The sequence below is a fragment of the Oncorhynchus clarkii genome, chromosome 20 (genome assembly GCF_045791955.1).
Source record: "Oncorhynchus clarkii lewisi isolate Uvic-CL-2024 chromosome 20, UVic_Ocla_1.0, whole genome shotgun sequence".
Classification (NCBI taxonomy): domain Eukaryota; kingdom Metazoa; phylum Chordata; class Actinopteri; order Salmoniformes; family Salmonidae; genus Oncorhynchus; species Oncorhynchus clarkii.
In genome coordinates, this window is record NC_092166.1 from 62,613,502 (window position 1) to 62,737,821 (window position 124,320).

The 124,320-nt window shown below is 42.6% G+C and overlaps 5 protein-coding genes across 11 annotated transcripts in view; 2 read left to right on the forward strand and 3 right to left on the reverse strand.

Moving 5' to 3' along the window:
• Window positions 1–1,760: 1,760 nt before the first annotated feature.
• LOC139376668 (zinc finger protein 665-like) lies at window positions 1,761–11,577 on the reverse strand. The gene is made up of 3 exons (XM_071119505.1): window positions 11,353–11,577; window positions 11,072–11,234; window positions 1,761–3,586 (listed from the first exon to the last, which is right to left on the reverse strand). Exons 1-3 carry the CDS (start codon window positions 11,524–11,526, stop codon window positions 1,983–1,985), a joined length of 1,941 nt encoding a protein of 646 aa, XP_070975606.1. The 5' UTR covers window positions 11,527–11,577; the 3' UTR covers window positions 1,761–1,982.
• Window positions 11,578–23,205: 11,628 nt separating this feature from the next.
• On the reverse strand, window positions 23,206–27,125 carry LOC139376669 (dehydrogenase/reductase (SDR family) member 7Cb). The gene is made up of 7 exons (XM_071119506.1): window positions 26,960–27,125; window positions 25,728–25,884; window positions 25,409–25,521; window positions 24,685–24,895; window positions 24,511–24,603; window positions 24,130–24,282; window positions 23,206–23,789 (listed from the first exon to the last, which is right to left on the reverse strand). The coding sequence occupies exons 2-7, from the start codon at window positions 25,879–25,881 to the stop codon at window positions 23,602–23,604; spliced, it is 912 nt and encodes a 303-aa protein (XP_070975607.1). The 5' UTR covers window positions 25,882–25,884; window positions 26,960–27,125; the 3' UTR covers window positions 23,206–23,601.
• A 7,320-nt stretch (window positions 27,126–34,445) lies between these two features.
• LOC139376670 (myosin phosphatase Rho interacting protein) lies at window positions 34,446–101,669 on the forward strand. 4 transcript variants are annotated; one of them, XM_071119509.1, is made up of 23 exons: window positions 34,446–35,345; window positions 41,144–41,221; window positions 48,424–48,489; window positions 59,931–60,082; window positions 60,179–60,444; window positions 62,825–63,266; window positions 67,213–67,339; window positions 74,366–74,470; window positions 76,224–76,280; window positions 76,918–76,986; window positions 77,239–77,328; window positions 77,526–78,203; window positions 78,354–78,491; window positions 80,056–82,734; window positions 91,263–91,410; window positions 93,731–93,848; window positions 98,244–98,403; window positions 98,498–98,611; window positions 98,750–98,836; window positions 98,976–99,141; window positions 99,729–99,814; window positions 100,236–100,307; window positions 100,608–101,669. In XM_071119509.1, the coding sequence occupies exons 1-22, from the start codon at window positions 35,223–35,225 to the stop codon at window positions 100,266–100,268; spliced, it is 5,982 nt and encodes a 1,993-aa protein (XP_070975610.1). In that variant the 5' UTR covers window positions 34,446–35,222; the 3' UTR covers window positions 100,269–100,307; window positions 100,608–101,669. The 4 variants fall into 4 exon arrangements, with proteins under 4 accessions (XP_070975610.1, XP_070975609.1, XP_070975612.1 ...); XM_071119508.1 differs by lacking the exon at window positions 100,236–100,307; XM_071119511.1 differs by lacking the exon at window positions 80,056–82,734.
• Window positions 101,670–103,795: 2,126 nt separating this feature from the next.
• On the forward strand, window positions 103,796–115,772 carry LOC139376671 (transcription factor 20). Its single transcript, XM_071119512.1, has 6 exons — window positions 103,796–104,047; window positions 105,816–108,343; window positions 110,079–110,172; window positions 111,104–111,153; window positions 112,738–112,811; window positions 113,073–115,772. Exons 2-5 carry the CDS (start codon window positions 105,821–105,823, stop codon window positions 112,783–112,785), a joined length of 2,715 nt encoding a protein of 904 aa, XP_070975613.1. The 5' UTR covers window positions 103,796–104,047; window positions 105,816–105,820; the 3' UTR covers window positions 112,786–112,811; window positions 113,073–115,772.
• A 3,792-nt stretch (window positions 115,773–119,564) lies between these two features.
• The window catches only part of LOC139375627 (serine/threonine-protein kinase SBK1-like), a 19,518-nt gene continuing 14,762 nt past the window's right edge, over window positions 119,565–124,320 (reverse strand). For all 4 annotated transcript variants that reach the window (XM_071117421.1, XM_071117420.1, XM_071117422.1 and 1 more), the window contains 4 exons: window positions 123,017–123,309; window positions 122,133–122,335; window positions 121,701–121,892; window positions 119,565–121,504 (listed from right to left, as the gene is read on the reverse strand). In XM_071117421.1, coding sequence (XP_070973522.1) covers window positions 120,785–121,504; window positions 121,701–121,892; window positions 122,133–122,335; window positions 123,017–123,188 — 1,287 coding nt within the window. In that variant the 5' untranslated portion in view covers window positions 123,189–123,309 and the 3' untranslated portion in view covers window positions 119,565–120,784. The remainder of the gene's footprint in view (window positions 121,505–121,700; window positions 121,893–122,132; window positions 122,336–123,016; window positions 123,310–124,320) is intronic.

Sequence of the window (124,320 nt, forward strand, 5' to 3'; positions counted from 1 at the left end):
AAAAAGTATTTAGTCAGCCACCAATTGTGCAAGTTCTCCCACTTAAACAGTTGAGAGAGGCCTGTAATTTTCATCATAGGTACACTTCAACTATGACAGACAAAATGAGAAAAAAAATCCAGAAAATCACATTGTAGGATTTTTTATGAATTTATTTGCAAATTATGGTGGAAAATAAGTATTTGGTCAATAACAAAAGTTTCTCAATACTTTGTTATATACCCTTTGTTGGCAATGACAGAGGTCAAGCGTTTTCTGTAAGTCTTCACAAGGTTCTCACACACCGTTGCTGGTATTTTGGCCCATTCCTCCATGCAAATCTCCTCTAGAGCAGTGATGTTTTGGGGCTGTTGCTGGACAACACGGACTTTCAACTCCCTCCAAAGATTTTCTATGGGGTTGAGATCTGGAGACTGGCTAGGCCACTCCAGGACCTTGAAATGCTTCTTACGAAGCCACTCCTTCATTGCCCGGGCGGTGTGTTTGGGATCATTGTCATGCTGAAAGACCCAGCCACGTTTCATCTTCAATGCCCTTGCTGATGGAAGGAGGTTTTCACTCAATCTCACGATACATGGCCCCATTCATTCTTTCCTTTACACGGATCAGTCGTCCTGGTCCCTTTACAGAAAAACAGCCCCAAAGCATGATGTTTCCACCCCCATGCTTCACAGTAGGTATGGTGTTCTTTGGATGCAACTCAGCAGTCTTTGTCCTCCAAACACGACGAGTTGAGTTTTTACCAAAAAGTTATATTTTGGTTTCATCTGACCATATGACATTCTCCCAATCTTCTTCTGGATCATCCAAATGCTCTCTAGCAAACTTCAGACGGGCCTGGACATGTACTGGCTTAAGCAGGGGGACACGTCTGGCACTGCAGGATTTGAGTCCCTGGCGGCGTAGTGTGTTACTGATGGTAGGCTTTGTTACTTTGGTCCCAGCTCTCTGCAGGTCATTCACTAGGTCCCCCCGTGTGGTTCTGGGATTTTTGCTCACCGTTCTTGTGATCATTTTGACCACACGGGGTGAGATCTTGCGTGGAGTCCCAGATCTAGGGAGATTATCAGTGGTCTTGTATGTCTTCCATTTCCTAATAATTGCTCCCACAGTTGATTTCTTCAAACCAAGCTGCTTACCTATTGCAGATTCAGTCTTCCCAGCCTGGTGCAGGTCTACAATTTTGTTTCTGGTGTCCTTTGACAGCTCTTTGGTCTTGGACATAGTGGAGTTTGGAGTGTGACTGTTTGAGGTTGTGGACAGGTGTCTTTTATATTGATAACAAGTTCAAACATGTGCCATTAAAAGGGGTAACGAGTGGAGGACAGAGGAGCCTCTTAAAGAAGAAGTTACAGGTCTGTGAGAGCCAGAAATCTTGCTTGTTTGTAGGTGACCAAATACTTACTTACTTATTTTCCACCATAATAAATTCATTAAAAATCCTACAATGTGATTTTCTGGATTTTTTTTCTCTCATTTTGTCTGTCATAGTTGAAGTGTACCTATGATGAAAATTACAGGCCTCTCATCTTTTTAAGTGGGAGAACTTGCACAATTGGTGGCTGACTAAATACTTTTTTGCCCCACTGTATCTGGCTCTGTACCAGTTCGTCAAAAGAGGACCATTGCGCTCTCCCAGTTCACCCATAACTTTGAGTGATTTTATCATCTGATATTGTGCATTTTTTCTAAGGAAGATCTGTGGACACTGAGATTAAAGGGAAACAATAACACTCATTAAGTATAAACATTCAAGTAGAGACGTTTGACTATAGAGGTTTATTAAAAATGTACTTAAGAGCCCAAAGCTAACTACAATTGTAAAATATTTGATTTTTCCTAAGGTGGAATGTCACGCAGGTCACATTTTCAACATAAAAACTGAGGCCGTTTCATTTAGTTTAGTAAGTTCTTGAGCACCAACATTTTCACACTGCCATATTATTCAGAGGCCCTGTGCCATTAATCTTAGACCTGTTTCTTCAGTAATCCTCTGCACTGTTTCCAGGAGCTGGTTTCCAGTTGTACTTGCACTTGTGGACTTTTAGATTGTGTCTACAGGCATAGGCATTCCCACAGTCTTTGCACACAAATGCTTTGACACCAGTGTGCACACGCTCGTGAGATTTTAGATGACCTTTCTGGCTGAACCTCTTACCACATTGATCACACTCAAATGGTTTCTCGCCTGTGTGAGTGCGCATGTGAACTTTAAGGAAATTGTACATAAACCCTTTCCCGCAAACTTTACAGTAATATGGTTTCAACCCTGTGTGAGTGACCTTGTGAATTTTAAGTGAATGATGATACCTAAAACCTTCCCCACAAATGTCACACTTGAATGGTTTCTCTCCTGTGTGAATGCGCACATGCTGATCCAGAGAAACTTTCACATAGAAGGCTTTACCACAGTGATGGCAGACATATGGCTTTGGCCCAGACGGCTGAATTGTCCCAGAGTGCAGCTTTGGGCCAGACTGCAGCTTTTCCTGAAGTGTAAGGTGACGTCTCTTGTGACTCCGGAGGGAGGAAGGCTCAAAGAAGGCTTTCTCACAGACATCACACTTGTAAGGCCTTTCACCAGTGTGCCTTATTTTATGGATCTTCAGGGTTCCGGACTGGGTGAACCTTTTACCACAAACGTCACAGCAATACAATTTCTGGCCTGTATGAGTTCTCTTGTGTCTGCTGAGATTAGCACCTTGACTAAACTTTTTTCCACAAATATCACAAGAAAAAGGTTTCTCTGCCCCATGTAGAGTCATATGGCTTTTGAGATGGCACTTTCGGCCAAAACATTTGCCACACACGTCGCAAACAAAATATTTTTCTTTTGTTTCTCCAGGATGGATGACCCCCATATGCTTTCTGAGAGCAGGTGCATCGCTGAAACGTTGGCCACATACAGTACAGCTATGATCCTTTTCTATATGACTCCTCTTATGGACAGCTAAGGTTGAAGTGGTAAAGAAAAGTTTGCCGCAGGTTTCACAGCAATACTTCCTCTCCCCTGAATGCGTAGCCTCGTGATCAACCAGTCTGCGTCTCCACTTGAAGGTCTTTGGGCAAAGAGAGCAGCTGAATGTCTTCGGTGCATCACCACTACACTTGTGCCTCTCTAGTCCCGTTTCCCCTAGAAACTTTTTTTCACAAACTGTGCATGTGACCGTTTTCTTTGTTTTGTGTCGCTTCATGTGTGACTGCAAAGCAGGTTTCTGGCGAAACACTGCGTCGCAATCGGCACAACTGAAGGGTGTCTCTCCAGAATGTGTCATGGAGTGTTCCTCAAGCCGCCTCTTCAAGCTAAAACATCTCCCACACTGCAAGCAGCTATAGGGTTTTGAATGGGTCCGAAAGTGTTTATTCAATAAACATCTCATCTTGAAATCTTTTCCACAATGAGAACAGCTGAAGGGCTGTCTGTCTCGTTTGTCTTGGTCTGTTGCAAACAGGCTCTGGGGTTCAAGATCAAACTCGTCTTGTGGATGAAACTGAGGGAGCAAATCCTCATCTGATGCAGGTGAGGACAGGGGGACAAAGTCAGGTTGATCATCATGATGATTAGACTCAGAGACAGATCCCTCACCTGTAAAAGAGATGGCCATTGTTAATTTTGTTTTGGACATGAAGAAACCACTACATACATACAATTAAGAAATGTATCAAAATACAACACAAAAACACTGCACACCTAAGTCATAGTAGATCTCTAAACCATCTCGGCTGTGCTACCTAACAATACTCAGACTACACTGTGTAGCAACAATTGCATAGCGAACGGCAGGGCAGAGACGCAAACCCAGGTCGCTGGTGTGAAATGCAAACACCCTACGCATCCCGCCAGTAGGGTTAACCCACTTGGTGGCAATTGCAACGTGGAGGCCAGCATCCCGAAGTCGCCTCTTCACTGTTGACGTTGAGACTGGTGTTTTGTAGGTACTCTGAAGCTGCCAGTTGAGGACCTGTGAGGCGTCTGTTTCTCAAACTAGACACTAATGTACTTTGTGCTGTTCTGTGAAGGGAGTAGTACACAGCGTTGTACAAGATCTTCAGTTTCTTGGCAACTTCTCACATGGAATAGCCTTCATTTCTCAGAACAAGAATAGACTGACGAGTTTCATAAGAAAGGTCTCTGTTTCTGGCCATTGAGAACGTAATCAAACTCACAAATGCTAAAACTCCAGATACTCAACTAGTTTAAAGAAGGCCAGTTGTATTGCTTCTTTAAATCAGAACAACAGTTTCAGCTGTGCTAACAATTGCAAAAGGGTTTTCTAATGACCAATTAGCCGTTTAAAATTCTAAACTTGGAATGGAACACAGGAGTGATGGATGCTGATAATGGGCCTCTGTACGCCTACCTAGATATTCCATTAAACATAAAAATGTGTAGTTTCCAGCTACAAAAGTCATTTACAACATTAACAATGTCCACACTGTATTTCTGATCAATTTGATATTATTTAAAAAGGAACTATTTTATTTTGCTTAAAAAAATAATGTTTTTAAACAAGGACATTTCTAAGTGACCCCAAAATTTTGAACGGTAGTGTATGCATGTATACAGTTGAAGTCAGAAGTTTACATACACCTTAGCCAAATACATTTCAACTCAGTTTCACAATTCCTGACATTTAATCCTAGTAAAAATTCCCTGTCTTAAGTCAGTTAGGATCACCACTTTATTTTAAGAATGTGAAATGTCAGAATAATAGTAGCAAAAATAATTTATTTCAGCTTTTATTTCTTTCATCACATTCCCCGTGGGTCAGAAGTTTACATACACTCAATTAGTATTTGGTAGCATTGCCTTTAAATTGTTTAACTTGGGTCAAACGTTTTGGGTAGCCTTCCACAACCTTCCCAGAACCAGTTGGGTGAATTGTGGCCCATTCCTCTTGACAGAGCTGGTGTAACTGAGTCAGGTTGGTAGGCCTCCTTGCTCGCACACGCCTTTTCAGTTCTGCCTACACATTTTCTATAGGATTGAGGTCAGGGGCTTTGTGATGGCCACTCCAATACCTTGACTTTGTTGTCCTTTAGCCATTTTGCCACGACTTTGGAAGTATGCTTGGGGTCATTGTCCATTTGGAAGACCCATTTGCGACCAAGCTTCCTGACTGATGTCTTGAGATGTTGCTTCAGTATATCCACAATTTTCTTTCCTCATAATGCCATCTATTTTGTGAAGTGCACCAGTCCCTTCTGCAGCAAACCACCCCCACAACATGCTGCCACCCCCGTGCTTCACGGTTGGGATGGTGTTCTTTGGCTTGCAAGCATCCCCCTTTTAACTCCAAACATAACGATGGTCATTATGGCCAAGCAGGTCTATTTTTGTTTCATCAGACCAGAGGACATTTCTCCAAAAAGTACGATCTTCGTCCCCATGTGCAGTTGCAAACCGTAGTCTGCCTTTTTTAATGGCGGCTTTGAAGAGGTGGCTTCTTCCTTGCCGAGCGGCCTTTCAGGTTGTCGATATAGGACTTGATTTACTGTGGACATGGATACTTTTGTACCGGTTTCCTCAAGGTCTGTTCTGGGATTGACTTGCACACCACCAAAGAACGAGTCTCCTTACTGAGTGTTATGACAGCTGTGTGGTCCCATGGTGTTAATACTTGCATACTATTGTTTGTACAGATGAACGTGGTACCTTCAGATGTTTGGAAATTGTTCCCAATGATGAACCAGACTTGTGGAGGTCTACAATTTTTTTTCTGAGGTCTTGGCTGATTTCTTTTAATTTTCCCATGATGTCAAGCAAAGAGGCACGGAGTTTGACGGTAGGCCTTCAAATACATCCACGGGTACACCTCCAATTGACTCAAATTATGTCAATTAACCTATCAGAAGCTTCTAAAGCCATGACATCATTTTCTGGAATTTTCCAAGCTGTTTAAAAGCACAGTCAACTTAGTGTGTGTCAACTGTGACCCACTGGAATTGTGATACAGTGAATTATAAGTGAAATAATCTGTCTGTAAACAATTTTTGGAAAAATGACTTGTGTCATACATAAAGTAGATGTCCTAAACGACTTGCCAAAACTATAGTTTGTTAACTAGAAATTTGTGGAGTGGTTGAAAAGCGAGTTTTAATGACTCCAACCTAAGTGTATGTAAACCTCCGACTTCAACTGCATATATACATATATTTTTAAGACAATCATGGTACCAATATTGCTTGTAATACACCAGTGCTTTCAGAAAGTATTCATACCCCTTCACTTATTCCACCTTTTGTTGTGTTACAGCCTGAATTCCAAATGGATTAAATGCATTTCTCACTAACCTACACACAATACCACATAATGACAGAGTGAAAACATGTTTGTAGATTTTTGGGCTAATTAAATACAGAAATATCCAATTTACAAAAGTATTTACATCCGAGTCCATACTTTGTAGAAGCACCTTTGCGGCGATTACAGATTTTATATTCTTGGGTATGTCAAGGACTTTCCAGCATTGCTTTGGCTGTATGCTTGGGGTCATTGTCCTGTTGCAACGTACATTTATCTCAGTCTAGGGTTTCTTGCACTGTGAAGCAGGTTCTAATCAAGGACTTTCCTGTATTTGGCTCCATTCATTGTTCCCTCTATCCTTACCAGTCTCCCAGTCCCTGCTGCCACCACAGAAATGCTTGCCTTATGCTCGGAGTCTTTCACATGCCTTTTTGCAAACTCCAGTCATGTGCCTTTATCCTCAGGAGTAGCTTCCGTCTGGTCACCTTCCCATAATGCCCAGATTGGTGAAGTGGTGTAGAGACTGAAAGGTTCTCCCATCTCACCCAAGGAACTCTGTAGTTCTGTCAGAGTGGTAATTGGAGTTCTTGGTCACCTCCCTGACCAAAGTCCTTCTTGTCCATTGGCTCAGTTTGGTCTGATGGCCAGCTGTAGGCAGAGCCTGGGTAGGTGCATATTTTTTCAATTTCCCAATGATTGAAACCACTGTGCTCTGGGAAACTTTCAACACACTAGAAATTGTTTTATACCCTTCCCCAGATAGAATTGTGATGAGGCATACAGTATATCTCGGAGATACACGGACAGTTCCGTTGTGACAACATGATTGGAGTCTATCTGTGGCCAACTCAATTGGTTGGACATGATTTAGAAAGAAAAACAACTGTCTATGTAAGTTGACAGTGGATGTCAGAGCAGAAACTATACTTGTGTGTGTGTGTGTGTGTGTGAGACACACAGTCAAAAGTTTTAGAACACCTACTCATTCAAGGGTTTTTCTTTATTTTTACTATTTTCTACATTGTAGAATAATAGTGAAGACAGCAGCACTATGAAATAACAAAGAATCATGTAGTAACCAAAAAAAAGTGTTAAACAAATCAAAATATATTTTATATTTGAGATTCTTCAAAGTAGCCACCTTTTACCTTGATGACAGCTTTGCACTCTTAGCATTCTCTCAACTAGCTTAATCTGGAATGCTTATCCAAAAGCCTTGAAGGAGTTCCCACATATGCTGAGCACCTGTTGGCTGCTTTTCCTTCACTCTGCAGTCCAATTCATCCCAAACCATCTCAATTGGGTTGAGGTCAGGTGATTGTAAAGGCCAGGTCATCTGATATGCACCACTCCCTCACTCTCCTTCTTGATTAAATAGCCCTTACACAGCCTGGCTGTTTGTTGGATCATTGTCCTGTTGAAAAACAAATGATAGTGGGACTAATCCCAAACCAGATGGGATGCTGGTCATGCTTGTTAAGTGACAGTTTCACCAGCAAAGCACCCCACAACATCTCCTCCATGCTTCATGGTGGGAACCACACATGCAGAGATTATCCGTTCACCTACTCTGCATCACAAAGACACAGCGGTTGGAACCATAAATCTCAAATTTGGACTCATCAGATCAAAGGACAGACTTCCACCGGTCTAATGTCCATTGCTCGTGTTTCTTGGCCCAAGCAAGTCTCTTATTCTTATTGGTGTCCTTTAGTAGTGGTTTCTCTGTGGCAATTCAACCATGAAGGCCTGATTCACACAGTCTCCTCTGACCAGTTGATGTTAAGATGGGTCTGTTACTTGAACTCTGTGAATCATTTCTTTGGGCTGCAATTTCTGAGGCTGGTAACTCTAATGAACGTATCCTCTGCAGCAAAGTTAACTCTGGGTCTTCCTTTCCTGTGGCGGTCCTCATGAGAGCCAGTTTCATCATAGCGCTTGATGGTTTTTGTAATTGCACTTGAAGAAACTTTCAAGATTCTTGAAATGTTCCATATTGACTGACCTTCATGTCTTAAAGTAATGATGGACTGTCGTTTCTCTTTGCTTATTTGAGCTGTTCTTGCCATAATATGGACTTGGTCTTTTATCAAATAGGGTTACCTTCTGTATACCACCCCTACCTTGTCACAACACAACTGATTGGCTCAAATGCATTAGGAAGGAAATACATTCCACAAATTAACTTAACAAGGCACAGCTGTTAATTGAAAGGCATTCCAGGTGACTACCTCATTGTTAAGATAATGGGCATAATGCCAACCCAGAGATGGCGCTAGTGGGGTACCTATCTATGATATATAAACAAGTGCATTATTAGTGTCTGATTATGATGTCGTAACCTGTAACATGTAATACCTGAGTAAAGGATTATGTTTGAATTTTACCAAACTCTCCGACCTGAGTATTCACATAATAACATGGTCTCAGAAGTGCTCCACCTGGTGGTGGATGAGTCTGTTAGACCAGTTCAACAGCTTCCCCACCAAATTCCCATTCCACTGAAGGAAAAGATAAAGGCTGTTGATTCAAAGGATGAACAGGGTGTCATTACGAAGGTCACCAAACCTACTAAGTCAATAAGCAACATGGTTGTGGTGGAAAAGCCTGGCAAAATAAGAGTCTGCCTCGATCCAAGTGCCCCAAACAAAGCCTTATGTAGGACACCGTACTAAATGCCTACCATTGAATAGATATTGCCAAGCCTGGCATAAGCGCAAATCTTTTCAGTTATGGATGCAAAAAATGGTTACTAGCAGGTACGTTTGGAGGAAGAGAGTAGTTACCTCACCACATTTTGGACCCACAATGGTAGATACCAGTGGACCAGGTTAGAGCCTTTGAGTGAAACCAGCTGCAGAGAAATATCACCAAAGGCAGCATGATGCACTTCAGGGACTGCCAGGAATAGGTGTCATAGCTGATGACATTCTGGTATACAGCTGTTGTGCTACAATGGAAGAAGCAGTGCAGGACTTCCAGAGGGCTACGGCAGCAGTCCTGTACAGCGCTTAATGTCTAGACGCACTCGCTCTCTGTTGCCAACAGCTCCCCAAGCTCCTCGCACCAAAGGTCATTAGGGATGTTCAGGCACACAAACGTGCACGTCAGAACTCCTCAAAACATTACTATGACTAGCATGCAAAAAATCTGCCTGTAATAAAACAAGGTCAAGCTGTCAGAGTGCTCCTGTCCCCTCACACCAGGGATGCCATATGGGGTCTTGGCACATGCATAGGGCACATCAGCGCAAGGTCATACGAAGTGGAAGGGCCGAAAGTATGGAATGAACCGGAAGGACATACGCCCAGTTCAGGAGCGCATAGGGCACAGGAGAGCACAGAAGACTGAATATCCTCTGGATGGTGTGGGCAGGACACAATGAGGAGACGGGGAAGACCCCACCAGGGCAGTTATCTCTACCGACCATACCTACAATATTTCAGGAGGCTGAGGAAGGAGAGGCCCCAAGATTCCCAGGGGTGCCCAACATCTCAGAGGTGCCAGGAGAGGACCTGAGGATGCCAGAGGTGCCCAACATCCCAGAAGTGCCAGGAGAGGACCTGAGGATGCCAGAGGTGTCCAACATCCCAGAGGTGCCAGGAGAGGACCTGAGGATGCCAGAGGTGCCCAACATGCTACCAGTGTGACACACTATGTTCCTTAAGAGATGGACAATGATTTTGTTGATAATGTAAATAGGTATTTTCACTGTGGTATTAAAATGGTAGGAAGTGCTTGAGCTAATTCTATATGAAAAGGAAGATGTTAAGATAATGGGCATTATGCCAACCCAGAGATGGCGCTAGTGGGGCACCTATCTGGGATATATAAAGAGGTGCATTATGAGTGTCTGATTAGTGTCTGATGTCGTGACCTGTAACACGTAATACCTGAGGTGTATCTCACTGATCATCCCTAAAGCCAACACCTCATTTGGCCGCCTTTCGTTCCAGTTCTCTGCTGCCTGTGACTGGAACGAATTGCAAAAATCGCTGAAGTTGGAGACTTTTATCTCCCTCACCAACTTCAAACATCTGCTATCTGAGCAGCTAACCGATCGCTGCAGCTGTACATAGTCTATCGGTAAATAGCCCACCCAATTTACCTACCTCATCCTCATACTGTTTATATTTATTTACTTTTCTGCTCTTTTGCATACCAATACAACCTATACATGACCATCTGATCATTTATCACTCGTGTTAATCTGCAAAATTGTGGGCCTCCCGGGTGGCGCAGTGGTTAAGGGCGCTGTATTGCAGGGTTCGAGCCCAGGCTCTGTCGTAACTGGCCGCGACCGGGAGGTCCGTGGGGCGACGCACAATTGGCCTAGCGTCGTCCGGGTTAGGAAGGGATTGGTCGGTAGGGATCTCCTTGTCTCATCGCGCACCAGCAACTCCTGTGGCGGGCCGGGCGCAGTGCGCGCTAGCCAAGGTTGCCAGGTGCACGGTGTAGCCTCCGACACATTGGTGCGGCTGGCTTCCGGGTTGGATGCGCTCTGTGTTAAGAAGCAGTACGGCTGGTTGGGTTGTGTATCGGAGGACGCATGACATTCAGCCTTCGTCTCTCCCGAGCCCGTACGGGAGTTGTAGCAATGAGACAAGATAGTAGCTACTACAACAATTGGATACCACGAAATTGGGGAGAAAAAGGGGTAAAATTCACAAAAAAATAAAAAAAAATCTGCAAATTGTAATTATTCGCCTACCTCCTCATGCCTTTTGCACACAATGTATATAGAATCTCTTTTTTTTCTACTGTGTGCTCCTTCTATGGTACTAGGAACATAACCACCATTAGCTAAATACGTTACATACTCACCCCTTTGTGGTTTTTCTTCCGTCCTCCCTCCTGCCAGACGGAGAGGCCTGTTTAGAGCGGTTTTCTCCACCACTCTCACTTCCGATTCGACCACGTACGTTAGCAGTGCTATTTTCTCTATCGAGGTTTTACTCAACACCTCCATGAATGATGCAAACTTTCTCTGAAAGAAGAAGAGTAAATTGAACTTAGTGATACCGTTACTGAAAATTCAAAACACACTCACTGCCTCATCGTTACTGCCTGAAGCTTTTAATAAATGAGTTAATTGACGAACTCACCGTGTTGGTTTTATTCACGCGTGTCATTTCTCTCTTTAGCAAACTATTCTCTTCATTTTCCATAACAGCAACAAAGCACTCGTCTAGGAGTCTCGACACCTCCCTTACTGCTGATTCAACGAATATATCCATAATAGTACATAATTGTGTCTGAAAAACCTCGTTGCTCGACATGGTTGTTATCGCCGCTCTGAAGCCAAGCCAGCAATAATATTTTACTACTTCCGGGTCACGGATTTTTTTTTCTTCTTCTATGGAATTATGGCGGTCCGCAACAACGTTAGAGGTGCGAGCCGCCAGCTACTGGATGGGGTGAAAACGGATCAACCTTAACATATTAGGGAGAAGTGAAGAATAAAATATACGTTAAAAAAAAAAAAAAAAAATATATATATACTTATAATATTCCAAACAAAAACCAAGAACTCCTTCAGTCAGATTAATATGTTTAGGCTGTGAAACCATCAGTAAGGTTTTTAATCAAGTCAACACTCACCAGGCTGCAGTGCCAGAGGTATTCAAGGGCCTGTTCTCAGAGCATGCGCAGAACAGCTGGCAGGCATATGCATTGTCATTTTCAACCTCTCCCTGACCCAGTCTGTAATCCCCACATGTCTCAAGATGACCACCATCCTTCCTGTTTCCAAGAACTCTAAGGCTACCTGCTGCAATGACTACCGCCCTGTAGCACTCACATCTGTAATCATGAAGTGCTTTGAAAGGCTGGTTATGGCACACATCAATTCCATCCTCCTAGACCCACTCCAATTTGCATACCACCCCAACAGATCCATAGACAACGCAATCTCAATTCCACTCCACACTGGCCTCACCCACCTAGATAAGAGGAATAGCTATGTAAGAATGCTGTTCATTGACTACAGCTCAGCGTTCAACACCATAGCCCCCGCCAGACTCGTCACCAAGCTTTGGACCCTGGTACTGAACACCTCCCTCTGCAACTGCATCCTGGACTTCCTGATGGGCCGAACCCAGGTGGGGAGAGTAGGCAACATCACCTCCGCCACACTGACCCTCGACACGGGGGCCCCACAGGGGTATGCGCTTAGTTCTCTCCTGTATTCCCTGTTGACCCACAACTTATTATTATTATTTTTTTCATTGAAACATGACCATTGATACGTTCACATTCAATCCCATTCAAAAAATAGCTTCTTTTTTTTCCCTCACCCTCCTCAACCCATTTTGCTCTAGATGTAATAAAGGCTCCTTTAGCTAAATCAATCTACATTTGATCTGGTTCTATTCAAGATGTATTCAACTCTGTTTCATCCTCTGCTGAAAGGTTATCCTTTTCTAAGAGAACATTCAATTTATTCATAAGCTCATCTTCTTTCAAACCTTCCTGCTTCTTTTGTTCCTTACTGCGTATAATGGCGATACATCTTACATTGAAGTTAAATATTTCCCAGTTACTTTCATGCTTTGGTTCTAAGTCATTTAAGTTAAACGAGTCTATGATCAAGTTCTTTATGTTCTTGTTAAAGACTGGATCATTTAGGAGTGAATTATTAAGTTTGCAGTATCCTCAAATACCACTGGATTTTTCAGAACATTCTATCTTCAATAATGTAATTTTATGATCAGTCAAAGGAGCATGTTTATGATTTACTTTATGTACATACTGTAAAAGTGGGGGAGAAATGAGAAACAGATCAATTCTGGATCTGACCGTCATTGACCTATTACACCAGGAGTATTCGTTTAAGTTCATATTAAAGTTAATGTATCCATCACTGTCAGTTTATTGCAAAATGAGGTGATGATGTCACTATTCTGAGATCTTTGACCTATTCTAGGTTGAAATCTATCCAATGAGTTATCAGGTGTTTCATTAAAGTCTCCAGCTATTATAAGCCATGCATTTGTATACTTGTTTTGCAGCTCAGTAAGCTTATCAGCAAGATCAGAAAATAAAGTCTTATTTGAGGTGTAAGAGTTGTACTCATATACATTGCATATAATAAAACAAGCTTTACCTAGTTTTGAGATCATTATAACCCATCTCCCATCTTTGGACATACACCTCTAAACTTATGAAGTAGTATCATAGTACAGGCTGAGTGGTTAGTCCAGTGACTATAATAAACATTATTTCCTCATGGTGATTTCCAAAAACTAGCATTTGAATCGCAAGAGTGAGTCTCCTGGAGTAAAATGAAATCTGCATTAGAAAGTTTACAAAATAAAAAAAGTGCTTTTCTTTTATGTTTCGTAAACCCCTGGCATTTAGAGATACAATAATGAGTGCACTGATTTCAAAATGTTGCATAACCGGACAAAATAAGACAAATACAGTGTAGTGACATTAATAACTGGTTAACGAGTTGAACTAGTAAGTTAGGTAGACAATAAGGAAACCTGAGCTTAGAGAAAGAACTGGACTACCCTAAACCGAGGTAGTTATGATCAATATGATGAACCCGTATTCAGATTTATGAACCTGGTGATATAAAACATGGGTGAATGTAAAAATGGCAATCGATGAATAAACTCAAGTAATTTAGCTAACTCTTAACGTTTTCATTTGACCATCTTCCCCATTATCCCCAGTGTATTTATACCTGTGTTCTCTGTTTGTTGCCAGTTCATTTTGTTTCGTCAAGCCTACCAGTGGTTTTTCCCATGCTCCTGTTTGTCTCTAGTTCCTATTTTCTAGCTTTCCCGGTTTTTGACCATTCTACCTGCCTTGACCCTGTGCTTGACTGTCATTCTGTACCTTGTTATACCACCCTGGTTTACTGACCTCTGCCTGCCTGCCCTTCGGTACCTTTCGGACTCTGCTCTGGACTACTGACCTCTGCCTGCCCTTGACCTGTCGTTTGCCTGCCCCCGTTTTTGTAAAAAACTTTTGTTACTTTGAAACTGTTTGCATCTGGGTCTTCTCCTGAGCCTTGACAAAAAGTGATAATGCCCTCGAAGCTGATGTTTGGAGGATATATTGGCACAGTTTGCTAGACTTCGTCTTGGGCCTAACAACACCCATGCCAATGTCCTCCAAACACCGGCTTTTTGGACATTATCACTTAATTATAATCTTATTTCAAGATTAAAGATGTAATCTGCAAAGAAAACAACAATCACTGTATGATGCTGAAAATAGAGAAAAGGGAGGCATGTTCTCATAGACGCATCATCTGATGGAACAGACATTGACATTGTAAGAAAAGGGACAATGCTTGTATTTTCCTCATGTCTTATAGTCAAATAATAAAAGCACTCGTGTTGTCAGTATCAGATCTGTTAGTCACTCTAGGCCTAGTAGTAAACCTAGCCCGCTGGTGTTAAAGGCTTTGTGTAGACAAAGGTTTGGGCAATCATTGCACTGGGCACAGATGTCAGTTCAACGCTAAGTTTTGATTTACATTTGGTTGAGTTGTCAACTAATGTGAATTCAACAAAAAAAATAATAAAAAATATCACCATGTCATTGAATTTAGGTAAAAAAATTGAGTGATTTTTTATTTATTTTTAATTCTCTTACGTTGATTACTTTTTTAAATTTCAATTTGTTTTTTTACATTGATTCAACATCATCACATTGACATTTTGGGTTGAAATGACGTAGAAACAATGTTGATTCAACCTGTTTGAATCAGGTTATCAAGATAGTCAAGATAGTGTTAAAAAAACAGGTCTTTAAATATTGATAATTTATTTTATTTTATTTAACCTTTATTTAAGCAAGTCAGGCAAGTCAGTTAAGAACAAATTCTTATTTACAATGACGGCCTAGCAAAAGGAAAAAGGCCTCCTGCAGGATTAAAAATAATAAATGAAAATAAAATATAGGGAAAAACACACATGACAAGAGAGACTACACAACACTACATAAAGAGACACCAAAGACAACAAAAAAGCAAGGCAGCAACACAGCATGGTAGCAACACAACATGTCAATAACATGGTAGCAACACAACATGGTAGCAGCACAAAACATGGTACAAAACATTCTTGGGCACAGACAACAGCACAAAGGGCAAGAAGGTAGAGACAACAATACATCACACAAAGCAGCCACAACTGTCAGTAAAAGTGTCCATGATTGAGTCTTTGAGGGAAGAGATTGAGATAAAACTGTTTGAGTGTTTGTTGCAGCTCGTTCCAGTCGCTAGCTGCAGCGAACTGAAAAGATGAGCTTGGGGACCTTTAACAGAATGTGACTGGCAGAACGGGTTTTGTATATGGAGGATGAGGGCTGCAGTAGATATCTCAGACAGGGGGGAGTGAGGCCTAAGAGGGTTTTATAAATAAGCATCAACCAGTTGGTCTTGTGACAGGTATATGGAGATGACCAGTTTACAGAGGAGTATAGAGTGCAGTGATTATTTTTTATTTATTTTTATTTTACCAGGCAAGTCAGTTAAGAACAAATTCTTATTTACAATGACGGCCTAGGAACAGTGGGTTAACTGCCTTGTTCAGGGGTAGAACAACAGATTTTTACCTTGTTAGCTCGGGGATTCGATCTAGCAACCTTTTGGTTGCGCTCTAACCACTAGGCTACTTGCCGCCCAGGTAGCCTATAAGGAGCATTGGTGGCAAATCTGATGGATGAATGGTAAAGAACATCTAGCCACTCGAGAGCACCCTTTCCTGCCTTTCTATAAATTACATCTCCATAATCTAGCATGGGTAGGATGGTCATCTGAATCAGGGTTAGTTTGGCAGCTGGGGTGAAAGAGGAGCGATTACGATAGAGGAAACAAGTCTACATTTAACTTTAGCCTACAGCTTTGATATGTGCTGATAGAAGGACAGTGTACTGTCTAGCCATACTCCCAAGTACTTGTATGAGGTGACTATCTCAAGCTCTAATCCCTCAGAGGTAGTAATCACACATGTAGAGTGAGGGGTATTCTTCTTACCAAACCACATGACCTTTGTTTTGGAGGTGTTCAGAGCAAGGATAAGGGCAGAGAAAGCTTATTGGACACTAAGAAAGCTTTGTTGTAGAGCGTTTAACACAATATCCGGGGAGGGGCCAGCTGAGTATGACTGTATCATCTGCATATAAATGGATGAGAGAGCTTCCTACTGCCTGAGCTATGTTGTTGATGTAAATTGAGAAGAGCGTGGTGACTAGGATCGAGCCTTGGGGTACTCCCTTGGTGACAGGCAGTGGCTGAGACAGCAGATGTTCTGACTTTATACACTGCACTCTTTGAGAGAGGTAGTTAGCAAACCAGTCCAAAGACCCCTTAGAGACACCAATACTCCTTAGCCGGCCCACAGGAATGGAATGGTCTACCACATCAAAAGCTTTGGCCAATACAATAAAAATAGCAGCACAGCACAACATTGCTTAGAATCAAGGGCAATGATGACATCATTGAGGACCTTTAAGGTTGCAGTGACACATTCATAACCTGAGCGGAAACCAGATTACATACCAGAGAGAATACTATAGACATCAAGAAAGCCAGTCAGTTGATTATTGACAAGTTATTCCAACACTTTTGATAAACAGGGCAAAAAAGAAATAGGCCTATAACAGTTCAGGTTGATCTCCCCCTTTACATAAAGGATGAACTGTGGCTGCCTTCCAAGCAATGGGAATGTGTGATCACCTCCCTCTCCCACAGCCCATTCCTGAGGGGTAGTATAAAGGTGTCTCTCCTGCACTGTGTGTCATTCATGGCTGATATTTAAGATATGTCACTTCACATATCACTTTAGGACAATCACTTCAGCACTGTTCTATTATGATCTACATTTTACACAGACCAGAGTGGAATGATGAATGAATGGGGAGAGACTGTAAATGTGTGATTTGTCTTTAGTTGTCGTTGCATCCAACTGCGCAGTATATCTGATTCAGTAATTCAATGCTTTCACCGGTAATTGACACTGATTTCAATGTCACAAAATACCTAAATATGCATGATAATGTAATTCCCCATACATGGTTGACTCTCACTCATGAAAAATGGATAAGTGAATTATACAACCTTTATTGCATACTATAAAACATACATAATTCCACCATCCTTACATGACATAGCATATGTAAATAACTCAGATCAAAACTATTTGGAATGTCCAGCTGAGCACTCAAATACGTTTTTACATTTCAAAATCTCAGCAAGTTGCATTTAGGAGGGAGACAAAAGGCTTAGATATGGGATTATAATGATGACAGAACTATGCGAGTTTGTATTTTGAATTTCGTGGTCGCACATTCAGATTCGTGGTTGCAAGTACGATTTGCAAATGTGTAATGCAATTTCACAAGCTTGTATCATGATGTGTGAAAGATTTAACTATGGTCACAAACTTGTAACTTGACATTTGAATAAATTCAATAAGATTTGCAAACGGCTCAGACACAAGAGGTATGTGGCAGGGTCTACAGTCAATCACGGACTACAAAAAGAAAACCAGCTCGCTTTGCATCTTTGCTCGCTTTGAAGACAATACAGTGCCACTGACATGGCCCGCTACCAAAACCTGCGAACTCTCCTTCACTGCAGCCGTCGTGAGTAAAACATTTAAACGTGTTAAACCTCGCAAGGCTGCAGGCCCAGACGGCATCCCCAGCCGCGTCCTCAGAGCATGCGCAGACCAGCTGGCTGGTGTGTTTACGGACATTCAATCAATCCTTATCCCAGTCTGCTGTTCCCACATGCTTCAAGAGGGCCACCATTGTTCCTGTTCCCAAGAAAGCTAAGGTAACTTAGCTAAACGACTACCGCCCCGTAGCACTCACTTCCGTCATCATGAAGTGCTTTGAGAGACTAGTCAAGGACCATATCACCTCCACCCTACCTGACACACTAGACCCAATCCAATTTGCTTACCGCCCCAATAGGTCCACAGACGACGCAATCGCAACTACACTGCACACTGCCCTAACCCATCTGGACAAGAGGAATACCTATGTGAGAATGCTGTTCATCGACTACAGCTCAGCATTTATTAACACCATAGTACCCTCCAAACTCGTCATCAAGCTCGAGACCCTGGGTCTCGACCCTGTCCCTGTGCAACTGGGTACTGGACTTCCTGACGGGCCGCCCCCAGGTGGTGAGGGTAGGTAACAACATCTCCACCCCGCTGATCCTCAACACTGGGGCCCCAAAAGGGTTCGTTCTGAGTCCTCTCCTGTACTCCCTGTTCACCCACAAATGCGTGGCCATGCACGCCTCCAACTCACTCATCAAGTTTGCAGACGACACTACAGTGGTAGGCTTGATTACCAACAACGACGAGACGGCCTACAGGGAGGAGGTAAGGGCCCTCAGAGTGTGTTGTCAGGAAAATAACCTCACACTCAACGTCAACAAAACAAAGGAGATTATCGTGGACTTCAGGAAACAGCAGAGGGAGCACCCCCCTATCCACATCGACGGGACAGTAGTGGAGAGGGTAGTAAGTTTTAAGTTCCTCGGCATACACATCACGGACAACCTGAATTGGTCCACCCACACAGACAGCGTGGTGAAGAAGGCGCAGCAGCGCCTCTTCAACCTCAGGAGGCTGAAGAAATTTGGCTTGTCACCAAAAGCACTCACAAACTTTTAAATATGCACAATCGAGAGCATCCTGTTGGGCTGTATCACCGCCTGGTACGGCAACTGCTCCGCCCACAACCGTAAAGCTCTCCAGAGGGTAGTGAGGTTTGCACAACGCATCACCGGGGGCAAACTACCTGCCCTCCAGGACACCTACACCACCCGATGTCACAGGAAGGCCATAAAGATCATCAAGGACAACAACCAACCGAGCCACTGCCTGTTCACCCCGCTATCATCCAGAAGGCGAGGTCAGTACAGGTGCATCAAAGCAGGGACCGAGAGACTGAAAAACAGCTACTATCTCAAGGCCATCAGACTGTTAAACAGCCACCACTAACATTGAGTGGCTGCTGCCAACATACTGACTCAAGTCCAGCCACTTTAATAATGGAAAAATTGATGTAAAAAATTTATCACTAGCCACTTTACACAATGCTACTTAATATAATGTTTACATACTATACATTACTCATCTCATATGTATATACTGTACTCGATACCATCTACTGCATCTTGCCTATGCCGTTCTGTACCATCACTCATTCATATATTTTTATGTACATATTCTTCATCCCTTTACACTTGTGTGTATAAGGTAGTTGTTGTGGAATTGTTAGTTAGATTACTCGTTGGTTATTACAGCATTGTCGGAACTAGAAGCACAAGCATTTCGCTACAGTCGCATTAACATCTGCTAACCATGTGTATGTGACAAATACATTTGATTTGGTTCAAGTTGTATCTTCATGTCTCTAAGTTGGCTCTCACTCCCTCTGACCCCTAAGCCCTCCCATTGGCCCAGGGCCTCCTGGAAAACCCTCTAATTAAAGTATCTCTGAAAGGGAGTTACTCCAGGAGTAGACAGGTTTATGGTGCATAGCGCTTATCCACTCATAAGATTGGAGTATTAGCTATACATGTATTTATTTTTTTATTTTTTAAATATGCATGACTTAATGACATGGAGCGCTCAATGTTTCTGCTGGTAGCAGGCCTCAACCTGGATGCAGGGAAATGTCCTGCCTTGGAGTATTGTTGTATTCATCTTGACCAAGCACCTGGAAATCACATGACAAACCTGCATAGATTAACAAATGGAAATGGTAACAGTATTTATTCAATTGAAGTCATGACAACCATAGGTTCTCTGCAAAGGAGTGTTGTGGGGGCTGTGCTTTGGCAAAGTGGGTGGGGTTATATCCTTCCTGTTTGGCCCTGTCCGGGGGTGTCCTCGGAGTGGGCCACAGTGTCTCCTGACCCCTCCTGTCTCAGCCTCCAGTATTTATGCTGCAGTAGTTTATGTGTCGGGGGGCTAGGGTCAGTTTGTTATATCTGGAGTACTTCTCCTGTCCTATTCGGTGTCCTGTGTGAATCTAAGTGTGCGTTCTCTAATTCTCTCCTTCTCTCTCTCGGAGGACCTGAGCCCTAGGACCATGCCCCAGGACTACCTGACATGATGACTCCTTGCTGTCCCCAGTCCACCTGGCTGTGCTACTGCTCCAGTTTCAACTGTTCTGCCTTATTATTATTATTCGACCATGCTGGTCATTTATGAACATTTGAACATCTTGGCCATGTTCTGTTATAATCTCCACCCGGCACAGCCAGAAGAGGACTGGCCATCCCACATATGCTCTCTCTAATTCTCTCTTTCTTTCTCTCTCTCGGAGGACCTGAGCCCTAGGACCATGCCCCAGGACTACCTGACATGATGACTCCTTGCTGTCCCCAGTCCACCTGACTGTGCTGCTGCTCCAGTTTCAACTATTCTGCCTTATTATTATTCGACCATGCTGGTCATTTATGAACATTTGAACATCTTGACCATGTTTTGTTATAATCGCCACCCGGCACAGCCAGAAGAGGACTGGCCACCCCACATAGCCTGGTTCCTCTCTAGGTTTCTTCCTAGGTTTTGGCCTTTCTAGGGAGTTTTTCCTAGCCACCGTGCTTCTACACCTGCATTGCTTGCAGTTTGGGGTTTTAGGCTGGGTTTCTGTACAGCACTTTGAGATATCAGCTGATGTACGAAGGGCTATATAAATAAATTTGATTTGATTTGATTTGATTTGAGTGTACAGGTTTTTGTTCCAGAACTTCACTAACACCAAATGTAACTAACTGTGGTCTAAATTGAACAAAAACTTGCACAGTTTAATCCCCTGGGACAGAAGTCATGTATGTATTATTGAATGAGCTACAATTCTGCATGATAGAAATAGATCCAAACATGTTATTCTCTACCTAACCTTGTCAATCAACTCCAAGAAAAATATGATTTTCCTGATGGATGGGAGGTTCCCAAATTCTTTAGATCTGAAAGGGGGGAGAAATGAGCCTCCATGCTCAAATTTCAGTGCTGCTTCATGTTGCTGAGAACCACAACTACCTTAAATGTGCCGTTTTACATATTTATAAGTTTGAGTTAAGTTTAAGTTTATTTTTTAGCTAGCTAGTCTATTTGCAATGAAATTGAGGGGAATTTTTATTGATAACTTTTTCAGTCACAAATTAAATCAGTAAACAGGCAGTAGAATGAAGTACTTTGACAAAAAAAAGTGTTCAATAGTCAGTAACAAGTCTTTAAAGTATAGCTATAGTTTTTGTTATCTACTCAGTGCAGTGATGATGGTGGGAGTAAACTCGCTACCTTTCTACCAGCAGATTCAATTTAGCTAGCTATCTAGCTAACGTTAATGCCATTTGTATAAACTATCAATCAGATAGATGGTTATTAACTAGCCAATATATTGATTTTCCCCTCATATCTAAAGCTGCCTGAGAAAGCTAGCCAGTTGATGGTAAAGTCAAGGTTAAACGTCAGAGGCCAGATAGCTAACGCAACACCGGCTGTAAATGCAATGACTGGCCTGGAGTTTGTCTGAAATGTACCATTATATTCAGTGGTGAAAAAAGTACCCAATTGACATTCTTGAGTAAAAGTAAAGATACCTTAATAGAAATTGACTCAACTAAAAGTGAAAGTCGTCCTGTAAAATACTATTTTGAGTAAAAGTATGTGGTTTTAAATATACTTAACTATTAAAAGTAAAAGTATAAATAACTTCAAAGTCAAATATTAAGCAAACCAGACGGCACAATTTTCTTTTTTTAAAATGTATTTAATAATTTAACATAATTTACAAACTAAGCATGTGTTTAGCGAGTCTGCCAAATCAGAGGCAGTAGGGATGACCAGGTATGCTCTCTTGATAAGTGTGAATTAGACCCTTTCTTGTCCTACTAAGCATTTAAAATGTAACGAGTACTTTTGGGTGTCAGGGAAAATGTATGGAGTAAAAAGTATATAATTTTGTTTAGGAATGTAGTGAAATAAAAGTTATCAAAAATATAAAATAGTAAAGTACAGATATCCTAAAAAAAACTACTTAAGTGGTACTTCCAAGTATTTTTATTTAAGTACTTTACACCACTGATTATATTTCACATGATAAGCAAACTACGTTCATGCCTTTTCACCCAATAAATCGACGTACACAGATATACACAGACATTAACGTTACCTTTAAGTAGATTGTTTTAGTTACCTCATCCTCGCTTGCTCACGTGGGTAGCTACTGCTTGATATTTGATTGATGGAACAATCCAGCCAATGGTTAGGAAACTGTGGTTTTGGCAGAGGGAACCGATTAGTCAGGAGTAAAAGGTCCTGCCCCCAGAGCGAAATCATGGTTTTACTTACAAATCTCTTCCTACAAATTTACAAAACGTTCTACATGATAACAGTTACAGAACTCCGAGCGCACGCAGATTCAAAATATTCAAGTGTATTTTTGATTCACAGCATAATATTCATAGTCGTAAATGGATTTGCAATAATTCTGAAAATAAATTACGCTTGCAGATCTTGAATGTGTTCAAATGTCAAGTAACACGTTTGCGTGACACATCATGATACAAGTTTACGAAATTAAATTACACATTTGCGAAATTCCAAATACAAACTCACGTAGTTCTGTCATTATACCCCATACTTAAATCCCTAGAGAGCAAGTGACCCGCAGGATTAACACACATGCAGGCCAGCTGGACCTCAGACTGGGCCATACAATTAAACAGATACACACACATGCAGAGTTGGAGGTGGGGACCTTTCTCTCGGACTCTATTTACATGACAGTATCACAGGGAGAGCTCATTACAGAGATAGTTGTCACGTGACTGTGTGTAGCGAGTGAATGTGCGACGCATATCAATACCAAGTATGTATTACTGCTAGACATTCATGCCATTTACAATGTCAATGAAATAAACATTTATATCAATGTTTTCTATAAAAATCACAGACAAATAATGTAATTCACATGGACAAGTGTATTGGTCAAATGAAAAGACAACATTAACGATCACCCACAAAACAACATATGAGGTCATATATTCTAATTATGGTTAGGCTAAACATTGAAATATCCAATAGAAGCAATGTTTAAAGTTAGAGCAAAAGTTAATTTTGATAGTAGTGGGTGGTGCAACTTTGGCATCTTTTCGGCACAGACATGACATAAGAATACAACAGTGATCTGCTGCCATCTACAGGACCCAATGCAAACTGCAATAACATCAGAGGCCATGTCCATGTGGCAAAGGCTTCTAAATTGCCCCGATGGGTTAGATTTCATTGCATTATGCCATAATACACTATACATTCTATTGTCCTTCTTTAATTTTCTTATTCTCTCTTCCCTTCCTTCTACTGCATCTGTTCTGCCATGGCAGAGTCCTTCACTCCAGCAGCAACCACGGCAAAGAAGAAAGAGGGAAAGAAGGAGCGGAGGTAGAGAGCGACCCAGGGGATGGGGTGGGCCAGCAAAACCTCTTTCTTCTTCCTGCTCACCGTTCGCATTATCTCATTGGCCAGATCGGCCGGGCGCACGCCAACTGAGGAGAGAAGGAGCAAGATACGAGTTAGCGTAACATAACAGGGTTTGATCAAAAAGGAACGTGTTCAAAATATTAAAACATAACGACAACAACTGAAGACCTCAACTGAAGACCTCAGCGGGTCTCATAATAATGAATATGCATTTTTTGTTACTCACTCAATATATGCTATATTGTCTAATGATTTAGTCTGAAAATCATTATAGACTCAAGTCTATGAATGTGTATATGTGTAAGTCTGTACTCATATACTGCCCGCCCTCATTCTGCTTGGAAGTCATTAGGTGTACATGCACATGTTTGCAGACACTAGACAGAGAGAGCTGTATGTACTCACATGTAGACAGGCCCTGAGGTTTAGCCGGAGGGGTGGAGGGTAGAGCTGCGTTGATGAAGGTGTGGCTGATAGTGCTTACTATTATCCCATACTCCTCCACCTCCGCTCGCAGGGAGTCAAAGAACGCCTGCACCGCATGCTTTGAGGCCGAGTCTGAAATAACACATGCACACACACACACACATAAACAGGACGCAACTCACCCATTGCTGAGGCTCATTCCATACGTTGCAGAAGAGATACTGTGCCTAATCATTATCTTGAACTGTACTGTTCAGGAATCCTGTGCATCAGACTATGAGAACTACAAATCCTTCTTTGAAAGTGCAACAGGTTTTTTATCTCATACATGCAACAGGGGAATATGTAATGCATCCATACAAGAGGTTCTGAAGGGGATAGCCAGTCTGCCCTGGATGCTGTTGACCAATAGAATGTGACCAGACCTCCTAGACATCATAGCTGGAAGGACACCTGCAACATCAATCAATCAATAACTGAATCAATCACTTGCAACACAACATGTTTTTTCCTCCTGTGAAAAGTCCTTCATACCTTTGGCCAAGGTGCTGGGTCCAAAGTAGTTGATGTCCATGATGTTCCGGTCCAGCTCCAGTGAGACAGTATGTACGGGGGCCTTCAGCTTCATGCTGCTGTTACACACCAGGATGTCCACACAGCCGTAGCACTCCACCACCTCATTCACCACCTCAGGCATACTGTCCATGTCACTGAAGTCCAGCAGCACCAGCTTGGGAGGGAATGTCTGAGCAGAGGAGAGAGGGATGCAAAAGAAAAGGACATATGAATGAGAGAAGGAAGGACAGTGATTTTATACTGTTACGCAGACTTTTACAGTAAGCAATACAATAGCAACATGGGTGTGAGGGTCTGAAGACAGCCAGCACTAAAGTATGTGGTTGTGCTTGAAAGAAAGGATGATTTAACCTCTAACTCAAACTTCAAATTCCTCTTACACATTTACATTTTTCACTAACACTCCAAATAGCGTATGTCTTTGCTCATCATCATATCGCCCTTTCCTAGTGTTCATGTTGGTGACATCTGTTATTTTTTCCATGAACACACCACTTCTCTGCCCTGTGCAGGAGAGATACCCAGAGGACAGTGCACTGTCAGAGGGGATATCCTGCCATTGTCTGCCACCAGAAGAGGAACCAGGAGCGGTGACTGCCGAGACAACTGGCGAGCACAAAACTATGATAATAACTAACTGGAACTTTCCTTTTGCTCAAGGGCGCCTATTAGTGTTACTCACCACTCTGGGGTCAGCCCCGCTGGTCAATGTGTCGTACAGAGACTCCATCTTGTCCCAGCTGGCCCCACACAGAATCAGCCTGGCACCACCCTTATGGAAGTGATGAGCACACTCTGGAGAGGGAGTGAGGAGCGGGTGAGAAAGATAGAGAGAGGGATGGATTTAGTCAACGGTGGCATTTACCCAGTCCTCTGTTTCAGAATTGAACAACATTACATTGTTGGCTATACGGTCAGAACATTAGACATTCTTCGCAGGCTATTTTTGAATCCCCATTTGAATTGAGATTGAATTACAAATAAGAATATAAAATCCTCACCACTTCCCACTCCGGACACAGCATCAGTGATGACCACCACTTTGTTCTTGACCATGGACTTGGACATGTACTGGATGATCTCGTTGTAGATGTAGTAGATCCCAGCAGCCACCACGATCAGCATGGGCAGCACCATCACAGTGGGGAGCGCCATCTTCTGCAGGAGAGAGAGAGGAGGCCATCAGTAAATTGTGTATTTCAGTCTGTGGTTTGTGATGTACGGTATTTTAAGTTCCAATCATGTGTCTGTATCATTGACAAACAGAAATCATATCTCAACGTAATGTTATCAAATAACAAAATATTTCAACTGGAGTAAACGCAGTGTAACAAGATTTATACATTTGAGGAATGAACCTGGGACTATGGAAGAATGCTGCTGTTGCCCAGATCAGCTGTCTACCACGGGACAACATTAAACACCTCTTCCTATAAAAACGTAAAGATGTGAATGAGGATGACAGAGAAATGTGAGGGTCACGTTTCAGCACGTAGAGGCAGTCTTATGGGTTTGACGCTGAACCCTTCCCGAGGACAGCTGTGCCCACTTCCAAGCCTAGGCTCTTGGTATAGATCTACAAGGATTGGATCGGTGCGAGCACATGGCGAAGACACCACTTAACCCCCTAGAGAGCAAACACTTCTACTTTACTCCTCACACTGACAATATGACTAAAGTATAGCCACACCAGTAGCCATAATCATGTCAAGTAGCTGTAGACAAAAGACAATACACAGAACATTTCCCCCCTCTGATCCATGTATATCCATCTATCTGTGCATGTGAGCATTCAGGGTTTCGCAGGGTGAGTCTGGTAGCACTGCTGACAAGTGTGGCCATATAAAGAGTGTCTGAGGAAGACAGCTAAATATAGTCTGGGCCAGACCAACCTGCCTGTCACCACTAAATGCCTTGCACTGTGTCACCTCCAGGATAGTCACTGGATACGCCAGCAAATGTGGACACAAACATAGCCTACTGTAGGCTATGACCTTACCCACCTTATACAGTAAGAAATATAACTTATCGTAACACCAATTCTCATAGGCAAAAGGGATATTTGTGCTCTGTATGCAGGCACCACAGGCACACAACAGCACAGAAAAGGCATTGGTAGGTTGACAAGACCTAGGGATCTGTCTGGGTTATCACCTGGTTAACAAATAGACGGCTACAGCACACACAAACAAATACACACACACTTAATCTGGGTTATTCTCGGATCACTTACAGCGTGCGTAAGGAGCTAATCTTCTGTTGTTCTCCAGGTTCAGTTAGATAACCGAGAAGTATCCCTTCTCTCGCCCTCTCTATGCCTCTATCCCGCCGTCCATTCACACAACTCCCCCTCTGTGTTTCTGCCGGACCCACTGCTTAGGTGTGGGAGCGGGTTGCTTATAATAGCATGTGGCGGAATCAGCCATTAATACTCCTATGTGGTGCCCATAGGATCTTAGACATGCCACCATGTTGCCAAAACGAATGGGGACAATTGGTGTGTGTACCCCAATATACTTAAAATAGGACCCTAGTGAACTGGCTGTGGCAAAGCTAGAGATTAATATAAAAAACAGAAGAGGAATTTGACCAACCAGTAGCAATGTGTAGTCATTCAGCAGGTTAGGAATAGATTACATAAAGGTTACAAGTTAATCCCGTTTACAATTAAGGTTTGTATCTTAAAATGGTTAAATATTTGTAAGTGTATTATCTCTGTCTAACAGAGTTAACACAACAAAATAATGAGCCATGTTTTCAGAATATAACATTTTAAAATGTTAGACACATTTCATGGGAACGTTGCAAGAACATTTGTTGTCAGGACATCATCTGATGGTCCCAAAGAAACGTTCTCCAAAAAAGATTCTAAAATGGAGTAAATAGTCCCCCCCCCCCCCCCCCTCATCAATCTACACACAATACCTCATAATTCCAAAGTAAACGTTTTTTTTTTTAAATGTTAGCAATAAAAATATAAAATAAATGGAAATATTACATTTACATAAGTATTCAGGCCCTTTACTCAGTACTTTGTTGAAGCTCCTTTGGCAGCGATTACAGCCTCGAGTCTTCTTGGGTATGGCGCTACAAGCTTGGCACACCTGTATTTGGGGAGTTTCTTCCATTCTTCTCTGTAGATCCTCTCAAGCTCTGTCAGGTTGGATTGAGAGTGTCACTGTACAGCTATTTTCAGGCAAACTCCAAGTGGGCTGTCATGTGCATTTTTACTGAGGCGTGACTTCCATCTGGCGACTCTACTATAAAGGCCTGATTGGTGAAGTGCTGCAGAGATGGTTTTCCTTCTGGAAGGTTCTCCCATCTCCACAGAGGAACTCTGGAACTCAGTCGGAGGGTCACCTCCCCGACCAAGGTCCTTCACCCCCGATTGTGTGTAGATTGATGAGGAAACGTTTTAAAAAAAATCAATTTTAGAATAAAGTTGTAATGTAGCAAAATGTGGAAAAAGTCAAGAGGTCTGAATACTTTCCGAATGCACTGTAAATGATTACATTGTGCATGTTAATTTATACAGTAATTATTAACATGTTCTCACCTGGGATTTGAACTCTGAACCCCAGTTCACGAAATTCAGATCTTCCTGCTACGCCACCATGTCTGTTAACAGTTAATTTGACCATTCTGTCATCATTGATTTGATTTACTTATTAATATATTACTTATGGAGTAATATAATGAGTTACTATTTTTAAATATTTAAATATTATTCATTTCTTTTTCAAATAAACCGTATAGTACTTTCAGAAGCATATCTCTACCGCCTTGATATATAAAAATAAAGCCTTGTCTCATGCTAATGGTTTTCATGCTTTAGGCTAACCCTTTTCCCAATAGGCTATCCTAAAGCCTATGGCAGTTGTGTTACCCCCGCTTTGAACCTTTTCCTTGTGGAAATGGTCCCATTATTTTGAGTTAATCGAGGAGAAAGAATTGTAGTCAAATACAAACTCTGAAAAAGCATCTGGAGGTTGTGCACAAAGGCACAAAGCTCTTTGCCAAAGTTCCAGAAATGCGTAAAAGAGAAGAAATCTATACATATTGTGATAATAAACAATATTTCCAAGTGTTCTAATGAAATGTCCAGATAAACAATCAAAATGTTGGATAAATGCAATCAAAACGGCAATAACAACCTATTTATAGCTTAGAATGTAAGAGTAGGGTGACACCCCTAGCGGGTCTCAAACCCAGGCCACTAGCACCAATGATGAACACCCTAACCACTGAACCAATAAGGGCTATCTCTAAGGCATGTGTTTATTGGGCCAGTATAGTTAGGCCCTGTCCAGAAGCATAAACCCTCCTCCCTAGGCACTTGTGTGGATCTGAAACAATTTGATCGGTGTAAGAAATAGGGTGAGTGCACTTTGAAGTTAATCTCATCTCTGTTGAAAGTACACTTAAGAAAATATCTTATTGATCATAGTGATTCAGGAATATCATTAGACAGCTGTACAGAAAGCCCTTAAATTGCTGAAACAAATAAATAAAATCAATGATGAGAATAGTCCGATTAACTCATACGTGACACGGACATGGTGGCGTAACAGTAAGATTGAAGTACAGTGAATCAAGAGGTTGAAAGCTCAATTCCCAGTTTACTGTATACATGCACAATGTAATCATACACTAAATGACCAAAAGTATGTGGACACTTGCTCATTGAACATCTCATTCCAAAATCATGGCCATTAATATGGAGTTGGTCCCGCCTTTGCTGCTATAACAGCCTCCACTCTTCTGGGAAGGCTTTCCACTAGATGTTGGAACATTGCAGTGGGGACTTTCTTCCATTCAGCCACAAGAGCATTACTGATGTCAGGCACTGATGTTGGGCCATTAGCCCTGGCTCACAGTCAGTGTTCCAATTCATCCCAAAGATGTTTGATGGGGTTGAGGTCAGGGCTCTGTGCAGGGCCGGCAAGTTCTTCCACACCAATCTCAACCAACCATTTCTTTATGGACCTCGCTTTCTGCACAGGGTCATTGTCATGCTGAAACAGGAAAGGGCCTTCCCAAAATGTTGCCCCAAAGTTGAAAGCATAGAATTGTCTAGAATATCATTAATTGTATGCTGTAGCGTTAAAATGTCTCTTCACTGGAACTAAGGGGCCTAGCCCGAACCATGAAAAGCTGCACACTAATGTTACTGCATGATTGTATCAGGTTTTCTAACGTGTTAGTTTTATTACTGTAGCTATGTTGATTATGATGTTACTTTAGCTAATATGGTGACAATGATATAAGTTGTGTGTAGCGGTTATGACATGGTTATGACAGCGGTTATGACATCTGAATTTGTCCAAACTAAACTCTTGTTTGCAAATGTTGGACTAGTGATTACTCCCTAGATGCAGGCAGAGTGTGCAAGGCGGTATTGCATGTGTCTCTCTGTCATCTCAAATTTCTCGACTTGTGTGCACCTACATTGTAAACTTTCATTCATAAGCTAGGTTGTAGCAACCTCATGATGGGTATAGGGTAAATTCAAGTATCATGTAGTAGCCTAAACCCATCACTTTTACATTGAACTGAGTGAATGGAATATGAATGCCAGTCATCCAATATGTTGTAAAAATTGTCCTCCCTCATCTTAAAAGGCACTGACCGCCACTGGTTTTGAATACATGTTTAATTCCCCCAAAAAACATTTGGATCAGCAAAGGGCATTTTCTCGACAGTTTACAAGGTCCAGAGAGGCACATTAGCAGGCCTGTCATAGTGAATATTTTCTCAGGATGTACTGGCGTTAACAGATAGGCCTACCATCAAAAACATGGCCTTCTCATGAGCTGTTTGTCGTGGATCATCATTCTCCCAAGTGTCCTATAATTAATTTAAAATATATATCACGTTTATTTAACTAGGTAGGCCAGTTGAGAACAAGTTCTCATTTACAAATGTGACCTGGCCAAGATAAAGAAAAGCAGTGCGACAAAAGCAACACAGAGTTACACATGGAATAAACAAACATAGAGTCAAACACAATAGAAAAGTGTGTGACCAGTAAAATATACTTGCTGGAGCACGTGCTACTGGTGGGTGCTGCTATGGTGACCAGTGAGCTGAGATAAGGCGGAGCTTTACCTAGCAGAGACTTGTAGATGACCTGGAGCCTGTGGGTTTGGCAGGAATATGAAGCGAGGGCCAGCCAACGAGAAGGTACAGGTGTCAGTGGTGGGTAGTATATGGGGCTTTGGTGATAAAACGGATGACAATGTGATAGACTGCAGCCAATTTGCTGAGTAGAGTGTTGGAGGCTATTTTGTAAATGACATCTTGGATATCAAGGATCGGTAGAATAGTCCGTTTTACGATGGTATGTTTGGCAGCATGAGTGAAGGATGCTTTGTTGCGAAATAGGAAGCCGATGTGGCCACCAACATGCTCACACATGCGCAGTTATTCAGGCATGCTTACCAGTGCGCTCTGCCTTCTCGCTTCTCCTAGCAGCACCTAGAATCAATAATGCTTCAATAGAACGAGCTTTTGATTGATTGTCAATGTTTTAATGGTTGGAGGGACCGGGAAGAAAAATCGCTGTGAAAGTGACCCAAATGATAGCTCTAGTTATTGTTCTCCACTCTTGTTGTAGTTGGCGTTGTAGTGTGAACAATGCTGTTCACTTGAATTTGAACCATTTTTTAAATCGCCATAGTTAGGACTCGTTAAGTGACGTCAACACCTAAATCGCGCAAAAAGTTTCAAAATAAAAGTATTCCCTCTACTTGAGCACAATATCACAAATCGTAGTATATTTAGCCTGTTTCAATATGCGTTCTTTTTTATCTGATCCTAACCTCTCCTTTTGATGCTATTTTGGTAAGTATTGAGGCTTATTGTTGAGTTCTGGTGGTTATTTGTAAATAGGAACTTTGCCAAGGTGGGTAAATTAAATTAAATATGCAATCAGTACATGTTAATAAGGGGACATCGAAATGTGTATTAAACAATGTTAAATATTAATGTGTTGAAAAGGAATTAATGATATAAAGTTCAATATTCTTCATTAAATAATATCTGGAATAATATTTGAATTCCCGTTCCACTAGATAGCAGTGTTCCCCATGTTGTTCCCAGTCAGGGGTCTGAGGATTCAAAAACAAAATAGTTTACGCTCTTGAAACGCATCCCTGCGTTGGTGGATGTGCTGTACATTGTTATAAACAGTTATGTTGCAGTGCTATAAACTGTTATTGTTATTGATTGTTATATAAACGTAAAAAATTATAAATTATTATTACACTGTTAAAAACAACAGACCTACACTGTGAAGGTCTTTAGTTTTTTCAAATTAATATTTGTGTGGAAAGTTTACATCAACTGGACAGACAGCACATGTACCTGATTTGTGGTCAGAAATGTGGGTTGAAATAAGGGAAGGGTATTGTCTGTATTAACCAGCCATCTGCTATAATACAGGGTATTATGTAATTTTATAATATTACAGGTTATTATTCAAAGGTTCTACAGCTGCACCCTCGAGAGCATCCTGATCGGTTGCATCACTGCCTGGTATGGCAATTGCTCGGCCTCCGACCGCAAGGCACTACAGAGAGTACATCACTGGGGCCAAGCTTCCTGCCATCCAGGTCCTTTGTACCAGGCGGTGTCAGAGGAAGGCCCTAAAAATTGTCAAAGACTCCAGCCACCCTAGTCATAGACTGTTCCCTCTGCTACCGCATGGCAAGCAGTACCGGAGTGCGAAGACTAGGACCAAGAGGCATCTAAACAGCTTCTACCCCCAAGCCATAAGACTCCTGAACACCTAATCAAAGGGCTACCCAGACTATTTGCATTGCCCCCCCTCCCCTCCTCTTTTACTCTGCTGCTACTCTCTGTTATTATCTAATCAGTCACTTTAATAACTCTACCTACATGTACATATTACCTGGACTAACCAGTGCCCCTGCACATGGATTCTGTACAGGCACCCCCTGTATATAGCCTTGTTATTATTATTTTACTCCTGCTCTTTATTTGTTACTTTTATTTCTTGTTATTTAAAAAAAAAATGTAGGTGTTATTGTTTATTTATTTTAACTGCATTTTTGGTTAAGAGCTTGTAAGTAAGCATTTCACAGTAAGGTCTACACCTGTGACAAATATAATTGGATTTGAATTGACTGACAGTAGGCTATTGGAACAATATGATAGTGGCTGTCGTAAAAAAAAAAAAAAAAAGTCAGTGGTGGCTGTAGCTCTCTGCCGAAAAAAACACTATTGGCGTAAATATGAATGGTATGACACTGGATCCTGTTAGCAGAGAGTCTAAGGATTTCCCCCCCCCCCCCCCCCCCCCCCCTATAGTTGAGACAACTTCTATAGAATTAGCAGTACATTGGCAAAAGCCTTTATATTGCTATAATGAAAAAATATATAATTGTAGCAGTTGATAGAATTTTATCCAAAAAGATTGAATTACACAAATCTTCATGGCATGACACCAGATCCTATTAGTATGGTGTTTGAGGATTCCAAATCACCTTCTTTATTGGAGACAATAGAAAATATCTGTATAGTGCTATAATAAGAGGGTTTTGGTAACAGTTGACAGTAGGTTTTCCGCAAAAAAACTATTGAATGACACAAAACTTCCTGGGATGACACCAGATCCTATTAGCACAGTCTTTGAGAACGTGTATAGTTCCAACAGTACAGGAACAAATAGCTGTATAGTGATGTCAGAGGCTTTCATTGAAAATCACTATTTTTGTCAGTGGTGGAAGTAGCTTTCTGCTGAAAAAAATACCATACTGACGCAAACCTTGATGGTATGACACTGGATCCTATTAGTAGAGTGTCTGAGGATTCCAAATCACCCCCTCTTTATTGGAGATAATGTGTAGTTCCAACAGTACAGTAACACATAGCTGTATAATGCTGTAATGAAAAGACGGTTTTGGTAACAGTAGGTTTTCCTCCAAAAACTATAGAATGATGCAGATCTTCCTGGTTTGACACCAGATTCTATTTGTAGTCTGAGGATTCCAAATCACCCCACTTTATTGGAGACAACTTGTATATAATTAACAATATGGTAGCAAATAGCTGTATAGTGCTATATCATATTTAGTTTAAATGTGGATATCAATCAAATATATTTAATAAAGCTGTTTACAGTGCTTTACAGATACTCAGCCAAAAAAAGAAAAAGAAGCAAGCAATGCAGAAGCACAGTGGCTAAGAAAACTCCCCAGCAGGTAAGAACCTAAGAAACCTAGAGAGGACCCAGACTAGGAGGGGTGGAAAAGTTCAACACCTCAGGAGTCAATGTCAGATGGGAGGAGTATGCTGTTGTCCTGACAAAAGTTACCCTTGAACAGGGAAAATGTGAAAATATTTTCTTCAAAACATGTTTAGATCATGTTCTGTTAAGAGTTGACAGTAGTGTAAAACCATTAATACTTCCAGCAACAGTGTTGGTATATTTGCATCATTATAATTTATAGTAAAAAAAAATATATTAGACAGTAAATCGATCTTTATTAATTGATTTCAATAATACATTGTTCGTTTTTTCAATACGTTTATATTTAAGTCACTTCAAACTTGAATATTTGTGATTTTAAAATCAGAAAATAAAAGTAAAACAATTACAGGGGAACTTTTATTTTGAAATGATGCCGTATGGTCACGTGCCCGTGATGTCACTAGGTTGACAATGCCCAACAAATCTGTGAGCTCGCGACCTCTCCACTAGGAAAGATTTCTCCTGAAAATAGGAAGAATATAAACCAGGGGAGCAGCTACCGGAGCTGGTTATCAAAACAAAACCGAAAAAGTCGTTAATGCTTCAATGATTCTGCAAGAGGCGCTTTGTCCGTTTACTATGTGTCAACGGGGAGAGAATTTCACTGAACATTTATATTCTGGACCGTTTTAACCCAAGCTAAACAGCTAGGCGAGAGGATTTCCAGCTCGCTAGCTAATTTACTGCTATAGCCAGCGAAGAAGCAGTGGTGGTAGACTTTGCAAAGAGCAACTGCTAGCTACGATCGTAGCTAGCCAGCTCTTGATAGCCAGCTACCTCCACTTTTGAGATTTTCCGTCAAATGGGTGCATGTTATAATGTGCAGTTGCTGTTTTTGCAATTTGCACAATAACATCAATGATTACAAAAAACCAAGCTAGTGAGTTTGTTAATCGCTTAGCTAACGTTACTCGTTCGGCTTTGTGAATTAAGGGCAGGCCATGGACTGAATAACGCACAAGAATGGTGTCTCGCTATCTTGATGACTAGCAGTCATATATTGGATCATATAAATTGGGTACAACTAAACAATAGAAACCTTGAATTTGTTTTGTGTGTGTAAAACTCAAGACCACAAACGTTAGCCTATATAGTTATTTGGATCATCATGCGTTGAATTGCTGGGCCCTTGTTCCAAATTGGATGAAAGAAACGCAGAACGGATTATCCAGTCGTCAATTTTGAACTAATTTACATTTACGGTGAACGGAGGCGATATACAATGTCTACAGCGAAAGAGAACCCTTGCAGAAAATTCCAGGCGAACATTTTTAATAAAAGTAAATGTCAGAACTGCTTCAAACCTCGGGAGTTGCATCTCTTGACCGATCAAGATCTGAATCAGGTAAATAATTGTTATTGTGATGATGTAGCCACATTGCAGTTCACATTTTACAAACACCTATGCGACAATGTGACCATTTGGGCGTTTCGAGTTTGCTGTTACTGTCAAGTTGTGTAACAGTCGAATTTTGGCAATATTTTAGCTTGCTACCTAGTCAAACTTCCAATTAGTATTCTAAAACCTTTAGAAACTGACAATGTCATTTCATTGCTGTCTACTTTGCCATCCTCAAGTCTATTAATTGGTAGTGTCTGATTTATAGCTCAGCGTGTGTGTCATTCTGGTTGTGTCCTCATTCAGTGACCATTTGTTGAAGACGGACTCCTTTAGAGATGAACTAATGGTGTGTGTATGCATGTATATGATTGTATAATCGCCTGCTTCAGTCTGACAAACTAAGGTGTGGTCTGCTAGGAAGAAAACCAGTGTTTCTCACGATCAACCACTGGTTCAATATGAGGAATCAGCTGTAATAATAATAGGACCCCGGTGTAAAGCCACAAATGATCATTAGATTTGGATAAGGGAGGTTTGACCAGCTTCAGGTTAGGAATACCATTTATTACTGGCAAATAACACCATCCTCCCAAAAGGAGGAATCAGCTGACCCATCATGGATCCTGTACAATTTTTTGGGAGACATTGTCCTGAAACATCCATATGACTGGCAGGCAGGGTCACCAGCTGACTTAAGGGACTGTGCTGCCACGCGCTGATAACTGTGGCCGCAAACAAGAAGATTGTGCCCTCCTGAACGTGACCCCAAATTCAACTTAAGTGTAGGTCTACACAAAGTCCTCACAATCAATCAAATGTATTTTAAAGCCAAAGTGCTGTACAGAAACCCAGCCTACACCCCAAACAGCAAGCAATGCAGGGGGTAGAAGCATGGTGGCTAGGAAAAATAGGAAGAAACCTATAGTGGAACCAGGCTATGGAGGTGTGTCCAGTCCTCTTCTGGCTGTGCTGGGCAGATATTATAACAGTACATGGCCAAGATGTTCATAGATGACCAGCAGGGTCAAATAATAATAAATCACAGTAGTTGTAGAGGGTGCAACAGGTCAGCACCTCAGGAGTAAATGTCAGTTGGCTTTTCATAGCAGATCATTTAGAGTATCTCTACCACTCCTGCTGTCTCTAGAGAGTTGAAAACAGCAAGTCTGGGACAGGTAGCACATCCGGTGAAATACTGTATGTGTGCTCACGTCGTATTACAAGTAGTGAATGAGAGGATTTCTATCTCTGAGATCATTAGCTAGTTTCTGTTGTATCCTATAATTGATCTCATGCGATGAGGTCCAGATGGGCCCTTGAACATGGCTTAAGAACAGCAACGCCAGCAAGCATCCTCTCCTCCACAAAATGTGTGTGATTGAAAAAGTGTGCATGTGTTTCTCTGCTTGTGTATTAGTGAGAATGTGTGTTTCTCTGCTTGTGTAGTGTATGCGTGAGAAAGTGTGTTTGCATTTCTCTGCTTGTGTGTATGACAGCCTGCTTATGATTACTGCGGGGTTAACCCCTTCAGACCTGGACACCTGAGTCAGGACTAGAATCTTAAAGCGATTACATCACTTCTTTAATCCTCCTGAGACCCAGCCTTGCTCTCTCCCAGGGCCTTTATGACGTCACCAGTGGAACCAGAGATGCTTCTATCCGCTGCTCTGTCCATATAGGGCTAGTAATGAGTTCTCATACCAGGGGAGTCTGAGAATTTAAACAATACGCTACAGCTAGCTAGTTCTAATCTCATAAACGAAAACAACCCCTTAAAAATAAGTTTAGCCCAAATCTATCCAAGGAACTAGTCATGACTGACTGCCATTTTGGACAGGAAAAATGTAAACACGGAAGAATGTAGCCTATCTGCGCTCTCATATTCTGTAATGGCATCCTTAGCACTGAGTGGACGAAATGAAATCAAAGTGAAACAGAGGGTGGTTCCACTTCTATGCGCTTGGCCTCTGGTTAGTAGATGCACCCTGGCTGGGTTAAGTGTATCTTAATGCGGTTTGAACACTATGCATGGCTCCTAGAGAGGCACTCATTAGTCTAACTGAATTTGAGCCCTAAATTTAAAGTGAGTTATTCTGTTTAACTCAAACTTTCACACTCTCCGGCCAATCGAGCACGCCTCCAGCATGAATACAACATTGAAAGAGATATGCCTAGCCCACATGGAAAAGTTATCTGAAAGGAAATGAATGTGGCGGAAGAGTATGTTTGGTGCTGGTGTGTTTAGTTGGTCACGCAGTGTTTCCCCTAGCATTTTTCCAGCAGCGGTGGAGTCAGGCAAGGTTGTTCTAGATCAAAACAGAGTGTAGGTGGTAGCCCAACCACGCCCCCGACAAGGCCGTTGGCTTGGCATAAATCATTCCGGAATTGGCGGCGTAGAGAGATGTGGCGTTTTTCAGCTCATTTCCTGTAATTCTCTAAATTTTCCCATGGAGCCGAGAAATGTTTCTGCAGCGTGAAAGCTAATTTCCTACAATCCACACTCATTTTGCCATGGCTAATTCTGTGTTATGCTCAAACATAATAAAACCAATGGGGCCCCCGGGTATGTGCCCTATCAGTAATCCAGCCATATAAAAAAAATACTCAAATTAGTTTGGTCTATTATCCCTGACTTTCTACCTCTTATTTTTAGTCATTTCTAGTTCTCAAAGATCATATTAAAAAGTTTACATTCTGCTGGGATAGGACAATAGTTTCAAAGGTTTTTTTTCTGGATCAAGGCTATTGCTGAGCTACGCTGCTCTGTAGTTCCCGAGGCGTTGGTGAGATAGAGAACCCACTCAGGATAGAAGGTGGGAGGCAAGGAAATGGTGGAAATACAGACAGAGAGAACAGTTTGGGAGTGATAGTGGGGTGATGATGGGAGTATAGAGGGAAGGAGAGTGAAAACCCAGGGAGAGAGAGGAGGCAGGGGTATGGAAGGATTTGAGGGAGGAGAGGAAGAGCTTGTGAAAGTGCGGGGTTGGGATTGAAACTGGAACAGTTTCTCACAGGTTACACTCACCAGTGGAGCCCCAAGTTCTCAAATTAACATACATAGATCTCAATTCCACATGGTCCAAAATGACATCCTAGACCTATAAGTTCCAGTTCTATCTATACTGAACAAAAATAAACATGCAACCATTTCAAATATTTTACTGAGTTACAGTTCATATAAAGAAATCAGTTAATTGAAATAAATTCATTAGGCCCTAACCTATGGATTTCACATTACTGGGAATACAGATATGCATCTGTTGGTCACAGATGCCCTAAAAAAAAAAAATAGGGGCATCAGAAAACCAGTCAGTATCTGGCGTGACAACTATACTCCTTGCGATATGGGGCCGTGCATTATCATCTTGGAAACAGGTGATGGAGGCAGATGGAATGACACAGCAATGGGCCTCAGGATCTCGTCATGGTATCTCTGTGCATTCAAATTGCCATCGATAAAATGCAGTTGTGCTCGTTGTCTGTAACTTATGCCTACCTATTCCATACCCCCACCATGGGGTACTCAGTGTGCAATGACATCAGCAAACCGCTCGTCCACACGATCCCATACACGTGGTCTGCAGTTATGAGGCCAGTTGGACGTACTGCCATATTCTCCAAAACGGTGTCTGAGGAGGCTTATGGTAGAGAAATTAACATTCAGTTATCTGGCAACAGCTCTGGTGGACATTGCGGCAAGTCAGCATGCCAACTGCACGCTCCCTCAACTTGAGACATCTGTGGCGTTGTGTGACGAAACTGCACATTTAAAGTGGCCTTTTTTTGTCCCCAGCACAAGGTGCACCGGTGTAATGATCATGCTGTTTAATCAGCTTCTTGATATGCCACACCTGTCAGGTGGATGGATTATCTTGGCAAAGGAGAAATGCTCACTAGCAGGGATGTCAACAAATTTGTGCAAAACATTTGAGAGATGCTTTGTGTGAATGGAACATTTCAGTGATCTTTCATTTCAGCTCATGTAACAATGGACCAACATTTATATTTTTGTTCAGTGTACAATCAAAGGCTCTGCATTGGTTTTACTTGGCTAGGAGGAGTAAGGTGAACTTTCAGATGGGTCTACCTTACGTTTGAATGGACCTTTTGGCATGACTCCTAAATGAGTGGAGGAGAGAAGAGCGTCCAGGCCTCCCTGGATTGTACTAGGGAGGCAATAAGAGGTTAACGCGTGATAGAGGACGCAATTTTATCTGTCCGATTATGGCATCTGAGAGAGTATGAGCATCTCCATTTTGAAGTTGTCAATTTTCTTCTACTATGAGTTGGTAAACAAACTGAAACAGTGCATACTGCCACTTGGAGTGTGTTGTTTGAACAGGTATGAAGCCAAGGTTGACGATTTACTGCCACCTGAAGTTATGGAATGTTTTCTCACGTGTGTAATTCATTGGTTAATCCCTCCTGATGACCTGGATGGAATGATGTGATCCTCCCTTAACCCATAGGAAGTCCCACCCAGTTTTCTACTTCAACATTGTGAAAGTCCCCAATAGCGCTGCCCATGCTAAAACAGACTTTTGGGCACTAGAGTCGTATCTCTATGGGATAACCTCACTGCCGGTGGGGTTGGAGGCGGGCTGGAATGGAGGGGGAAGGTAGAAGGTCTGTGGGAGAGAGCTGAGGGGGGAGGGTGAGGTCAAAGGAGGACCACTATAGAGGAAGTGAGGCGTGTGTGTGTGTGTGTGTGTGTGTGTGTGGAGGGAGGAAGGGTGCAAGGGTGTGTCCCTCCTCTCCAGGTCTCCTGGCTCCTCAGCCCACCAACATCGCTACAGGCCACAGCTGCTCGCTTACACTGCCTCTCCTTGTGTCTCGCTCATTCTTTCCTGTCCAGCTCTTTCTCTCTTCCTCGCTCTCTCTTTGGATGTTTTGTAAGAGAAGAATGGAGAAATCGGTTATGCATTATAGCAAGACCTGTGTGATATTTGCTACTTTATTGAAAACATTGCCCATATAAGATCTGAGGACAGGAAACATCAATTTTGGATCGTAGCCTAGGCGTAGACTTCAGTGCTGCAGATAATCAGCTAATCAGCAATAAGTAAAATAATTAGTCATCATTGCTGCCAAAATGGTAGACTTATCAGATTTCTTAGGACTAGGTCATGGCATGTTTATCTCCTCAGTCACCCCATCACCTGTTAAAAGTAACCAATTAAATGTCTCTAGAGGCAGTCAGTCTATGCAAGCGGAAACGAGGCACATAGATTTGACAGACATGCAGGGACACGGGCTAGCTAGTGACAGCCAGGGCCAATACCCACACAGTCTAATAATCGTACACTCCTCTTCCGCACGTGTAAGACACTAGTCTGGATTTTGCAAAACAGCACTGACAGCTGCTTCTTGGTAATGTTTAACAGTAAAGGTTAGACCAAGACAAACAAGTTTTAGAGTGCAAAGAGCAGCCATTTTAAACAGCCACCCCCTCACCGTGGGAGCTCTGCTCCATGTTTATACATTTCCACATCTTTTGAACTTCTGTGTTTTCATTGGAAACATGCAGGTTTTTGGCTCAAACAACTTCCACGAAGTGAATGTAGGTTTATAAGCAGGCGCTGTTCTCATTCACAAATCTTCATTTAAGTCATTTGAATGCAAGGCAATGGTGTCTATCAAACAATGCTAATTAGGCCAACAGGCTTGCTAACTGGTTTTGTGGTTTGAAAACTGCCTCATTGGGAGGGTCTATAGGAACATCTGGACCACAAAATGTGCCCTCTCCTTGCTGACTGCTTCCCAACAATTTTAATGATTGTCTAAATCGCTCTGTTTTACAGGCCAAACCTATTTACGGCGGATGGCTGTGCTTGGCCCCCGAGGGAACAGACTTTGACAACCCCATGCAGAGATCCCGGGTAAGAGCAACCATGAGGCGTGCACGCGCTCACATGGAATGGGGGATGGGTTAGTATGTTTGTTCCCTGTTCTTCCATAGCACTGTAGTCGCATGATAAACATTAGACAAACACCATTCCCGGGGGCAGCAGAACCTCATAGTGAGAGGGAGATAGATGGGTGAACTTTGACCAATCGGGATGTTTTAATCCACTTAAAATCCATTTGGGAAGTAAGCTTTGAGGCGTAATGGAAGCGCTTGAAACACAAGCCCTAGCGTATAATGGAATGGTCAGAGAAATGGGCTCTAGATCTGCATACGTATTGTCCTTTTCATGCCAATTTGCCTGGTGCTATACGTCACAATGATTAGAGCGCACTTACGGGTACACATAGTGGCGTGAAGGAGCCGAGCACTTGCTCATGTCCGGATCATGGAATCTATTCAACAAACTGCGCTAAGCCAGATGGGCCATGGCGCCGAAGAACCTGCGCTATCTTGGGGGCGAGTCCACTGGGGCTGCATCTGCATAACGATGGCTAACTGTGAACATGGGCTTACACCTTTGACGGTTAACACCTCACAATGCAACTTTCGATTATGCAGAGGTTGTTGCTCTTCAGAAGTTCTCACTGTCAGCCCTAGCAATGTGATAAGGCAGGTTGCCTATTTTGAATGCACTGGGTGAGGTAGGTGACACAGTGATCCCGGGTTAGAGGATAAGGAGAGAGACTTGAGGTTCTGTTTTATTTCCTCCAATTCAAACTTCATTTCCATTGACTTGTGCTGACAGTAAACGAAAACATTTAACAGCATATTTGATCTTAAACCATTACTTTTCACAATCTGAGCCAGTAGTCAAATGATAAATATAATTTCTCCAAAGCAGTAAAATATTAATTGAAGGTACAAATGAGATCCTTTCAATATGCAAATATTTCTAACAACATCCTACCGCTAATAAACAACAGTGCATCTTTAAATGCAGATCAATTGAAGAATGTAAATAATATTGCGGGTTACTTACGTTTGGGTATTGGACTCACGGATAACAGAAATGAAAGGATACATGTTGGAGAGGTTTTGTACTAGTGCTTAGATTGTTTGGCACTGAACTAAAAGACAAAGGAACTCAGGTATTTAAGAAGTGAAATTGGTTGCAGGTGTGCTCAGCATAGAGATGTACAAAGGGTCTCTCATGCCAAAAAAGCGTGTTTAACATGGGCAGCGCCATTGAGGACTGATACATTGCGATCTCTATACATCTCTATGGCTCAGAGGTGTCTGCAGGCACTCTGCGTTGCGTCCTGCTTAAGAACAGCCCATGTGGTGGTATATTGGTCATATACCAGATCCCATCGTGCCTTATTGCTTAAGTATAACACTGGCGTTACAGTTGAAAAGCAGCAATAGAGAGTACTAGTGTTGTCACGATACCAGATTTTTGACTTCGATACCTGGTTTAGTATCCCAATACTCGATACCAAAACAATAACACAACAATACCACTGCAAAAAAGAAGCCATATTACCAGGTCACAGTTCAATTATCATTACGTTATAAAAAAATGTACGTCCATATTTTTCAGAGACCGCCATGTAATCGATTAATTAATCAATTATACAATCAATTTGACTTTGGTATGTTTTTACCATTCTAACTTTAACAACATAATGGTAATAATTTTATTTTGAATGGTAAATCTTTATTGATAAACTGGGTAAATCAAGATGTCGCCTAGGCCTATCCACAATACAGGTGAATGCATATTCAGTGTGTGCACGCATTGAGTTTGAGCTTGTTTTGGCTGATTTCATTGGGCTACAGATGACAAACAGTCTGTTTCCCTTGCAAGGGCTCCCGAGTGGCGCAGCGGTCTTAGGCACTGCATCTCAGTGCTAGAGGTGTCACTACAGACCCCCTGGTTTGAATCCAGGCTGCATCACATCCGGCTGTGATTGGGAGTCCCATAGGGTGGAGCACAATTGGCCCAGCGTCATCCAGGTTTGGCCGGGTATAGGCCGTCATTGTACATAAGAATTTGTTCTAACTGACTTGCCTGGTTAAATGAAGGTTACATTTATTTTATTGTACTGTTCAACAACATTTTAATAGAAGTAGCTTATTTTATACAAATGTGCTCGGTCTCTAACAGAGTTCACTGATCATCTTTGGGAGAGACGTGAGCGAGCGACCGAGTTAATTAATAAGGTGGCACTCAGCTTTGAAATCAGGATTTTTTTTTGCGTTGTAGTTTGCATATAATCACAAACAAAGTACGATGGTTGTGAATGGATGTTATCTTTAGCTGTCCGCTACCAGTATCTTCTTGCATTTGTAAAGTGTTCTAGCATGTATAGACATTTGTTTTACGAACAATAATCGTGTTTAAAAATGTCTACATGCCGTGTCGCATGATGATGTAACATGATACAGCCCAGACTCTCAGTGCACGCGATAATAAGGGCTCTGCTGCGCTGGTAGACAAGCTTGATTCTTGACACTTTTTGACAGGAGTACCAAAAGTAACAAATTCTAGTACCGAACCGTTTTTTTATGTTCTAGTATCGGGAAAAGTACAGAAGATTCGGTATACGGTGCAAGGTTGGCTAATACTAAGTACAGTAATGGATGTTACAGTTTCATCAGGGAGCCACAAAGATGAAGTAAATGTCATCGCTGAATTCAGGTCATGGTTGCTATTTCACGCAGCCACAGAATAGAAAAGTTAAACAAAATTTGCATTGTTTAAAGTTGAGACACATTCACGCAAAAAATAAATAAATGGGGTGTTTAAGTATGCCTTCAGGATAATGTAGTAAAGTTAGCCTCGCATAGGCCCTTGAACAAATAATTGAGACCAAGGACATCCAAAATCCATCAGATGACGTTTTTAATGAAGCCAGCAACGCAAATAATTCATCTCAGTCATTGACAGTATACAGGTTTTATTGCATGTTGACTAACCAATCACAGTGACATGAGAATAAATCAAGTCATGATCAGTTTCGTATATTTCGTTCAGGTAAGATTAGTAGATTGGAGGTCAGAGACCTGACAGTGTGGTGCCAGGACAACAACCTCTCCCTCAACGTCAGCAAGACAAAGAAGCTGATCGTGGACAAAAGGAAATGGATGGCCGAGCGCGCCCCCATTCACATCGACAGGGCTTCAAGCTCCTCGGTGTCCACATCACTAAGGTTCTTTCATGTTCCACACACCAACATAGTCGTGAAGTTCTACAGCTGAACCATTGAGAGCATCTTGACTGGCTGCATCACCGCTTGGTATGGCAACTGTTTGGCATTCAACCGCAAGGCGCTACAGAGGGTAGTGCATACTGCACAGTACATCGCTGGGGCCGAGCACCCTGACATCCAGGGCCTGTATACCAGGCAGTGTCAGAGGAAGGCCCAAAAATGTGTCAGACTCCAGCAAACCAGGTCATTGATTGTTCTCTCTGCTAGCGCACGGCAAGTGATACTGATGCATCAAGTCTGGAACCAACAGGACCCTAAGCAGCTTCTGCCCCCAAGCCATAAGACTGCTACATTGTTATTTAAATAGTTAGTCTGCTTAGCTATTTGGTTATCTGCATTGACCATTTTTGCACTAACTCATATATGTTGCTGCTACTGTTTATTATCTATCCTGTTGCCTAGTCACTTTATGCCTAGTTATATGTACATACAGTTGAATTTGGAAGTTTACATACACTTAGGTTGGAGTCATTAAAACTAATTTTTCAACCACTCCACACATTTCTTGTTAACAAACTATAGTTTTGGCAAGTCGGTTAGGACATCTACTTTGTGCATGACACAAGTAATTCTTCCAACAATTATTTACAGATTATTTCATTTATAATTCACTGTATCACAATTCCAGTGGGTCAGAAGTTTACATACACTAAGTTGACTGTGCCTTTAAACAGCTTGGAAAATTCCAGAAAATTATGTTATGGCTTTAGAAGCTGCTGATAAGCTAATTGACATCATTTGAGTCAATTGGAGGTGTACCTGTGGATGTATTTCCAGGCCTACCTTCAAACTCCGTGCCTCTTTGCTTGACATCATGGGAAAATCAAAAGAAATCAGCCAAGATCTCAGAATATTTTTTGTAGACCTGCACAAGTCTGGTTCATCCTTGGGAGCATTCTGTACAACAATAGTAAGCAAGTATGAACACCATGGGTCATACCGCTCAGGAAGGAGACGCGTTCTGTCTCCTAGAGATGAACGTACTTTGGTGTGAAAAGTTCAAATCAATCCCAGAACAACATCAAAGGACCGTGTGAAGATGCTGGAGGAAACAGGTACAAAAGTATCTGTATCCACAGTAAAACAAGTCTTATATCAACATAACCTGAAAGGCTGCTCAGCATGGAAGAAGTCACTGCTCCAAAACCGGCATTAAAAAAGCCAGGCTACGGTTTGCAACTGCACACGGTTTGGTTTGCAACTCCATCCCTGAAGCACGGAGGTGGCAGCATCATGTTGTGGGGGAGCTTTGCTGCAGGAGGGACTGGTGCACTTCACAAAATAGATGGCATTATGAGGAAAGAAAATTGTGGATATATTGAAGCGACATCACAAGACATCAGTCAGTAAGCTTGGTCGCAAATGGGTCTTCCAATGACCCCAAGCATACTTCCAAAGTTGTGGCAAAATGCCCCTGACCTCAATCTTATAGAAAATGTGTGGGCGGAACTGAAAAAGCGTGTGCGAACAAGGAGGCCTACAACCTGACTCCGCTACACAAGCTCTGTCAGGAGGAATGGGCCAAAATTTCACCCAACTTATTGTGGGAAGCTTGTGGAAGGCTCCCTGAAAAGTTTGACCCAAGTTAAACAATTTAAAGGCAATGTTAGCAAATACTAATTGAGTGCATGTAAACTTCTGACCCACTGGGAATGTGATGAAAGAAATAAAAGCTTAAATAAATAATTCTCTCTACTATTTTTCTGACTTTTCACATTCTTAAAATAAAGTGGTGATCCTAAATGTCAGGAATTGTGAAAAACTGAGTTTAAATGTATTTGGCTAAGGTGTATGTAAACGTCTGACTTCAACTGTATCTACCTCAATTACCTCATACCCCTGCACATTGTATCTTTACTGGTACCCAGTGTATATAGCTACGTTACTCATTGTGTATTTATTATTACGTGTTATTACTTTTCTATTATTTCCCTATGTTCTTTCTCTCAGCATTGTTGGGAAGGCCCCTAAGTAAGCATTTCACTGTAAGTCTACACCGGTTGTTTACTAAGCATGTGACAAATACAATTTTATTTTCATTTGATTGATAGCGGCATCGTTCACTTTCAGGGAAAACTGGTCTAGCCTCTTGGTAGCTAGTTATCATTAGGTCAAATAATGCAAAATGATGTACTAATATGAAAGTGTAATTGTAAACTATAAACCCACCGTAGCTTAATTTATGAATGAGGTCCCAGTTGAAGTTGCCTGGTTAAATACAGCCTGGATTCGAACCAGGGTCTCTGTAGTGACGCCTCTAGCACTGAGATGCAGTGCTTTAGACCGCTGCGCCACTCGGGAGCCCCCAGTCTGGTTGCTGTCTCTATTAGAGGTCAACCGATCAATCGGAATGGCCGATTTCAAGTGTTCATAACAATCAGAAATCATTATTTTTGGGCGCCGATTTTTTATTTAAAAAAAAATCTTTATTTAACTAGGCAAGTCAGTTAAGAACACATTCTAACGGCCTAGGAACAGTGGGTTAACTGCATTGTTCAGGGGCAGAAAGACAGATTTTCACCTTGTCAGCTCGGGGAACCAATCTTGCAACCTTACAGTTAACTAGTCCAACGCAATAACGACCTGCCTCTCTCTCGTTGCACTCCACACGGAGACTGTTACGCAAATGCAGTATGCCAAGGTAAGTTGCTAGCTAGCATTAAACTTAGCTTATAAAAAACAAAAAAATCAATCATAATCACTAGTTAACTACACATGGTTGATGATATTACTAGACATTATCTAGCGTGTATATAATCTGACTGAGCATACAAGTATCTAAGTATCTGACTGAGTGGTGGTAGGCAGAAGCAGGTGCGTAAACATTAATTTAAACAGCACTTTTGTGCATTTTGCCAGCAGCTCTTCGTTGTGCGTCAAGCATTGCGCTGTTTATGACTTCAAACCTATCAACTCCCGAGATGAGGCTGGTGTAACCAAAGTGAAATGGCTGGCTAGTTAGCGTGCGCTAATAGCGTTTCAAACTTCACTCGCTCTGAGCCTTGGGGTGGATGTTTCCCTTGCTTTGAATGGGTAACGCTGCTTCGATGTGGTGGCTGTTGTCGTTGTGTTGCTGGCTCGAGCCCAGGGAGGAGCGAGGAGAGGGACGGAAGCTATACTGTTACACTGGCAATACTAAAGTGCCTATAAGAACATCCAATAGTCAAAGGTTAATGAAATACAAATGGTATACAGAGAAATAGTCCTATAACTACAACCTAAAACTTCTTACCTGGGAATATTGAAGACTCATGTTCAAAGGAACCACCTGCTTTCATATGTTCTCATGTTCTGAGCAAGGAACTGACACGTTAGCTTTCTTACATAGCACATATTGCACTTTTACGTTCTTCTCCAACACTTTGTTTTTGCATGATTTTAAACCAAATTGAACATGTTTCATTATCTACTTGAGGCTAAATTGATTTTATTGATGTATTATATTAAGTTAAAATAAGTGTTAATTCAGTATTGTTGTAATTGTCATTATTACAAATACATGTAAAAAAAAAAAAAACAATTTAATCGCCCGATTTAATCGGTATCGGCTTTTTTGGTCCTCCAATAATCGGTATCGGTATCGGCGTTGAAAAATCATGAACGGTCGACCTCTAGTCTCTATTCAGCTATTTCATTTCGCTCCTTGTTCTCCATGTCATTTACTAAAAATGACAGTAGTGGCAAGGAGTGTTAGCTTAAATGTCTGGTACCCAGACTACAGGCGGTGGGTTCTCGGATTTATGTTATTGTATCTTTAAGCATCTCTTAGCTATATGTTCACTACACCCTATTAGTCCCAGTTCATAATGGAGCTTAAGTGTTTGTTTGGTTTCAGCCCAATAGCAATGCTCCTCTTTCCCTGCAGAAATTGTATACAATATTAGTTTATAGGCCGTTTCTTAATAGTTTCTAAGGAGATCATCAGATTAAGTGTTAACGATGTTCCTCTTTCTCCCAACAGAAATGGCAGCGGCGGTTCTTTGTGCTGTACGAACATGGCTGCCTGCGCTTCGCCCTGGACGAATCGGTAAGGAGCTGTCATATCAGCCATGCTACTTCCACCTCCTCCTTAACAACCTAACAGCACTCCTTAGCTGTGTCTATAATCAGGCTATAGCACTGCCTCTCGTGCCTTATGGCTTCACGCAGAGCCATGGTGTCTGTAGTGACGCCTCTAGCACTGGGAAGAGTAGTATTTGAAATGGTCCGTGAAGGACGGGACGGTATGCTGAATGACCTGGCTGTGTATTCAGTGGTACCTGCTTGGGAAAGAGATGACTGGGAAGCCTGATCTCTGTTAGCTAGCCTTGTGCTGCGAGATGTTAAAACTGCCCCACCCGAATGCAGAGTAAACCTCACACTGAAGAACCATGAAAATGTATATGGTGGTGGAGGGAGAGAGAATATAGGATGAAGCAGAGGAACATAGGGGATGATAGGGGTAGAATAATACAGATTGGGAAAGAAACTGAGGAACAGAGACTGGAGAGAGTCCCTTGCAGCTTATGACACCCCCTTTGTGTGTGTGTGTGTGACTGGGGAATGTGACACGGGTGACCAACCCCACTGGCAGATCAGGCTGGAGATTAGGCTGCTTGTGTGTATACAGAGGTCCACTTAACACTTTGCTCTGCCTGACTGTCAAAGCTGCCATAGCTTCAGTCCCTGGCCTATAGCTTCTAACCTTGACCGTAGCTTTGGGCCTGCTTTATACGTATCAAACCCCAGTTATCAGTTCTCTGCAAAACAAAATTGATGAAGAGGAGAGGATGCTGCTTTTGGCTGCTGAGATGTAGGCCTACGCACTCCGTGGCTGTGTGTTTGTGTCCAGGTGGTTGCTTTGTGCAGATGAGATCGCTGAAATCATAATCATTGTCTTCATGTTGTCATGGATCCCCACGTGATGACAAAGGGAGGAAACATCCTGGTTACGCTTTGTGCATGCATACGTGTGTGTGTGTGCTGACTGCTTGCGTGTGTCCATTTCTCCAGTGTGCATTGTGTGCGAATGACACCCATTAGTTTGGTGTAGCACTTTTTTCCTTTCATTGTGAAGCTGGTCGTGCTATTTAGACGTGGAGGGCCTCATTGTCTTCGTGCCTTTTCATCTACAGCTCAGGGAACACCCCGGAACGCCACCGGGAAACTGGGTCAGGAAAATGGCCGCTTTGTTGCCGTAACTGTGCGCCTCAGCCCCCCACAATAGGAACGTTTCCAAAATTGAGCCTATACAACATTTTGGGAGTTCAGCGTTTATCTCAGTGCACATTATCGTTTACTTAGTTTAAACTTTAGGCGGAGGAGTGGAAATTAAAGTAGATATGATTTGTTTTGTTTTTTATTCATCATCAACGTATACATCCTCAGCCTGATCGGACACCAACCCCTTAAGTTAAAGGCCTACTGTATATAGCAGAAAGAAACAATACCCTGTCTTTTCCCTTGCTTGCCATGTATGCTTACGCAATGCAGAGATACCAGTTTAGATGGAGTAAAGGAGTCAATGGAACGCCTGCCAGATTGGCCCACATTCAACAATCTGATCAAACAAAGTGGATATTTGTCAAATCCGTCATGATTTATGTATTGTAACAGGCCCACAATGTGGTTACTTAATTTCTCTAGGGTAGGGGGCAGCATTTGGAATTTTGGATGAAAAGCATGCCCAAATTCAGGAAACAGCAGAGGGAACACCCCCCTATCCACATCGATGGAACAGTAGTGGAGAGGGTAGCAAGTTTTAAGTTCCTCGGCATACACATCACAGACAAACTGAATTGGTCCACTCACACAGACAGCATCGTGAAGAAGGCGCAGCAGCGCCTCTTCAACCTCAGGAGGCTGAAGAAATTCGGCTTGTCACCAAAAGCACTCACAAACTTCTACAGATGCACAATCGAGAGCATCCTGGCGGGCTGTACCACCGCCTGGTATGGCAACTGCACCGCCCTCAACCGTAAGGCTCTCCAGAGGGTAGTGAGGTCTGCACAACGCATCACCGGGGGCAAACTACCTGCCCTCCAGGACACCTACACCACCCGATGTCACAGGAAGGCCATAAAGATCATCAAGGACATCAACCACCCGAGCCACTGCCTGTTCACCCCGCTATCATCCAGAAGGCGAGGTCAGTACAGGTGCATCAAAGCTGGGACCGAGAGACTGAAAAACAGCTTCTATCTCAAGGCCATCAGACTGTTAAACAGCCACCACTAACACTGAGTGGCTGCTGCCAACACACTGACACTGACTCAACTCCAGCCACTTTAATAATGGGAATTGATGGGAAATGATGTAAATATATCACTAGCCACTTTAAACAATGCTACCTTATATAAATGTTACTTACCCTACATTATTCATCTCATATGCATACGTATATACTGTACTCTATATCATCGACGGTATCCTTATGTAATACATGTATCACTAGCCACTTTATACTATACTATGCCACTTTGTTTACATACTCATCTCATTTGTACATACTGTACCCGATACCATCTACTGTATCTTGCCTATGCTGCTCTGTACCATCACTCATTCATATATCCTTATGTACATATTCTTTATCCCCTTACACTGTGTACAAGACAGTAGTTTTGGAATTGTTAGTTAGATTACTTGTTATTACTGCATTGTCGGAACTAGAAGCACAAGCATTTCGCTACACTCGCATTAACATCTGCTAACCATGTGTATGTGACAAATAAAATTTGATTTGATTTGATTTGATGAAATTAAACTGCCTTCTACTCGGGCCCAGAAGATAGGATATGCATATAATTAGTAGATTTGTATAGTTTTCTATCAAGTTTCCAAAACTGTTAAAATAATGTCTGAGTATAACAGGTGAAAACCTGAGAAAAATCCATTCAGGAAGTAGGATTTTTTTTTTGTGTGAATAGTTTTCTATTCAATGTCATTACAGTATCCATTGACCTAGGACTCAAATTGCAGTTCCTATGCCTTCCACTAGATGTCAACAGTCTTTAGAAATTGTTTCAGGCTTGTATTCTGAAAAATGAGGGAGTAAGAGCAGTCTGAATGAGTGGACCTGCCGTGTCGCAGAGCTTTTTCATGCACGCGACCAGAGAGTTCCTTTCTTGTTTACCTTTTTGTATTGATGACGTTATTGTCCGGTTGAAATATTATAGATCATTTGGGCTAAAAACAACCTGGGGATTGAATATAAACATCGTTTGACATGTTTCTATGAACTTTACGGGTACAATTTGGATTTTGTCTGCCTGTTGTGACTGCGTTTGAACCTGTGCATTACTGAAGAAAATGCGCGAACAAAACAGAGGTTTTCGGATATAAAGAGAGACTTTATCGAACAAAGAAACATTTATTGAATAAATGAATGTCTTCTGAGTGCAAACATATGAAGATCATCAAAGGTAAGATATTAATTTTATCTCTATTTCTGACTTGTGTAACTTTTCTACTTGGCTGTTTACTGTTTGTAATGATTTGTCTGCTGGGCTATGTTCTCAAATAATTGTAAGGTATGCTTTCGCCATAAAGCATTTTTTAAATCTGTCACCGTGGTTGGATTCACAAGAAGTTAATCTTTAAACCTATGTTTCATAGTTGTATCTTTTCTGAATTTTTATAATGAGTATTTCTGTATTTGAATTTGGTGCTCTGCAATCTCACTGGATGTTGGCCAGGTGGGACGCTAGCGTACCCTAGAGTTAAGTCAGATTTGGATATATTTGTTTTTTGCTGCATAACATGTAGAAAGAAGTTGTCACTTTTTTTAAAGTTTAGAAGTGACTGCTAAATGCTAACTCCCATTTGAATAATATGTTTAGCATAGTTAGCGTACAGTAATCAGTGGTGGTAGTCAGCTGTTTTTAACTGTAATGCATTTGATTGGGAAAGATGACATGAACATGTGTTGGGGTTGACATCCATACTGGCATTTTACTTAGATTTTTACCTCAACAAGGTGTGAAATACAGATAAACAATAGCCTAAATGTAGGCTAATTTTGCTGGTGGGCAATGAGGATACTCGGAATCTTCCCCCCATGCTTTTCCATGGCAATTCCATTGTTTTGGTCGAGTTCAATTTACTTTTGCCAAATCTATAGCCTTTATCTGGGCTGTATACAGCACATCATAAATATCTCTTTTACATCTCTTTTTTGATGAAGGGATGTTCTCTTCTTTTTGTGTGTTGAATTGCTGTAAAAACAACACAATCAGCTCCAAGGGATTTTTATTTAAGAAATCTGTTCCCAAGTATTCCGATGCATAAAAGAGACACGTGATCGTATACCAATGTAAGCAAGGTTTGAGGTGGTTATGTTTTAGTCAAACATATCTGTTTGGGCTTCTTGCGGTCAATTGGCAGTCTACAAATTATTTGTCATTAGGTTCCGGCCCCTGACCATCCGCACCAAAAATTTGTCCCATGGCTGAATCTAGTTGTTGATGCCTGGTCTATATGTTAATTTGCATAATTTTGTGGAATTGCTGTATATTCATTAATCCTCCTGTAGCCTATCTTATTTATCACATGTGCACAGCATAGTGCCTATTTTGAGCAGGATTTCAGGATTTTGAGCAGGATTTCTCCTGAAGCTCCTCAGCTGGTTGCTGCTGGTGTAAAGCATGTTATTTTATAAGCCCATTCATTGCGAAATGACTAGGCAAGAACATTATTTACAATGCAAGCCTACCAAGGAACAGTGGGTTAACTGCCTTGTTCAGGGGCAGAACAACAGATTTTTACCTTGTCAGCTCAGGGATTCGATCCAGCAACCTTTCGGTTACTGGCCCAATGCTCTAACAACTAGGCTACCTGCCGCCCCAAAGCTGAAGGTAGTATGCAATTTGAAAACGTAAATGGTTTGAGACCTGAATGTTTTATTTCATGTTATGAGACATCTCATATCTTGCTTTAAAGTAGCCTATAGTCAAAATCCGACAATGGAAACGTGGAGTAAATTTTATAAAGACTGTCAGCGTGCACTGCGCCCGGCCCGCCACAGGAGGCGCTAATGTGCAACGGGACAAGGACATCCCTAACCCAGACAACGCTGCACCAATTGTGTGCCGCCCCATGGGTCTGACAGAGCCTGGACTCTAACCCAGAATACAGCTAGCACTGCGCCACTCGGGAGGCCATAAAGACTTTATAGGCGCGTGAGTTTCAAGTTGGGGAAGCTTACCATTTATCCTTCCATTTCTGTCGTTCTGCGTGCCAGTTATGATTTTCATATGCACATTTTCGTGGAACAGTTTCTTTTCAATAACAACGTTTTAGTTTCTCAAAATCATTGTCACGTGGTTAATCATAGAAATCTGAATGAAAAATTATACAAATCAAAAAGTTAAAATTCAACTACTGCTAGCACCAGCCTCTGCCATATGGACACATTGATACACCTTGATCCATTGACAGCTTAAGAAAAGAGCGCATGGAACTCAGCCTATAGGCCAATGCAGCAGTACGCCTATAACTTCCATTGTCAACTAAGTAAAAATAGGCTACATAAAGCTAACAAATAAAAACAGTTGAAAATATGATGAAAATGCAGGTTATTTAAATCACATTCATCTCTCTGCTCAGGCTGTCTGCTCTCATGGGGAGTATATCAAAATAGACAATCAAAGGGCCAACAATTCACACAATGAATGCTCAAGAATTGGCGGGAGACGGCTGAGCCATTCTGTAGAGAGAGGCTCTCTTCCTGTACTTTCGCCACTCACCAGTCCCCTTTTTCTTGTCTCAACATTTTCAATTATACTCCACATACTTCACACACATTTTAGATGCTTTTCACAGACAAGCACAACTCAATAATCAGCTAGGCCTATTCTGGGGGAGAATTAATGAATTTCCTCTCGGTACTGGACTTCCTATATGTGCAGGCGCTTGCACCAATATTCTTTATGGGCCTAGTCATAGAACTACATATAAAATCCCTATTCATTCAATTCAGTAGGATCTCTGTGGGCAAAGTCTAAAGATTTGTCATTTAACTTTCCAAATGTATGACCTTTTTATTGTGGCATAAACCCAACCAGTCATGTTTTCATCTGATTGTGCAACAATCCCTTCAAAGGGCAACTTTATGAGGCAGTGGTGAATGGAAAGAGACACCTGTTGCACTAAACACAACATTTTTTAATGATATTTGGCGAAAATGTATGCGTCCACTGCTATCTGCGGAGGTCTGGGTGTCGGCCAATCATCATGGGAAGCCTGCACTTAAGCCCACTCACTCATTTTTCATGCCTCTGACATGCGGTGATGATAAATAGTGGTCTAATAGCTTTCAGTTTTCTTGACATTTTGTTTAAATATTGTGATAGGCTCACGTTTTACTGGTACGGGGTACTCCTACTATGTATTTTGCCAGGATGCCGTACCAGACCGCATTACCCTACTTTCACCCCTGAGCTTATTTCTACTACCACAAATCGCAGGCTTCCCAAGTAGGCAAAGGGCTACAACAAGCTTGTGATTTGAAACAATCCACAGCTATTTTTAAAAAGAAGCTAATGATCCTTGATTCCTCTGCGTCTAAGTCATGCTTTCTAATGAAGTATTTTGAATGATTAAATGTATTTCTGTATTTCTCCTTCCGTGGCCTTCAACTGCTCTTAAATGCAATTAAAACTAAATGCATGCTCTTCAAACGATCGCTGCCCGCCCTTCCAGCATCACTACTCTGGACGTTCTGTCTTAGAAACTACAAATACCTAGGTGTCTGGTTAGAATGTGAACTCTCCTTCCAGACTCACATTAAGCATCTCCAATCCAAAATTACATTTAGAATCGGCTTCCTATTTCGCAACAACACCTTCTTCACTCATGCTGCCAAGCATACCTTCGTAAAACTGACTATCCTACCGATCCTCGACTTCGGTGATGTCATTTACAAAATAGCCTCCAACACTCTACTCAGCAAATTGGATGCAGTCTATTACAGTGCCATCTGTTTTGTCACCAAAGCCCCATATACTACCCACCACTGCGACCTGTACGCTCTCGTTGGCGGGCCCTCTCATCATACTCGTCGCCAAACCCACTGGCTCCAGGTCATCTACAAGTTTTTGCTAGGTAAAGCCCTTGACTTATCTCAGCTCACTGCTCACCATAGCAACACCCACCCGTAGCACGCGCTCCAGCAGGTATATCTCACTGGATACCCCCAAAGCCAATTCCTCCTTTGGCTGCCCCACCTTCTAGTTCTCTGCTGCCAATGACTGGAACAAACTACAAAAATCACTGAAGTTGGAGACTCATATCTCCCTCACTAGCTTTAAGCACCAGCTGACCGAGCAGCTCACAGATCACTGCACCTGTACATAGCCCATCTGTAAATAGCCCATCCAACTATCTCATCCCCATACTGTATTTATTTATCTTGCTCCTTTGCACCCCAGTATCTCTACTTGCACATTCATCTTCTGCACATCTATCACTCCAGTGTTTTATTGGTATATTGTAATTACTTCGCCACCATGGCCTATTTATTCTCTGTGTGTTGAAGACAGACAGACTGAGTTTGTTTGTTTGCCGAGTTTGTATGTATGCAAGTGTATGCTGTTTAAGTCCAGTTGCAATAAGAAAAATGTGCAACATTTAGAAATGCTTTTTTATAAGCATTTCTATATCTTAATTTGCACACACTGTATATAGACTTTTTCTACTGTAATATTGACTGTATGTTTGTTTTATTCCATGTGTAACTCTGTTGTTGTATCTTGGCCAGGTCTCAGTTCTAAATGAGAACTTGTTCTCAACTAGCCTACCTGGTGAAATAAAATTTTAAAAAGATAGACAGGAGTAATTATTTAATTTTGGCAAATTTATAGAACCCACCGCTATGCCATTTCTGATGTTCTATTGGTTTTCATATCAACATTCACAATCCTAGTCGTATTAGCAACCCATCCTAGTTGTTGCATCTTAAGATCCCCACCTCTTTCTCAGTTTCTAACGGACATTTTCATCTCTGTCACATATGGAACCGTTCTAATCAGGTGTGCTGTTTTGATTGGTGTTTTCCCGCGATTTGCATTTTGGCAAATGTTTGAAAATTACTTTTTTATTGGCTGCATCATTATGAGTTGCTTGTTCTGTTACCATAATCAAAATGTGATCTATGTCATTCTGAGCACCGTGGGTGGACACCCTAATACATATTAGTCCAGTTTCTAATGGCCGTTACATTAAAATCTTCCTGGTCACTTTGTCCGGTGCCACATTTTCGGAATCCGGAATCCCTGGATGGTGTGGATTTTAGACACTGAGGAAGTTGTTGACTGACATTAGGCTATTAGCTAGCTAGGCACATTTGTAGGTTAGTTGTAATGTTCCTGAGAGAATATGACGCTCAGCCCTGATTCTCCCCTGGGCTGATGGACCGTCTACTGCTCTACCCCATAAAATACCCAATATGGACTGCTGTGGCCCTTCTCTTGCTCAGAGTGGTTGTTACTATTAGTAATTCCTGTGCTCTTGGCCAGCTGAAGAGGCCAGAGTTAGGCAACCCGGCCAAACCCACAGGGGTAGAATGGCTGGAAGTCACACCGGTGGAAACATCAACAATGACCAGACCAACCTGATGAATCTTTGTAAATATGAAGCTATCTCACATGATACTAGATACATTGATCTTAATGATCTACCGATGTCATGATTCATTGAGCAGGTTGTTTGTTGCTATGGAACCATGACGTGCGTAGTACGTTGATTGGAGGGCCAAATTTCCCCGGAATATGTATATATATTTTTTGCATCTGGCACACGATATAAGCAAAATAATTACAACAAGGTTGGAAAATAAGAGCTTTTGTGTGACTCGCATAAAGCCGAGGCAACTTTCAGGGAAGATTTCACTCAAGATGTTTAATGCGAGTGGGCAATTGGCTTTTTAGAACTGAACTATTTTAGCCCGTGATGAGATGGACTGAGAAGGAGATGCTCAGAGGTCGAGGCTCTACACAGCATTCCTCTGATATGCCCATATTTGGTGAAGTGCAGCGGGCTCCCAGTAACTAACAGGCTAGAGAAACAGAGAGAGCAGTAGACCCCAAAACCACATGAAAATGCCAGATATGCCCCAGACCCAAACATTCCACATACACACAGCCTGCCACTACAAGCACTCATATCTAATGTAGCATAATGTAATTTTACTACATCAGACAGGATTGGACGTGTTGTACTTTTGATCATCTGAGAAGGAGAGTAGGAGCGAGAGAAGGTGAGAGACTGAGAAGGAGGCAAGAAAGACGGAACCTGAGAAAGACAGAAACGTGAAGGTTTGAGTCGTGGACCGACACCGGTCCCTGAGATGTTGCCGCTGACCAGTCCCTTGGGTAGTTGACTGACACCAGTTGGGCAGTTCTCAAATGCTAGTTTTAATCTAAGCGGACCTCCCAAGGAGGACTACAGCTCTTCAGTCTGTGATGAGAACCTGGGCCGGAGGGTCAATGACTGGGAGGATAGGGACAGGAAACGGGGTCATTCAGTTTTCTCCACAGCCTACACGGTTCTGTTTTGATGCATCACAGAGGGAAGCGGCATGTCGAGGCACATATGCCGTATAAAACAGCAGCTTGCTGCTTCCCATTCACCCCTGAGCAGAGCAGGTGCTAGTTTCTTACACTACTTGCCACCGGTCCGGGCAATAAAACTCCCCAGAAAAATGTATCAATTATGGAGCGGGTGTGCTCTACCTAATTCTAATGCTGGCTCTGCGAGTCTCACTCTGACACCATTTTTGGAATGATATGATGAAGCCCATTCATCAAATCATTTTGGCTGGCACTGGCAGATAGAGAAAGAAGTTGTACTTCATCAGCATTGAACTAGTGGGAATGTCCAATTTTCCCCTAAAATCTCAATACTCCCCTTGACAGTTTGTTCATTGTGAGGATAAAGACCTGCTCGATTAAAAACGTTTCCTAGCTTTATTAGTAGTGTTTTATTGCCTCTTTGTGTGTCCTGTTCGTAGAAACTGTGAACTGAGTCAGAGAGACAGTCTGTGAGAAAGTTGTTAGCGATAATAATACCCCCCCTGTGCAGCTAAATATAGCCGGCCCCATAGGAGGACAATAGGAGGATATGGGATTGGATCTGGAGTGGAGAAATCAAACCCACTACAACACATGGACTATATCTCAAATGCCACCCTATTCCCTATATAGTGCACTACATTTTATCCATAGTGCTCTGGTCAAAAGTAATGCACTATATAAGGAATAGGGTGGCATTTGGGACTCAGTCAGAGAGGATGAATGGCAGTGTTGGCAGATGGAGGAGTCTTTGTCGATGCCAGTATCAGATCAGACGACGTATACATACTCAAAGAACACACAGCCACTGGACTGGACTGGCCCTCTCTCTCGCTCTCTCTCCCGATGTGGGTTGGACTTGCCCTGGCCTTAACCTGATCCTAGATCTGTAGCTATCTTCCCCCAACCCTAACCACAACCATTTGAGGGGAACAAGGGAAAAGTGTGTAATACCTTCATGCTTTCTCCTTCACAAAGATAGAAAGGGGCATCTTTTATGAGACAGATTCCCCTCCCACCCCCCTTTCTCTCCCCCCCTTCCCCTCCCAGTGCAAAATTCCCCCTCGCCGTACAGTAGAGAGACTAGCTTGCTCCAGTCTGTATTCTAAGTTTCTCTGAGTGTGACCCAGTGTAATTGCCATATTTGGAAGCCCTCATGGTTTACTGGCAGCTTGCATTAAAACAGGATCCATGTGAATGGCCTTAAAAGGAGCTAAGGAGAGAAACAGCACCTGTTTTACATCTGCAGCCAGAGTACAGTTCAGTCTGGGCCTGATAACAACAGTACAGGAATCTCACTGAACTAGAGAGACCATGCTGGGGTTCAGGGGGAATTCTAGACGGTAGAGGGGCAATAGGGAGTTTGGGAGAAACCGTGATAAATTGTGCCTTTCCAAAGGCAAACATGCACCTATATGCAGAACCACGTGCGTTAGCAGTAGCACACGCGTACACACAAACGTATTTACTCCAGCCTCCCAGGGCTGTCACCTCCTCCATTCACTCCACTGGACCTGAATGGATTTCCCCCGTTGTCCCGGCAACCCATCGATAACGGATACGTGACCTTATAGTAGGGGCTGTATACGTCCTCTGTCTGTGGGAAAGAGTGAAGGAAGGATGGAGGATGAAAAACAGACGTTGTGATATCTATCCACCTGTTATATAGCAGCTCCGGGTAGAAGTTTCCCTTAGGCTCAGACGGAGATCTAGGACCCCGTGCCCCTTCAGCACTGTGGCTGTTGAAAGAGACTAATCAGACGTAGACTATACTTCCCAGTTTGCTACAAGGCAATCACTTCATCATTCTACAGATTGTTGTCCTGTTCTACTGGTATTTACCCTGGTATACAGTCTGTGTCATGTCAGATTTGGCCATTACTTGTGCCTGAATGTTGTTTCTCTGTTATTCCCCCTCTAGCCGAGCACGCTGCCCCAGGGCACGGTAAATATGAACCTGTGTGCTGACGTCATTGACGCAGAGCCCAAGACGGGCCAGAAGAACGCTCTCTGTATCATCACTCCTGAACAGGAGTACTTTATACGAGGGGAGAACAAAGAGATCATCAATGGGTAAACACGTGTGTGTGTGTATGTATGTATGTATGTGTGCTTACGTGTGTGTGTTCTCTATGCCTTCACTATCATTCTGTTCTCGCTCTTTCCCAGGTGGACTGAACAGCTGGTGGTGTATCCCAGGACCAACAAGCAGAACCAGAAGAAGAAACGCAAGGTGGAGCCCACCACTTCTCAGGAACCAGGACCAGCAAAGGTGGCGGTGACGGGCTCAGGTATCCCCGAGGCGGGCTCAGAGAAGGTTCAAGACTCCAGCTCCATCATCTGGCAGGAGGAGCTGAGCCAGAGAGAGGCTGAAGGGGCGGCCGTGTGGCCTTCTGCTGACTTGCCCTTGCTGGGCTCACCACCACCCTCTACAGGTATGGAGGAACCACAGCACATCTAGCCCCATAGTCCTCATCTTTAGTGTAGTATATGAGTCTTTCTATAAACCAGGGTACCGGTGAGAATGGCCTACTCTGGACAACTTGTTAGAACTGTTGATAAGTCATTGATAATAACCTGCCACATTTGTTCATGTCATTACATTAAGATATAAGGGGGGACATAGCTACAGTGCACTCCGTAATTATTGGGACAGTGAAGCATTTTTTTATTTTGTTTGTATTTGAAATGAAACGATGACTATGATGTTAAAGTGCAGAATGTCAGCTTTAATTTGAGGGTATTTTCATCCATATCGGGTGAACTGTCTAGAAATTACAGCATTTTTTGTATATAGTCCCCCTGTTTTAGGGGACCAAAAGTATTGGGATAAATTCACTTAAATGCATATTCAACTAGTAAACTTTTATATGATATACACATTGGTGCGGCTGGCTTCCGGGTTGGATGCGCGCTGTGTTAAGTAGCAGTACGGCTGGTTGGGTTGTGTATCGGAGGACGCATGACATTCAACCTATCTCCCGAGCCCGTACGGGAGTTGTAGCAATGAGACAAGATAGTAGCTACTACAACAATTGGATACCACGAAATTGGGGAGAAAAAGGGGTAAAATAAAACTGTCTAAAATGTGTTACTTGCTATGCAGTCGTGCATTTGGTTTGCTAATTTTAGTAGCTTCTTCCTAAATCAAGAATTTGCTTGGAAACGGCAGAAAATCACGTTCTAGGTCAAGAGCCTTGATGGCTAATATTTGTTTTGTGTGTGCAGCAAACTGTGAGTAGCATTTTTGAGTTGCTTGTATACTTCTATAGTTTAAGTCAGAAACTGTACAAATTGTTCGCAATGCACTCATTAGCATCTAGTTAGCATTCTCTATGGGATTCTACACAAACCTGTTAGCATTGCTAACCTTTGGATTATCGAGTATCAGTGGGGTTTGAAAACGGCGCCCATTGTGTTCAGTGCCGGTATTACCTAATATCGTGGTAAGGCACAAGGTCAGTATGAAGGTATGACAATCTGGATACCGCTCAAGCCTAGTTGCACTACTCGTTTGCGGTAAAACCATGTGCTGTTATTATGAGGACAATAACATCTAATGCTGGCTTCAGCTTGGCTTTCCATACAAATCCTTCCATTACAAAAAGGAACCTGGTTTTTGGACACTTTCTCATTATAAAAAAGTGATGGGTGAGATTAATGGTACTGCTATTCCTGGCTTTATTCTGTGTACCTGCATCGGCCACATAGGCTACAGAAAAATCGTCATGCATCCAATTTATTTCACATTTTAGAATGTAATAATAATTTTAATATCAAAGCATTATTCTTGAAGTGTTGATGGCCTACTTTAAAAAATATATATATACTTTTTGAATGCTTTTTAGTGGGGGGGGTTCTATATGAAGCCCTATGTCTATTTATTTATATATATATATATATATATATATATATATATATATATATATATTTATTTTTACATTTATTTATTTTTACATTTATTTATTTTTACATTTATTTTACCTTTTTATTTAACCAGGTAGGCTAGTTGAGAACAAGTTCTCATTTGCAACTGCGACCTGGCCAAGATAAAGCATAGCAGTTTGACAACAACACAGAGTTGCACATGGAATGAACAAAACATAGTCAATAATACAGCAGAACAAAAGAAAACAAAAGTCTATAAACAGGGTGTGCAAATGAGGTAAGATAAGGGAGTTAAGGCAATAAATAGGCCATGGTGGCAAAGTAATTACAATATGGCAATTTAAACACTGGAATGGTAGATGTGCAGAAGATGAAAATGAAGATATAAATGATACAGTTGTTTAACATTGAGGTTCTTAAATGTTAATTGAGAGCTTTAAAATGTAAGCTTTCTGCCCATATCAGATATGTCTATGTCCTGGGAAATGTTTTTGTTACTTACAACCTCATGGTAATCACATTAGCCTACGTTAGCTCAACCGTCCCGCGGGGGGACACCAATCCCGTAGAGGTGAAAAAGTACCTGAGAGTCCTTGAATTTGACTTGCCAATGTCTGTATGAACCCTGCTTAAATGATGTATAGGTGGATTTAGGGGCCTATTTGCATATATTCCTCTAAGTACACATGTGGAACTACATGAAAAAAAAACATTTTATTTTTGTTTCAAACCATTTTGAAGTTATCCCAATGTCACACATTGGCCCCATTATTTATAGAAAGACCCATATATGGCAATCTGATAGGATTGTAATGGTGTTAGCAAGCTACACAGCTGTAAAATATTATAACATTAGCAATGGTAAGAGTTTTCTACTGTTATCTATCCTTCACCATCATTGACCCTCCACCCCCCTCCCTCTTCCAGGTGACTGTGGTTCCGTGGGTCGGGGCTCAGATGCCGGCTCAGTCAATGGTGACGAGGTGGACCGTAGCGGCCTCCCTCTCCACGGCTCAGTCCCGCTCCCCCACCACGACCTCCTGTCTCCCACGGGCTCCTGCTCCAGCCTGGGTGGGGTGCCCCGCTGCCTCTCCCCGGTCCCCAGCGACCCTTTCCCCTCCGGCAGCTCCCTGCTGTCCAACGGCTCCCACATCAGTGGCTCTGTTAGCTCGCTGGACTCTGACGCCAGCGGCAGCACGGTGACCAGCACAGAGAGCCACCCGGCGGGGCGGTTAGGGCTAGGCCACAGCGGGCACAATGATATGCCACGGTCCAGGAGGCTGGAGGCCGAGGCCAGGAAGGCAGAGAAGAGGAGTCGAGTGAGGAGTCCTGGTGAGGAGAAAGAGGCCGTGTTCAGTCCCGAAAGGAGGCAAGTCTGTCTGTCCATCTGTTCGCATGTCTGTTCTGTCTTAGTCCAGAGAGACAAAAAAGAGTTTCACGTTCAGACCTAAGAGGTCAGTCTAATGAGAATAAAATAAGGTTCCAGACTTCAGTCACCGTTTCTTACCTAGGATATATTTATCAAGGTAAAGCCTTAGCTGTTAATCAGGTACTTGTATAGGCTGGTAAACCAGGTTAGTGAACTCTGCTGTCTGACTGCCAGGTTACAGACCAGCAGGTACTCTGGCCTGGGAGGACATCAGTAGAGATTCCAATGATGCAGCAACACACACAGTCTCTGCTTCTAAACACACTTGCACAGATACACACACACACAGCCTTGTGATGCACACACACCCCCAACGAAGCTGCGTCAAAACACACACACTCAGACCAAGAGGAAAAGGCTGTGTTTGGTGAAATCCAAACAGTGTGAAATCGACGAATCTCTGCTTTCCATAGTTCCTTTTTACTTCTCACAGGAGTTATGTATGTACAGTTGATTCCCTGTCTTAGGTCAGTTAGGATCACCACTTTATTTTAAGAATGTGAAATGTCAGAATAATATTAGTGATTTATTTCAGCTTTTATTTCTGCTTTTATTTATTTCATCACATTCCTAGTGGGTCAGACGTTTACATACACTCAATTAGTATTTGGTAGCATTGCCTTTAAATTGTTTAACTTGGGTCAAACAAGTTGGGTGAATTTTGGCCCATTCCTCCTGACAGTGCTGGTGTAAATTAGTCAGGTTGGTAGACCTCCTTGCTCGCACAAGCTTTTTCAGTTCTGCCCACAAATGTTCTATAGGATTGAGGTCAGGGCTTTGTGATGGCCACTCCAATACCTTGACTTTGTTGACCTTAAGCCATTTTGCCACAACTTTGGAAGCATGCTTGGGGTCGTTGTCCATTTGGAAGACCCATTTGTGACCAAGCTTTAACTTCCTGACTGATGTCTTGAGATGTTGCTTCAATATATCCACATAATTTTCTTTCCTCAGTCCCTCCTGCAGTAAAGCACCCCCACAACATGATGCTGCCACCCCCGTGCTTCAGGGATGGTGTTCTTTGGCTTGCAAGCATCCCCCTTTTTCCTCCAAACATAACGATGGTCATTATGGCCAAACAGTTCTATTTTTGTTTCATCAGACCAGAGGGCATTTCTCCAAAAAGTACGATCTTTGTCCCCATGTGCAGTTGCAAACTGTAGTCTGGCTTTTTTATGGTGGTTTTGGAGAAATGGCTTCTTCCTTGCTGAGCAGCCTTTCAGGTTATGTCAATATAGGACTTGTTTTATTGTGGATATAGATACCTTTGTACCTATTTCCTCCAGCATCTCCACAAGTTCCTTTGCTGTTGTTCTGTGATTGATTTGCACTTTTCGTACCAAAGTAAATCTCTAGGAGACAGAGCGCGTCTCCTTCCTGAGTGGTATAATGGCTGTGTGGTCCCATGGTGTTTATGCTTACTATTGTTTGTACAGATGAACGTGGTACCTTCAGACATTTGAGAAATTGCTGCCAAGGATGAACCAGACTTGTGGTCGTCTATAATTGTTTTTCTGAAGTCTTTGCTGATTCTCTTTTGATTTTCCCATGATGTCAAGCAAAGAGGCATTGACTGTGAAGGTAGGCCTTGGAATACATCCACAGGTACACCTCCAATTGACTCAAATGGTGTCAATTAGCCTATACGAAGCTTCTAAAGCCATGACATCTTTTCTGGAATTTTCCAAGCTGTTTTAAAGGCACAGTCAACTTAGTGTATGTAAAGTTCTGACCCACTGGAATTGTGATACAGTGAATTATAAGTGAAATAATCTGTCTGCAAACAATTTTTGCAAAGATTTAAATACAGAAATACTCATTATAAAAATTCAGAAAAGATACAACTATTTTACATTGGTTTAAAGATTAACGTCTTGTGAATAGAACCACTGTGTCAGATTTCAAAATTGCTTTACAGCGAAAGCAGACCGTACGATTATTTCAGAACATCGCCCAGCAGACAAATCATTACAAACAGTAACTGGCCAAGTAGAAGAGTTACACAAGTCAGAAATAGAGATAAAATTAATCCCTTTGATGATCTTCATATGGTGGCACTCAGAAGACATTCATTTATTCAATAAATGTTCCTTTTGTTCGATAAAGCCTCTCTTTATATCCGAAAACCTCCGTTTTGTTCGCATTTTCTTCAGTAATCCACAGACTAAAAAGCAGTCACAACAGGCAGACAAAAAATTCAAATTGTATCCGTAAAGTTCATAGAAACATGTCAAACTATGTTTATATTCAATCCTCAGGTTGTTTTTAGCCCAAATGATCTATAATATTTCAACCGGACTATAACGTTGTCGATATAAAAGGTAAACAAGAAAGGCACTCTCTTGTCGTGCGCATGAAAAAGCTTTGACACGGCCGGGTCCACTCATTCAGACTTCTCTTACTCCCTAATTTTTCAGAATACAAGCCTGAAACAATTTCTAAAGACTGTTGACATCTAGTGGAAGGCATAGGAACTGCAATTTGAGTCCTAGGTCAATGGATACTGTAATGACATTGAATCGAAAACTACACAACAACAAAACAAACTACTTCCTGAATGGATTTTTCTGATGTTTTCGCCTGCCAAATCAGTTCTGTTATACTCAGACATTATTTTAACAGTTTTGGAAACTTTAGAGTTTTCTATCCAAATCTACTAATTATATGCATATCCTATCTTCTGGGCCTGAGTAGAAAGCTGTTTAATTTGGGTATGCTTTTCATCCAAAATTCCAAAGGGTGTCCCCTACCCTAGAGAAGTTAACAAGAAATGTGTGGAGTGGTTGAAAATTAGTTTTAATGACTCCAACCTTAGTGTTTATAAACTTCCGACTTCAACTGTAATAATTACCTTTCCCTGTGTTTTTTTCCCCCTGTGGTTTTTCAGCATAAACACACTGAATAAACAGGCTTTGTACTTTCCATTCGCCCATCATCCGCTCCTGGCTCTGTTCTAGGAAAGGGTCAAGAGGTTAAGCAGACACACCCACACCACACCCACCCACCTCATCCCCTCATCCAAAACCAGGCCTGAGAGGAAGAGCTTAACGAGAGAGCAAGGAAGAGATCAGGAATGTCCAGTAGACTGATTAAAAATTGGTCCATTTTGTTTCATTTCGGAACACTGCCATTCTGGACCCCAGCAGCACTCTATTCCAGAATTATTGCACACAAATACAAACACACACACACACACACACTGCCACTCGGCTCCTTCACTGGCTGGTGGGGTGCAAACAGTCATGTGACTGAAAATACCTCTCGTCCTCTCTTTCTCGCCATTTCTTCATTTCTCTCTCTCCCTCACCCGTTGCCTTGTAAGGAAGCCAGCTACCGCAGAGGATTCCCCTAATAAGGGCACAGTAATTTGTTTTATTTCCAAGCGACTCTCGCTCCTCATAAACCGAGGGTAGAAAGAAAGACGTAAGGGAGGAATACATCAAAGCTGCCGGTGTATCTATCGTTTCACTGCATGTCTGCTGTGTGTTTACAGAAGTTGGAACAGAAAGGTTGGGGTGACAGTCACAAGAGTATGAGCCTAAACTGTCCTTCTCAAATTCATCATGTCTGTTACTCACGTTTCATGTAGCGGGGTATTGTAATGTTCACCCATAAATGTGAATTATGCAACGTTTACCCCCCAACCACACACCCGTACACCCGTACACACGTACACACGTACACACACACACACACACACACACACACACACAGGAAAACTACAGTATCCAATAAAGTTAATCTATTTTCTCCACCTGAGAAGGAAGTCAATTTTTTTTGCCATACCCAAAACCATTTTTTTTAATCCACAAAAAAAGTTCAACTAAAGGCCTCTGACCTCTAGCCTTCACCGCTGACCTTTAACCTTGTTCCATATGTGTTCTAGTCGATCTGGGGTGATAGAGAAGCTGGAGGCATTGGAGCTGGAGAATGCAGAGAGGATGGAGGTGGAGGAGGCTGGGAGGACTGGAGCCAGACAGGGCCGCAGCGAACACAGACGCTTCCACAAAGAGGTACAACTACAGCACTGTGTGTATGTGTGGTACAGAGATTGTACCCCCTTTAAACCCATTCAGTTGAACTTGATCTTAGAGAGGTAGGTCTAGGGCACTAATAATAATCAATCATTTTGCTCTTTATTTAACCATCTTACTTATTAAACCTTATTTGTTCATCCAAAATTGTGAATAACTCACCATAGGTTAATGAGAAGAGTGTGCTTGAAAGGAGGCACATAACTCTGCAATGTTGGGTTGTATTGGAGAGAAAGTCTGTCTTAAATAATTTTCCACACAGTCTGTGGCTGTATTTAGTTTTCATTCTAGTGAGGGCCGAGAATCCGCTCATGTAGTTACATCAGTGTCTTAACATCTCGATTTGCCAAAACAGGATACTCAGAGCGCAGCCCAATCCAGAAATCTGGCAGTGGCTTCTGATTAAATTCAATTTTCACAGAACCGCTTGTTGCAATTTGGATGAGACTCTCTTGTTCAGATATCGGTAAGTGGACTGGAGACAGGAAATGAAAGGGATAACGAATCCAGTTGTTTGTGTCATCCGTTTCAGGAAAGTACCTGCGTAATTGCACACCCATATCACATTTGACATTGTCCGTAAGCTTGAGTTCATTTGCACACAAAAATCATACCATGATGGAAAGACCTGTGTGTTGTCCCTGTTAATGCAGACAGAGAAGAGCTCCAACTTCTTAATCATAGCCTCAATTTTGTCCCGCACATTGAATATAGTTGCGGAGAGTCCCTGTAATGCTAGATTCAGATCATTCAGGTGAGAAAAAACATCACCCAGATAGACCAGTCGTGTGAGAAGCTCGTCGTCAGACAAGTGCAAATTATGGTCAGTAAAGAAAACTTTAAGCTTGTCTCTCAATTTAAAAAAAAAATGTGTCAATAATTTGTCCCTTGATAACCAGCGTACTTCTGTATGTTGTAAAAGTGTTACATGGTCGCTGCCCATATCATTGCATAGTGCAGAAAATACACAAGCGTTCAGGGGCCTTGCTTTAATAAAGTTAACCATTTTCACTGTAGTGTCCAAAACATCTTTCAAGCTGTCAGGCATTCCCTTGGCAGCAAGAGCCTCTCGGTGGATGCTGCAGTGTACCCAAATGGGGTCGGGAGAAACTGCTTGCATGCGTGTTACCACTCCACTATGTCACCCTGTCATGGCTTTTGCGCCATCAGTACAAATACCAGCACATCTTGACCATCAAAGTCCATTTGATGTCACAAAGTTGCCCAGTACTTTAAAAATATATTGTCCTGTTTCCAGTGGTTTGCAGAAGAGGATGTCTTCCTTAATTGACCCCCCCCCCATAAACATAACGGACATATATCAGGAGCTGTGCCAGGCCCGCCTCGTCTGTTGACTCATCCAGCTGTAACGCGTAGAATTCACTGTCTTGTATGCGAAGCAGTAATTGTTGTAAAACATCCCCTGCCATGTCACTGATGCGTCGGGAAACAGTGTTGCTTGATGAAGGCATTGTCGGTATGTTTTTTTGTTGTTGCCTTTTCCCCCGGCATTGTCCCAGCCATGTCCACGTCAGCAGGAAGAAGTCCTCCACAATAGTATGGGACTTGCCTGTCCTAGCCACTCGGTAGCTCACCATATAAGATGCTTCTAGCCCCTTCTTATTAATGGTATCTGTTGCTTTTATACATGTCTTACTACTCGAAAGTCGTCTTAATTCTCACTCAAACTCCTATGGCTTATTTTTCTAATTGCCATGTTTTGTTTCTAAATTTCTGCACAAGAGTGAAGGTTTCATCGAGTTGTGAGAAAGTACTTTTGCACATATAACACACTGGCTGAGGAAAGGCACTACTCCCAATATAAGTGAACAGTTTGGCTACATACAGTGTGTTAGTGGAATTCCCACGAGAGAATAACGGTTAATGTGATTGGATGTTAATTATTTGACTAGGCTACCTGTATTTGACATTGTGTTATTTCGCTGAACACTAGTTGGTTGAATTGTATTTTTGGTAGTGAAATGAGGCTACTCAGGGGAGAAAAAAACCTCACCCAAATGTATAGCCCCATTGGAAAATATAAATGATCTGTTTGAAAATGTGAATGAAAAATGTAAATAAATAAAACATGTGAATCACATTTTTGTCTGGCGTACCCCGACAGCATTGCGCGTACCCCCCAGTTTGGGAACACCTGCTCTACATTAATCATTTGGAAACAAATATTTAGAAAAGGAGTACTTTGGCCAAATTTCCAACATTTATTTTCTGAACATTGTCACCAAGTTAACCCAAACTATTTACTGTATTAAATTGCCCATTGTTCTATAATAAAGATAACCTTTCACATTGAACAGAACTGTTCTTTGTTTACACTCTTTTGGCATCGTTAGATAATTCACATTATGGCCATGTGCTAAAGCAGTAAGGAAGTGCTTAAAAAACAAATGAAAAGATTTCAACAATATCAAATGTATTTATATATTTATATAGCCCTTCGTACATCAGCTGATATCTCAAAGTGCTGTACAGCCTAAAACCCCAAACAGCAAGCAATGCAGGTGTAGAAGCACAGTGGCTAGGAAAAACTCCTTAGAAAGGCCAAAACCTAGGAAGAAACCTAGAGAGGAACCAGGCTATGATGGGTGGCCAGTCCTCTTCTGGCTGTGCCGGTTGGAGATTATAACAGAACATGGCCAAGATGTTCAAATGTTCATAAATGACCAGCATGGTCAAATAATAATAATCTCAGCAGTTGTCGAGGGTGCAGCAAGTCAGCACCTCCGGAGTAAATGTCAGTTGGCTTTTCATAGCAGATCATTAAGAGTATCTCTATCACTCCTGCTGTCTCTAGAGAGTTGAAAACAGCAGGTCTGGGACAGGTAGCATGTCCGGTGAACAGGTCAGGATTCCATAGTCGCAGGCAGAACAGTTGAAACTGGAGCAGCAGCACGGCCAGGTGGACTGGGGACAGCAAGGAGTTATCATGCCAGGTAGTCCTGAGTCATGGTCATACGGCTCAGGTCTTCAGAGAGAAAGAGAATTAGAGAGAGCATACTTAAATTCACACAGGACACCTGTGTGTGATTTCCTGCAAGACAGGAATGTCAGGTGCATTCCCCCCAGAAATGTCCGGGAACTTGCAGGTGTCTTGGTGGAAGTCTGGGGTAACATCCCACAGCAAGAACTGGCAAATCTGGTGCAGTCCATGAGGAGGAGATGCACTGCAGTTCTTAATGCAGCTGGTGGCCACACCAGATACTGACTGTTTGATTTTTGACCCCCCCCCTTCAGGGACACATTATTCAATTTCTGCTAGCCACATGTCTGTGGAACTTGTTCAGTTTATTTCTCAGTTGTTGATAAACGCAGTTGACAGTGAGAGGACGTTTCTTTTTTTGCTGAGTTTATATACTGTATTGTATTCTATACTACACCACTGACTGTTAAACAGCCATCCAGCACATCAGAGGCTGCTGCCTATAGACAGATTAGGAGTCACTGGCAACTTTAAGGAAATTAAACACTAGCCACTTTAATAATGTCTCCATATCTTTCATTACTTATCTCATATGTGTATATATTCTATTGTATGCCACTGTATCTTAGTCCAATGCCGCTCTGACATATACAGTGGGGAAAACAAGTATTTGATACACTGCTGATTTTGCAGGTTTTCCTACTTACAAAGCATGTAGAGGTCTGTAATTTTTATCATAGGTACACTTCAGCTGTGCGAGACGGAATCTAAAACAAAAATCCAGAAAATCACATTGTATGATTTTTAAGTAATTCAGTTGTTTCCTTCTCACCAAGCTGCTTGCCTATTGTCCTGTAGCCCATCCCAGCTACTTGTGCAGGTCTACAATTTTATCCCTGATGTCCTTACACAGCTGTCTGGTCTTGGCCATTGTGGAGAGGTTGGAGTCTGCTTGATTGAGTGTGTGGACAGGTGTCTTTTATACAGGTACTCAAAATCTGCATTGGGAATGGTCTGTATTCTCTAGAATATATATGTAAAAAAGGGGTCATGTAAAGATATCCACTGATATGGACCCTTTCCACCCAGTGAAACCTCCCTGGTCTTTGTAGTTGAACGTGTGCTTGAAATTCACTCCTCGAGTGACGGACCTTACACGTAATTGTATGTGTGTGGTTATTCAAAAACACCTATTATTGAACACTGAATGAGTCCATGCAACTTATTATGCGATTTGTTGAGACACATATTTGACTCCTGAACTTTACATGATTTTAGTTTGCCATAACAACGAGGTTACATGGCATTTCAGCTTTAAATGTCTAAAATGTTCTACTAACAAATTCCACTTTGATATTATGGGGTATTGTGTGCCGATCAGTGACACAAAATCTCAATTTAGTTTTAAATTCAGGCTGTAACGTAACAAAATGTGTAAGTAAAGAGTTGTGAATACTTTCTGAAAGGCACTGTATATTGTCCATACTGTCTATACACACCTTGAAGAAATGTCCGGGATACAAATACATCTCATGTTTCTTTTTTTTGTTCTTTAAAAAAATATATTTTTGTATTAGTGTTGTACGGTTACATTTATTGCACTGCTAGGGCTAGAAACATGCATTTCGCTGCTACTGCTTTAACATCTGTGTACGTGACAAATAAACTTTGATTTGAAATGACACAGCACCGGATCTCTAAAATAGGAGCTTTGTTAGATTCTGTGAGCTGTTGCACATGAAGCAGACTTTTTCTGTCTCGTGTGTGTGTGTTTGTAAAATATATATATATATTTTCTCTCTGTGTCTGTCTGTGTGTCCTTGTTTCGGTTAGAGGTCAAAGGATCTGGAGAGTGTGCTGTATTCATTTCCAGTTTCCATTATGTGGCTGGATTCCCGTGATGATACTAACTTCCCTTTCCCACTCTGCCCTTGCCGGGACAAAACGCCTCTGTTGTAGGACCAACAACAGAAAGACCTCAAAGAGAGAGACTGTACCCAAAATGTTCCTCCAAAAAGGTGTCCCGGGCCAAAGTGCCCCCAGAAGAGAGTTGTTTTTATGACCAGTTTGTCCTGTCTGTGTTGTCAAGCACAAGGGTACTTGTCGTAAACATCATCCCACCTGCACTTACACACACTCTCAATTCAAGGGCTTATTGGCATGGGAAACGTGTATGTTAACATTGCCAAAGCAAGTGAAGTAGATAATAAACAAAAGTAAAATAAACAATACAAATTAACAGTAAACATTACACTCACAGAGGTTCCAAAAGAATAAAGACATTTCAAATGTCATGTGTTACACAGTATTGTAACGATGTGCAAATAGTTAATGTACAAAAGGGAAAATGAATAAGCATAAATATGTGTTGTATTTACAATGGTGTCTGTTCTTCAAACCGTGCTGCTGTGAGGGCACACTGGTATTTCACCTAGTAGATATGACAGTTTATCAAAATTGGGTTTGTTTTTCAATTCTTTGTGGATCTGTGTAATCTGATATTGTCACTTATTTGGCAGGAGGCTAAGAAGTGCAGCTCAGTTTCCACCTCATTTTGTGGGCAGTGTGCACATAGCCTGTCTTCTTTTGAGAGCCAGGTCTGCCTACGTCGGCCTTTCTCAATAGCAAGGCTATGCTCACTGAGTCTGTACATAGTCAAAGCTTTCGTTAAGTTTAGGTCAGTCACTGGGGTCAGGTATTCTGCCACCGTGTACTCTGTTTAGGGCCAAGTAGCATTCTAGTTTACTGTTCTTTTTGTTAATTCTTTCCAATGTGTTAAGTAATTATCTTTTTGTTTTCTCATGATTTGGTTGGATCTAATTGTGTTGCTGTCCGGGGTCTCTGCGGGGTGTGTTTGTCTCTCTGTCTCTCTCATCTCCGTTTCTCTCTCTCTCTCATCTCCGATTCTATCTCTACTGTTCTCTCTCCTCTCGGTTTCTGTCTCTACTGTTCTCTCTCCTCTCGGTTTCTGTCTCTACTGTTCTCTCTCCTCTCGGTTTCTATCGCTACTGTTCTCTCTCCTCTCGGTTTCTGTCTCTACTGTTCTCTCTCCTCTCGGTTTCTATCGCTACTGTTCTCTCTCTCTCCTCTCCTCTCTGTTTCTATCGCTACTGTTCTCTCTCTCCTCTCTGTTTCTATCGCTACTGTTCTCTCTCTCTCTCTCTCCTCTCTGTTTCTATCGCTACTGTTCTCTCTCTCTCTCCTCTCCTCTCTGTTTCTATCGCTACTGTTCTCTCTCTCTCCTCTCTGTTTCTGTCTCTACTGTTCTCTCTCTCTCCTCTTCTCTCTGTTTCTATTGCTACTGTTCTCTCCCTCTCTCCTCTCCTCTCTGTTTCTATCGCTACTGTTGTCTCTCTCTCTCCTCTCCTCTCTGTTTCTGTCTCTACTGTTCTCTCTCTCTCTCTCCTCTCTTCTCTGTTTCTATCGCTACTGTTCTCTCTCTCCTCTCCTCTCTGTTTCTATCGCTACTGTTCTCTCTCTCTCTCCTCTCCTCTCTGTTTCTGTCTCTACTGTTGTCTCTCTCTCTCCTCTCTGTTTCTATCGCTACTGTTCTCTCTCTCCTCTCTGTTTCTATCGCTACTGTTCTCTCTCTCTCCTCTCCTCTCTGTTTCTATCGCTACTGTTCTCTCTCTCCCTCCTCTCTCAGTTTCTGTCTCTACTGTTGTCTCTCTCTCTCGTTCTTTCTGAGACACACTGCTCCTGGATGAGGCTTGTTTTCTCCTGCATCAGAGCATTGTCTTTGTTTCCATTCTCTGGTTCAGTGAAAGGCTGTTGGGTTCAGTTCCATGTTAGAATATGTGTGATGCTGTTCAAAAAGAGCTTGTTCTTGTGACAGTGCAGAGAGATGTTAGCACATGTTAAACTGTTCACATGGGAGGATTGTTCTTCTCATAAAAACAAATCGCATACCACAGAAATGAAGGCTATAATATGTTTGGTAGCTAGACTGTTCTGTAAAAGTGTGAGGGGAAACTGGGAGAAATGGAATTGGGCTCATGACACATTGATATGAGCTATTTTGACACATGGCTGCTGTAGTATTGACGCCATGTTGTGTGTTTCAGGAGCAGAGACATGACCTGGGCCAGAGTCTGGACTTCCCCTCCACTCTGCCCCCTCTGAGACGAGCTAAGTCCCTGGACCGCAGGACCACCGAGTCTGTCATGACCGTTAGTACCATTTTCCTCTCTTCTGTCGTTCCGTCTTACTACGTTACCTCTCAGGGTGTGCCTACTCAAACACACACCAGGGAGAGTTTGAAACGGAGAACATTGTAATCAGTGAGCGTTGTTTACCTAAGGCGTGTGTGCGTGTTCTTGTATGTGTGGGCTAAGCTGAAGGAGCTTTCTCTCCAAGGCCAGACAACACCACAATAGTTCTGCTGTTCTCGGGGTTAGAGGTCATCAGCAACGCCAGGACTTTAGCCCGGCTGAGTTGAGGGGTCGTGGGGTTGGTGGAGTATACGGGTTGGGTAACATTGTGGGTATAAGGGTTGGGTAACAGGGTTAAGAGTATTTGGGTTGAGAAAGGGCCCAGCAGGCCTTAGCTAGTGTAAATGTTATGATAATGAGCCACTGTGTCCTATTAAAGCACTAAACATTTTAAACACGTGGTACTGGAGTTTTTGGCTAGAACATCATGTCGTTACAGCAGCTTTGGTTGGGAAATTACACTCCTGGCTTGGTTGTAGTAATGAATGAATGAACCCATATTGGTACACAGAGTGCCTTTTGTTGGTTCAATGAAATAGGCCATCAAGGGATTGTTATAGTTTCATAAACTGATTATCGATTAGTCTGCACCTCGTGGACTTTGACAAAGTCATTAGGTATTTTGGGGGTCTTTTACTTCCTACTTTTTTGGGGCTGTATTCGTGACCAGGGTTTTTATGACTGGGATGTTAGATGATTATACTGTAAACTAACGGACAGTCAAGGGCACTGTGGTGGGTGATGTGGTTAGGACATACTGTTTCAGAGCTGGTTGGTTGGTGTCCTGGATGTCCTAATGCAGTCCTCCATGCTACAGGGGGCAGCACAGTCTCCTCTCCTGTCCAGGTTACCTTCTTGCTACTCATGTTTTCGGCCATGGCCCTCAGGCCTCTGTGTGTCGGCACCCATTCTGCTGTGTGTATGTTTGAGGTGTGTGTGTGTGTGTGCCACAAACCAGCACTGCTTCCCCAGGGCACTTTGTGTGTTTTCTTCCACTGTGTGAAACCACAACAGACATGAACTGTTTTATTGGACTTGTACAGAAGGCTCTGTGATGTTGAATGGAGTAGGTACATATTTCCCCTAACCACTGGTCCAGGGACAGTTGTATTATTGTATCCTCCTAATGTTTATGGTAAGATTGGTGGTAAGGTAATCTGATCCTAGATTTGTGATCAGGGGAAACTCCTACCTCGGGCAGAGCATGTGGGGGATGTTTTCCTGCTCTTTCTCAGACATCAAGTTTTGTTTTAAAGGTTGGCCAAAGTTAACTGAAGGGACTTTTTGAACCTTACAAATGTTTGCGATAGTCATTACACATTTTCTAAATATGTTACCATCTAAGTAACAAAGTGCAGAAAATGTAGCATGTTGGATTTAAAATGCTTCTGTCAGCTATGTACTCTAGTCGCTTAGTCGGGTTAATTCATACTTTTCTTTCAGCTGTGGGTGCCTGTAAGTATGACCTGTTAAAATGATGGAGTCCTAAGTAGAACCGAGAGAGGCTGGGGTTTTTAAAAGGCTGCAAGTTTAGTATCTGTGTGTTTCAGCATCTCTTGGTTCATCTTGCATGATCTTACTGTGTGGGTTCACTCGACTGCCACTAGACCACAGGTTGATTTTAATTGCCATTTTTAAAGAGGTTACATTTTGTGTTATGCTTTTAGGGATGGTGTGTAATAATGCTGAGCATATTTGTTTCTCATTCCAGCCCGACTTGCTGAACTTCAAGAAAGGTTGGATGGTGAAGCTGGATGAGCAAGGACATGTAAGCAAGAAATAAAACCTAGGAACTTCACCAGGACAACTGATGTTGCTTTTCTATTGTTTCAGGGAAATTTAAACGCTTGAAGAAATAACATTTATTGATGCCATGAGATTTGAAAATGGCACTTTTCTGTTAGGTGAGTTTATCAAAGTAGGCAAGTCGGTTGAAGTTCAAACGGTTGTCTGAACGTTCACCTAGAACATTCCAGAATGTCTGTAGCATTCTATGGCCTTTTAGTGCCATGGGCCAGCCAGTCTTTGATGGCACAGCTTCAATGGGTGACAGTTGAAAGGGTAATGTGGTGCTTCTCTTTTTACAGCTGTGTTTATTGTGTAGACTGATGCTCCAACGCTATATTACACGGTCTAAATTAACATTAAGCTTTCATAGAGATCATTACTTTTCAGAGGGCTACCAACATCACTTCAGTCTCCTCTGCTGTCATAGGGGTTTGTTCTTGTCTTTCTCTTTGCTGTGTGTATTGCACACAGAAGCCAAGCTCCTAATGTCATTACTCCATTATTCTTCGTTTCTGGCACTAAATGTATGTTTTTTGCTCCGTCTACAGCAGTATCAGAACAGTTTCTGTATTCCCAGTGAACTCTGACCTGTGTTCCCTCTCTCCTTTTGTGAACAGTGGAAGAAGTATTGGTTTGTACTGACCGACCACAGCCTCGGATACTACAAGGACTCCGTTGCTGAAGAGGTGACTTATTTTTCAATCCACCTAGACTGGTCATTCGTCCTAGTTTAACTGTGACCACCAACAGCAGCAATGGCAGTAGTTATCTTTAAAGAAATGGAATACATGTTTGCCAATACTGTTTTGGTTTCCTATTGGTATCTTCGTAAGTACCCAGTTAAAAAAAGTATAATCTCCAACTCCTGCAGTGCTGATAAGAGTCTATTCTGTCTTCCTGATTTTGTTTTCATCATCTGTAATGTTGCTGTATTGCAGGCTTCAGATCTGGACGGGGAAATAGACCTGTCTACGTGTTATAATGTCACTGAATACCAGGCTCAACGCAACTACGGCTTCCAGATACATGTAAGCCCCAATCACTCGCGTACAACCTCAGATTATCTTTATGTAATAACAATGATGTGCATTTATGTATTCACTTTTTTAAATTATTATTTAAAAGCTCTTCAACGTATGGATGTAACACACCCCTTTTACTATCACCCAATAGTGCAGCAGTTAATAGTACAGTTTGAATCTAACGCCCCAACTGTCCTCCTCAGACCCAGGAGGGCATGCACACCCTGTCGGCCATGACTGCAGGCATAAGGAGGAACTGGATCCAGGCTGTCATGAAAAACGTCAGACCCTCCACTGCTCCGGATGTGGCAAGCAACCACGGCTCCTTCTCCCCACTGGAGGGACTGGTTCGGCCGGACGTGACCCAGGACTCCCTTTCCTCCGAAGCCTCGTCCATGGAGCGGGAGCCAGGGCCAGGCCCCAAGAAAAGTCGGGCCCGCGAGCGCCGGCGAGAGGGCCGTTCCAAGACCTTCGACTGGGCCGAGTTCCGACCCATCGCCCAGGCTCTGGCTCAGCAGCGGGCCCAGGAGGCCGAGCCCCTGCAGACTGACCTAGGAGACCCCGATCGGAGCCAGAGGCGGGAAGAACGAAGGAGGAGGTATGAGTCTGTGACTAGTTCCTCCGTAGACCAACCAGCAGGCTCTGAGGTTGGGAGAATGGACTATGAGAGTGGGGGAGGGAGTGAAGGCAGCACTGGGGGTGAGTGTGGGGGTCCCCCCTCCCTGGAGAGGCAGCAGTTGGTGGAGGAGGAGATCGAGCAGCACTGGCAGCAGGTGGAGCAGACACCCATCAGGGATGAGAGGAGGGTACCTCTGCCCTCGACACTGCAGACCAGGGAGACGGCCGAGCTGGAGAAACTGCTGGAGAGCTACAAGAAAGGGGTGAATATGGGTTTTGTGTACATGTGTATGTGAGTGCGCATGTGGTTCACTTGAACAAAGATCAATGCAATGTAAAAGATTGGGTTCTTGATCAGTGCTCTCCTGTGTTTCCTCATTTTCACCTTGTCCGTTCTGTGGCGCCTCTCACAGGTAGAAGAGCTGAAAGTGCAGTTGGAGAGCTGTCACCAGCAACTGGTCAACTCCAACCAGCACAAACACAATCTGGAGGTCCAGCTGAAGACTGCTCTGGAGAGAGAGCAGCATGTCCGCACCGGATATATCTCCCCGGTAAGCCCCACAGCTCTAGCTGCTTCTTCTTCTCCTCCACCTCCTCATCCTAAGAGCTGTTTTAGTCTCTAGAGGCAGTCGTGTTGAGTTCATACCTGAGCTACGATTTCATCAACTCAAAAGTACAGATTGAGCTGTGCGTTCTTCCATTTCGTAACCTCCTTTGCATGTTGTATTTTTATTGTGAGAAAACATCAAACTGACTGACATCAAAGCTACAAACCAGCTCCAGAATGTGCCTTTGCATGAGTCCGTTCATTGCATGTGAGGAGAAACATGAAGATCTTGTTTTTCTGACTCCTTTTTACAGCTTCTTCTGGTTCATCCCCTCTTGCTGTTGTTTTTTTAGATGTAGGACAGACGTTATGAACTCATGCTAGTGTATTGAACATGATGCATTCAATGAATGATTAACATTAGACGGATACGTTTCCTTATCAACGTTCCTGTAATGGTGTAAATGGCATGAATGCATTAGGCCACTAGACTTCAACAGTACAGCCATAGTTGTTGAAATGATTACTTTTGGCTCAGAACTGTATAAAACCTTTTCGGCTTGTCTCATTCTGAAGTTTTTGCATGCATTTCATATTTTATTAACCACTGTTCCGACCATCCATTTTTCTTTTAACTGATGTGTGAGCCATACCATTATGCAGGTGTTAGTTGTCTATTGGATTTTGCGTGTGTGTGTGTGTATGTACGAGGGGGAAAAGAGAGAGCGAGAGAGGTGATAATCTGTCCGTATGGTGGGTGAATTGCTGCTTTTTGAATTCCTCACCACATATTGTGTAAATCTGTTGAGGTTATCGAAGACATTTTTTTTTTTTTTTTGATAGTTTGTGTAACAATCAAAATTAGATTCAGTTAAAAGGGGACTCTGGAGAAATGTTTGAGTTGATGGCAATGATGTTTCGAGAGGGAATGTAGGCAATTTATGTTGACCTTTGCGTTTTTGCTGAAGCCTTCAAAACTGGTCATTGACATCCTCATAAGAAAGGAAAATAATAAGTTTCCTGTTCATGTTGTGGTTTTTACTGGAACCATACATTGTACCTGCATTGTTACATTTGCAATTACGCAATGTGATGCAATTTGATGAGTGTCTTTTGAGAAATGTTTCTGTTTTTGTGAAAGACACGAAGAGTTCAGAAAAAGGAGATTTCAAGAACGTTGTTTATTCCTAGGACCTGGTATGCCACTCATCTCTAAGTAAACCACCTAGCTAGCACTAATTTTGCATTACTTACCCCATGAAATAACTCTTAACCATTTAATGTGCATGCTCTTTTGTGATTTACTAACCGTGGCCATTAAATCTCTTTCCATTGCTCTAATTCTAATAATTTAGCCAAATGATAGAAGCTGGATTCTACCTCTAATGTTTTTAATCATTATGTTTAGTTACATAATTTTGTAGTCAAAATTATAATTATTATGATTTCATAATGTTTCATTTCTATGAATCCAGAGGGAAATAATTGATGGATTACCTAAAACAATTTAGCTAGCCTTTTTCACCCCGCTGTGTGTGTTAACCAACTGTCTGGTCCCCTTTTCCAAGCTGGATCTCCCTTTGGTTCTGGAGGCTGATATCGAGCCCCAGACGAAGAGGCCAGAACTGGTTCATTCACAAGCTCAGAGCTTAGCAAGGAAGTACCAGGAGACCAAAGAGCTCCTGCAGCTACAAGAACTGAAAAAGCGCAATATGCAGGCACAGCTTGGACTCTCGCTTTCTCACCTCTCCATCAAGGAACCTTACCTTTCCGACCCCCAAACAGCCCTTCTGAACAGCCTGCCTCCGTCAAAGCCACCCGTCGAAAAGACCGTCAGCTTTTTGATCAAAGATAGTGCAGACATTATTCAAGAGTTAGAGGACTTGATCTCAGGAAAGCTCCTGACTCTAAAGGGACTGGATAGATTGCTAGGATCTCACAGTGAATTCAGTCTGGGGGGTAGTCAGGATATAGGAGAAAGGGGTAGCTGCGAGAGGCTCTTGCAGAGCTGGAAGTATCAGCAGGAGGTAGAGAACGAGATTATGAGGAAGGGCTTGGCCAGGGCGGGCGAAAGCATCCACAATTACGAATCACGACTCCTGACCATGGAAGACATGCTGGGAAGGGTTCAAAAGCAGAAGGTGGAGAGCCTGAAGAGCTCTTATGGACCGCTGTGTCAAAATGAAGAGCACTCTGAAAGCCACGAGATCACAATAAGGACTTTGTCCCAGAGGGTCGAACTTCTAGTGAGCGAAAATGGAGCGCTGCACCAGCGCTATCAGGAGATAGTGAACCAACTAACTGAGGCAGATAGGGAGATAGATAGGCTTAAAGCTGAGCTAATCAACCTGCAAGGCGGGAAACAGCACCTACTGGTCCTAGAGGAGCTGAACGGAGTTAGGGCCAGACTAGCGGAGAGCGAAGCCCACGCTATCGACAGGGAGTTCTATGAGCGTGAGCTGAATGAGAAGTCTGTGAAGCTTCATGAGGCGCTGGTCACCTTGGAGGTGCTAGGAAACAGCCTGAATGACATGGAGAGAAGACTGCAGCTGAAAGAGGCCACTCTCAAAGGTCTGGGATTCCAAATGGCCAAGGAAGTTGACGATGAGCCCCCTAAGGAGAAACTCAAAGAGCAGCTGGAGGCCACAGAGGCCAAGCTCTTAGAAAAGGAAGCGCTCCTTCAGTCCACACAGCATCTTTGTAGAGAACTTCAAGCTCAGACGGTTGAACTTAAAACTATAAACCAGGAATCTGAGAGACTCCAGAGTCAGAAACTTGTAGAGGCAGAGAATGAGATTAGGATGTTGCGAGCAAAGTTAGAGGTAGAGGCAAAGTCAGCTCGGGGGGAACAAGAAGTGAATGTTAGTGAAGAGTTGATGCAGACAAGTGAGAGGCAGGTAGTAGACGAAAGTGTTATAAAGCAATTAGTAGGTGGGATAAAGATGAAGTCTGAGGCCCTTAGGCAGGTGTTAGAGGTGTTAGCGAAGGTAGATATTAGTGTGGACAAAACACTAATTGATATGAAAAGTACTTTACATATCACAGACTGCCTTGGGTCCTTTGAAGAGGAGCCGGATGAAGTAAGTCAGAGAGTAATGAAAAGGTTGGTATTCGAGGCAGAGTTCTGTAGTTGTCTGTTAAGTGCTGTAGAGGTTAACCCAGGCGAGACGGAAGGTGAAAGTGCATGTAGTTTTGAAAGGCGTGTGGCAGAGCGTATGGTAGCTGAGAAGAGCATGTTGCTGTTGATGAACAGAATTTGTCCTCGACCAAAGATGGAAGTTGATAATGAGATGACTGGGACTGCACAGACCATGGAAGCAGCCCTTTTGAATTGGTCCAGCTGGCTTGATAACGACACCAACACTCTCATTTTGAAAGATTTAACAGAGGCATTGCAAGATAAGGTGTTTTTATTGAACCTAATTGCCTCCACCATTGAGACGTCCACTAATGACAGGCTCCTGTCCTTGGTCCTAGCTAGCTTTGATTCCAGCAAACTAAAGAAACAATGGTCTGAGCACCTTGAAGACGCCGCCACAGAAGCCCACATGTCCTATCTCATCAGCAGGCTGAAGTTCCAACATGAGAAAGAGCTGAAAGAAACGATGCTTGAAAAACGTCCGATTGGCAACTCCGACTGTGCCAACTGCTCTCAACTGAGAGAACTGAACCGAGATCTACAATCCAAAATGGCGGATATACAGAATTATCTGTCCAGCCTTGAAAGTCCTATGAGTGAAGATACTAGACCAATAACACACATTCAGATCGAAGGAGAGCCCATTGACTCCCTGGACAAGGCCATTCAGCTACAGGACATGGTGGCCAAGCACAAGCTGGAGCTGCGGGAGATCAAGGACGTCTATGCACAGGAAACAGAAAAACTGAGACAGGAAGTGGCAAAGGTGGCCGAGATATTGCGTCTAGAACGTGAAGAGAACGTGAAGGAGATCGACTCTCTGACTGTCTGCATGGAGAACCTGAAGAAGAAACAGGAGATGGAGAGGAGTGTTCTGCTGGAGAAGCTCCACCACCAGATGGATGTCACCCCAGGAGGAAGCTCTCTCACTGGGGCAGAGGATGGGACGATGTCCCCTGAGACCTCCACAACTTCCGCCCTCAAGAAGCAAATCCAGGATCTGGTGGCCCAGGTCTCAACCATGACAGAAGAGATTAAGCGGAGGGAGCGCCAGGGCGACGCAGCTACCCTCCGGCTGAAATACGACAAAGACCTGGAGAATCTGAAGGTGGAAGCCATTCCTTGTACTTGCTGTTCCTCCGTCCGTGATGCCTTCTGTCTCCTTGTGGCAACCCCCACCCTCCCCGACCCCTTCCGACCTGCCCTTACCCCCCTTTCCCCTCTAACCCTGCTCTGCTCACTCTGCTTTCCTTTTCTTTGTAAAACAGTATCATCCAATGTTGCATGGTTGACTAATTCACTGTTCAGTGCATGTGGTTGTTGACACTAGTTTTGTGCTGAGGAACCCATTTTGTTTCACAGGAAAAGGTTAGTTAACTAGAACTCCCAGACCTAGGGCAACTGGGACATTGTTAATGTGGGAGGCAACCCATCTGCCTAGAGAGACTTACCAGAACCTGTCCGACAGTCACATGAAAGTCAGGCTGACAGAATTGATTTTTTAAGTCATGTTATATAGTGTCTATTAGCATATTTTCACATCCAATGCTAAATTGTCCCTTATCATACCATAAAGTATAGTTGCTGATGAAATGAGTTCCTCAGAAGGCACAGTTGGATGTGCTTGATTACAGATTCCTTTCTTCAATAGGCGTTGTATATTAGATGTGTCAAAGACAAATGGTTGAACCCCTTTTAAAGCTGTCTAACTATTGAGTTATCTTCAACAGACACATGATTTGGGTAATGAGGTGGATATATTGCTTTTTTTCTTGAGGGTGAAATCAGCTGCATTTGAAGATGCATGGGGCTTACCTTTTTGTCTTTGATGTTGTGATGTTGCTTTAACTGGCTATAAACGTTCAACTTTTCCCCTCCTGACTTGCTGATTAACAATTCATGGTAATTGACAGGCATTCAAAAACATTGTAGAATACTTGAAGCTTAGACTAATTACTTTTTTAGAAAAGTAATGCTTAGAAGGAAGAAATGTAAAGCAAGATCTAATCGCAACTGAAAAGTTTACTAACCACAAGTCATTCCCTGATGATCATCTACCCAGAATCTTGGGTACTGTATGTAAACCTATAGTTACCCAGATGTTTCCATATGTCGTAGATCCAATGTTTGTATATATTTTGACTACAGAGTATTTCCAGGTAAACATGTTTTCCTCCATTGTCATGGTGTCTCTAGATCACATTATGTTGTAGATGTGTATTAGAATTACACACGTAATTTATGATCAGGCTCCAGCTGTACAGTCATGGCCAAAAGTTTTGAGAATGACACAAATATTTAATTTCCACAATGTCTGCTGCTTCAGTGTCTTTAGATATTTTTGTCAGATGCTACTATGGAATACTGAAGTATTATTACAAGCATTTCATAAGTGTCAAAGGCTTTTATTGACAATTATATGAAGTTGATGCAAAGAGTCAATATTTGCAGTGTTGACCCTTCTTTTTCAAAACCTCTGCAATCCGCCCTGGCATGCTGTCAATTAACGTCTGGGCCACATCCTGACTGATGGCAGTCCATTCTTGCATGATCAATGCTTGGAGTTTGTCAGAATTTGTTGGGTTTTGTTTGTCCACCCGCCTCTTGAAGATTTGACCACAAGTTCTCAATGAGATTAAGGTCTGGGGAGTTTCCTGGCCATGGACCCAAAATATCAATGTTTTGTTCCCCGAGCCACTTAGTTATCACCTTTGCCTTATGGCATGCTGGAAAAGGCATTGTTCGTCACCAAACTGTTCCTGGATGGTTGGTAGAAGTTGCTCTCGGAGGATGTGTTGGTACCATTCTTTATTCATGGTTGTGTTCTTAGGCAAAATTGTGAGTGAGCCCACTCCCTTGGCTGAGAAGCAACCCCACACATGAATGGCCTCAGGATGCTTTACTGTTGGCGTGACACAGGACTGATGGTAGCGCTCACCTTGTCTTCTCCGGACAAGCTTTTTTCCAGATGCCCTAAACAATCAGAAAGGGGATTCATCAGAGAAAATGACTTTACCCCAGTCCTCAGCAGTCCAATCCCTGTACCTTTTACAGAATATCAGTCTGTCCCTGATGATTTTCCTGGAGAGAAGTGGCTTCTTTGCTGCCCTTCTTGACACCAGGCCATCCTCCAAAAGTCTTTGCCTTCTGTGCGTGCAGATACACTCACACGTGCCTGCTGCCATTCCTGAGCAAGCTCTGTACTGGTGGTGCCCCAATCCCGCAACTGAATCAACTATAGGAGACTGTCCTGACGCTTGCTGCACTTTCTTGGGCGCCCTGAAGCCTTCTTCACAACAATTGAACCGCTTTCCTTGAAGTTCTTGATGATCTGAGAAATGGTTGATTTAGGTGCAGTCTTACTGGCAGCAATATCCTTGCCTGTGAAGCTCTTTTTGTGCAAAGCAATGATGACGGCTCGTGTTTCCTTGCAGGTAGCCATGGTTGACAGAGGAAGAACAATGGTTCCAAGCACCACCCTCCTTTTGAAGCTTCCAGTCTGTTATTCAAACTCAATCAGCATGACAGAGTGATCTCCAGCCTTGTCCTCATCAACACTCACACCTGTGTTAACAAGAGAATCATTGACATGATGTCAGCTGGTCCTTTTGTGGCAGGGCTGAAATGCAGTGGAAATGTTTTTGGGGGATTCAGTTCATTTGTATGGCAAAGAGGGACTTTGCAATTAATTGCAATTCATCTTATCACTCTTCATAACATTCTGGAGTATATGAAAATTGCATAGTTTGAATAGTTTTAAGAGCTGTTTTCTGCATGTGTTTATTAGTCTTGAATAGAGTTTCTAAGCAGATGGCATGGGTTGTAAACCTCAGGAAAGAAACATGCATGTAACTTCCAAAATAAAGGAAACACTTAAGTAAATTCGAGATACAATGTATTTTGAAAGTAGGTGCTTCCACATAGGTGTGGTTATTGAGTTAATTAAGCATTTAACATGGGGTCATGTATAAAATGCCCTATGCCCTATGCCTATTATTTTGGCTAGCATGACTGTAAGAAGAGATCTGTCACTTAGAAAGAGGCTTCTCAGTAACCAGATCTCAACCCAATTTAATCTTAATGGAGATTCTGGAGTGGCGTCTAAGACGGCGTTTTTCTTTTTTTATAATTTTTTTTACCCCTTTTTCTCCCCAATTTCGTGGTATCCAATTGTTAGTACCTACTATCTTGTCTCATCGCTACAACTCCCGTACGGGCTCGGGAGAGACGAAGGTTGAAAGTCATGCGTCCTCCGATACACAACCCAACCAGCCGCACTGCTTCTTAACACAGCGCACATCCAACCCGGAAGTCAGCTGCACCAATGCGCCGGAGGAAACACCGTGCACCTGGCCACCTTGGTTACCGCACACTGCGCCCAGCCCGCCACAGGAGTCGCTCGTGCGCGATGAGACAAGGACACCCCTACCGACCAAGCCCTCCCTAACCCGGGCGACGCTAGGCCAATTGTGCGTCGCCCCACGGACCTCCCGGTCGCGGCCGGTTACGACAGAGCCTGGGCGCGAACCCAGGGACTCTGATGGCACAGCTGGCACTGCAGTACAGCGCCCTTAACCACTGCACCACCCGGGAGGCCCCAAAGACGGCGTTTTTCACCACCATCAACAAACTACAAATTATGGAATTCCTCATGAAAGAATGGTATCGCATTCCTCCAATAGAGTTCCAGACACTTGTAGAATCTATGTCAATGCACACTGAAGCTGTTCTGTAAGCTCGTGGTGGCCCAACAACCTATTAAGACACTTGTTGAGACTATGTTGGTGTTTCCTTTATTTTGTCAGTTACATGTAGATCTTAGAGTCAGGTTTACGACACAGTTGGATGCACAGATGACATGAAATGCAAGACACATGCTATTCCATGTATTTTGTTGCTGCTGGTGATATAATCTTTGTATTGTTGTTGTGTATAGGGATGGACAGGTGGTAGCCAGGTATTTGTGCAGTAGCAGTGCTCTTCCTGGTCATAGATGGCTGCTGTGTGTGCAGGACAGGTTTCATCCCTTGAACAGCACATTCCCTCAGTTAGACCCACACTTTGTTTGCAAATTTCTCAATATTGTAGTTGTATACTATACACCGGCCACACACACACTAAACAAAGGGCATGTGTTGCTTGTTGTGAAGTCACAACAGGAAGTGTCCCTATACAGTTAGTCGGAAATTTACATACACATTAGCCAAGTACATTTAAACTTAGTTCTTCACAATTCCTGACATTTAATCCAAGTAACAATTCCCTGTTTTAGGTTAGTTAGGATCACCAATTTATTTTAAGAATGTGAAATGTCAGAATAATAGTAGAGTGATTTATTTCAGCTTTTATTTCTTTCATCACATTCCCAGTGGATCAGAAGTTTACACACACTCAATTAGTATTTGGTAGCATTGCCTTTAAATTGTTTAACGTGGGTCAAATGTTTTGGGTAGCCTTCCACAAGCTTCCCACAATAAGTTGGGTGAATTTTGGCCTATTCCTCCTGAAGGAGCTGATGTAACGGAATCAGGTTTGTAGGCCTTGCTCGCACAAGCTTTTTCAGTTCTGCCCACAAATTTTCTATAGGCTTGACGTCAGAGCTTTGGGATGGCCACTCCAATACCTTGACTTTGTCGTCCTTAAGCCATTTTGCCACAACTTTGGAAGCATGCTTGGGGTCATTGTCCATTTGGAAGACCCATTTGCGACCAAGCTTCAGCTTCCTGACTGATGTCTTGAGATGTTGCTTCAATTTGCCATCAATTTTATGAAGTGCACCAGTCCCTCCTGCAGCAAAGCACCCCACAACATGATGCTGCCTCCCCGTGCTTCATGGTTGGGATGGTGTTCTTCGGCTTGCAAGCCTCCCCCTTTTTCCTCCAAACACAACGATGGTCATTATGGCCAAACAGTTATATTTTTGTTTCATCAGACCAGAGGACATTTCTCCAAAAAGTATGATCTTTGTCTCCGTGTGAAGTTGCAAACCGCAGTCTGGTTTTATTTATGGCAGTTTTAGAGCAGTGGTTTCTTCCTTGCTGAGCGGGCCTGTCAGGTTATGTCAATATAGGACCCCTTTTGTACATGATTGAATTGCACTTTTCGCACCAAAGTACGTTCATCTCATGTCTAGGAGACAGAACGCGTCTCCTTCCTGAGCGGTATGACGGCTGCGTGGTCCCATGGTGTTTATACTTGCGTACTATTGTTTGTACAGATGAACGTGGTACCTTCAGGCGTTTGGAAATTGCTTCCAAGGATGCACCAGACTTGTGATCTACAATTATTTTTCTGGGGTCTTGGCTGATTTATTTTAATTTTCCCATGATGTCAAGCAAAGAGGCACGGAGTTTGAAGGTAGACCTTGAAATACATCCACAGGTACACCTCCAATTGACTCAAATTATGTTAATTAGCCTATCAGAAGCTTCTAAAGGCCTGACATCATTTTCTGGAATTGTCCAAGCTGTTTAAAGGCACAGTCAACTTAGTGTATGTAAACTTCTGACCCACTGGGATTGTGATTCAGTGAATTATAAGTGAAACAATCTGTCTGTAAACAATTGTTGGAAAAATGTATTGTGTCATGCACAAAGTAGATGTCCAGCCGACTTGCCAAAACTGTGGTTTGTTAACAAGAAATTTGTGGAGTGGTTGAAAAACTAGTTTTAATGACCCCACACAATCTAAGTGTATGTAAACTTACGACTTCAACTGTATATCCAGCCAGGAAGTTGGCTCACTCTCAGTCTCTCAGTTCGTTCCCAGTTTCCCGAGCACTGGGGACTTATCCTTGTGAAAACAGACTTTGGCTAGAGAGGGAGCATAGGACAGCACCGTTGACTGAGTACTCGGATTAGCAGTGCTGAATAGAGGACGGAAGTAGGTTTTGGGTCGAGCTGGTCGGAAGGCTATTCAAATCCCCTCTTGTGGAAACATGCACTGTAATTATAATAGCATTGTGAATGGCTCTCTCTAAAGCCGTGTTGATCAGGATTACCCCCCAGCCTCCTTTCTCTATATCAAGGTTTCCCAAACTCAGTCCTGGGACCTCCCCATGGTGCACGTTTCGGCTTTTGGCCCCAGTACTACACAACTGATTCAAATACTCAACTCATCATCAAGTTTTGATTATCTGAATCCACTGTGTAGTGCTAGGGGGGAAAAATACAAATATGCACCCAGGTAGGGCTGAGCGAAAAGGTATAAAACTCATCTCAATTTTCTCAAACTTATGGCCGAGTCACGATATACAGTACCAATCAAATGTTTGGACACAACTACTCATTTCAGAGTTTTTCTTTATTTTTTAATATTTTCTACTTTGTAGAATAGTAGTGAAAACATCAAAACTATAAAATAACACATGGAATCATGTCGTAACCAAAAAAGTGTTTAACAAATCTAAATATATTTTATATTTGAGATTCTTCAAAACAGCCACCCTTTGCCTTGACAGCTTTGCACACTATTGGCGTTCTCTCAACCAGCTTAATGATGTAGTCACCTGGAATGCATTTCAATTAACAGGTGTGCCTTGTTAAAAGTTAATTTGTGGAATTTCTTTCCTTTATGCGTTTGAGCCAGTCAGTTGTGTTGTGACAAGGTACTGTAGGGGTGGTATACAGAAGATAGCCCTATTTGGAAAAAGACCAACTCCATATTATCCAGAACCTAGGCTGAATATATATATATACCTTCCACAACCATAAGATACACTTATAATTTAACTATTTTATCAAAAATAGTTGTACCTGTTTTTTGTAACTTTAAATGTAACCAGAACCATGCATAATGCACATTCACTAATAATGTAGCAGGCATTATAGAAAATGAACACCTCAAAAACAATCTCTCAAGCCCAAGCACTTGGATCGAACTATAATTTCACAAGTTGAATTGTTATTAACACAACCTTCAGTCTTTCACCAACTGTTTGAAAAGCATGCTAGCCTGTCCATATTGTTCAGATGCTGAAATCAAGTGCCCTCCCTTTTTTTTTTGAGTTGCCAGTTCCTTATTTGTTTTATACTTATTGCACATTTATAAAACACAGACTAAACAGCTAGTATAACAATCTTTATTTGATTTCAAGGCTGCTAGCGATACGTCGTACTGAGCATTACATTTCCAGAATTAATGTTCATTGGTACATACGTTTTAGTAGTATCTGTTCTTCTCGACATTTGAGGAGTTGAAACAAACAAGGTATGGTTTGAAAGTTTATCTTCTCTATTACAGTAAAATAATGTCTCCGTGTAACGAGTTGAAACCATTTGTCAGAGAGGAAGAAGTGATCTCTCATCTTTGTTGTTATGAGTGGTAAGGGGAGGGGCTTGGGACAAAGAAGCAAACCTGGAGGTTTCACTCTCGACAAAATCTGTCCAAAATAAGCCCTATGCGCTTATTTAGATGCTAAGCTTATCGCCTGCCTTCCCGCCTTTGGGCCAACGACTCCCATTGTTTGGGGTGGATTTTATAGTTATATACAGATCTCTGGTGTAATGGGAAGGTGCACAGAAGGAGCGAACGAGACCAAAACAACAACATGAGAACAAGCGGACATAAACCCCCCAAAAAAACGAGAAATACAAAAAAACGTCATTCTGCGATACAGGCATTTGGAATATCGAGCAAAAGCATACATTAGAATTAATCAAATTACTTCGATATATCGTCCAGCCCTACACCCGGTGGGGCCCCGGGACCAAGTTTGGGGTTAACTCTGGTCTATACTACTGAAAGGCAATCCACAGACAGGCTGGCCCTGCCACATCACGATGACGACACATCAGATTCCACTGTCTGTCCCCACAGAATCAGCCTATTATCCATTGTTTTGTTTGGTCTCATCTTAACCTCCTACATTCTATTTTGTTCAATGGTAACAGATTATAGGTTTTTCAAATTATAGACCTTTACATTTGAGTAATTTAGCAGGCACTCTTATGCAGAGTGACTTACAGGAGCAATTAGGGTTAAGTGCCTTGCTCAAGGGCACCGAAGCAGATTTTTCACTTTGTCAGCTCGGGGTTTCAAAACAGCAACCTTTCGGTTACTGGCCCAACGGTCTTCACCGCCACCCTAGACTGCAAACAATATCACACTAGACATTAACTACATTTGTAATAGGTGTTTTATTTGCAGTGGCCCCAAGTTTACTAAAAACCTGGCAGTGGTTGAATAACTTTACTGTTGCAGAACACATTAATTACAGAACACAGCCTTCTCAATCACATGACGTTCTTGTTGCCTACGCATCCTTTAACATATTGTGTATTCTGTTATTTTCTTAACACTTTGTACCATATGCTTATGTTGCTAATGGCTAAATGTGCAGTAGCTTGCTCGGTGTTTGTCATCAGTGATCAGTGTCAATGAATGGATGGTCAGCAATGGTTGATGCTAGGGCCAGGAGTTTTTCCTGAACTGGACAAGATCTGGATCAGAGTTGATTGGCTTTAACTAGATCCAGAGTTTGACTTGTCCAGGAAAACATTTTATGGCCCTCTATACACGATAACTAGGGTCAAGAGTTTTTCATAGTCATGGCACATGGTCTGACAGGAAAAACTCTTGGCCCTAGCTTATGGTTGCATGTGGACTCACTTTTCCCACATTACCCTCCATTAATAGGCCACCTGTGAGAGGGGCTTTACTGCCATGGAGGATTCCCACCAGAAGGTGATCGACGAGCTGCAGAGGAAACACCAGAGAGAGCTGGAAAACCTACACGAGGAAAAGGAGAGGCTGCTAGCCGAGGAGACTGCCGCTACCATAGCCGGTCAGTAGTAATTACGATAGCTATCAGCATTAGCACCTTAGTAATCATATAGGCCGAGTGTCCCTTGCTAGCAGTAGCATCAGGCTAACATTAAGTATTTTGTTCACTTGTGTTTGCAAACCCATAATTGTGAGTTAACATGGTCTTTGGGCTCTGCTTTAAAATAGTGGATTTTTCTTTCAAACAATTACCACTTTTTTTTGTCATAGACTGTTCTCTCTGTTACCGCACGGCAAGCAGTACCGGAGCGTCAAGGTCCAAAAGGCTCCAGCTGGCCACCCGGACTATTTACATTGACACCCCCCCCCCCCCTGTTTTTATACACTGTTTATTATCTATGCATAGTCACCTTACCCCTACCTACATGTACAAATTAGCTCGACTAACCTGTACCCCTGCACATTGACTCGGTACCGGTACCCCCTGTATATACAGTGGCTTGCGAAAGTATTCACCCCCCTTGGCATTTTTCCTATTTTTTTGCCTTACATACTGGAATTAAAATTGATTTTTCGGGGGGAGGTTTGAATTATTTGATTTACACAACATGCCTACCACTTTGAAGATGCAAAATATTTTTTTTATTTTGAAACAAAGACAAAAAAACAGAACTTGAGCGTGCGTAACTATTCACCTCCCCAAAGTCCATACTTTGTAGAGCCACCTAATGCAGCAATTATAGCTGCAAGTCTCTTGGGGTATGACTCTATAAGCTTGGCACATCTAGCCACTGGGATTTTTGCCCATTCTTCAAAGCAAAACTTCTCCAGCTCCTTCAAGTAGGATGGGTTCCGCTGGTGTACTGCAATCTTTAGGTCATACCACAGATTCTCAATTGGATTGAGGTCTGGGCTTTGACTGGGCCATTCCAAGACATGTCAATGTTTCCCCTTAAACCACTCGAGTGTTGCTTTAGCAGTATGCTTAGGGTCAATGTCCTGCTGGAAGGTGAACCTCCGTTCCAGTCTCAAATATCTGGAAGACTGAAACAGGTTTCCCTGAAGAATTTCCCTGTATTTAGCACCATCCATCATTCCTTGAATTCTGACCGGTTTCCCAGTCCCTGCCGATGGAAAAACATCCCCACAGCATGATGCTGCCACCACCATGCTTAACTGTGAGGATGGTGTTCTGGGGGTGATGAGAGGTGTTGGGTTTGCACCAGACAGTGTTTTCCTTGATGGCCAAAAAGCTCAATTTTAGTCTCATCTGACCAGAGTACCTTCTTCCAAATGTTTGGGGAGTCTCCCACATGCCTTTTGGCAAACACCAAATGTGTTTTCTGATTTTTTTCTTTAAGCAATGGCTTTTTTCTGGCTACTCTTCCGTAAAGCCCAGCTCTGTGGAGTGTACGGCTTAAAGTGGTTCTATGGACAGATACTCCAATCTCCACTGTGGAGCTTTGCAGCTCCTTCAGGGTTATCTTTGGTCTCTTTGTTGCCTCTCTGATTAATGTCCTCCTTGCCTGGTCTGTGAGTTTTGGTGGGCGGCCCTCTCTTGGCAGGTTTGTTGTGGTGCCATATTCTTTACATTTTTTAAAAATGGATTTAATTAATGGTGCTCCGTGGGATGTTCAAAGTTTCTTATATTCTTTTATAACCCAACCCTGATCTGTACTTTTCCACAACTTTGTCCCTGGCCTGTTTGGAGAGCTCCTTGGTCTTCATGGTGCTGCTTTCTTGGTGGTGCCCCTTGCTTAGTGGTATTGCAGACTCTGGGGCCTTTCAGAACAGGTGTATATATACTGAGATAATGTGACAGATCATGTGACATTTAGAATGCACACAGGTGGACTTTATTTAACTAATTATGTGACTTCTGAAGATAATTGGTTGCACCAGATCTTATTTAGGGGCAACATATACATATGTACGCACCACTTTTCCATTTTTTTTTTAATTTAAAAAAAAAATTTAGATAAAAGTTTTAAAATTCTCTTTGCCAATTTGGACACTTTTGTGTATGTCCATTACATGAAATCCAAATAAATATCAATTTAAATTATAGGTTGTAATGCAACAAAATAGGAAAAATGCCAAGGTGGGTGAATACTTTTGCAAGGCACTGTAGCCTTGTTATTGTTATTTATTGTTACTTTTCATTATATTCTTTAATTTTGTTTATTTAGTAAATATTTTCTTAACTCTATTTATTGAGTTAAGCTTGTAAGTAAGCATTTCACTGTAATGTCTACACCTGTTGTGTTGGGCGCATGTGACAAATACAATTTGATTTGATTTAGTTTTTTTAGTTAGCAGATGGTCCAGCTATGCCAGAGCTCTTCCCCCAATAACAACGTTCTTTGTTTTGGTTGCCCCAGCAATCGAGGCGATGAAGAACGCACACCGGTCGGAGCTGGAGAAGGAGCTGGACAAGGCCCGCAAGTCCAACAGCAACACAGAGAACGCAGACATAGAGGAGATATGCAGGCAGCACGAGTAAGTTAAGATATCATGTCATGTAGGGCTGGAAATTGACAGGGGCCTCACAATACTATGTTATCACGATACTTTGGTGCCGATACGATATGTATTGTGATTCTCACAATTCTTTATGTATTGTGATTCGATTATGTGATTTTATTGCGATTCGATGTAAAAGTGCGGAAAACTTATTTTTCGCCCTATTTTAAAAGAATGGAGAACAAGCTTTGAAGAAAAAATACTGGAGTTTTGGTGCAGGTACAGCCAACTAGCGCTAAAATAATATTGCAATATTGTCAAAATGATACAATATATCGTCAAAAATAATATCCCGATATGTAACTGTCCATTTTTTTTTTTCCCCCTCATCGGTACTATCATTTCCCCTCAGTACCACAAGCACATTACCATCGCCAAGACCATATTATCTTCAAGTTATCATATCCCTTAAGTACCACAAGCATATTATATACAGTACACGATACAAAGACACTCCAAGATCATACAATCTTGAACTCTCAATAAGCAGATCAAGTCTCAGGTCTTCATTTAGAGTCAAGGCTCAAATTTTCAGTCCAGACTTGAGTCAATGTTTACAATGTTTACTGTTTTTCTTCAGTCAAAACTACTGTCTCAAGTCCCCTTCGCTCCCGAATAACTGCCTTAACCTTTAGCATACAGCCAGGTCCAAAATTTACTGTATAAAATATATAATACAAGTACTGAGCTATTATTGTATGCAACAACAAAAAATTGGCCAATTACATTATTTGAAACTAATACAATTTCTCAGATTTAAAAAAAAAATTAACCAGTAATCATTTATTTTTTCAAAAAGATATGGGTCAAAGTTATTGGCATCCGTTTTCAATACCTCTCTTTGTGAGGATAACGGCATGATCCTTTTTCTAAAGTGTTTTATGAGTTTCGAGAACACATCGGGAGGGGTTTTAGACCATTTTAGACCATATCCTTCCTCTGCTCTTATGGACTGCCCTTTTCAATTCAATCCGGATGTGATGCAGCCTGGATTCGAACCACAGACCCGGGTTCGATCCCAGGCGGTGTCAAAGCCAGCCGTGACCGGGAGAACCATTGGCCCAGCGTCATCCAGGTTAGGGGAGGGTTTGGCTGGCCGGGATTTCCTTGTCCCATCGCGCTTTAGTGACTCCTTGCGGCGGGCCCTGCGCCTGCAAGCTGTCTTCGGTCGCCAGCTGGACGGTGTTTCCGCTGACACATTGGTGCGGTTTGCTTCTGGTTTAAGAGAGCAGTAGTGTGTCAAGAAGCAGCGCGGCTTGGCAGGGTCATGTTTCGGAGGATGCATGGCTCTCAACCTTTGCCTCTCCCGAGTCCATAGAGGAGTTGCAGCGACGGTACAAGACTGTAACTACAAATTTGGGTATCACGAAAATTTGTTTACAAAAATGTATTCCATCAAATATCCACCACCATATTTTACAGTAGGAATGGGGTTCTTTTCTGTTTATGCATCCTTATTTCGGCATCAAACCTACCACTGGTGTGCATGACCAAAGAGCTCTATTTTCATGTCATTTGACCATAGCACCAAAAGCACCATAGCGCTAAAAATAGTTAACATACGGTTGTTGATGTGAAGAAATAAAATGGGTGCATTCTGTCAGAGGAATTAGAACTTTGATCAATGACATCACTGTCAGGTTACCATGACAAGGACGGGGTCGAAGTATCATTTTCTTTTTATGTCTCTTGTTCCGACCCCTTCCCAGTGCCGGCTACGCAAGAGATGTAGACTGAACAAAAATATACACAACATGTTAAGTGTTGGTCCCATGTTTCATGAGCTGAAATTAAAGATCCCATAAATTTCCATACACACACAAATCCTATTTCTCTCATATATTGTGCACAAATGTATTTACATCCCTGTTGGTGAGCATTTCTCCTTTGCCAAGATGATCCATCCACCTGACAGGTGTGGCATATCAAGAAGCTGATTAAACAGCGTGATCATTACACAGGTGCACTTTGTGCTGGGGACAATAAAAGGCCACTCTGAAATGTGCAGTTTTGTCACATAACAGAATGCAACAGATGTCTTTTGAGGGAGTGTGCAATTGGCATGGTGACTAGGAATGTCCACCAGAGCTGTTGCCAGATAATTCAATGTTAATTTCTCTACCATAAGCCACCTCCAACGTCGTTTTAGATAATTTGGCAATACGTCCAACCGGCCTCACTACCGCAGACCATGTGAATGGCGTAGTGTGGGGTCGAGCGGTTTGCTGATGTCAATATTGTGAACAGAGTGCCCCATGGTGGTGGGGTTATGGTATGGGAAGGCATAAGCTACGGACAATTGCATTTTATCGATGGTAACTCTATGCGACGGAGATGTCGGGCTGCATGAGGCAAATGGTGGTCACACCAGATACTGACTGATTTTCTGATCCATGCCCCTACTTTTTTTTATAGATAGATAGATAGATCGATAGATAGATAGATATTAGAAAATATATATATGGGGTATACATACTGGCAAGAAAGTGGTATAAATGGGACTGTAAAAATTACTGCTGATCTCCTCAAAAAATTAAATCAGCTGATCAATAATTTCAATTGGCCTGAGTCTCTGAGCCTATACAGATTGACAAGAGTTGTAGCATAGGCAGCGCAACAAGATTACAATTTACATAAACTTTCAAATTACATTAGCAAAGGAATGTCATGTGCCGAGAGAGGGTTCGGGCCTGCAGTTAAAATGTACTGTAAATATCCCACTATAGCCTCTAGCCAGTGCACATGCTTTTAACAAACTATTCAACTATGCAAGCACGTTTCCATCTTAATCATATTACACCCTTGAATAATGCAATCACACCACATTATGCTCTTGAATAATGCAACAATTCACAAGCATGTGCAGACAATTAAAGGGTTTATTTTCTCGTCCATACACTCATAACATTTTAGTTTCAAGGCAAAAGCAGTTACTGCTAGCTAGGTAAAGCTAACAACCTGCTTCATCAAGTGCTTCACCTGCTTCATCAAAAATGAGTAATTACCCCTCTAACACGGATGTAAAAGTAAAGTAGACCTACCTTACACCCATTAGAACAAACCAGGCTTCATTTTTATTAAAATCATGCAAGTCCTTACGTGTGGTAAAAGCAAATTCTGACTGAAAACGTGGGTAATTCACTGGGGAGTTGAGATCAGCTGTTTTACATGGCTCAGTGCAGCCAGCCAAGCACCATTGACCGTTTTGTTTTTTGCTACTGCAATTTCCGATAACTCAACAAAACATGTTTCCTTATATTTGAGACAGTCTATACATTTCAGCTGTTTCAAAAACGTTGATCTGTTATGATTTTTACTGTCGGAGTGTTGGGCTCCACAAGACAATTCTGTTTGTACTGCCCTGCTTGGAGGGGAGGGAAACTGTCGGGCGAGTGTCGTGCACTGCTTCCAGACGTAGCGGTCGAGACATGAGAAATTGCCAGCTTTACATTACGGTAATAAATATATTCTTTGGATTTATTTCGATACCTTTCGACAATCTCCTATTTCCGTCAATGTCTCTGTTCATTATGAAGAGGTCTCTGAGTTTATACGAGTTGGGCTGACGTGTGAAGGCATTTCTCCTCGCCTGCCCAATCTGCAAAGGTCATGATGTCACATGACACATAGTTCACCTCAGTCACAGGTGTAACTGCAGATGTCCTGTCATTGCATATTATGAACATCAGTTTGAGCAGCAAAACTGTGTTGGGGGGAAAGTTGTCCATCTGTCAAAATGGGGATATTCAAGATAAATAACTGAATTTTGCAATGCCGTCTTTTTCATTCAAGTTCAAACCCAACCCAGAGCCATGGGAATGAAAGGTTGGGCAAAGCCAGTATGTGACTGTCTGTGCCTTGCCAGCTGTAACTAGGGCAACCTGGAACTGTGGTGGCGGCTAGTGATCTTGCCAAGGCTGGAATTACAGACAGACACATTTCCAGTTCTGTCAGGCCAAGGGCGTTTCATCAGTCTGTCTGGTGTTTATTAAGGAACTGATTAGGAGCAGTCTGGCTCAGTCTGTCTAGACTCTAGATACATTGAAGCAAAACTCCAGTGTCTGGCCAGAACTAAAATATGAAGGAAGGAGTTTTTGTAATTTCCCCCTTCCGAACCTGGCTCCTCGCTCCTCACAATAAGTTTCCCTGCTCACCCTACAAAATGAAGGCGTTTTCTATGCTCTGTGCTACTATTTCCTTTGGTCAGCTATTATGAGGGAAAAGAGAGCTCAGCATGGTCTTTGGTTGAATTTCCTGAGTGTTGCAAATATAAAGGTATGGTATTGATTGGGTGAGTGTTTTGCCTTGTATGGTCTGACTTACCGAGTGTTTTCCTGTGTTCACTCTATCCCCCCCCCCCCTGTGTTGCAGAGAGGAGCTGTGTTCGTTCCAGAGGGAGATCGAGGTGCTGTCAGAGCAGTACTCTCAGAAGTGTCTGGAGAACGCCCACCTGGCCCAGGCCCTGGAGGCTGAGAGACAGGCCCTCAGACAGTGTCAGAGGGAGAACCAGGAGCTCAACGCACACAACCAGGTGCACACACACACACACACACACCCAGGCACACACACACCCTGATAATAGTCCTCACACTTACCATGACACCTAATGTGCCTTGTGTCTGTAGGAGCTGAACAACCGTCTAGCTGCAGAGATCACTAAGATGCGCTCTATGGCCACTGAAGCCGGGGGTGGAGACGCCTGCAACGTCACACATGGGAAGGAACTGTACGAACTAGAGGTAAGCTCCTCTCGAGGTGAACCCAAGATTGGACTTGATTTGAAATTAGCTGAACTCTTCCTGTTTGTCAAAAGGGTACAGTTCTTTATGCACAGCTGAAATTTGCCACTGAATCTTAGTTTTCCTCTTCCTTGCCAGGTGATGTTGAGGGTGAAGGAGTCGGAGGTCCAGTATCTGAAACAGGAGATCAACTCTCTGAAGGATGAACTCCAGGTCGCCCAAAGAGTAAGTCCCGAGACCCAAGTTATCTACAACTGCTTTTTATAGTTTTTCAATGTATTTTATACTATTTTCTCATTTTTTTAATGCTGAGGTTGTATTCCTCACCCAACCTCCCTAAACGATGTATCCTTCGTCCCGCCAGGATAAGAAGTATGCAACGGACAAGTACAAGGACATCTACACAGAGCTGAGCATCGTGAAGGCCAAAGCAGAGCGAGACCTGGGGAGGCTCAGAGAACAGCTGCAGCTGGCCCACGAGGCACTGGGGGAACCCTCACTGGAGGAGGTGGAGAGGGCAGGAGGATACGGTAGGAATATAGAAGACTTTCTATCCTACTCCATATGTTTGCTACAAATGGCACCCTATTCCCTACATAGTGTACTACAAATGGCACCCTATTCCCTACATAGTGTACTACAAATGACACCCTATTCCCTACATATAGTGTGCTACAAATGGCACCATATTCCCTACATAGTGTGCTACTTTTGACCAGAGCCCTATGGGTCCTGGTTAAAAGTAGTGCATTATATAGGAAATAGGGTACCATTTGGGACACATACCGTTGCCCTGAACACTGACCATTTTTCTCCTTACACATAGCACTATTACCTCTGAGCGTTCAACCTTTTGATTGGTTGGTGGTTGTTTCGGTCATGACCAATGTGCCACAATGCCTCAATTTGAATTTGGCCTCTGAATTTACATAAGAAATGATCTAATGTCAAATATAGTCCAGACTGTCTCCAACCGGCAACACACTGACCCCCTTTCAACATCAGCCAGAGTAGTCTATTTATTACAGTAGCGTCTATAGTATACCGTTCAGAAGCTGCAACTAGCCCCTTTTTCCAAATGACTTGTCGTTAAAGAAGCTGTCTGATATCTCATCAGATATCATGAAGTCCAAAAGCAACCCTGACATTCTCAAGATGGCGGCTGCTGCCGCAAAACGCTCAGAGCGCACCATGAGGTCAAAGGTACGTCTTCTAAACACCTGAGTAAGACATCTTAAATTGATTTACACAGTAGAGGAGAAGTTTCCCGCAGCTGAAGGTTGTGTATGGAGACCGTTCAATATTAGCCAAGTGCCATTGACCTGTGACACACTGCCACCTTCTGGTTAACTACTGCATTGCACTGCAACTTTTTACTTCCCCAGCATGTGAATGTACTTTATTGGGTGGGTTATTGGGCCTATGAGGATGCAGCAGTTTTGTTATATTACTCTTAAAACCTTGAAACAATCCCTTTGTGCATCTATTTCAGTGTGGGTTAGACTGGTTCTATCAGATGTAGAAAAAAGTGTACCAACACGTGTCAGGAAACCTGGTAAGTGTGGTGAGGTGTGTTTCACCTCTTACTCTCACATGCCGGTGTGTTTCCCCCTTCTGTCCTCAGTCTGTGGCTCGTGACATGCCCTGGGACAGCTAGGGCTGCCTGAGGACCTATAGGCCTACCCTTCTCCTTTAGGTAATTTACCCAACCAGACTACAACGAACAGGATGCCAAAATCACACATCGTTAGTGGGTTTGAATGGGATCACCTTTTTTTAAAATTTGCTGCCATTGGGACCTTACAGAGAAATATCACTTTAACCAAGGAGAGAAATGAGCGCACGTCTCTGTGTGGATCGTTGATGATACTCCTCTCTGTTTGCATCAATCTGCTTCCTCAATGATTCAGTCCTGTCCACTTTAAAGTCACAATCAAACCTGGCCATGGTCATTAACAGTTGTTTTTTTTGTCTCTGTTTCTCTCTCTGTCTCCAGAGTCTTAAGGAAGGTCTGACGGCCGAGCAGCGACTCCATCTGTTTGACAAAGACACAAAGGAGTTCTGACAGCGTCGCCTGCGTTAAAACCGCTCCACCCACCTTGCTGCATGTTTAGAAAGCCCACTATATTTTAGCTAGGGAATGACTTATTTAGAAACACACTGGTCACCACCACACACATCGTATATTCAAAAAACATGGTATGAAGATTGAATTTTATGTCTCGGCTCAACATTCCATGCACTTCAGTTACTGTGACATTTTGTTTGTTTTGTGTTTCCAGCGCCATGTCTTACTGTAAATACTCTGTACTGTTTTTAATGAAGCGTCTATCATGCAGACAGTAAAAAAAGATGGCTGTGTAAGCTACTGTTTTAACTCCTTAGTCTGTGTGAATAGCCGAAGGAATAAGTGTAATGTTGTAATGGCTAAACACAACTACATAATGACGGAATAATTACTTGCATATTGATGGAATAATTACTTGCGTAAGCAAACCGTAGGAACAATCCTGCCTTCAGGCCTGCGTATTATGCTAGGTGAGGTCATGTTAATTCTTCTTTCCACCCCCTTATCATTTCAGCACAGATGAATGTCTGGCTCAGTAAACAAGCTATGGAAAGAAAATGTTTGCCTGCATCATTGTACAAGTAAACTATCTGCTACGTTGGATGTTGCTCCTCCATTGTCTGAGTTGTTGGCTTGTATATGATTAATATTAACATCATAGAATATGTTTTCTGAAACATAGGACCATTTTAAATGACCCCTGGAAGGTGACTGCTGAATAAATACATTATGGATGGGATTTGCTGATTATACTATAAATATATACATTTATATAATTGTTTTCCTTCTCTGTAATCTTATTGGTCCAGCTGTATGGGAGGATTTGGTTTGTATGTAGTCTTGTTCAGTGGCAATCTCTTTGTATTTATTTAAATGTTTTTGGATTATTGTCTCACATGGCATTCCCTCTGTACTCTACTATTGTAAATATACAGCCAATGTACACCAACTGACAACAGGTTTATTAGCAATAAATATTTTTGCACCCTGTCTTTCCGTTGTTTTCATCTACTACACTGTATTACTCATTTTCCAAACTGATTAAACTAACCAGCATTACATAGTATTAGTATGTAGTTAAATTACACTGATCATCTAGACTTTGCACAGTTCAGATGTGAGAGGACTGCAATCATATACTACTGTAGGTTTCCTATCAATAACTTGTGCATTCGGAAAGTATTCAGACACTGACTTTTTCCACATTTTGTGACGTTACAGCCCTGTTCTAAAATGGATGACATGTGTTTTTTACCTCAACAATCTATGCACAATACACCATAATGACAAAGCGAAAAAAAGGTTGTTTGAAATGTTCGCAAAATTATAAAAAATAAAATACCTTATGTACCTTTGCTATGAGACTCGATATTGAGCTGAGGTGCATCCTGTTTCCATTGATCATCCTTGATGTTTCTACCTGGGGTAAATTCAATTGATTGGACATGAGTTGGAAAGGCATACACCTGTCTATGTAAGGTCCCATAGGTGACAGTGTGTCAGAGCAAAAACCAAGCCATGAGAGCCATGAGGGAAGTGTACCAAAAACTGTCTGCAGCATTGAAGGTCCCCAAGAACACAGTGGCCTCCATCATTCTTAAATGGAAGAAGTTTGGAACCACCAAGACTCTTCCTAGGGCTGGCTGCCCAACCAAACAGCAATTTGGGGAGAAAGGCGTTGGTCAGGAAGGTGCCCAAGAACCCGAGGGTCACTCTGACAGAGTTCCTCTGTGAAGATGGGAAAACCTTCCAGAAGGACAACCATCTCTGCAGCACTCCACAAATCGGGCCTTTATGGTAGAGTGGCCAGACGGAAGCCACTCCTCCGTAAAAGGCACATGAACGCCCACTTGGAGTTTGCCAAAAGGCACCTAAAGACTCAGACCATGAGAAACAAAATTATCTGGTCTGATGAAACCAAGATTGAACTCTCTGGGCTGAATGCCAAACGTCACGTCTGGAGGAAACCTGGCACCATCCCTATGGTGAAGCATGGTGGTAGTGGCATCATGCTGTGGGGATGTTTTTCAGAGGCAGGGACTGGGAGACTAGTCAGGATTGAGGGAAAGATGAACAGAGCAAAGTACAGAGATCCTTGATTAAAAACCCGCTCCAGAGCGCTCAGGACCTCTGACTTGGGCGAAGGTTCACCTTTCTTACAGGACAACGACCCTAAGTGTAACCGATGTGAAATGGCTACCTAGTTAGCGAGGTGCGCGCTAATAGCGTTTCAATTGGTGACGTCACTCGCTCTGAGACCTTGAGTAGTTGTTCCCCTTGCTCTGCAAGGATCGCGGCTTTTGTGGAGCGATGGGTAACGATGCTTCGAGGGTGGCTGTTGTCGATGTGTTCCTGGTTCGAGCCCAGGTAGGGGCAAGGAGAGGGACGGAAGCTATACTGTTGCATAAGTACAATGTAAAGACAACACAAGAGGGGCTTCGTCTTGAATGTCCTTGAAAGTCTTGAATGTCCTTGAATGGCCCAGCCAGAGCCCGGACTTGAACCCAATCGAACATCTCTGGAGAGACCTGAAAATAGCTGTTCAGCGACTGTCACGATCGAACCTGACAGAGCTTGAGAGGATCTGAAGAGAAGAATGGGAGAAACTCCCCAAATACAGGTGTGCCGAGCTTCTAGTGTCATACCCAAGAAGACTCGAGGCTGTAATCGCTACCAAAGGTGCTTCAACAAAGTACTGTGTAAAGGGTTTGAATACATGTAAATATGATATTTCAGTTTTTATTTGTAATACATTTCTTAACATGTTTTAGCTTATTCTTTATGGAGTATTGTGTATAGATTGATGGGGGGGAAAACAGGTCAATCAATTTTAGAATACGGCTGTAACGAAATGTGGAAAAAGTCAAGGGGTCTGAATATTTTCCGAAAGCACTGTATATATGTGGACACCCCTTCAAATTTGTGTATTCGGCTATTTCAGCCACACCCGTCGCCGACAGGTGTATTACAATCGAACACACAGCCATGCAAACTCCATAGACAAACATTGGTAGTAGAATGGCGTTACTGAAGAGCTCAGTAATCACTCCAGTCAAACTCCACACAACATTCATGTCTTGAACGCTGCCCGCTTTCCTACCTTCCCATAATGCTTCACTGTGTTCGCCAGCTGACAAATGCTGTTCTTGAAGTGCAGCTCACGCGCGGAGAGTAGCAAAGTAGCTACAGCCAGGGATTTTTTTCTTTTTCTTTTTACATTTTTTATCCCGTTTACAAAAGTGGATTTTTTTTTAAATATATAGTTTGGCGTTTTATGGTACTAGCAGATGGGGTCTTGAACGAGATGTTGGGTGGGACTCACTGTTGAATTGGACGTTTCTAAAGCCCCCCCACTCCTTCCCGTTTGGGTAAGTTTCAGTCTCCTGCAGCGCAGTATGCTCGCTCTTTTGTTTCATATGAAAGGCCTAGCAAGTTAGCTTAGCAAGTTAGCTAACCACGAATAAGTCAACGAGGGTAGTTAGCTAGCTATATTCGCTAGATGCATCACTTCGCCGTTATGTGCGGGGAGATCGATCCCCAAAGCTGAGTGGCACTATATCCAGCAAATGTTCAAGTATTGTATTATGATAGCCACCAGCCATCCACCCATTGTTTCACAATAAGCTAACGTTGCCATATCATTTACAAATTAACTTGTCATGTCAGATCCAGAGCAGAGCATTAGCTAGCTGCAGTTTGTGGTACGCGGCTAACTATCTAACTTTGGCGTAGCGCATCGCGTACTGGCTACATTTGATAACCAGAACAGCACTTATCCTGTTTACTAAGTGAACGTGTCATGTATGGTTCATGTAATAACTAGCGAAGTAGCTAGCTGTTCTTGTAGTGGCACGATCATCCTTCACATTTGGCTGAGTGAAGACACATAAATGTAGGTAATCCAGGACTAATAGCTCTCGCCTGTCAACTGTCATTCCAGTTCCGGTGAGTGTAGCTAACTAACTAGCTAAACATACGTTCTGTTCGTTTGTAAGAAGGCAGAGGGTTTCGAAGCCAGCTGTCAACTTGTTACTTTCTCTTAACACTATATTTTGGTGCATTTCTAGCAAACACTTCTGATTTGACCACTTTTCCCAGCTCAGCTTGGTCACTACACGCTAGTGTGCAATTTGGTTGTTCAGTATTTGCATAACTCGTGGGACACTAACACTGATCTTCAACAGTACGGAAAACTGAACTTTGACAGCCAACGGAAACGTTAGCTAACCTTTTAGGTTTTAGGTCTGACTTCTGTGTTGTAATTTTGAACACTGAACGTTTGCACTTCGGAGATTTTACTGAAGATGGGCACATTGAACTTTCTAGTTAGCAAATTATCTAATATATTTGATATAGCTAGTTAGTTGTTGATAAGCTACTATGTAGCTAACGTTAGCTAGCTAGAATGATATAGCTAGTTAGTTGTTGATAAGCTACTATGTAGCTAACGTTAGCTAGCTAGAAAGATAGACAACGAAAGTTAAAATCCACTGCTGTCAAATGTGCTTCTGGATGATGGAACCTAGTCTGGAGATCCGACGTTGAATTGCGTTGGATTGAACGTCGGGCATAAATGAGGGTTTGGATCAGGAAAGTTTCCTCTCATTAACGTTACCTCTACAAGCCAGAACCTTGATTAACATGATATGTTAACTTTACCGGTTGTCTGTGCGATTGGTCCTTTTGGAGGTAGGATTGTGAATCAATATATCCCCAAGAAAGTGTAATTACATCAACTTTTCAAGTGCTGGTAGTGCATTCAGATTTATCACCTGAACTATATAAACATGTGCATGAGCTCTGGAAGTATGCATGCGCTTTGAAAAGTTGACATAATTATACTTTACTGTGGATATTGTCTCCTATTCCTACCTGCAAAAGGACCAACCGCATGGACAACTAGTAAATTAAGTTAAAATATAATTTTATTTAACATTCTGGCTTGTAGGGGTCGTAAAAGAGGAAACTTTCTTGATCCAAACTCTCATTTATGCGGGACGTAGAATTCAAAGATATTCATTGTCAGGTTTCCAGGCTAGATGGAACTCAATCTTGACCTATATCCAATCATGTTCCCACTGAGGTCAGCAAAAATAAATACAATGTCAACATTTCTGTATTTCTGCTCAATTTCAGTTGCTATGGAGCAACCACCGGGGGACTCTGATTTACAGCCCCAAGACCTCTCCTCCACCCGTAGCCTCCCTGCTGCCATAGACCTGACCGCAAAAGGTGAGGTTTGCCTCGTTAAAGCCAACTCCATGGAGGCCCTACAGGTGGTCAAGCCTTCAAGCTGGTACCCAGGCTCTGGGAGCAGCAAGGGACTCTCCTTCCCAGAAACTGACCCCAACCACAAGCTTCAACCAGGAGACCAGATCCAGCCGAACGATGCCTTCTCCAACACTACAGTCACCCTCTCTTATGTAAGCAGGTCTCATATCTTTTCCACTCATGACTCTCTCTCTCACCATTCCTCTCTCTACGGCGTACCGTCAATCAGCAAGTTCTCAACAATGGATGGCTACCTGCAGCAGATGGACAGGCCTCTGGGCTTAGCGCCCCAGTCTGAAATGTTTGACTCTATGCCTACAGCCCAGGTGATGGCTGAGAATGTGGCAGGGGTTTGTCTGATGCAGCAGTGTCATGAAATCAACAGCAGTCGAGTTGCCAGTAATGGAAGAGTGGAGAAAAACAATCCTCATCAGAGAGCGAGTTCAATCGAACACAGTCTTTCTCAGGACACAGACGACAATGCAGGACTGCAGAATGGCAGGAGTAGCAGCAGCAGCAGCAGCTGGTCTAATTCTGCAATATGTATTGATTCCTCTCCAGAGCCTCTCACTACAGACATGGAGGAGGAAGGACAAAGGGCTGACTCAGAGGTTCTCTTTTTCATCTCATCTAGAACGGAGGAGCCTGTCCTCATCCAGGACAGCATGAGTCCCAGGGACCTGTGTTCTCATAGTAGGGAGTATATCAGTCCTCTGGGGGACACGGTCTCTCCCTCTACCTCACTGGATGACGTACAGAATGTGTTCATTCTGCCTCAGGCCTCCTGCTCACCCAGCTTTGAAAATGATGGTGATAATGCACCAATGTTAGATACCAGCAAGGACTACCAGCAGCCAGGGCATAAACCCAAGGCAGATTCAGAGCCTATTGTTGACTTGACAGAAGACAAGAGCACTCTCCCAGAGGTTTTAGAAAAGAAACCAAAGGAGACGACTGCTTCTCACTTGAATGGTAATGCAAAGGCAGAGCAGAGGACTTTTGAGAGGAAACAACTTCCCCCTCGCTCTGGCAGGGGAACTAGGTTAGAGGCCATAGTGATGAACATAAACCCTAACTGGTATAAAGTATCCACTAAGAAGCCCAAGGCCTCAAAGACCCAAACCCAGCCTCTGACAAATCCCCCGACTCAGAGCAGTCCATCTAAAGCCGATGTTAGTCCTAACAAACAGACCTCATCTGTAGGGAAGAAGAAAGTCCAGAATAAAGTAGCATCTAGCTCAGAGGGAGAGACTAAAGTAAAGGCAGCCGCAACGAAAGGCCGTCTGGATAGCATTAACAGGAACACAGACAGTTGTAAAGAGTCTACGTCAGATTCTGAACACACCCGTTTTTCCAAATATCCACACAACCACAGTACATCTCCAAAAACCTCCAGCCCACCCTTTGCAGATCCCGAGCCCTCCGAGGTGGATGTACTGACTGTATCACCGCCACTTAAAACATCTCCAAAAAGCCCTGGGAAGCATAAAGTGAAGACTGCATGCAGGGAAGCATCTTCTCCCACAGCTAAAACAGCGAAGGTAACCCCTGCTCCCAAGAAGAAACGGAAGAAACCCAGACTGGGCAAGTTTTCCGCTATGTTCTCCCCTCAGGAGCCTGAGATAAAACTGAAATATGTCAACTACAAGGAGGAGAAGAGGGATATGAGGAGGGACACTTTCTCTCCTTTCATCCACATGGGCCTTAAACCCTCCTCCACCTCCCCTGCCAACTGTACTGTCATCAACTACCCTGAGGAGGAGAAGCCCAGGCAGAAGGGTCAGGGGCAACAGCAGGCTGGAGGCTCAGGTTCTGGGGGTTTCATCCCTGGGGCTGTACCCTCCACCTCCTGCCTCCAGCTGGGCCGCATCTCCACCCATAGCCAATACCACAGCTCCCTGGTCTGCTGCCTCTGTAGAGGCTCGGCTAACGCCATGGACCTGGGGGACCTCCACGGGCCCTACTACCCTGAGGGAAACAGACCCAGCGCTAAACCCCCTGCTAGGACCCCAGGCCTCAAAGAAGAGGAGGATTTCAGTGACTCCGACTCGTCCTGCAGCATGAGAGGCCGGGGCAGAAAGTGTGCTCGGCCCCCGGGGGTCCCCTGGCCCCACAAACCAGGTCCACGGTTGAACCAAGAGGGCCTGCTGGGGAGGTGGACTAGCAACAGTGACCCTTCAGGCAGCCCTGCAGCAAAGAGGGCCAGGATTGAGAATGGGGCTGGGGTTACATCTGAGGCTGCAGTAGAGGACTGGTACAGCCCCCCTGTGGTGCCTCTAGACCAGTGTGAGTACTGGCTCCACGAGGACTGTAGCATCTGGTCTGCAGGTGTGTTCCTGGTGAAGGGGAGGGTCTACGGTCTTGAAGAGGCGGTCAAGGTGGGTCAGGAGACGGTAAGTTTAAGTCTTGCAGCCCAGGAATAGATGTGCCTCTGTTTAATTGAGTCTCTGTTGATTTATGATTGGGGTGTATACGTTGTATTCGGATTCTAAAATGGATTACATAGTTTTTTCCCCTCAATAATCTACACACAATACCAAATAATGACGCAGTACTTTGTTGAAGCACCTTTGGCAGCGATTACAGCCTTGAGTCTTCTTGGGTATGACGCTATAAGCTTGGCACACCTGTTTCTGGCGTTTCACCCATTCTACTCTGCAGATCATTTCAAGCTCTGTCAGGTTGGATGGGGCCGTTGCTGCACAGCTATTTTCAGGTCTCTAGAGTTGTTCGATCGGGTTCATGTCCAGGCTTTGGCTGGGCCACTCAAGGACATTGATACTTGTTCCGATGCCACTCCTGCGTTGTCTTGGCAGGTTTTCATCAAGGATCTCTCTGTACTTTGCTCCATGAATCTTTCCCTGACTAGTCTCCCAGTCCCTGCTGCTGAAAAACATCCCCACAGCATGATGCTGCCACCACCAGGCTTCATCGTGGGGCCAGGTTTCTTCCAGATATGACGCTTGGTATTCAGGCCAAAGAGTTTAATCTTGGTTTCATTAGACCAGAGAATCTTGTTTCTCATCGTCAGAGTCCTTTAGGTGCCTTTTGGCAATTTCCAAGCAGGCTGTCGTGTGCCTTTTACTGAGGAGTGGCTTCCGTCTGGCCACTCTACCATTACATTTCTTTCTTTTTTTTGAATGTACTTAACCTTTTATTTAACTAGGCAATTCCGTTAAGAACAAATTCGTATTTACAATGACGGCCTACCAGGGAATACTGGGTTAACTGCCTTGTTCGGGGGCAGAACAACATATTTTTACCTTGTCAGCTTGGGGATTTGATCCAGCAACTTTTCGGTTACTGGCCCAACGCTCTAACCGCTAGGCTACCTGCTGCCCCAGATTGGTGGCGTGCTGCAGATATGAATGTCTTTCTGGAAGGTTCTCCCATCTCCACAGATGAACTGTGGAGCTCTGTCACCGTGACCATCGGGTTCTTGGTTACATGACTGACCAAGGCCCTTCTCTGATTGCTCAGATTGGCTGGGCGGCCAGCTCTAGGAAGAGTCTTGGTGGATCCGAACTTCTTCCATTTAAGAATGATGAAGGCCATTGTGTTCTTGGGGGCCTTCAATGCTGCAGACATGTTTCTGGTACCCTTCCCCAGATCTGTGCCTCGACACAATCCTGTTTCTTAGATCTACGGACAATTCCTTCGACTTCATGGCTTGGTTTTTGCACTGACATGCACTGTAAACTGTGGGACCTTTTATATAGACAGGTGTGTGCCTTTCCAAATCATGTCCAATCAATTGAATTCACCACAGGTGGACTCCAATCAGGTTGTAGAAACATCTCAAGGATGATCAATGGAAATAGGATGGCCCTGATCTCAATTTTGTCATTATGGGGTATTGTGTGTAGCTTGATGGGGAAAATGTATTTAATCCATTTTAGAATGAAGCTGTAACATAACAAAATGTAGAAAAGGTCAAGGGGTTTGAATACTTTGACTGCACTGTATGTAGTGTTCTTTATCTCCCATAGGGAATGGACTTTTACCATGTTTTTGTAGAAGTGTGTAATAGTATCAGACTTCTGTTTAGCAATGTAAAAAATATTATAGCAGCTTGTATTTTGGTCTTGGCCTGGAACACAACCAATTCATTATATTTAGTGTTTTCAGACATGTTCTCGCTGCCATAACCCGGGTGCCATGTTGGGCTGCTTCTTCAAAGGATGCCTCAACAAGTATCACTACAGGTGTTCTCTACAGTCAGGTGAGTCTCCCCCTCTTTGTCCCCTTCCCTAGCTTGGTACCCTTCTACTTCTGCTTAGTAATGGGACCAGTTCCAATACTTGTGCCTAAGAAGGGAGGAGGGAAGGATGGCATTTGGAAGCATCTCAACCAGGCATCCAGGACTAGGGAGTATACTTGGTCTTCACATAAGTCTGCCATGATTCTAATGCAGGATTGTGTGTATAGTCAGTCCCTGCTGTGTTGACACCTATTAGTTCTCCAGCCTGTCACTAACTGCTACAACATCTGACTGATGCCGCCCGGTTCTCCTAGTAAACATTACCAAGCCTAGTCTAGCAGCCGATACAAGGGTATATTCATCGGGAAGCAAATGGGCTGAAATGGGGAGGGACCTGAATTTGTCCAATAAGAAATGCTTGTTTTCGTCTTTCCGTTGCAAAACGTTTTGCCACGAAGAGCGTTAGACTACAGAGGACCTGCAGTCTGTTGCTTGTCAAGGCATTCAAATGGGACTTGGTTGCAGTCAGACAAAGTTTGAGCCACCTCAGTGACTGATAATATTCGTAGTCTTTTCTGAGACATGATTTATCATAATGTTGCTTTATATCTGTATCTTATTCAAACAGACATCCAGCAACGTTCCCTGATTGTCTATTTTGTGTGCCGAATGCCATGTTTTCCCACAGTCTGGTAGAGGGCTGTTTCAGTTGAAGGTTAGGCCTAATACTGTGGTTGGATAACAGTATGGGCACCCCAGCTCCACGGACGTGCCCTGTATGTTCTGTAAATGGCTGTTCTAAGCGGAGGTGTGTGTTGCAAGCTCTCTCTGTTACAACCTATCCCTATCTGTAGCCTGTTGGTGTGTGTGGGAGCTGGTTCGGCTGCTGTTTGCTATTGAGCCATCTGATGAATCACTGTCTTTATTGATCCAAGCATTCTTCTCCCCACAGACTGTGTCCTCAATGAAGAGAACTTCTCCATGAAATGCACCAAGCACAAGGTATGGATGGTTGATTAATTGAAGTGACTGCTAGGTTTGATCCTTACTAAACCAATCTCTCTGTCTCTCTCTCTCTCTGTGTGGTTGTCAGTGATTTCAGTCTCACTGTATTGTACAAATATTGTCTTTGTGGAGAGTTGAAGCTGGCATGAAGCCAACAATTTATCAATCCTCCATTTTATGATTTACTGTACATCGCTAAAATGAAGTATAGCTTCAGTTCAGCATTGACTTACAGCCTGAATTGTAAATGTATTAAATAGATTTGTTTCTTCACCCTTATATACACAGTAATCCACAGTGAAAACATGTTTTTAGAAGATTTTGCACATTTATTGAAAATCTAGAAATATCTTGTTTATTTATTCACACTCATGAGTAAATACTTTGTAGAAGCACCTCTGGCAGTGATTACAGCTGTGAGTCTTTCTGGGTAAATCTGTAAGAGCTTTCCACACCTGGATTGTGCATCATTTGACCATTTTTATTATTTTCAAAATTCTTCAAGCTCTTACAAATTGCTTGTTGATAATTGCTAGATAACCATTTTCAGTTCTTGCCATAGATTTTTAAGTCAAAACTGTAAGTCGGCCACTCAGGAAAGTTAACTGTCTTCTTGGTAAGCAACTCCTTGTTTTAGGTTATTCCCAATCTGGCCCTCATAACATCATGGCCACTTAATCATCTCCAGCTTCCAATTGGCTCATTCATTCCATTAATGCCTTGTTGCGTATGTTTTGGAATATAAATGTGTATACTGTACAGGCTTCCTCCTTTTCACTCTGTCAATTAGGTCAGTATTGTGGAGTGTTGGTCCATCCTCAGTTTTCTCCTATCACAGCCATTAAACTATGTAAATGTTATAAAGTCGCCATTGGCCTCATGGTGAAATCCCTGAGCAGTTTCCTTCCTCTCCGGCAACTGAGTTAGAATGACACTTGTATCCTTTCTGGTGTAGTGATACACCATTCATAGTGTAATTAAAAACTTCACCATGCTCAAAAATATATTCAATGTCAGGTAAAAACATTTTTTTACCCATCTACCAATGGGTATCCTTCTCAAGCCATTGGAAAACCTACCTGTTCTTTGTGGTTGAGTCGTCTATGGTTGATATTCACAGCTCGATAGAATTATCTGTAAGGTCACTCAATGTGTGGGGTACAGAGATGAGGTAGTCATTGCAATTTATTATGTGACTTGTTAAGCACATTTGTACTCCTGAACTTATTTAGGCTTGCCATAACAAAGGGGTTGAATACTTTGATTCAAGACATTTCAGCTTTCTGTTTTTAATTCATTGGTATAAAAAAAAGAAGTTTTTAATAAATACACATTTACATTATGTGACATAAAATCTCAATCAATTTTTAAATTCAGTCTGTAACACAACAAAATGTAGAAAAAGTAAAGGGGTGTGAATACTTTCTGTACACAGTCCTCGAAAAACCAGAAGGGAATGAACATTGGGATTGTATTTCTCCAGCCCTTAGCCACTGCTAGTATTGTACAGTACACTGATCTACTTTCAGTGTTAAATGTTTTATTTTCACTGGGATTTTGTGTGTACGTGTTCCTCCCCAGAACAAGTCATTCAAAGGCCCTCCTGGGAACAGAAGAGATGACAGGTGACACAACCAGGACACAGACTACACATGGTCAGTGGTTCTGTTACGTTACGTTATACACAACAGCACCACCTCTCTTCTGGTCTTTGTCCCTACGAAATTCAGCATTACTAACCTGTCTGTGTTTGTGCACGAGTCACACATTATTGTAACATTCTTTAATAACAATGATGGTAGTGGGGCATTTCTGTGTATATCCAAATCATGAAGTGCTAAATGTTTAAATATCTTTGTTTGGAAACATGAATGTGTTTTTCTTTCTTTAAAAAAATTGAATTTCTTCCGTTCCAGGGTGTTCCGCAGGGTTTCTCCTATGAGCCCGGTAACCATGGCGACACTGGAACGCTGTCCTCTGATTTGAAAGCTGGCTTGCTACTCCTCCTGCTACTTGTTCTGTTGCCTTCAAGTGATACACTGCGCTGCACAGACTATGCAGAAGACCACGGCTGTCCTAATGTCCTGTTACCTCTGTCCTTCTCATTGGACTGGACAGGTTACGGAGGCTGCTAGATGGGCCAATGACTGAACAGAGGAGTTGGGTGCGGGGCCCAAAGCCAAGGTTACCATTAAAGAGAGATGTGTTCACCTCGCTTACAGTGGTGTGCTAAACACATGCTATTGCGTTTGTAATTATTTATTAGGAAAAAGGATTCTCCCCTTTTTTTATTTAAAATTTTGACAATAAAATTGGAGATATTTAATTTTGTAAGATTTGTAAGTATGTGATTTATATATTACTTATTTATTTTTTGGGAATCTTGTTGCTTTTGTTTTTACTTTGCAATTGACCTGGAGGTGTTTGTTATTGAAGGCCGGTTGGGTCGTGTTATTTGACGGGTCAAATAGGGTTATTTAACCTGTGTGTTTTTGACATGCAACGACCCGAACAGACTTCCATAGTTTGTGTCTTATGTTATTAGGAAGAACCAATGCTAAAGATTCCACTTGGTAGAGGAAGTGATGGTCGAATAGGGGTGGTGTGGAGACAGTGCAGAATGGTCTCGTATTTAGATCAACCCCGAGTTTCTCTACAGAACCATTTCTGATTACAATACAGGTACCTGATAATATCTTTTCATAAAGACCATACTTTGCTACAAGACTGACAGGTTTATTCTTATGTGATGAAAACAATAGCGGTTTTAGTTCTGATTTACAGTGGGCGGAAGTAGGCAAGGTGTACATTTCAACTGATTTTACCTGCACTATGTTTTGTCAGCACATTTGTATAGTGGATATGAAGAATTGAGGGAACTGTAGCTCGTGTGTATTGTTCATTCATCCTGTGACTGTACTTCCTCTAAAGAGGATGGAAGTCGCTGAAAGCACTTTGGAGTGGCACTTGCCATGGCTGCAGTATGATCTCCAAAGCGGACTCACCCTGGCCTGTAGCATCTAATTCAGGCACTGCCCCACATAGTTGTTGGCATCGTCAGTAGAGAGAACTTGTTCATCTGTTTTCATTCCATTGACACCATTCCTGTATTTATCTCACAGCTGTCTGGGACTGAAGTGATTGGTCCACACCTTCATTACCGGTCATCTGCTCTTGGCTTTCCTCTTCTGATTTTTTTTACTGAGACACAATTGATTTATTTCTCTTCTAGTATTACATTTCCAATGATAATGCAAGCCAATACTCACAATACTTTACACATGCATTATTTGTTTGAACAAGGGCACATGCTAGGACCATTCAACCGTCACATGATGTAAACTGACTTGATTTTAGATGACCTCTGTTGTCTGTAGAATTCCAACAAGTATAGGCAGAAGTGCTACAGTCAGTCTGTAGTTTCTAACCATCGACCACATTTTACATCAACCTTTACCAGGTAGCTGTTGATTTGGTCAGAATGGTCATCTTCAACCTTCTCCATTCACCTGTTTGTCTGAAGTCGAACCCTCAGCTGAACTCTCCTAAAGCCTTATCACTGCTACTAGACCTCTACTCATTTTCACCGGCTTTGTTGCAAAGACAAATCAGTGTGTGTCGAGTACATTGCCTTTCTGTTGGCCATCCACACCGCTAACCAGGGCAGCTCGAATGTAAACCAAGCAGGTCTGATAGATGTACATTTAGAGATGTCACTGTGGTTGGTTAATGTCGGTTGTGCTGCCTGGTGGTTAGTTTCTGTGTGTACTTTTCCGTAGTGACAGTAGAGGCAGTGTTGTTCTGAGACCTGTGAAGTCTGTAAAGGGAGACCGAACAGTGGTGACGGTGAATGTTACAGCAGGCCGCTCCCCGGGAGAGGATTCCTCACACTGCAGGAGACACACGTGTGTGTGTCTGTACCAATATCCACATTAGTATAGCACCTAGAATTAAGCGATGTATTGGGCATGAATTCTAAGTGGTATGGCTATTGGAATGTAGCTAGCTACACATAACCTCTTCTTACCTCCATATCTGGTTATATTGTGCCATCTGTTGTTTTTGTTTATTTTTTGTATGTATTGCAGTGAACCCGAATTTGTCATACTTTGCAAAATGAGCGCCAAACGCTCTGCTGTTCCTTATTGTCACAGCTGCTTTATTTAATCAAACTTATGCATTGTACCAGATGGGGCATTTGGATTGTTATTTTCATGGTTGTAAAAATGGGTTTGGTTTGTAATATTGTTTTCATGTCTAAATCTCAGGGCCGGGTCTCAATTATTCAAATGATTTGTGTTTTTGATTTGACCTATAAAATGTTATCACACATTGATTGACTGGAGCAATGCTAACCGTAGCAGGATATTGATCATCACAGCAGAGGCTATGTGTTGGCTACTATAACCTTTTCTTTACAGTCTACTGGTTAAACCTGTTCTTGATACATTTAGTTGTCAGTTGTGTTATGGGTAACGTTTGATAAGGCTGCCAGCGTCACTTCTCTTTCCCTCTTTATTTTAAGGTGACTTTACAGGTGTTATTTTGTACTGTGTGGGTTTACCCCTGGCTAACAGAGCTAGATGTAACTAAAATAAACATTTTGTCGCACCCCCTTTTTTTTGTGTGTGTGACGGCCTCATGATTTTAATAGTTAGTGTATAGACAACCAACTGTTCAAACTTTACATTTTCTTAAACTTCCCATAGAACATGAATCTTCATATTATTGCAAACACACTGCTAGTGCAGAGATGCTGTAACGTGGTACTGTTGTAGTTGATAAATGGCCTGTGTTGTGATCTGATGTAATAGCTAGAAATGTAAGAAGAGCATGTCTGTATCTCCTGCAGAATACTGGGACATCTGAGTCCAGGGAACAAACTCACACCGGCATTCATTCCAACCAGTTTTATTTTTTTTGTCGACTAAATCAGAGCTTACAGGGAAGACGGTTGTATTGCAAAGACATACTCAGACATGAGTTCCTGCGCTGTGTTGCCCTACTCACTAAAACACCACAAATCATGATGCCGCATCAATATGTCACTACAGACAGACAGGAACTCCAATACACAAGTTGCAACACATTAATCATGATAGCTTTGCAGAAACCTCTTTGTCTAACTCATCTATTGGCTACAGCTATGGTCTGCAACCCAGGTTTTAGCCTTAGATTTGAATGATTAGTTGAATCAGGTGTGTTAGTGTTGGGCTAGAATAAAAGCCTGCACACCTAGCGAGTCCCCAGGACTTGGCTTGGTGACCGCTAGCCTCTAGAGAAACAACTCCAGCCCTGTGCATCGGGACTGGAAGTAAGGTCATAGGTTGTCACAAGGTGTAGTAATCTCACTACCCAAGACACTGATGAAAGGTCAGTGGAGTTTTTCACCCTTATGGATAAGTTGAGGATTTGGGGAGGGTAAGCTGATCCTAAATCTCTGCCTGAAGCCGACTTCTACCCTGAGCATGATTGAACAATACTTCAACTAGCTACAAACCTTATTGAACAGTTCATTGTTGGAAGATGTCAAACCACAGAGGGAAAATAACTTTACTGACTGTTACACGACATTCATACACCCAATTATGAAGAACAGAATACTACAGCTTGTGACAGCAAACTTTTTTTTTTACAATTGTTTTCCAGCACATAAAGATTTATGCAAATATGTCTGGAAATCACAACACACATGTTATTTTTTAAATCTTATTTCTGACTTTAAAATTACTAATTCATTACTCTTGTGATGTTTTGCTTGGCAAGAAAGTGAGAAATCCTCTCCAGATGTCCCTTGCAACTTCTCAACACTTGGCAATTTAGAAGCTACACACTTCATCAAAAATGCATTATTTTGAGAACTACAGTATCTAAACTATTCTAGAAAATCTAGGATTCCCAGGCTCAGTAACTTAGCTCTAGATCCTAGTTCTTACTGGTGAGATGGAAACACAACATCAACAGCATACAAACACAACATTGAATAAAAATTATTATTATTATTGTTTTGTCTGGTATTGAGCCCTAAGATGTCTCGAGGTAATAAGACCAATATTTGCTTCAGGACATAATGCAAGAAATTGTGCTACAGCTAAATTCCACATTACAACAATCTTGACATAACTTTTTGTAAAGCCAGTTAAAATGATTCATAAAGATATGTTTTAGTTACTCATCATGCAATTGTTTTAAGTTGTGACTGTGTACTCCACTGTATTTTTCAGCTTGAATTTAAAATGCTAAATAATTATCAAAATCCAAACAATACTCTATTCATCAGCATTAATACATTAAAAAAAAGAATCAAATAAATGGATTAAAATGTGTAAAAATTAAGTAGATATGTGTGTGTTAAGGTGCAGGGAATCATTTAGAGCTATCTGTTTATCTTGGCTTGCTGTGGCAGAATAAAGTGAAATACATGAATCTAAATGGTCCCACTTTATTTGGATAGTCCCATATAGATGATCTACAGATGGTCATACTATCAACAAACTATATGTTGATAAGCAACTGCTTGCTAAGTTTGCGCTTAGGGTTATGTTTAGAATAAGGGTTAGGATAAGGGTTAAGGTTAAAGGTTAAGGCTAGGCTTAGTGGATAGCAAGGTTGGGGTCTATCTATTTGAATTCCAGGCAATTCAGAAAGTAAACCAAATTCCAATTCCAAATGAAAAGCATTGAAGAGAATTGGAATTTCAGTGTACTTCCTGAATTGACTGGAATTGAAATGGAATTGACCCCGACCCTGATGGATAGTTAGTTGAAATGTTGACAGGTATTGTCTACATCGACAAACCACCTACTCGGGACTATCACCAACTTAATGCCTTTCTCTTCTCCATCTGGTGGCTTTGAATGATCCAATATTAATGTGTAGCACATCATCGGACTAAATCTAAATCATAAACTGGAGAGAGAATACGCCATGCAAAAAAATACTATTAAACACAGTCATTTTCAAGATCCAGCTGTTCAAAATGTGTTGCAGAAGACCATGTAGAGATTTGGCACTAGAGTGTCCAAAAACCTTTACCAAAATGAGTCTAACACAAAACACCTCAAGCTAATCTGGTTATTTAGGATTTAAATAAATAAAGTAAATCTTAAGGCAAAATAAAAATCCACCTAATCATATTTCCAATCCATACACATGGAACATACAGTGATACATACATACATACTGTACACACACACATACATACTTAGTACCAGAGTTCACATTGCATTACAGTAAACATCAAAACTGCTGTTCATTTTGATGATATTCTTTCATTGAGGAACATTTTACAAAGTATTTCTATCAGCTAAAAACCCTAATCAAAAGAACATCTCTTCATCTTTTGGCTTTTTCATAAATGGTTCCACCATGCCAGTTCTGAAGATCTTTTTTCTCAATTCACCTTCGACTTCAGTCTTTTTGGGGGAAATATATTGCTTTAAGAAATACATTTTGGTTTTCTTCTGATACTGTCTGAATACCAGCATTTCAGATCACAATGTGTTTTTCAACCTCTCTTTCCGTGTCTTGTCTGTCAGTCTTGGTTTGTTGGTTGGCTGGTTGATCGTTCAGTATGTTGTTCATTGAGTCTTTGCAGTCTCTATAAAGATTTGCCATTTCTGTAGAATGACTTATCACTGGATCTCTGACTGAATCATTTTACACTAAGACCCCAACCGGAATCATCAGGAATGTCTTGAGTTGATCCCTTTTTATTTGGCAAAATGTTCATTCATTCATTCATTCATTAAATGTCCTTGCATTTGACCCTGTTCTCAATTTTTTTGTGTGTGATGATAATAATGTATAGTTATAGTATAGTATGTGTCTGACTATACATAGTATGTATGAAAGTGTGTGAATATTTGTATACAGTGCATTCAGAAAGTATTCAGACCTCTTTACTTTTTCCACATTTTGTTACGTTGTTACGTTGGATTAAATATTTCTTTCCCTCACCAATCTACACACAGTACCCGTTAACGACGAAGCGAAAACAGGTTTTTACCTGTTTACATAAGTATTCATGAGACTCGAAATTGAGCTCAGATGCATCCTGTTTCCATTGATCATCCTTGATGTTTCTACAACCTGATTGGAGTCCACCTGGGGTAAATTCAATTGATTGGACATGATTTGGAATGACACACACCTGTCTATATAAGGTCCCACAGATGACAGTGCATGTCAGAGCAAAAAGAAAGCTATGAGGTCGAAGGCATTGTCCGTAGAGCTCCGCGACAGGATTGTGTCGAGGCACAGGTCTGGGAAAGTTTCCCAAGAACACAGAGGCCTCCATCATTCTTAAATGGTAGAAGTTTGGAATCACCAAGACTCTTCCTACAGCTGGCCCCCGGCCACAATGAGCAATCGGTGGGAGAAGGGCCTTGGTCAGGGAGGTGACCAAAAACCCGATGGTCACTCTGACAGAGCTCCAGAGTTCCTCTGTGGAGGTGGGAGAATCTTCCAGAAGAACAACTATCTCTGCAGCACTCTGCAGCACAGTCAGGCCTTTATGGTAGAGTGGCCAGACGGAAGCCACTCCTCAGTAAAAGGCACATGACAGCCAGTTTGCCAAGAGGCACCTAAAGGACTCTGACCATGAAAAACAAGATTCTCTGATCTGACGAAAGCAAGATTGAACTCTTTGGCCTGAATGCCAAGCGTCACATCTGGAGGAAACCTCAGACTGGGGTGACGGTTCACCTTCCAAAAGGACAACGGCCCTAAGCACACAGCCAAGACAACGCAGGAGTGGCTTCGGGACAGGTCTCTGAATGTCCTTTAGTTAACCATACACAAGGTAGTTAGTCTACCTACCCTACTGGCTGCTGGCCAAATTAGCTAAAGTTCTTGATTCAAGTTACTAAGATAAATAAAACGTCTCAAATTAGCACTTTTGCGTTAACGTCTTTTGAGGTATTTTCTGAACAGCTTCTCACTTTTTTGTTAATCCAGTTTTCAGTTCAACCACACACTTTTAACAAACTAATTTGTGGTGCCCAAATGAAAAATGAAGAAGATCCTTGATGAAAACCTGCTCCAGTGCCCTTAGAACCCCAGACTGGGGTGACGGTTCACCTTCCAAAAAGACAACGACCCTAAGCACACAGCTAAGACAACGCAGGACTTGAACCCGATCGAACATCTCTGGAGACCTGAAAATAGCTGTGCAGCGATGCTCCCCATCCAACCTGACAGCGCTTGAGAGGATCTGCAGAGAAGAATGGGAGAAACTCTCCAAATACAGGTGTGCCAAGCTTGCATCATACCCAAGAAGACTCGAGGCTGTAACAAAGTACTGAGTAAAGGGTATAACTAATTATGTAAATGTGATATTTCATTTTTTTCATTTTTAATACATTTCCCCAAAATTTCCAAACACCTTTTTTTTGCTTTGTCATTATGGGGTATTGTGCGTAGATTGATGAGGGAAAAAAACTATTGAATCAATTTTAGAATAAGGCTGTAATGTAACAACATGTGGAAAAAGTAAAGGGGTCTGAATACTTTCTGAATGTATGTATGTATGGATATGTGTGTGTATATGAGTGTAGGTGTCTGTACGTGTGTGTGTACTGTACGCAGTATTTCAGTCCTTCTCAGGCCCGTCTCGCACATACATCTCTCAGACACAGATCTCTATAGGTGTAGCCACCAGCATGCGCCCTGCGGGCTGGTTGTTGTTGCTGATGCTGTCTCTGGGCATGCGTTCATAGCTGTTAGTAGAGGATACGGAGCTGGTGGTGGAAACAGACACAAAATGGTGTCCTCCACCTGATTCCATCATCCCTGCCTTTGTACCCCCAGTCCCCCTCTCCACAGACACAGGAGACAGAGGAGAGAGAGGAGACAGAGTCTGCTGTTTCATCCTCTCCACCAGCATGTCTTCATCGTCCTCCCCAGACGAGGACGACGTACTCCTCCCTTCCCCCTCCACCCTCACCCCTCCTCCTCCTCTCTCCCTCTCTCTCTCTCCACCCCCTCCTCCGTTCCCGTTGCTGTCTCCATCCAGCATCCAGCTGTGGCTGAAGTAGCCAAACACCTCTTTGACAGAGCAGCGTCGGTCCTGCTCCACAGAGAGGAGCCTGCGGAACATGCGGAGGGCCTGCTCTGTGAAGCGGCGCCACTGCGAGGGTACGGTGCCCGTGCGGCGCCTCTGCCAGCGTGTGAACTCCTGATAGAAGGAGTCGGAGGGCAGGGCCTTCTCCCAGGGGAAGTTACCGGTCAGCATGCAGAAGAGGAGGACGCCAAAGGCCCACACATCCGTGCTGTAGTCCACGCAGAAGCCCTCGTGGCGAGACGTGTCGCACAGCTCCGGAGCCGTGTACGGGATGGTACCGCTCACCTAGGAGGAGAGGAAGAAATAGTATTTGTTTATTGACGAGGAAGATTTCATTCTTTATTTAAGTTGGCTCCCATGAGGCCCGGTCTCTTTTATGACATACTTGGTGTTTTCTCCATCTCAAACGACACCCTATTACCCATACAGTTCGCTACATTTGTCTTTTTAAATAAAGTTGCATGTGATTTGACCCACTCACACGTTTAACCGGCGAGCCAGCGCGGCGTGTCATGCCAAAGTCGGACAATTTGACCTTGCGGCACTCGCGGTCGAAGATGAGGATGTTCTCAGGCTTGATGTCTCGATGCACCAACTTCTTACAGTGAAGGTAGTCCAGTGCGATGGCAACCTGGTGCACACAGCGCTTAGCGACGGTCTCCGGGAGACCAACCTGGATGGAGAGGGGAGGAGGTTAGAAAACAATATAAACCTCAAAGATGTTTGTAATGACAAGCGCTATAAACGTGTTATGAAGCACTGGAACCTGGAACCTTACGGGCAATGTGACAAAGGCTATTATAAACTGTCATTGAACATTATTAAGAGCCAATTCATGTTTACAACAAAGCCTGCATAGCAATTATAACAGAACATCCCAAATATGCATCCCTTTATTTCTGTCTCTGTGTACCTGTGGAGGGATGATGTCGAAGAGATCCCCAGACAGGGCATACTCCTGGGCAAACACGTAGTAGTCGTCAGTCTCGAAGGCGATCCCAAACATGTTAATGATGAAGGGACAGGGGGAGAGGTAGAGAGAGATGCTGTACTCCCTCAGGAACGACTTCAGCTTGGTCGTCTTCTTCCTCAGGAACTTCAGGGCCATCTTGGTGCCTGAGGGGATAACAACATGTGAGAGATGAGGCCTCCCAGGTAGCGCAGTGGTCTAGGGTACTGTATTGCAGCGCTAGCTGTGCCAACAGAGACTCTGGGTTCGCGCCCAGGCTCTGTTGCAGCTGGCCGCGACTGGGAGGTCAGTGGGGCGACTGGGAGGTCCGTGGGGCGACTGGGAGGTCCGTGGGGCGACGCACAATTGGCCTAGCATCATCCGGGTTAGGGAGGGTTTGGCCGGTAGGGATATCCTTGTCTCATCGCGCACCAGCGACTCCTTGGTTAGCGCAGTGCACGCTAACCAAGGTCACTAGGTGCACGGTGTTTCCTCCGACACATTAGTGCGGCTGGATTCCGGGTTGGATGCGCGCTGTGTTAAGAAGCAGTGCGGCTTGGTTGGGTTGTGTTTCGGAGGACGCATGACTTTCGACCTTCGTCTCTCCCGAGCCCCTACGGGAGTTGTAGCGATCAAACAAGATAGTAACTACTAATAATTGGATACTACGAAATTGGGGAGAAAAAAAAACACAAAAAAACATGTGAGAGGTGAATGACTGTAATAGTTGATCACTCTATATGTAATCCTGGATATTTATGAACTGTAGATTAATGGACCAGTGAATGATCCTGTTAAATGTGTGTATCCTCAAGATCAAAGTGTGTGTGTGTGTGTGTCCTCCTCACCTCTGATCTTGTGTATGACCAGGTCTACCTTGCCGTAGGTGCCCTTGCCTAGCTCCCTGATGACATCATAGTACTTGTTGATCTCTAGCATCTCCAGGTTCTGGGCTGCAATCAGCTGCAGTTCCTCCAGAATGTCCATGTTGCCACGGGAACCCAGCGGAGAAGAACTCATACTGGGGACCAGGTCAGGGGGTGTACTGGGGGATAGGGTTAAGGGACGGACAGGAACAGGTGACGGGTTTAGGGGACTGACACACGGGCAGGACTGGAGAGGTGGCTAATGGCTTGTATCACTGAAGAGGAGAGAGAGAAACAGGCAGAAATAGAAACAGGCAGACATAGAAACAGGCAGACAGAAACAGGCAGACATTTTGTTAGTGGAAAATACATCAAACATGCAAAGACATTAACAGTTTATACAAAAAAAATGAAATCTTGTTTTTGTTTCTCTTGTATGTCCAATAAAGAAATATCGAACAAGATATAGAAAACGTAGTGATGTACACAAACACACACCAGCCTAACTCCATCCTACCGCAGTGTGATTATTCTCTCAGAATAATATTATTTTCTTATTTTCTGAACACAGTGTTTACCATCCAGGTGCAGAACACTGACCTATTCCTCAGACTATAGATTCACACACACGCGAGACACACACACACACTTTGAATGACATGAAACAAGTTGGCTCTGTTTATGGAAACTCCAGGCTTTATGTTTAATTCCTCTGGTTAACACAAAACACTATGGAACATGCCCTCGCTTTATTTGGACAGTGAAGCTAAAATGTTTCATTTGGCTCTATACTCCAATATGCCATAAGTATTTGGACTATCACAATACTGTCATCTCTCGGACATAAGCTCAATTACTGTCAGTGTTGAATCAGAACCACTACGTCTCTCTCACACATACCATCTCTTTAAGCCTGGAGGAGGGTTTCTGGAACAGTACTCTCAACTCAACTTGTCCTAGCACTGCATTGGCAGCTAGGACAAATGTTTCCAGGTACACGTGTGAGTGTCAGTGCGTGTGCATGTATGTGTGTGTCTATGTGATTGTCAGTGCGTGTGCATGTATGTGTGTGTCGGTATCTCTGCCCTGCTGTACTTTTATAGAAGCAGCAGCACAAGCGTCAGCCTCATAGCTGGATGAGTCATCAGCTTAGTGACAATGACAGCTATTTGATGCCCACACTAAAAGCACGACAAGGATGCCAGGATCCACCAATTTAAATATTCTGGGACAATTACACTACTAAAACCACCTAGTGGGCAGATGTGACGCCACCTCTACTGGGT

Bases quoted from the DNA above. Each gene is read 5' to 3' on its own strand.
- LOC139376668 (XM_071119505.1), bottom strand. From the start codon at position 11,526: ATGTCGAGCAACGAGGTTTTTCAGACACAATTATGTACTATTATGGAT. The intron at 11,235-11,352 runs GTGAGTTCGTCA...TTCTTCTTTCAG, and splicing joins GCGTGAATAAAACCAACACG to AGAAAGTTTGCATCATTCAT. The intron at 3,587-11,071 runs GTGAGTATGTAA...TCTCTTTTACAG, and splicing joins GGAAGAAAAACCACAAAGGG to GTGAGGGATCTGTCTCTGAG.
- LOC139376669 (XM_071119506.1), bottom strand. From the start codon at position 25,881: ATGGCGCTCCCCACTGTGATGGTGCTGCCCATGCTGATCGTGGTGGCT. The intron at 24,896-25,408 runs GTGAGTAACACT...TCCTCTGCTCAG, and splicing joins GCGGGGCTGACCCCAGAGTG to ACATTCCCTCCCAAGCTGGT. The intron at 23,790-24,129 runs GTGAGTACATAC...TTCTCTCCTCAG, and splicing joins ACCTCAGGGCCTGTCTACAT to TTGGCGTGCGCCCGGCCGAT.
- LOC139376670 (XM_071119508.1), top strand. From the start codon at position 35,223: ATGTCTACAGCGAAAGAGAACCCTTGCAGAAAATTCCAGGCGAACATT. The intron at 98,612-98,749 runs GTAAGCTCCTCT...CTTCCTTGCCAG, and splicing joins AGGAACTGTACGAACTAGAG to GTGATGTTGAGGGTGAAGGA. The intron at 99,815-100,607 runs GTACGTCTTCTA...CTCTGTCTCCAG, and splicing joins AGCGCACCATGAGGTCAAAG to AGTCTTAAGGAAGGTCTGAC.
- LOC139376671 (XM_071119512.1), top strand. From the start codon at position 105,821: ATGGAGCAACCACCGGGGGACTCTGATTTACAGCCCCAAGACCTCTCC. The intron at 110,173-111,103 runs GTGAGTCTCCCC...TTCTCCCCACAG, and splicing joins CAGGTGTTCTCTACAGTCAG to ACTGTGTCCTCAATGAAGAG. The intron at 111,154-112,737 runs GTATGGATGGTT...GTTCCTCCCCAG, and splicing joins TGAAATGCACCAAGCACAAG to AACAAGTCATTCAAAGGCCC.